Here is a 144,179-nt window from a genome sequence, read left to right as displayed (position 1 = left end):
GAACTATTTAATGAAAAGAAGGTATGTTGGCAGCACATAAAAACTCCTCTCAAGTGTAACTACAAATCATCAGTAGCATCCTTTTGGGGTACCCTGTTGGTGACAGTGTACACACAGTACTGTGTGAAGCTGTGCGTTCTGCTGCCCCAGGTTAAGTGAATTTTTGTCCCTGTCAGTGTGGATCCAACCTGGTCAGAGCCATAATGCAGCAATTCCCTCACCTGCACAAACCTGCCCTTGGCACAGCCCAGGTAGGGTTATTCTGGGTAATTCATGTGTTGACTACCAGGTCATGGCACAGGCTCCAGTTTGTTTGGAGCACTTGATCTCAGGGGGGAAAAGTTAAACAGGAGGCTTGGAAATTTTGTCCAGACAACGCAGCTGGGAAGAGGTTAAAGCATCAGAATATCTGGACTGCTGATATAAGAGAACTTCCTGGAAGCCTGAGCACCAGTGCTTTCTGCAACATTGTGAGTTATTTTTGCTGCTAATGCCACTTGTGCTCAATTATTAGTTAATTAATGTGAGTACAACTACAGCAGGGGAAAACATAATAATCACTCTGCTTGTTCTTTCCATTCCCAACAAAAAAATAATACAAGCCATTAGATTCTCCTTGATGATTTGAAAGCCCAAATAGTGCACTTTTATACCTTTTGTGTGTTTGTGTGTATTAAATTATAAAATTTGTATACAAGGTGGATGTTAATGAAATTGATTTTTAGGGATTCATGGTTAATTTTATAATTTTTTTCCCCAAATATCTGGCTTTGATTATTTTCCTTTTGGATGTAGGAAGAAATTTTTTAGGAATTTGAATCAGCATCACAGGCTGGGGAACTTTTCTTAATGTGCTTGCCAGCTCACATTTCACAGCTCTGGTTTTTGGTGTATTTGTTTGGGTCTTTTCAGAAGATTTAAAGTGAATACAACTGATTCTGTCTTCTGACTGGCAATGAATGAGTTCAGGGCAGTTTTTTCTGTCATTAATTTTAGCCAGAGATATTTTTGCCAAGATCTCTCCTCACTGCTCTCTAAATTGCAATTCCTCTTCCGAATGGGAATAAATGCTGCCTATACAAATTCTCTTGTATGGTTTTATGTAGACTTAATTTAACATATTGATCTCATCTCACTCAAGGCTAGAAGTAGATCATCTCTCATGTTCTCACATTTTAAAATTAGTTCTGCCAGATTCGCTGTGATTAATTTTTCAAGAGAATTTAACTATCAGAAATAAGGGAACTATCAGAGGGTTCGCCTTAATGAAGCTGTTTCCATTCTGCTCTACCATGACTGATAGGTTTTATCTTAACCAGTTAAACAAAAATGTGGTGATGAAAAAGGAACTTTAGAGAGAAATAATCTCTTAAGATATTCAGTGTACCAGAATTAGCTCTCTTCTCTAGGAGGCTGAACATGTGAGTATATACATATCATAACTTTTCAGAGGGTTTTTTTGTCTTATTGCTATGTTTTGCACAGAACACTTAAACTGTCATTTAATCGGCTTGATATACTTTCTTAGGAAGATTAATAGATTCACAAAGTTCCTAAGAGGATTTAGATACATTACTAATCACAGAGCCAGTAGACTGGCAGTAGTTAAATTTTAAAAACCCCAATTAAGCAATTTGATGAGACTGCAAGCACAGTTCTGCAGAGTTCACTGTTTTTATTTGTGTGTGCGAGGAGAAAAAGAAAATATTTTCTGTCAGAATCTCTGTGAAGAGCAGCTTTCTGTGTGCATTGTACAGGGGCTGCATCCAGGATGTCAAGTCCCAAGTCTTTTCAGTGGGATGGGGTACATGTGGTGAGTGCTGTCCCTCCAGGGACAGATGGGTAATTCACAGTAAGAGCCCACAGCAAGTTACAGATTTTTTTCCAATCTGTTTGTTCAACTCTTCCAGGGGTAAAAAACCCCTATCAAATAGAAAAGCTGTACATTCAAATGTCAAAAAGTGTTGCTCTCTTCTGTTGGTTCCTTTGGTTGGACTGATGCATCAGCCAGTCTGGACTGCAGCAGTAAGGGATGCCTCTGCTGGCACTCACCTCAAAGCAGACAGGCTCACAGGGAAGGAGGGAGAAGAAAGGGAGGTTTCAGGATTAGAGCTGGAGGCATTTCTAAAGCCAATGGCTTAAAAGAAGTGGATTCTTCTACAGAAGGTGAAATATTTATCCAACTGCCAAAAGCTTTTGCATTCACCTACTCTCGTCTTCCAGCTACCATCAACACTGGACCTTCCTTAACTCCCATTTTGAGCCAACTTATTATAGCTCAGTATTTTTAAAAAACCCTTCGAGTTACAGAAAAACTACCAGAAAACCTGAGAGCCTATTCCAGTATCTGAAAGCAGGTAAAATTAAAACTTTTTTTCCTTGTATTTTTTCTACCCTTAGGTTCCTGCCCGTTACACAGAATTGCTCTCTACCTCTTTTTCTGTATGGTTGGCATTCACAGTAAAATATACATTTTAGAGATGTAGTGAGCTGGGACTTACTCGATAAAGATGTAGAGCACTGGATATGGATATCTGTGTTTGAGGTATATTTCCAGTTCTTTGGTTGTGTTAACCAAAGATTAGCCTCCTCCACAATTGCAGGCGTTAGGATTAGTCCAAGATCTCTAATAGCACTCACAACCCATTAAAAACACAGAGGCACAATGTCATGTTTGATACTGCCCCATACTCCTGCTGCTCACTGTGGGATTGTGCTCTCTTCCAGCTGGTGCCATCAGGGATCCAGCTCAGCCAATCACCCCATGATATCCAAATCCTTATCAGAGCTGCTCTTTCCTGGAAGAGAGGCTTTCTGTGAGTCTGGCATGCATGCTTTGTTTTTAGATGTTCACTTTAAGTTTTATTATCTTAGTATTTGTATCTCATCCTGTCTACTCTTCTGCTCTGTCCCCCCAGTTGCTCCCTTTCTCTGTTCTTCAAGTCACTTGAATACTTGGGTCAGTATCAGTTTTTATACCTCCATTTCACCACTGAAAATTGTGCAGATTTAATCTCTTCATGAACCTGTTAGAACCCCACCTCTTCAATTATGATATCTTGTTTATAAAACCTGTGCTTGTAATTTGCAATCTGGTGTTTAGTGTTGATTCTTTTTTCCTCCATTGTTTTTACTATATTAAATTACCTTATATATAGCTAAAGTTAATATATCAGTGCTATTAATTTACCAAACAAACTTGTAATATTACAAAAAGGTCATCAAATTTATTTGGTAAAATTGATTTTTCATAAATCTGTATTACTGTCATTCCTTGTCTCATCTACTTTTATATCCTAATAACTGTCTCTCCTATCAGGTTATCCGTTATATTGTCTTGGATTGTTGCCCAACTGATGCAGTATTTATTTATTTTAACTTTCTTTTGTAAGCACAATATTAGGACTCTTTCCAACCTTTTGAACTTCTCTAATATTCAATGAGGTATTGATAATGGCATATTGTCTGATTTGTATAATTCCTTGACCAACAATTTCTAATATTTGGATACATTATTTCAGGTTTAGAATTTTTTTAAAAGCATTTAAATTTTGTTTAGATTTAACTATTTATTATCCTTCTAAGTTACAGATGAAATAAAAAGCTTCTTACCAGCCTCGGGTTTAACAGTACCATCTGGCTGGGTTATTTTTTCAATTTGAAACTTATCAAGGAATTTTTTTACTCTAATTTCCTAAATAAAAAATTCAAAACTATTTTACAACCAAGATAGAAAATGGAGATGTAAGTCAGATAAAGTTACCTGAATAGAAGACATAAACACGTCTTCTATTCAGGTAATATAGACATAGAAGAGTATTTGTATAAACCCACAGAGTGATAATGATTGTCCAAAAGTCCTGTACTTTCAAAGAAATCTCATAGAAATCTGCTTGTATATCCTTAAAAATGACTTAAAACATAGCCTTACACATCAGAAAGATCCTCATCAGGTTAGTGGAAATACAAAACAGCCTGCTTGCTTTCTAACAAATGTGGATTAAGGCAGAGAGATTCTTTGCTGTGAGATACTGTTCCCAATGAGAGAGAGAGAGAGAGAGAGAGAGAGAGAGAAGTGCCAGCAGGAGGCAAGGGTGGAAGAGTTTGCACTTGCATTTAGAAGCTTCAGTGTTTCCTGCCTGGAAGGGAAAGGACTCCTGGGGAACCTACCCAGCCCTGGTGGGCAGATTTGAGAGGAGATTAGGGAATACTCCAACCTCGTGGCTGGCTTCCCACTTAGGGCCAGGTGAGACAGCCAGGTTTGCAAAGGAAGGTGAATAATGCTATTGCAGGTACCAAGAAGCCCTCAGGGTGCATTGCAGCCTGCAGTTCTTTGGATCAGCAGGGTAGGAACTGTGCTACTGCCACGTATCCATGTGATAAACACACAAAAATGAAATCCTGCAGCACCCGGAGGGCAATAATGTCACTCTGCAGGTATCTTTCCCAAGCCCTTAGACATGCTTCTAGCAGGTCAAGTGTGCAGTTTAGAGGGATAAACAGATGGTGAGGAGGACAGAGAGAGAGGATCCTTTATGGCTTTTTCTCTTCCTCGTATGGCACCTCATCTTCCTCACCTAGGCAGCAAAACAGAGAACAGAGTAGTTTTGTGTTATCTACCCAGGAACAGCAAACTAGTTGAATAAAGCTCTGCAGCCCAAGGTAAATTTTATTTTGTGATAAAAATGGTTTTACAAAGAAATTCAGAAAACAGGAAATTAGACTCCTTCTGGAAACCAGCCTTTTCCTCCTCTTGCCCCAGCTAATTTAAACATATTGACCAATTCCAACCTTGCCTGGCAGGAAGATTTGAGGAATTAGGCTCCTGCTGACTTTGTCAAAAGAGTTGCTGTGAGGAACCATTCCAGGTCTAATGGAAGCTGCAGCACAGGCACAGTCCTTGTTAGCCATCAGAGAGCCCACAGTTTGTTTACTTTCAGGATGTGAAGCACAGTACATTGGCTTCCCACGTACCTCACAGAACTGCTGCCTCTTGCTCTGTTTGTTTATTCCACATCCTATGATTCTTAATCTAAAACATTAATGATGGAACGATTTCCTGCCTGTTCCTCAATTTACATCATTACCTGGACCTGAACACAAAACTGCACTGACCCTTCTTCATTAAAGCAGAAATTTTGTTGATAAATACTTATGAAAGGGTGTAGTTAAGTTAGTCTGTAAACATTTTTGGTGCTTGTTGATGTTCAGGCTACAGCACTCTACCCTGAAATGCTCCTGGGGAGGTGGGCTGGTCACTCATCTGATGAGTGATGAGTGACTGATAACCTTTTTTGGGATGAAGTGTGGGAGGGTTGTTTTTACTGATCAAAAACTGATCTACCATCTGCAAGATTTAGAAAAGTTTTTGTTACAAATGTGTTACAGTTCCTTGTTTAGTATTCATTGGCATCCCTGAAAAGCAAAGGGAGTTCAGATCACAGGAATCCCAGTCCCAAACACCCTTATGAAGACAAAGTGATTTGTTTTCTAGGGCAAATGCTTATCTAGGTTTATTTCTTCAATTACATTGAAACTGTGATTTGTAATACATCATACTGGAGCAGTTGTAGAAGTCTTGTGAGCGAACACAAGCCACCCTTTGTCCAGATGCCTTGTTAAAATGACAGCAGGGTCACCTTTTCAGAGGCAGTGAATTCGTGTGAATTACCAATATCACCTGAACACCTCCGGTGTCCAGCTGGGGATGTGAGAGGAGGAAAGAGGGGGCTGCAGGAGCCCTCCACAAGGGCTGTGCCCTCTCAGGGCTGAGCCCAAGCCTACTGCAACCCTGCACCTGCTGCAGGTACTGCCCCATTGGAATAGCACCATCTTTGGTCACACCGCACTTGTCACATCTCCTCTGTCACTGAGGCTCATATGCAAATGGCTATGGTGGCAGGAGCCCCACTGGAAGCATTTTCTTACTCTCAGTGTAACTTACTTAAGGGAAAGTGACTTTTTAATTATTTTGATGTAAAATCTTCACTTAAACCCTCGGGTACCTTACCCCCAATTTACTAAAACTTCTGCGCATGCCTAATGTGTTCTTTCAAGGATAACTTTTCCAAAGTGTAGAATCCAGCTTAGTTACCATCAAAGAGGTAAAATCCAGTTTCAACTTCAATGTTGCTGGTAAGACTTTATAAAGTCATTAATTGTGCTAATGCCAGCAGGGTATCCTTGCAAATTGAAAGAACAAAGGCAGTTATTTTGTAATATGCACATTCCAGGACATTTAAATTATTGACCAGGTACGTAAATAATTGATGGCTCACAAAAGTATCGCTGTAAGAGCCCTGGAAAGCATTGCATTCATTTGCCAGGGAGATGGTGGGGTCAGGAGTTGTGTAGTGAATAATGATTCATTCTTTCCTTCCCCACTCTGGTGCCATTATCCTGCCCAGCTGCGTGAGCAGGACATTTACGCCCCAGCCAAGGAGCAGCACCTGACGCATGCACTAAGTATGAGGAACATTGTGTAAAGGTGCCTTTAGTGACAAACACGTGAGCCTGTTTTCATTTTTGTCCTGTGCCCAAAAAGTGGCCTTGGAAATGAGGAAGCTCTGTGAATTTCTAAGTACAAGCTGACAAAAAGAAAACAGTGGTGTCCATTAAGGAAAACTGACCCTTACTTGTCACCCTCTTGCTGCCTCTGCTTTGTGCCATGCCTCCTGCAGCCCTGACATCTCTGCCCTGGCACAGCCATCACAGGCAGGACTCCACCAAGCTACTCAGGTTGGCACAGAGGTGTCAGCCCTGAGGGAAAGATGTGGGAATCTGCCCCATATGCAGCCTATGGCGCGCAGGAACTGAGGTGGTTTTGGCTGTGGATTACAGACAACAATGCAGCCACATTTCCAGACCTCTAGTGCCAGGCTCTCCCTATCAAGGAATGCCAAACCTTCGGTGGCGTGGCAGCAAGCTGTGATCCCTAGGCAGTGCCGATGAATTCCACGCCCCCAATGTGTCCTTGGCATAGGGCTTGCCAGGGCTCTGTGTGGGCCTCCTTTGGAGGCAGGTGAGGGAGGAACACGGCTGTGAGCCAGCTGCAGCCCAGGGTGGTGCCCCTGAGCTCCCCTTGCCCCTGAGGTGGTGCAGGAAGCCGTGACAATGAGCTATGGATCCACAGCACCACGTGTGAGCAAAGTCCATACTGCACAGTTTATAGACATGAAAATATTTGTGAAGTCAACCAGAAAGATGTAATATCTAAAAGCAAGAGAGGCAGAAGTCCTCTGTGCACATTCTTGAGTGGGAAATTTATCCCTTTTCCTAATAGCTCTTGTGGATGCTGTTGGAGCCATGTCCACACAAATATTGAAATATTTTTTAAAGCCAGTTCAAGTCATCAGTTACTTAGGCTGATGTTTTTCCTTATCCAGATTTTGCCACAGGCTTGCTGACCCTTTTTTTTATATGCCAAAACAGGAGAAGGGGGGCATGGAAACATGAGAAGTGATGGGTGACCTAGAAGTAGAGATGCAAGAACATGATGAAAGGTGACCTGAGCTCACTCTGGGCAGTGGGGTGCTCCAGCAAAGGGTGAGAAGAGCAAGGAAAGGCCAGTGGGAAGCCCAGAGGAGGGAACACCAAATGAGGTTAGAAACCCTTAAACCCTCAGGAGGAAGATTTAGTGTGTCCTTCCTTGGCAAATGAGAAACAGGAACAATATAAAAGTCAGGAACAGTGTGGAAAAGTGAATTGCAAAGAAAGAGCCTGGGCCTTGTGAAAGGAGACAGTCCCTGAGGGTACAAGCAGCTGCAGCAGCCTGAGACAGTGCTCTCCCAGAGTGAAGGAGCCTCACCATCCACCTTCCTCATGGATCACATGCTCTCAGAACCAGTTATTACCCTCTTAAATCTCTCCAGCTCAGCTTTTCCTTTGGCCTTTAAGTGCAACACTCCAAAAGGGACTTAATAGATTAGTGCTGGAAAGAATGAAATTGTCTCCTCCTGTCTCTCACAAGTGGCAACCCTCTCAGTAGGCCCTAGGCTTACACAGCTTCATGCTGCTCATACATGAAAAATTTTGGAGCTATTTTACAGCCCGGTCTTTTGTCAGTCCTTGTTTTGTACGTGATTTCTCTCCTTCTGCAGTGTAGCATTAGCACTTGTTCTTGTTGAATTTCTTCATAGCGATTTCATACCCTCCCTCCAAGCTATTATTGATCACTTTAAGCTCTAACCCTGCCCTGCAAGGCATTTGCAGTTTGTTGTTATCCACTCTATATACCATCATTTAGTTGCTGATGAAAACATTAGGTGAGAGGGAGCTTCCAGCCTCTCTCCCCATCTGACAGTGACTCACCAAGAGCCCCTGTGCTGAAAGCAGGTTCTCAACCCCTTTTGCCAATACCTAAGGCTGGTTACAGCTGGACCATGTTGCTGAAGCTTGTTTATGAGGATGTCATGTGAGATGGTTGTAAGTGGTGCATATAGATTCCCCCTCAGCCACCAGGCTGGTCACCTTGTCAGAAAAGGACACTGGATTCATCTGGTGTAAGTTTTTGACAGAACAGAACTACTTGGGTTGTTTGCTTGATCCTTTTGTCACCCTGTGGGCACGTGTGGACCGATTTTTCCTTTGTTTTCCTGGGATACTGGTCAGTCTGTTCTGGCATCCCCACATCCTTCTTTGTACCAAATTTGCCTTCTGCAGACCTCTCCTGTCTTCCACACAGTACTGAAAATAATTGTTGGTGATTTGAGGCTTTGTTGGCGTGGTATATTATGATGAAAAATGCTCACCTGGGCAAAGCCCAGGTGATGTCTCAGACAGGGTCTCATAGAGTTTCAACAATTGTTGAATTTTCCTCACTTCTGAGAAGGTCAGTGATTGCTCAGAGTAGATAACCCAGCTGTTGATGAGAAATAAGCTCAGGGAGGTGAGAAATGGGGAGGGGAGAATTAGGCTTTGTAATGGCAGCAGTGTTTCTGACAAGCTGACAGTAGCGTGGTATATAGCAAAACTTTAAAAAACTTGCTGCTGTGAGAAGATGAGTCTTCCTGGTAGTCTTTCTTTTTGTTGGCTGCTGCTTGCAGGCACAAAATGAGAAGCATGGCATAGCCCTCCCTTTCCAGAACTGTTTTAATTTTGGAAGACCTGAGTTGCTCTGTTCTTTAGGTGTTATTTTCTCAATTCTGATTATAGATGATAAGCAGAAATTCATCAAAGTCAAAGAAATCCATGGCATTTGTGTTTCCTCTGGGCCTCTGATTCCTCCTAGACCTAGGGCTTCAGCTGAGGGCAGACATGACTGCCAGAGTACCAGGAGAGAAGATAACTATATATTTAAAATATTGAAGAGTCTGAGATAATAAAGTTGAAGTCAGATAGCTCTCCTATGCTTTTGGAGATATTTTCTAATTTGAAGTGCTCTAATGCATAAACCCTATATATTTTAAGAAAATTGGAAAATAAATATAATTCAATGTGTCTATCTGAACATCATCACCTTGCTAAACCCAAGCTAGTCACCCTAAGTTTTATTTACCTTAGTGGAGAGAAATAGGCCCCTTGAGAAGGTAATTCATCAAACCCACTTAATTTACATCACTTTGTGAGTCATTCTCTTGAGGTATCTGTAGCTGTTTCATATATGTGGAGATTAGGATGATGCCCATGTTAGGTGAAACAACTATTCATCCGTAATAGGAGAGCCAATGAAAGCAAGTTAATATGCTTTAGCTACAGGCTGTTGGGCCCAGGAGAATTCAGGAATATTCAAATTTCATTTTTCTGAAAGGCAAACTAATTACTATTGTCAAATTTAATGTTATAAAGCTTAGAGCAAATACAAAAGCATTCCAAGATCAGTCATTTCTGCTTTGCATTCAGTACTGAAGTAGCTGAACATTTGTTTTCCTGATCTTTTATGCCTACTTTATTGTCATATGTTGTTTGACATTCAGGAAATAACACAATGTTTTAATCAACAATGTAAGATTGCATTAAAACTTGATGGCCCATGGCTTAATGGCAAAACTGAGTAATTAAAGCTGTGGCATAAGTAATACTTGAAGGCAAGTTCTGGTAAGATTTCTCCTGCAAACAAGGAAACTTTCAGGACTTACCTACCCATGTCCAGGGACACAGAGGGGGAGGAGACATTTGTATTTCTTTCCTCTGTCCTGGTGTGTTTGGTGAACCCACCAGACCTTCAAATTGTCATGAATAATGTAGTACAGCACTCTTTCCAAAATGCTGATGACAGTGAGACTGTTACCTTGCCTGCCAGACATGCTACCCTCTGGTCAGGTAGTTCTGTAATTGGGATAAACAATAGCAAGGACACCATTATTGCTAAGTATTGAAGATGTTTCTGGTGCAAGCAGAGGAGGCAAACTCTGCTCTGACCAGCCCCACATAGGTATCAAATGTCTCTGACAAGTTAACAGAAGGATTTTTGTTACAACCAAGAAGAAAATATGTACTGAAACAACCTGGCATGAGATAGGTCTCCTGTTGTGTTCTGGAGCCCTCTTCCTCCTCTCTTGCTGTCACAAGTCAGCAAATATGTCAGGTGTGGAAGTTGCTCTAATCTTCATCTTTCCTGTCATGTCCAATATAAACCATGATTTGAAACTTGTGTCTAGAGTGTCTGGGTTGTAACATCTTCCAGTGCATATGTAATAAAGTAAAAACCATTTCTGGTACTTTAGAGAACTTTGCTTTACCTTCCCAGAGATGTCATCCCCACACTTCCACCATTCGCCCCATGTATGTACCACTTAGGAAAGGGAACATCAAGAAAGGAACAGGGTCTCTCCATTTTCCATCTCCTGGATCTGTTTCTCACAATGCCATCCTCTTACAAGGTGAGATGGAAGTAGTGTGGAGGTAGTGTTCGATGTGGATGTGGAGGTGTTTGAAAATGAGAGCTTTGAAACCAATGCCCATGTGGAAATGTCCTTTGAAGGAGTCAGGGAGTGAGGTGACACAAACATGCCTCTCTGAGGACAGTGAGTTACAGAGCTCTGAAATTTGGCTGGATCTTAGAAAGAATTGAGAGGAGTGAGGCTACATCAGAGATGTGCTGGATGATGCCTCACACATCTCTGGGGCTGCATTTCAACCGGCAAATTGAACATAGTGCTTAGAGGTCTTCCTTTGTGAAATGTAAAATTACTTACTAGAAAAGCTCTCTGTATAATGTATAATGTTCCTAATCCCTCTATAGAATTGAATATCCATTAATTTTGCATCTGAAAAATGGCTTTTAAAAATCTTAAAGCAAGACATACTTAAGGTTTGTAGCACAGTGGCTGCAGCATCCTGCAAGTTCTTTTCCTCTTCCACAGGGCATTTTTTTGAAGGAATTCACTCATTTTATGGAAACAGAATCAGAGAACAGTTAGGGTTGTGAGATCATCCATGGCAGGGTCACCTAGGGCAGGTGGCACAGGAACACATCCAGGTGGGTTTGAATGTCTCCAGAGAGGGAGAACCCAGAACCTCCCTGGGCAGCCTGCCACCCTCAGTGTAAATAAGTTCTTCATGTAGAGGAGGAGTTCCTTGTGCTTGTTGTCCTGTCAGTGGGCACCAACAAAAAGAAGCTGGCACCATCCGCTTGACAGCTGCCTTGGAGACATTTACATCCATTGATGGGTCTTGCATTTGTGGGGTTCCCAGCTGAAGGAAGGAAAGACAAATCTGACTCCATGTTTTTAAAAGGCTAATTTATTATTTTATGATGCTATATTATATTAAAGAATACTATACTAAACTATACTAAAGAATACAGAAAGGATACTTACAGAAGGGTAAAAGATAATAATGAAAACTCATGACTCCTTCCAGTCTTGACACAGCTTGGCACTGTTTGGCCAATGAGTGAAAACACACCAGAAACCAATGAAACAACCACCAATCGGATAAACAATCTCCAAATGCATCCCAAAGCAGCAAAACACAGGAGAAGCAAATGAGATAATATTGTTTTCCTTTTTCTCTGAGGCTTCTCAGAGAAAAGAAGAATTCTGGGCAAGGGGATTTTTCCAGAAAATATGATGGCCACAGATGGGATCCCCTGTAGGTCTCCTCTCCTCCAGATGAAACAGGCCTGGCTCCCGTGGTATCCCCTGATGAGAGTGATGATCTCGACCCCTCATCATCTCTGTGGCCCCTGCTGGACAACTGATTCCAATTAGTTTTCAAAATCATTTAGACACATGTGTGGATCTATCTCATGGATCATTAAAGGGAAAAATAAAATCCTAAGTATTGCTCTTGTTCATGCAGTGTTTGCTTCCAGTAGCACCTTCTTCATATAAAGTGAATTAAGTTCTTGGTTTTTCAAAAGGAATAATGTGATTGCATTAGCAGTACTATCGCAGGCAAAAAAACCCCTGCAATCCATACCCCTTTTGTCATTCAGTGCAGTATGATGTGAAAGGAGCAGATATTTATCATTGTACCCAAACCCAACCTCATGGCACTTGCTTTGGGAATTAGAATCACTTTCTTAAACTATTTTTTAAGATTTTTTATTGGTCTGGAGATAAACTAAATTAATTTGGGTCCTACATAGTCCTTCTCAGCTATCTTGTAAAAATAGTATTTTTCTGTGTTACAGCACAATAAATATTCTAAGTAGTAAAAAATAATGGAGCCCTTTTTTTTTTCTTTGTGGAGTATAGGTTTTGTCCTCTGTCTGTTTGTCTGTATGTTTCTGCTGGTTAATAAATAGGGAAGAAAGAACTGCATCTTAGGATCCATGAGGCCTTTGCTTTAGAGGCTGTGCCCTGAAATTGGGGTCCCTCAATAAAAGAGCTGATTTGTTTTATTCATGTGCACACTAGAGATATTCTACAGCCAGTCTTCAGTTTCTGTGTTTCATTTGAAAAGGACAGAAGAGACAAAAAGTAGTTTTGAACTGATATTTACAGCACAGTTCATCTCATCAATATGTAGCAGCAAAAGTGAGAAGAGGTCCACACTTACCTTACCTGGCTCAGGAGAATTCAGGAATATTCAAATTTAATTTTTTTGAAAGGCAAACTAATTACACTGATGGAGACAGAGCAATGGAAAATATGAACCTGTGAGCTCCCCAAAAGATTGCCCTGGCTGCATTTATTTATTCATGTTGCTCCTTGTCCAGAAAGATCATTCAGGAAAGAAAAAACTGATTTAGAAGACAAACATAAATGCATTTACCTAGCAACTAATTGGATTTATGCCAGTATCTGCTGAACCCCCTGTGGAGCAATTCTTACTGATGTGTCATGGAACCTATCAAAAGACCTTTTCTAACTACAGACATGCTGTATGTGAGACTGAAGCTGGTGAACCCTATTGCGCTCTGTTCCTGGAAACCTTTCTGCTCCTGAGACCAAAAGAAAAGATTAAGAGGTTTATTATTTTCAAGTTCTTTTCATATGCTGGTATCTCTTAGCTCAGATAATTTAGATGCTTCTCAAGTGAAGTTGGCAAAGCCTTCAGAGTGGGAGAAATTGTTTACTTGTGTGTGCAGGTTAGCTACCAGGCGGCATTCCAAAAAATAGCCATGCTAATTATGGGCTGAGATAAGGTCTACAGTCGGGCTAAGTTAATCATAAACTGAGTTCTGAGTGAAACCATTAAAAAAATAAAGCTACACAAAAACCAACAAAAACACCCCAGCCTCTTTTGTAATTCAGACCAAAGTTTCAGCAGGGAAGGATGAAGGGTGCTTGCACTGAGAGTGGCTGTACAGCCCAAGTGCTTCTGTGTGTGCAGAGCTGCGGTCAGGCTTTGCCTAATGATCTCAGAAGGCTCTCTTGTAATGGCCTGATAGCATTAACTTTTGCTCTGAGACCATTTAGATGTCCATTCTGATAAGTAAGCAGATTCCAGGAAGGCAACCCCTCCTCCAGTGCTATGGCAGTGTTTGGAGAGCTATTCAACCAAGGATGGGAAAAACACACCAAGAGCGTTGCAAGAAGAATATTGAATGGTCTAATTGAGGGAGAAAGAGGGAGTGGTAAAGCTGATGTAACAGAAATGATGGGAAGAGACATGACTGAAAATACTGACATTTATGGTCTTCTCACTTAGTTTTTTTTTTTACTCTAGAGCATTGTGATTTACATTCAAACAGCCTGGTAGGCTTAAATTTTAAATGAAGCTTGCTTAGAATTATGAATAAGGCCATTAAGTATTGCCTTAATAACCTTTTATTGCATGGAGCAACTTCTATAATTGCAACAGGGAAAAGAACTTCAAGCATTTGCATTTGAGTAATTGATGGGCAATTTACAATGTTTGTTTTCTATTTTCTGGGGGGAAATGAAAGGGCCCTAATTCTGTTGTTGACATTTGTTTTTCTCTAATGGCATTTTCAGAATCCAGTCCTATTGATCAGGAGTGCAGGAAATGTAGCCAGTGGGTTCGAACCTTAGAAGAGGGAAATCACAGAAATTCTTGGGATGAGAAGTGTGGATGTAGTTTGGGCAATGTAGTCTGTGCACGCTTACAGCTGCTCTGGGAGTTGTCAGCTCCACTGGTCTTACTTTTGGCCATCACCTTGCTGCATACTCCTGCTTTACTCCACCAACCCCTTTCCAGCTCCCAGAAAAGGTATAATAGAATCAGCACAGGCAGAGAAGAGGGGAGAGGAGGGCTGAAAGCAAACAAGGAATGACTAAATAGCCACTTTTCAACCTGGGAGCAAGGTGACTGAGTCTGGCAGATATTTTAGTATTGCTAGTGGGTATGAAGGACAAGTCCAGGGAAAAATGTTTATTGTACCTTGCAGCACTACAGCTAGGAGTCCTCAATCAAAACTTGTACTCAGCACATTCCCAACAAACAGAAGAGATAACTTCTAGGAAACATGCAAATAAACTGGGGAGCTTCTGACACAGGAATTTGTGAAAGTCTGAGGTTTATAACTCGTCAAAATGCAAGTGGAAAAAAAAAGATTCAGAGGTGCCAGGTTTGACCCCAGAGACCCTTGCATGGTGGACTGGGATATGCACCAAGCTCAGTGCAAACACAGCTGCTCTTAGACATCAGTATGGGCCACTGATGGAGACAGAACAACTGAAAATACAAACCTGTGATCTCCCAAAGTGTGACTGTTTTTCTTTTCTTATATTAACATTCTTCCAGTCTTCAGATAATGAAAAATGCCAAAACAATGGATGTGCTTTGCCTTTGTTTCTCGTTGGAGATTAGAGCTGGTGGAAAACAGACGTTGGACACAAGAGTGCATCCAGACCGTGGGACCTCCAGTTATGACTTGCTGGAACTGGAGTCACCTCAGCAGATATTACACGGAGTGCAGTCAAAAAGATCATTTCCCTGTGACTGTCTTGGCATTCTATTTGGTAGTACTGTGCAATGTGTCTCTGGAACTGAAATTTTGGTATATTAAGCTTAAACATCCACCAGTTTTCGCAGTCTGAGTCAGAGAAAGCCCAGAGCTTTTGTTTTTCTCCCTGCTAAAGCTAAAAGGTCACAGCATACAAATTCAACTGATAAGTGGCTTATGGGAAAGTGTACAAGAAGGTAAGATGTGAAGCTGAGTAATAAAGAAATGTTGTAAGGGTTTTTCCCCTCTCCCCCTCCTTACCTTATCCTTACCCACCAAATCTGTGGTGATCTGCCTTCTTATACTTTCAGGTGTGGAAGAATGAAAAATTCAGGAGTTCTTTAAAAACTTAACCTCAGACCTTTACATTAAACCAGTTTTGAGCCACAGCAACCAATACTCAAGCTGGACTTAAAACTGACATGCCACCATACTACATGTGAAAGTTTTTCCTGTGGAGCAGCCTCTACAGCTGAGGTTGCTGTTTCCAAGTTCTAAATGTGCATTTCCTGTTCAGCAGAGACTTTCTGAGGGCAGCTGCATGAAGTTCACTGTAGTGACTCCCTGTACACACAAGCTACACCAAGTGGAACTCTCCATCCATATTACTTCCTTGGGCATCTGTTCCTTGGATGCCTGAAAAACAAACCTGAAAAGAGCACCCCATAACTGTAAATGAAAGCCATATCCTGGGGAAAACTGCAGGCTTTCCCCTTTAGTATCCTCATGTACAGCTAAGCTTTGCTGCAGGAATAGCATCCTGGATTAAAATCCTGGTTCATGAACAGGGCCACAATTTTCAGTGTCTGTGGCAGATGGATGAGGCCATTGCTGCAGAGTAAAAAGGAGGATTCTTGGTACAGTACAGCAGGACTGGAGGTCTGGCTCATTTTCCTGTTGGAGTAACAAAAGAGAGGAGTCCAAGTTAGGTATTGAGTGCAGTTTTCCTTGCAAAAGCAAAAAGGATTTTCATTACAAATGTTTTCATAATTTCTAGCAACTTAGGAAGCTTGCAGAAAACAACTGAGCATGGGGATTTTGAATCTTGATACAGAGCTGTCATCTGTAAATGTTAGTCACAGGCTGTGCTGGAAAAACAACTTGTTACAGATCCATTTGGGATGTATTTTTTCCTTCTTTCCTGCCTCTCTTTCTTCTTTTTTCAATGCTTTATATGAGATGATTCTTACCCTGAGATGACTGCTAAGATCCTATATAGATCTCATTGGTTTATAAAGAATTATAAGGGAAGATGTTTTCCTTGTTTGGTTTTTTTTTTTTCCTTTCCCCCCATTTTGATGTAAAAAGAAATCGTGGCACAAAGGCTGACAAACTTGCACAGAGCAAGAAATAGGAACAGGTCCAGTTTTTCTCATTTCCCTCTACCTTGGCATGTTATCTGCTGACTTGCATTCACTCTCCCACAATAAACAGCATAGCTAATGCCAGATTTGGCTCTGTGCATCAAGACTTATCAAGGACTGCTGCACTCTTCATACCTGCCAGTCACTTCATCCCAAGCTTTCACCCATCATTTCCTAGAGGTCAGTTCTTGTATTTGCTATACAAAGGCTGATATGTTCCATCTGCTCTCTACTTTCACAGTTGAATATTCCAGGACTCGGCAAGTCATTCCAGCCACTTCCTGGACACCTCTTCAGGCAGAGTGTTCTTCAGTATTATTGCCATCATCAGGACCAGCATAGACACCAAGCAGGCACAAGGCAGGAGATACTGTGGGACTGTGTCTTTTTCTTTAATGGTGCAGAAACATCTGTGATGTTCTTTGCCCTATTCTGGAAAGTTCCTATCAAGCAATCTCTGAGGAGTAACTCAGGCAGCTGGTCAGAAGGACTGAAAATCAGTTTGCTGGTCAGCATGCATGACTGAAAATCTCATCTGAAGCCTGCAGAAGGCTTTATTCAATAAAATGTATTCAAGCCTAAAGTAAACGTCAGTGCATTATGTGTCTTTAAAAAAATTATTAGGAATATTAATGGCAGCAAATTTCTTCTACTACTTGTCATCACTTCCCACGCTCTAAATCACATCTTAAGAACACCCCATTGATGCTGCTCTTTTTTCATTTCCACATTGGCAGATGCCATGGGAATAAATGTCTTGACAAGCAGTTGTCATCATTTCTTTTTCTTCTTCTTTTAGATAGTAACTTACTACCAAAATGCCAATTTTCCAACACACTGTGTCATACATTTAGAATGCATTATGTGTTAAATTACTTTGAAATAGTTGGCAAACGAACTGGCATCTCTCTGATAACTCCCAAGGAAGCCAAACATAATATGCATGCACTTTTAAATTATCTATAAGCAGTTCTGTTCAGTTTTCAAGGGTGAATGCTCAGCTGTTTTTCACTTCCAATGCATTTTTGTTTAAAGCTCATATTTAAATGTGAATGCAGTAGTGCATAGGGGGGAAAAAGGAAAATTAATATTGTTAGTGTTTCCATAAATTCAAATACTTTCAGTTTTTATATTTGAAATGAGACAATGAAACATAGGGAGAATTTAAAAACCAACATATTTTGAAGGGATTTTAAAGTAGGATCTTAAAGTGTATAGTTAAAAAATAATGTTCTCTAGAAAGTAAATGCAAATTCTAACTTTTAATGGCAGTTTGCCACTTTGCCTTTAAGCACTGCTTTTTCTCTATCAACACCCTTCTTGAATTTAAAAATTATACTACCAAGTTGTTTTTTATTAAAATTATATGTAAAAAAGACCTAGATGAAAAGCTATGATAAAGCTCATAGTAGAGGGAGGGAAATACTTTTGTGCAAAAGAAGATCCTACCATGGCTGCATGGGCCAAAGAAAAATATGAGTAAGAGCATGGCCCAGCAGAAATGGTCCTGGCTGATGTGAGGAGATGGGCTGCTGTGCTTATCCAAATAACTGGAAATAGAGACATTGCAGGATTAGTGGTTACACAACCATCCAGTAGTGCTGTCCCCTCATATGACTGTGAAAATACATCTTCAATCAGGCTATAAATAGCTGTCTCTCTGATTGTCATCATGACAAGGGCTTGGGAGACACATTAGCAAAGCCATCTCTTGAATGAAGTGCAGAATAGCATCATTCCAGGGCAAGGGAGAGATTTGCAAACAGAATTTCATGGGAACTTCAAGAAGGGCCCTGGAAATTGAAAGCAAAAGAAATAATAGGCTCAAGAACCTGAGAGTCCCTCTTCAGCTCATAATTTGAGGGATGCAAGAAAATGACAAATACCCAGGTACAGTTTGTCTGATAGATATATAGACATTAATCAAGTTAAGCATATGTTTCATTTCGGCCTTAAAAAAACCTTTGAACTACCTTATGGCTTTTGGCTTCTGCAAATAACCGTAAAAGAAAATGAATGCATTTATCCTAGCTTGGTCTAAAAATTATTTTGATATTAGTTAACATCAAGTTATTTTATCATTATCATTATAATCTCTGAACCACACAAGGGCACTGACAACTCAGTGCCTTTCCCCAAAGCAGGGAAACTGATATTGGGATGCCTTCACTAAAGATGATGGCAGACTGTTTGAAAGCTGGTTGAGTGGAGTTTTAATAGAAGATGTCTCTTCAGAGCACAACATTAAATAAACAGAACCTGCTGAACCTGTGCTGATTAGCACTTCCTTGAAAAATTATAATCAATATGTTTTAAATAAATGTTTGTGGAACTCTGTCTTGAAGAAGCTAATAAGCTGCTACCTCAGTACTTGCTGTAAACCAAAATGTTTGTTACCATGATGTGATTATGGTAATTTAATTTCTATTATACACAGAACAAAATAGAGAAGTGGTTTGCTAATGGATCTTGAACACAGAGAAAAATCCCAGACTAAATAACTAGTGTAAGATCTCAGTGTACTTAGACCTGACTCCAAAGGTCTCCCCGTCTCTGTAACGTGGTAGACAATCTGGAGGTTGCTCCACAGCAGCTCCATCTGAGGAGTACTCAGTACTCTGACACAATTAGGTGTCTACCTATAGAAGGGAAGCAGGATTTCCCTCTGCAGCCCAGGCCTTTGCCAGCTGCTTGTGCTCCAGTCTTTTTCCTCTCTTTGTTTACACTTCCTTCTCTGAAGGAAGAAGTGCCCTGGCTTCTCTCCTCACCCATCACAGATTGCTGTCACACAGCTCTAGGAGGACCTGGCATCCTTAAGCATCATCCAAACTCCAGGTGAATATTTACATCCTTTTCCTCCTTTGTACTTTCTCCTACAAACTGTTCACCAGTACTCTTTGTTTGTATTTTGTAAACAGATGATTTTATTTGATTTTGTTTGCTTTTATTTTAACCTTGCTTTCCTTTGAGTGATTTTAAAGTAATTATCATTTAAAATCCTTCTGGCAATTTGGAAGGAGAAGATAATGGCTGTTTTTCAGGTCCACAAGCTCCATACTGTACTCCATGGGTTATCTCAAAGTGGCTCTGTCTCTGCTACTTTGGAGAGTAGCTTGAAATTGGTTAAAAGGGTTTGGGAAGGGGAAATGTTTCCTGCTTATAACTGTCAGCCAGAAAATTTCTCTCATATGTAGCAAACATGGAGGAACTCACCTTATCTCCAAAGGTACTTCAAATTTCTCTTTTACAGATTGATTTCTTCTCTAAAGGAAAAAACATGGGTGTTTACAATAGAGGACATCAGTTCCTCAATGACCACTAGCCCTGATTTAACAGTGCAACAGTTCAATTCTTTTAGTTCACATTTTCTTTATTTAATCCATTTAAACTAGAAGAAAAAAAAAAAAGAGAGAAGGTTGGGATGGGAAGGCAGAAATAAGACAAATTCAGTTTCAGGGTAGCTAATTGGGCATAGCTGATATGAGCAAGGCAGCATGGAATTGAGGCAAAGTCATTTATCCCTGGCTTTAGAAGGTTTTGCAGCCTGTGATGTCCCCAATATTACTTCAAGGGTTTTTCATGTGGCACCTGCCTGATCCAGCCAGCTCAGGCGCATCTACTCAAGCTGCACTTGAGCAGCTCACATTGTCATAGCATTTGTTTTATGGGTAGCTTTTTGAATATTCATTGGGAGCTAATTCTGCTTCCTGGATATTAAATGGAGTGTGAGTCTTGGCCTCAGTGACAGGCAATCACTCACACAAACACCATCCCCCCCTGAATATTCAGTAAGATAGTATGGCTTGGAGTGTTGTGTACGACCATATTAATATAATTTTTGGAGACGATGTGGCTTTTAAATTGGTGGCAAAGTAAGCAAAAAGCTGTGCTGGGGTACTAAAGACTAAATAAAAATACAGTTGGCTAGCTTAATTGTCACTGGCAGTGAAATTACATGCCATTGGTAGAATAATGGCACTGAAATATTGCTGTGTTACCCGTGCTTATTTCTGTGCATCAGCCTCTTGAATGGGCCCTGGCAAATGAATAGGCACCAAGTTTATATTCAGAAGCTGCTCACTCCTACAGCTGTGTATCCTGCAATCAGACACTCTGCAAGGAGGAGCAGTCACTGCTCCCCCCATACATTATATTGAATCTCATCATTTAATCAGCCATGTCTGGGAAGGGGATGAGCATAAAGAAATTACTTTCTGTAATCAGCTGAGAAGCCCTGATCTTGGCATTGCAGATGGCTCCTTTCAGCTAAGTAATTAAGTGTAATATGTAAGAAGCGTGTGTTACATGCAGCAGTTGACTAAACCCTAGTGAAGAGCAGAGGAACAATTTTACAATTCTCAGATGCTGGAGCATTCCCCAAAGGTGACTTTAAGAAACAAAACCACTCCTGGTAGTGATTTCCTAGTTTCCTACCTCTGGTTCTTGAGAGGTGAGAGGAAACAGAGCCAGGCCATATGCTCATACACTATAAATTTTCACTGTTCTGATGAGTTTTAGCCTTGCCAGGCTAGTCTTTTTCCACCAAACCTAATTTTTTTTTTTAACTATTGCAAACACTTAAATAGACATAATTCTCCTTCAGTACACAGGTGGATTTAACTCTGAAGTGAAAATAATAATAATAATTTTTTTTCTTAGAACAGATACAAGAAATCCCATGTCATGCTATACCCTTTAAAGTCTTTTTCATGAAGTTATAAATCATAATGCCATAAAGGCAGCGTGTATTGAAATTTGCTGATTATTCAAGATCCTGATCTTCCAGGTTAGTAAGAAAGTTTAAAAGATTTATCTGACTAAATGTAGATGTCTACATATGAATTACTCACCTTCAGATGTCTTCACAGAGATACAGTTGAAAATGTAATAGGTTCATAATGAATATGATTCATGCCATCTTGGAGCAGATTTTTAAATGTAGCTCAAGAGGAATTTCTCCTTCTGACTATCTGTTGTGCTCTATCAGATACAAAGGAGTTCCAGAGCATTTAGATATCTGCAATATAATTATCTAGATCTGACTTAAAGTGAATTGTGCCTTATCATCCCTCCAGATTTTTTCCTGCAATGACAATAATGTTGAATGTTTGGGAATCACACTGGGTTCAAATAGCAAAGCAACATAAACTGTGATAGTGCTGAGGTGCCCTATGATACTGCCTACATTTGCACTGCAACTCAAGAGAAGAAAAGCCAGTTTGTGAAACCCTGCAGTACCCCTTTTCCCTGATATACCAAGTCAATGTAAACCACATGTAAGTGCAAAGAATCCCTCTAGTAGGCAACTGTGTTGAGTTTTCTTTGCTTGGACATCTGGCTCCTCATCATCCCTCACAAGAAACCTTTCATTCCAGGAGGCCTCATTTGGAGCATATCTGTTGTGAGGGGTCTCTGACTACATCAGTGTAATTACTGGGTTTGAGGTTTTTAACTATAAAGTACAAATGCTCAGCTTTATTTCTTACCCTACAAATCTCGCTGAACTGTTGCTGAAGGTGACGCTGAGAGAATCACAGATTTATGCTGGGTTTTGGTGCAAGTTAGAATCTGCTTGCTTTCATAATATAGTTTACAGCATCTTCATAACCTAAAAATACTGCCAGTCTATGGCTCTGGATGCATGAGGCAGAGTAGTTTGTTTCCACTGATAGACTTCACAAGGCTTACAGTGATGTAGATAAGGCTGGTTCTAGGAGGCTGCAGATACAAAAACCCTTGAGAAGGTGTTGGCAGTGACTGAGCTTTGTTTGGTGCCAGCATTGGAACTGAGACCAGGGTCTGGGATTGGAAGATGGATGCTGAAGATGTTGTTTTATCACTAGGTCTGGCCAAGTGCTCAAGTTTGGAACTAAGGAATGGTGCCTGAAACAGACAGGTTAATGATGTAAATATCTGGAGTGTAACGTTCACTCAGGATGCAGTTGAGGCTTTCTATGGGTTTGTTTACTGTTCAGATCCATCAGAGATACAAATGCTAGGTATTTCTGGGTGTCAAAACATACTTTTGAAGGGAGAATGGGGTGGGGCTGCAATAGCAGTTTCAGGGGTTATATCTAGGTTTAGCCTCCCCTTAAGGCGATGGACAGCTGGGTTGGACAACCAGGCTTTAATCTGCAGAAGGAATGTTGCTCTGGCCTTGGTTATGGGCTGGTTGCAAAAGAGAAACCTATTTTGTGTCTTTGTGTGGCCTTCAGCTAAGGCAGAGGTTATGGCTAGCAGGGCCTGATGGAAAGTAGATATTTTTGTGGCAGTTTAGGGTTGGGACCGGTAGCCAGAGGGTAAGAGCTCATTCTCTTTTCAAGCTATGATAAGAACCTAACTCCAGCTGTGGGCAGGTGTCATGTTAGGGAAATAGACAGCAGGGCCAGAAGACCAGGGTTAAAGGTGCAATACAGAAGGCACTGTGGACTAAGATACAGGCTTGTGCCAGGAGGCAAGAATATTTCATGCTTCTCTACAGTCTACAGAAGGGTTTCAAAGATATGATCAATTTTACAGTTGGAAGTGGCAGATCCTGAAATACTAGTTTGACTATTTGACTCCTTGGAGTTGCCATGTCTAGGTATCAAGCAGATATTGGCTTTGTAGTCTCATAATCCAGTGTATAACTATTCCAAATGGACATTGGATTTTTGGCTACCAGGCCCTTACAAGTTTAATTTAATCCAGGAACACAAAGACTCTGTCAAGGACAAAGGGCTGTGCAAGATCTTGGTGGTTTTGAATGGTCTTCATATTACTTTGACCTCTACAGAAGGCTATGCACACATATATAAGTGATGCATGTGTATGTATAGTTAATTAATTGATTTTCTATGCTTTTGTAAAGGGATAATAATCTACTTGTGCTAGGACTGGTACAGTTGTTAACAGCAGGTCCTGAAGATTTCAGTCTCCAAGTCTTAATCTCTTATAGCAAGAACCATGGCTAGAAGGGAGCAGAGTCTTACTCTGAGTTGAAAGTTGTCTTACTTTGGGTTTGTTTATTTCCAGCTAGGCCTCTCTGTGTTAAGACTAAAGCCTAACTTTATGAGCTGGGAATAAAGTCAAAAGTTTTGGTATGTCAAATTATATACATTTAGTATGTAGGACTAGCCAATGCCAAAGTCTTGTCAGCAAGTCTTTTACAGTGAAGAGCAGAGGGGAATCATTTCTCCACCACTGCTGTGCAGCAACCACACTCCTGACAGTAGTTGTACCAAGAGACACATCCCAGTAGCAGAGGGATAAGGAATAAAAGCAGTATAAGGAGTGTAAGGAGTTTGTTTCCTTTTGGTATCAATCCTCATCCTAATCTGCTAGGCCTGACAAGATTCTAGTCCTCCAGTAAATGAGGACTCTGCAAATGAACCATAACCACAAACTCTAGCCACAGGCTTAATAATAATAGTAAACAACTTATCCAAACAAGAAGAAAGGTCATATTTTCCTACTGGTAGCAGTCCAGTCCACAGGCATTTCAGTATCTGTGAATCCAACTAGTTTTTCAATTGAATCCTGTCTTAATTATACAGCCCAGAGCTGTCTCTTCTCTGCAGTTCTCCCTTGAACTTGGAGTAACAAAGAAACCACACATGGCCCCACATCTCATCCTCAGCAGTGGCCCTTGCATCACTAATTTGAGACCTTCAGCCCCTCCTCCATAACTCTCATGTCCTCACCAGTCTTAATCTTAGGTGTAAATAATTTTCCAAGAAATATAAAATCATTTTAGCTACAGAGATGAACTTCTGACTAACCTTAATCCAGTTTCTTTCCAACGTGAATTCTATCCCACTCCTCTGCACATGACATGACAAAACTGCTCCTGCTCTCAGCAACTGGAACCATATGAAGTAGCCTAACCCTTTTTCACAAATGTTCTAGAAATTAGAAAATAAAGGAAAAACCAAGCAGGACCCAGAAAATGTCCTAGCAATTTGATCCTTCCAGTTTATAGCTCTACATCTAAGCCTATCCTGAATTTAGACTTGTTTAGGGCCAGAGAGATTCCTGCTACAAAAACAACAATCTAATTTCAGTATTCACCTTTATTCCCACTCAGAGTGCCTTCTAGCTTCCTTTAACCTTCTGTCACCGCTCTGCAGCACCAGTTCTAGCTGTAAACCTAACTATAATGCAGAAATATCTACTTGGACAAGAAAAAATAGTGTAAGTTTTTCTATTCCTTACTTGACCACATTTTTTCCCATATCAATGGACCATGTAGAAATGAGCCTTGCCTCCATTGCTGCATATGTTCATGCCTTATCTCTGTTCCAGCTCATTTTGTTCCTGCCCTGCAAGTGACACCATGGTTGTTTCCCTACCTCTGAGTTTTTCTTTGGCCAAAGATGTGTGAGAGAATGGCGGGCTCAATCCTTTAAACACGGCAGCTGTTGCAGAAAAACACCCAAGATGAATTGCTTACAGACCTCCTGGACACCCTTCTGTTTCAGGAAGGAGACAAGGACAATGAGTTCTTGGTAGTCTTTGTGTTAAAGACCTCTGAAGCTATTGTTCAAACTCTCTAGTTCTGGGTAAAGAGAGTGGAAAATGAGTAAGAACTTATCTGTTGTTTTGCACTAATTTACACTTATCCAGGTATTCGCTTTCCTTGAGTTCTTGGAAAATAATGGTGCTTCTGATGGGATCCAGTCCAACTGGTGCCTGGCTGGGGGCAAGCAGAGCTTCATCAGTGTCCCTGTGTGCTGCAGCCTCTGTGGCTCACCAGCTGGGCCAGGAGCTGCCAACTCTTTGAAGAGAGGGAAAGAGAATCCCCAGAGGGAGGAAGAGCTAGTGCAGCACCCTCACACTTCCAAGTGCAAATTCAGAGTCACAGAGCCACCTCTCACCTAGGGGGTAACTTCAGTTCCAACAACTACAGGGCATGCTAGATTACCCTTGTGTCTGTTAGAAACCAGACAAATTGTAGATAAATGGGGCTGATCAGGTTTTTTTTGCACTGCCACAGAGTATCCCAGGTTCTCATGCTGTTTCTTAGGTTCTGGCAATGCTCCATGAAGTTGGATGCTGATAATCTCTCTTTAGTTTTCTTCACCACTCATCTTTTCTCATCAATTTCTCTTTACAAGTTCATTTGTACTGTCCAAAACTGTTTTTTATACCCAGTCAGAGGTTTTATCCCATCTGCTATGGATGTCTTACTCTGATTTGTTTTTTCTATTACTTGCTAAAGCCTGGTAGTCTTTGAACTGACTCTATCCAGTTTATGTTCTTACTGAGACAGATTAAATACAAGTAAGACCTTTTCTCCTCCAAGGTCAGTTTTTTCTCAGGCCCTTGCACAGCACTTTATCTAGCCAGGTTGTTTTGGGACCCACAACACCACGTGAATAACAATGCCTCCCATTGCAGCTGGCACCAGCTGCTAAAACCTACTTTGGAATCCCCAGGAACAGACTGTCCTGCAGACCTTGGGGCATTAGCAAAGCACAGTTACAGACCCAAAAGCCCCTTTAAGGGTAGGGAGTGCAGTTGGAGAGGGCCTTCCAGGTCTGTTTTGAAAGGAGTTTGCGTGCACCACAGCTGCCTACAGCACAGCACAATGCATGGTAGGTGGGAATGATTAGTGAGTTAACTTTAAAAGCATGTTGTAGCTCTCATTTAAGAAGTTATTGTAGAATTTCACAATAGTATCCTTAGAACTGCTCCAGTAAGCTCGACTCAGACCAACACAAATATAACAATTCTCTGCCCTGATGTCCTGGGGTGACCTGACAATGTTGTTACTTTGGAGCACCAGGCAATTTACCACCTCACCCATCTTCCACACTAGGTTTTGAACCTTTGCTTATTCGTTGGCCAGAGGGGAGATCTCTCATCTCTCCTGGGAACAGCAACAGTTTTCTCTTGCTTCTCATCCTATGTCCCTGCTGCCCCTGTAACCCCCTGCCAGCTCAGAGGCAAAGGAGACCTGCTTACACCTGAGTTAAGCTTTAGTCCTCAAACAGGTTTTACACTAGTCTTTTTAATTTTCAGAGCCACCTCTGCAAAGTCTAGACCTTACTGACGGTAACCTTAAATCCTTCTCAACCTGAAAGCTAAAATAAAACCTTCCAGCCCATGCCCTACTTGTATGACCTTCTCTTTAGCGTAAATCAAACTCTTCACTCTCTGCTTTCCTAAATAATAAATCTTAACCTATCCCTAATCCCAGTGCAAGCGGTAATCCTGGTACTCCAGCACGATCTGGTATGACAAATGACTGTGACTTTTTGGAGCCTGTTGCTTAATGGTTTGGGATTTTTTCTTAATTGAACTCTAGGTCATTATAGTCAGTGTCATTTCTTTTCTCATTTGTTGCCATTCTCCTGTTGATGCTAATGAACAAATAAAAAGCACATGTAGGCTGAGTTAGCAATCAGGTTATGCTAACAGCACAGACTAAGGGTTGGAACTGCTTCAGCATTCAAGGTCAACAGGATTAGAATTTGGGGGTGGAATTAGGCGTCAGGGTAGGGCAGAGAGCTCTAACACTGGTTGTACCAGTATTACTGGGCAGTGATGAGGGTATTAAGAAGTTTGGATTTGCAGTTAGGGTGTTACGTGTTGAAGAGATTGGTTTGGTGCTGGACCCCAGAGAGCCCCACAGGTGGTCTGGAAAGGGCTCTCCTGACATGGGTACTGCCCACACCAGCTCCCAGTGCTCTTCTGTGAATAGTGGAGGGGATTTGGTGCTCCCTTCCCTTGGCCTAATTTAGGTGGGGCAGTTTGGTCAGACATCTGCTGCTCCTGGCATGGCACTGCTGTCAGTGAGCAGTGTATGGACTGAGACAATCCCACTGCAGTGTCCTCATTACAGAAGCTTGTCTGAGAGCAGATGAGGTGCAGATGTCATTCAACAGACATGGCAAGCAAGATTTTAACCTACTGAGAATTAATATTTATTCCATGCTAGTAGCACCAGCAAAATGTAGGCTCGAAGAGTTCTATTCCCACAAGGATTAGAGAGAGTTAAGGTACAAGTGCCTCCTTCATCATCCCTGTTAATTTAAGTGAGCACCTGAAACTTGCATGCCTTGCCAGCAGACCTGAGCCAGCATAACAGGTTCTACTTGGAGTTGCCATAGCATCTTGTTTAACCTAAAAAACAACAGAACCTGAAGTTTTCTTGATGTGGCAAGAGGTTAATTTTGCTGAGCCGAAGGGCCTGCAGATAAAGAGGGATCTCGTGACAAAGATAAAGAGGCAATTTGCAATGATGGAGGTCCTTAAATATGCTGGGAACCGTACAAGAAAAAAATTATACAAACATATTAACACGATACCTGTAAAAACTGAATGTAAGTCTTGTTGAAACAGGTCATATTGGCAAGCCTAGAAAATGAATTCACTGGTTATGCAAGGCTAGCAGCAATTCATTTACCACAATTTACAACACAGGTCTGTTTGAAAGCTGAATTCATCTTGGTGGGCATACATATCCCAAGCAGTTGGATTTTTCTGAGTGATGATGAAATTGAGGATTTAAAGGGCAACTTTCAAAAATACATTTGTATTTCTGAATCGCTCAGCTGGTGATGGAGAGCAGGTAGAAGAGCTGATGTGTGGCCTGTTTTCAGCCTGATGTGGGTATGAGGCTGTGCCTCAGCCTGAGACATTACATACAGTGTCTAATCCTCTAAACCATAAAAGTTCACGTGAATAGTGCCATTGATGAGGGTTGCAGGTAAGGGCAGCTTGTGTGAATGACTGCTTGAAAGACCCGGCCCTCTAATTTCAGTCTGGAGGGAACTTTCCTAGCTGTGTTTTGTGTAAAAACACCTAAAAATCAGATCCTAATAACATTCCTGGCAGGCTTGCTGCTGTGGTATGGAAGGTATTGCTGATATTTAGCTGATGGCTATGACTGTGGAAAACGATGAACAGATTAAGGCTCTCAGTGGAGCTGATCCAATTGCGCTGGGAGCAGACGTCGCTCCCAAATGTTGGTAAGGCTGAACTCTGGGACTGGGGATAGAAAACAACCTGTGAAAACACTATGGAAATACAGTGGAACTGACCTTCCAGTCTCAATTTTATGCCCAAAGGAGAAGGTGGGAGGCAGGAAAGAGGGAAAGACTCTGGTTAATAAACTTGTGTTCATGATGTGAGTCATTCCTCCAGTGTCTGCAAAGAACCAGCTAATTTATCTACCAGGGATAAATTAACACTGTAACTGCTTTGCCAGTCTAATTACCTTGCAAGCTAAAAGGAAATGAGCAGTTGTTCCTTAATAGCTTTTTCTGCAATGAACTGCTGCAAACATTAGCAGTAAAAATAATGGAGAAGAGAGGTGTGCGTGGAGTGGGGCCAGTGTCCTGCCCTAAGTAGTGAGGTTTGCTCACCCTTAGAGAAACTGGAGAGAGGCAAATTTCATGCTGAGATACATTGGATATATATGGCAGGCAGTTGTCTTGGGTTAAGAAACTTGGAGAGGCTTCTTCCTTACCAAGTTTGCTCTGCTGCATACAAGGACTGTTTTGTGATAAATGAATACGATTCATGCTAACAATTGTAACTATATTGATATTTTAGAAAATAGTTGTTAAAAAGCAATAGAGGAAAAGGACATTTAATTAGTGCCACAAAACAGATGTTTTCAGATGTTCATGAGAAAACAGGATACAGGATTAAGTTTGAGGTAAGTAAAATCCCAAAACAGAATAGGCCTCGGGATAAATAAAGAATCAGCCTTGAAATGGACAAAATTGAGATGATTCCAGGTATCTATGAAATAATAAGGCTTATTTTTGGAATATAATGCTGGCTTCTATAACACAAAACTTGAGGTGCATGTGCAACCTGTGGGGTTGTTCAAAGGACAGAGGAGAAGCTGTCGTCAAAAGCAACCACCAAAAAGCGAAAAGACCCCTTAGCAACAACTGCAGCATGGGCTGTGCAGTATAGTGGCCTAGAGTTCAAGAATCAAAAATAGGAGGAGATTTACAGGAAAACCTTGATGAATATGCATTAGCATACAGTATGTAAGCTGTGCTTAGATTCCTGTGCTTTTTTTTTGTACTTGAGGCAACGTGAGAAAAAACCTCCCCAAACCCCAATAAATGGTTTTGTTTATGCTTTGTCCAAACCACTGCCAAATTATTTTGTATCTGCTTGATTATATTTGATTGTATTATTCTATATAAAATTGCTGCTCAATTGAAATTGCTGCTAAATTTAACTTTGTTGTTTTATTGAATTAGACATAGAGAACTTAATTCAAAACAATTTAATTCCAAATATTTTACCTAAATGTGAACTATTGATCATTCCAACATAGAGATATATAGGTTGGTTGGTTTTGGTGGTTTTGTTTTTGTTTTGTTTTTTTTTTCTTTACCATTCCATATCTTCTTTCATGCAAGGCATAACTGGGGTGATAATTCATGTAATTATTTTGACTCATATTCCAATACAACACTATGTTTTTGTCATGAAACAGTTTTTCTGGTGCACCCAGGGAAAGGAATATTGAAACAAATGTATGCTTGGGAAAAGTGAATTTGAAGGCTTCAGAGAGCCATAACTCCAATTCTGTGTCTCTTTGCTCTTCTTTGGAAGTTTCAAACAATGCCACAAATTTGGTTGTGAGCACCAGCTGTGGAAAAAAGTCAATGGCTATAGCACATGGAACTTAAACTGAGGAGACTTGACAGGTAGTCATTTGTTACATGATAAGCTTATTTCTAGATGTTTCTCTAGGCAGAATCAAACATTTCAGTATTGCTATAAAGACCTCTGCAGGTGGGATTTTAAATTTTAGGCTGAAAATCTCACAGGATTTAAATGTCACAGTACTAAAATGCTGCAATATAGGTAGAGGGGCGGTGAGCTTTTTGGAGGCAGCAGTTGAAGCAGAAAGAATCAAGAAACTCACACTGGGAATATTTGTACCTGCAACTTCCCACTCAAACCCAGTATTTACTGTGAAGAGGCTTTCAGAGCCTGTCTAGTGTGACAGTTGCTTGAATTAAATGCCAATTATTCATTACTTAGTCACCAAAATGTCTGATAGTGCATCAGTTCCTTAGCAATTGTACAGCTGGTTAGAGAAAAAAAATAATCAATACAACACCTACTCAGCAGAATTTATTGATTTTTAGTCAAAACTAAAATGTTATGCAGAGATGGTTCTGATTCTGTGGCAGCCACAAATAGGTATTTTCTCCTGGGACCACTGTGCTTGACAAAAGGGGCTGATGCAGCTCCTCTGCCAGAGCTGCTACCCCAGCTGAGCTCCTGGCCAAGAGCTCCCTAAGGCCCCTCCTGCAAAACCAATCCTGGAAAATCAAAGGGAGGGATGGGGAATAACGAGCTTGACTGGTTAAATGAGTGAGGGAGTGCTCAGGTGGGAAAATCCTGGGAAACAGGATCCTCTTCTCCCTGTATGGCTGAACTTGGAGGGAACACCCTGCGTGCCTGTGACTTGGAGGTCCATGAACCAGGTTTGGTTTTGTCTTTATTTTGACTCCAGACAATTTGTTTCACTGGTTCATCTGTCGGGTACCCAGGGTTACACCTTGGGAGTTTCCAAGCCCCACATCTCTGGGGCACTTTGGTTTTTTCTTTGGTGGTATCTGGTGGACATGCTAAATGTTTTTTACACTGACAGAGTTTTGAATTGTGCTGGAGACAAAACTGTTTCAAAAGGCTGAAGTCTTCTGCCCAGAAGAGTCTGATCTCCCAAGGTGTCTCTGACTGTTCTGAAATTAAAATGATATTTTGACTGAAAGTGCACTAAAAGGCAGGCTCAAAAAGTGTTGGAAACTGAGATATAATGGTGGTTCCTGAGCAAAACAAGCAATTCAACTCTGACATAGTGTTGTAGGAAACTAGAAGGGTAGTGAGATGAGTTTGGAACTCTCTTCAGGGAAAAATAATTTTAGCAAGCTTTGGAAAAGCTTAAAGACTTTTCTGGTACCCTCTGTCACCCCTCTTCCCATGTTATCTCTCTGAAGTAGGAAGAGGGAGGTTCATTGTGCAGTAATTTTCTCAAAACCTTTGTGAAGAATGCACTTTGGGGCAAAGAATTGAATGTAAGCAATAGAAAACCAGTTTGCCATGAAATGGCTGGAAATGCAGTGAGGACACCTCTCAAATTCTTTGTTACTGAAGGGTGTTTGAAATACAGAGCCTCCCTGTGTTGTGCCAGCAGGGCAGGGGCTCTCCCACACTGTGGGTACATGGTAGCATGTGGCTTCTATGTGAAGGAAGTAGGATATCACAAAAAAGGCCATAGAAAGCAATTTTATCCTCAAGTCTCTCATTGGTGGCAGTAATTCAAAAGATTAGCTATTCACATTTTGAAATCTGGAAAATTTGTGAGTTTTCGGAAAATGTAAAGATACTGGAATCTTGTCAAGAATTGCAGAAAGAACAGTGCTTTCAACCTGTGTTTAAATCCATTAAAGGATGTAACATAAGAAAATGCATTAGTCTCCTAATTCTATATTTTCAATAAAATGTGGTCTTACTTAAATTTTTGCTTTTGTTAATTCCTTTTTCTGATTCTTGATTTGTGTCCCTATTAATTAGTGTTTTGTATACTCTCTGAAACAACATTTGTTGATTTCCAATCATTTGGCCAGGAGAGAGTAAGGAATCACAGGAAAAGGGGATTTTGATGGGCAAGAAATCCATCTGCTGGATTTTCTGTTAGAGATCCAACATAGCCTGAGAAAGCAGGGATAGCTAGAATTTGTAGTTAGAATTTCAACAACAATATTCTGTGAATTGGGTTTGTTCCCTGACCCTAAATTGGTCAGACACAACCCAAAGTATCTCCTGTTATTTTTAAATGTGCTGGAGATTTTTATAATCATCCCAGCATTGGGGGAGAGGGAAAGAAGAAGACTGATTGCTAGAGAACTAAATTATTACTGAGTATGATTGATTATATCTGTATTTTTTCACTTTGATCACAATGTATTTTTCTCTTAGAATAGTTTGTCTTACGTGCCAAGATGTCAAGAAAATGTTTGTTCAGTGTTATGAATCTTACTTTAAGCTAGAAGATGCAATGAATAAGTAATATCAAGCCTGTATTAACTTTTTATGTACATCCTTAGTTACTGAGGACTCTTTCTTACAAAGCTGAATCTTTTCATACCTCCGGGGTACTTTGGTGCAATACACTTTTAACCATTATCTGCCTCATGCTCAAACATTTTGAAGATTGTTCTCCAATTATTAGACCGTTTTACTCACTTGTGGAGCTTTATATATATATATATATATATACACACGCATATATTCAGTTCCTCCCTTCTCAAAAGTCAGAAGTAGTCACAGATTCCACAGTGTAAGAGGAGAGCCACATTCTTGGAGAATGGGGCAGTGAACCAAAAATTGAATAAAACTAGAATATAATTTATTAAAGTTGGTCAAAACCCAGTAATTCATTATTACTGGCTAAGCTATTGGTGGCATTGCATGGTTTATATAAGTGTGCTGTCCAGAAACTTCCATTACCTTGGAGAGTCCTGAGTTGTTATATTACAGTTCTTCATCTTAGAAGGTGGTCATAAGAAAGTTTAGTGCTGAAACTAGAAGAATTATACCAGAAATAAAATGCATAAGGTCATTGAAAATGCTTACACAAGCGTGTGTGGTTATTTGGTTATAAAAAGCCTTTTATTTAGTAAAATATCTGCTGTTTAGGAAAGGCTGGAATTCATATAAAGGTTGCTCTTAGACTTAAAATCTATTTAAAAGTATTGTGAATAATTACTTGTGGTAAATGTTATTGACATTGACTCATAGGGTCTGATGTACATTGGTTTAATGTTCCAAATAACAGGTCTTAAAATCCAGATTCTTCTACTTTCAAATGTCCCTAATGCCCCAATAAATTAACTGTTAGATTAACACTTCATTGAATTAAAGTAATCTAATGTGTTTTTTAGAATCTGCACGACTCATAAAAGTGTTCAGCTGTGTTTTTCAGAAATAATTAGAAATTTAGAAACTTTGAAAATCTGGAGTCTCTCGTAACTTCTGGAAAACTGATTAATCTTTCTTCTTCTGTCTTTTTCTTTCTTCCTGTGTTACCATCCCCGAGCACTGCTGAGCAAAGATGGGCTCGGTGCTGTTTGTGTGTCTCCAGCTCAGGACGTGGACGGCTGTGGTTGCTGTGGGTGGAGAGAGCAGATCAGGAGAGCGTGGCTGGAAGGGCTCAGGTCTGTTCTGTGACCGTGGTCACAGGGGTTTTCAGGATGGGAGAGAGGCGAGAATGTTGACTCCATGATCAGAAGGCTTGATTTATTATTTTATTATATATATACTACATTATAATTATACTAAAAGAAATAGAAGGAAAAGTTCTCAGAAGGCTAGCTAAGCTAAGAATAGGATAGAAAGAATGATAACAAAGATCTGTGTCCCGGCAGAGAGCAAGAGCAGCTCTGCCGTGAGTGGTCAGTAAATCCAAACATCCACCCAAGACCAATCACGGATCCACCTGTTGCATTCCACAGCAGCAGATAACCATTGTTTACACTTGCTTGCTGAAACTTCTCAGCTTCAGCATGAAAAAATCCTAATGAAAGGATTTTAATGAAAAGATGTCTGTGACACTGTTTCCCTGTGTACTGAGGGGCTGTGAGCAGCTACTCCTTGTTTTCAGGAGCATCCCTTGCTCCACATGCATTGTGCTGTGTGTGTGGTAGTTACGGTTTAAGGGTCTATCTTCAGTAAGATCTCCTTTCCCTGTAGTCTTTAGAATGAGGAGCCCCAGACTTTGGATAAGAACAAGAAAATCTGTCTTCTAAAGAGAAAGGTGTTAAGTCACAGCTGAGGATGACAGACTTTTCCCATGAAATCACTGCATTGCACTATGCATTAAGTGCTGTACCTCTACCCCAGGTAAAGAAATCTTCTGTGAGGAGAATTTCTGAAAACTTAATGTTAGTGACTATGTAAATATAATATGCTTTATTGGGCAAGTCAGTTCACAATTTCACAGAGTGTGTTGTGCTAGAGAGTGATGGAATGCCATTTCACTCAGGCATGGCATGGAAATTTCTGTGCAGAAATCATAACAAGGCCCTCTGGAAATGTTCATTTCGCAGCCTATAAATAGGTGAGACCACCAGCCCTGTAAAGGGTTACTAGGTTGCTGGCACTTTCTGGGCAGGCAGGGAAGTCATAAAATTAGGATTTCATTACTTGGTTGCAGAACTGGAAAGAGAAAAAAAATTGCTTTCAGAACTGAGAAGGAGAAGTGAGTAAGAATTCAGAGAAGGCAAGAGGAGCAGAATGCCTTCAGAAGAGCGGGAGTGGAGGCTCCGTGGGTGCTGTCTGAAGGCTTTGGCTTGAAGGCTGGAGAGCCCAGCTAAGTGAACAACAGAGAAGGATTTTACTCCTCCAGAAAGGTTCTCTGAATTCCTGTCGCAGACAATGCCAGAAGGTTGGGTGCTCCTTACTTGTTGAGACACCAAGTCTTTTGAATTTGATCAAACAAGAGTTTACATTGGAAAGGATGTTAACATCATTAGTTGCACACTGAAATACACTTTACATTTACTTTCATTTCTAAAATACCTATCGCCTGTGTAAAACACTAGAGCCTGTGATTATGCTTAACTGCTTCAGCTTCTGGGATTTTGGAGTGACTTTAATTCTATTTTTCATTACTTAAATATTAACTAGAGTACATACATGGCTGGTCGTGAAACAAGACCAGTTTGAAACACTATTGATGTGTTATTGGTTTGGTTGGTGTCCATCAATCAGGACCAGGAGTACAAAGGAAGCATTTCTCCAATATATCTGCTCTTGCCTGTTTTGGAATAAATGCTTTCTCACCTTCCTGAGAGGAGGAATGGCTTTGCACAGATCAGTTTAGGTGCGTGGACATAAAGCTTATCAGAAAATGCAGAAAATATTTCTTCGACTGATGGGGTAATGCCAGATGTAAAAGAGCAGGCAAATCAGAATAGATAAGAAAAAATAATTGTAAAATAACTTCTACAATAAAAGCTCAATAGGTTTTTACAGAGGACAAAGAAAATTAGTGTTGTAAAAGTGGCAAACAGCAATCATACTCTCTGCAAATTCAGTGTAATTTTCTACTCATTTCTGAAGCAGCTTAAGATTTTGCATTGAGAGCTCCGTTTACTGAGAATAGCATGAACCTGTTTCAACTTAGAAAACAATTAAAGATAGTGGCTACTGGTGCTTCCAAACCTTGGAAATATCCAAGTATTTCCAACATTTATGGTTGGGTAGGTAGAAAAGAACAATATGGTCTCTACAAGAATATTTTTAAGACCTCGTTTAAACAGCATTATGAATATACAAAAATGTAACAAATGCACTACAAACAGGTGGTTGGGGTTTAACCTGACCTACTTCTGCTTGCAGTTGCTACAGCTAATGCTGCTGTTTAGAAAACACCATGTTCCTGTGATTTTGTAGACAATAACAAGCAAGACTTGCTTTCAGCTGCTTTTCTAGGTAACAGGCATTTTAAATCAGGGGATAAACATATTCCTGAAAAAGATTTGGCAAAACCTTTTGCTTGTTTTTCTGCAGATCTGAAAAATAAGTTTTGGAAATCATTCTGTCAATTCTCAAAATATGGAAATGTTCAGGTACACCTTAGTAAGAAAGATGTTTAACTTAGAGTGAACAGGATCAGGAAGTATTTTACAGCTCCTGTAAGTTATTTCTGTCCTCTAGGTAAGGGTTCAGTAACTAAACTTTGTCTATTAAGGGTGAAGAAGAGACTCTTTCAGTGATTGCATAATGCTTCTCTTCAACAGCATTTAGCATGTTTACTGATAGTCTTAAAATAGTCACATCCTGACTGTGATGTGTTGGGAGAACTTCTGTAAATATATGTTAGACCATTAAAAATCTGATTATTAATATTTGGTTGTGAGTGTACCTCTGCACAAACACATTATTGCTCATGCCTGCACTACCTCTGGAAAATGTGACTTTCTTCTGTTTTTAGAAAATAAACTTGTTAGGTTAATTCAATAACCTTCCCAGAGAAAGTGCAGACTTCAGGCAATTCTGCTGCTTGCTGTACAATTCTAGAGCTTCCAGATTCAGTGGAGGTTGGGCACTGGGTTTGTCTGAGCAGTGCCCTGTACTGACGGACCAAGGAGAATGTGTTTATGTACTGTGAGAGTATGGTTTCAGAAATGATATAATTTTCTGGCCTGTAAAACCATATTTGCTTGATTATTCAAAGTCTGCAAGTACTGCATTCATATATACTGCTGTAATAGCTGAAAGACTACTTCCTTTGAGTAAAGTGACTTGGACAATCTGTGGAAAACTTAGAATCAGTACAATCATAGTTTATAACTTTAAACTAATTTATTTTGCATGTCTAAGGGATGGATTTTTAAAAAATCTGAAATGAGTGAATGTTATTTTGAGTAACAGATAATTGTATTTGAGCATATAAAACTTGCATTTGCCAGAAAAGTACCTGACCTGTTGAGAAACATTTTCCTAAAAAGCTTCTTAATTAAACTTTGTCAATTTGTAGGGGATTTTTGTAGGGGAATGAATAGTTTATTGTCTGGGGTGGATATGACAAAAAGGACATCTCACCTCACAGTAAGTTTAGGCAACAACAAAAGCTTTCCATCAAAGTTTCTAGACTTTCAGCAGATTCAACTAGTATCTATAATTAAATGTATTAACTGAGTTGAACTCTGGAAGAGAACTGGTAAATGATTTCCTGTGATCCTTTTAGCTTTGCTTTCTTTTTCATTCTTTCCCATAACCTCACCACCTCCTCTGCTCTCCCTATCCCCCACCAAGGATCTGGTCATTAGTCCTTTTCAGAAAAGGAGTGAGCTTTTCTAGACATCCCTGGAAAATCTGTGCCACACTGGTTATAGCCCTGAGGTTTCTGTGTCACAAGCAATGAGTCAACGACTAAATCAGGTGCTAAAGCACCTCATGGTGTTGGTTCTTGTCTCAGGCTTTGTTTGTGGGTATGTTTGCCTCTCACTGTCAGACTGAGCATGGAAATCCCCAGATATGGAGTTTCCTCCCCTGAAATGTGAACTTTCCTCCCCAGCCCATTTGTGGAGCCAAAGCCACTCTAAGAGCAACCCCTTCGAGGCAAACCAGGCAGTCACCACTGGCTTATTCCCAGGGAAAGCTGATTTAGAAACCAACCTTTAAAGGCCATCTGGATTTGAGATGGGATGGACTAACCAAGATGAATTCAGCTAGTACTTAACCAGCCCTAGAAATGTGTGTGCTGCTGAGTTACCTGGAGTGTGGCATCTCTTCTTCAAGGAACTTGTCCTTGTGTGGTTTTCATTCCAAACAGAGAAGTGCTCGTGGCTGACAGACAGTCCCTTGTCTTTAGAAAGATGTCATTCTTAGAGTCATGGCTTTCTGCCTCAGGGTCAGGTTTTGATCCATTTGTTTCTCTCTTTGAAAGAGCATGACAAAAAGAGGGGGTAACCAGGGCAAGCATATACATTTTAAAATACATTCCAAAGCATTTTTATGTTATTTGTTAGTGCGAGGTGCTTTGCTCACATTTCACCAGGTGGTATCTGGCTTGACTGGGAGTGTTTTGTCAGATTGTAGCCATTGTCATTTGCTGGGCACTTCAGAGCTTGAAATTTGGCTGAGCAGCCTATAATCCTCTCACATCATACCCAGTAGCATTTTTGGCAGTCAGGTAACACAGTTGCTTTCTGTGTGTTTGCTAAAGGTTTTGAGATTGCTTTGTACTGTTTTAAACAATAGTATCTTGATATTCTTTGGACTTTGTTTCAGTGCCTGGTACAATTTATGCTGCATTTAATCAGCGGTGCCTGTGATATCGTCTTTGTTCCTTTACAATGTAAGTTAATTCCCAATAACGCTACTTAAAATAATAGCTCTTGCAAAGTCAGAAAAAGAATAATCTCTTTGAAAGAATCAGGATAAGTGAGAATGAACAGAAATTCACTCCTTGTTTTACAAAAGGAGAAATAAAATTTGATGTATAATTACTTATTTAATCTCTAACTGAACATAGGCACTAATTTTCTAATGAGAATATGTGCATGCTAACAGAAAAATTTAAAAATATGATAGAGATCTTTAGGAATTTTTTGGATCAACCAGTCTGGTTCTTTTAACCAGTGGCTCAAAAGCAATAACAAAATAAGCATGTTGCACAATGTTACATATGTAAGACTTTTAATGCTGGCTGGGGAGTGCTTAAAGAGAAAGAAGAGGTTGTTCTTGCCTTCTGACTGGCAGCAGGGTCTAGTGCAGATAACTCAAGGACTTCCACAAATGCTCTGGTGTGGTCTTAATGGGAAGCTACACTGAAGGAAAATTCAACTCAGTTTGGATTTATAATGTATTTTGTCTCCCTTCTGGACATGCATACTGGAATCTGGCACTGTCTGAAGGACTCAAGATGGACATATAAGGATCAATCAGATATAGGTTGCAGAGAAAATCACTAAAAATTAGTCATTTGAATCACAGCCGCATCAAGCCTTTCCCCTTCTTGTAGGCAACCATAAATCCATGGAGATTAAACTATCCTTCCCTTCTCAAGTTCTGCCAAGAAGTTACACAAAACTTCCTGATCAGCACTTTTCCTGATGCTTTTTGCAAAGCTTGGGATTATAACTCATCTTTATTTAAGCCTGGAATAGTGCCAGAAGAGTTGTATCTCAGTCATTTGAGGAAGCAATTTCTGACACTCGCCCAGTCCAAAAGGAAATAAAACTTCCAAAAAATTTATTTGCAATGTCCGGATAGCTCCTTGTGATTGCAGTCCTTGCAAAGGAGAGTGCAGAGGCTGCTTCCCGCTGGTGCCTCCAGGAGGGCACAGCACCCTGGTCAGCTCAGGGGTGGGGCTGAGGTGGCCCTGTCACCCTCAGCATTAACCCATGTGTGGCTGGCCTGCAAGGAGAGAGAACAAGGTGTTACTAAAGCAGATGGCTGTGACGGCGTTCACAGGTTTTCAGGTGAGGGAAGAGACGAGAATGTTCAGAAGGCTTGATCTATTATTTTATTATATATATACTACATTATAACTATGCTAAAAAGAATAGAAGGAAAAGGTTTCATCTCAGTAGGCTAGCTAAGCTAAGAATAGAAAGGAAAAGAATGAAAACAAAGGTCTGTGGCTTGGACAGAGAGAGAGAGCCAGCTCTGCCGTGACTGGTCACTAATTCCAAACATCTACATGAGACCAATCACGGATCCACCTGTTGCATTCCACAGCAGCAGATAACCATTGTTTACATTTTGTTTCTGAGGCCTCTCAGCTTCTCAGAAGGAAAAATCCTAAGAAAGGATTTTCATGAAAAGATGTCTGCGACAGACAGCAAAGTCCAGCTTCTCCTGCTCTGCTCCTCTGCACCTCCCCCTGAATCCTTTGATATCCTTAAAATCAAAGGGAACTGATGAAAAGGCTGCCTAGAACTTTCTAAAATCCTAATTGGACCTCTTTCAGGTCATATAGCACTGATAGCTGGGAATGCCCCTGGTTTAATTTTTTTTTTGACTCAACACAAGTGCATTAGAGTCTGCTGGTACCTGGAGGAAGGGACTCCCCTGCATCTCAATGAGCTGTGTGACCAGAATACAGCAGCACAGTGTGCTTGGGATGTGCAGACCCTCAGAAGCAAAGACCAGCAGTGTGGAAAAGGCTCTCATTGTTGAGGAGTCCTAGCCAAGCAGCTCTGCAGCTTTTTGTAGGTAACATTTTCCAGCTCTTACATTTTATAACTGATGCTTAGGCACAGTAGAAATGGCCAGGGTGTGAAAAGAACAAACAGTTCAATGTCAAGAGCAAATCATGTGGCTGCGAGTCAGCCTGCTGCTTGCTGCACTGGAACTGCAGCCAGGTTACAGCTGGAAATTCCCAGCCAGGACATAAAATTAGAAACTGTTTTGCACCAAAAATAGTGGAGGTGTGGGGAGAGAGAGACCCATCCACACCTGCAGGGAAACCCCCATGTTCTTGAGAGGGTTTCAAGAAGGTGGAAAATCAGATTTTTGTGGTGAAGGTGAAATGGCAAAGGTTCTTGGAGGCTTCAGTGCAGTCCTTCAGAGTTCTGGAGGTGGAGGCAGCTGCAGACTAAGCCACCCTGCTGTGCTACCCACGCCGTCTGCAGGATTTCTCCCTATCCCATCCCTCACCCCAGCCCCACTGCCTGTGCCTGCTGCCCCTGGGCACACAGTGGCTGGGCACAGCAGGGCCCAGCCAGGGACTTGCTGCCAAAACCTGTTTTACACAGGCACATTCTGGCAGAAGAAAGTCAAAGAGCTTTAGGGATGTTTATTTTTACTTCCACCCTCCTCCTTGCTTATTTTTGGCAGAGGTATGTGCTGCACTTGCCTTAGCAGAGGATTGATGAAATGTAGCCTTCCCTTCCTGACGTGATGCTGCTCTCAAGGCAGCAGGACTCACTTCTGCTTTCCCTCCCTGTTTAACAGTTAATGATCTGGAAAAGAAAACAAGGGGTAAGGTGACATTGGCAGGCTGCAGCTCCCAGGGGAGATGGGCTCTCTGCAGGAGCTTGTGCCCTCTCTGCCTGTCAGGGCCAGCAAGTTAAAGTGGCTGCTGGTGCTCACATATAGCAGCCACCCCTCATTACATCTTTTATCCTTGAGACTGGGATGGGAAGGCAGTACTGGGAACTGCAGAATATCTTCTTTGAAAGCCGTTCTGAACAAGGCTTGACTCAATTTGCCATTCTGAACAAGGCTTGACTCAATTTACCATTTTGGATTTTCAGAAGGTGTATCATTTTCTCTCAGAAAATGTATGTTCAAGAGATATAAACAGCCAGCTGCAGTTCTAAAATTGTCACCTCATCACAACTGCTCAGGTATCAAGAATGTCAGCAGTACAGCAGGTCGATGAGAGCAAGGGACTTTAGCTCCCACCCTGGATAAAGACATCATGATCACGGTAATGATATGCTGATTCTCTAGTTTATAGCAGAGAAAAGAATCAGAGGTAGCAAGGAAGCATATTTCAGTTTTATACTCTCAAAAATGTTTCAAGTGTATTTATATTTTTCAATTGGGGGAATTGCTGGAAGATTAGAAGTTTTATTTCTTCCATGAATCCAAGTAAATGTGAAGCATTGATTTAAAAATAAATAAGCATTGATTCCTTTAGTCACTGTCACTTTAACACTCACAGAGGCAGTGCTGCTTGGAGAAGGTGAACAATGTACTTTGCTGGCTTTTAAGTCACACAGCAGAGAAGACAAAGCTCTTCCAGCTCAAATTCTTGATGGTGCGCTGCAAAATGATATGATAATTACATCACACAGAGCACACGTTCACAAAGTCAGCAGCTCAGTTTTGCTTAGCTTGCAGCATGCCATGGGCATTTAGGGATGTTCTTTCATTTGCTGGTGAGAAGGAATCTTTTACACATCAGTGTGGCTTTGGGACTGTAGTCTGGAGCTAATCAGGAGGTATCTGAAGGGTGTCTTCTCTTAGACCTTCTCCTTCTGCTCTTTCAGCCAAATCATGCTTGTATACTCCCAATTCTAGTATTTCAGGTTGGTATCAGTCTCTTTGGCTATCCATTTGTTTCTGAGAAGAGTTCTACTGCATTTTTTTACAGAGAGATGATCAAGAAATGCAGTTCCTAGGCTTCAAAAACATAAAAATGTTGTTGGTTCAGGTGCTTCACTTCAGAAAGTTGAAACCACAGCAATTCAGACTTCTCAATTTCCCTGTGTCCCATCATGTGAGACACCTTGAGTTGTGTTATTTGATCTGGAAGGGCAAAACAATTGCACAACTGGTCACTGGTGGGAGGGTGAGATGAGGGGGCCCTGGCTGGTGTGTCTGCAGCCCTGGGAAGGAATGTGGGGCTCAGGGATGAGGGATGCTGCAGTGGGGCACAGGGGCTGTGGCACAGTGCTGCTGCCAGGGCTACCAGTGCTGGGAGCAGGGCTGCAGCTGCTGGGCAGCTCTGGTCTCTGGACACAGAGCTGAGTGAGCCCAGGGCATTCTGAGTCAGATTTGGGGGAAATACTTCCATACAGTATGCATGGTGCTTGCTAAGTCACGAGCTCTTAAATTAATTCCCAGTAACCATGATCCCAGTTCAGGGGCAGCGCCCATGGAGGCTGCTGGGACCTGGTTCACACTCACTGCTTGTGCCAGCAGGGTTCCTCACATGAGCAGTCCCTGGTAACTCTGGTAAAGGATGTGGGCAAGGCAGGCTGGTCAGAGCAGCTCTTTGGGAGTCATTGAGAGCTTTAGGAAAGAAACTGTCCTGTCCTTGACCTGGCTGTGGAGGAGGCAGGGAGTAACTGTTGCTTAAAATGCAGCTCCAAAGTGCAGGAACCTGGTCTAGTTTCACCTTTCACACTCCTTAGGATGTGCCTACAGAGCACAGCTTATTCTGCTATGACCTGTCAGGTAGATAAAGTGGTACAAGCTCATTAAAGTGGGTACAGAATAAAGAGAGCAAGGTTTATAAAGAAAAGTAGTAGCCCTTGTTACAGCAACCAGTGTACTGGAAAATAAACAGTGGAGATTTCAGGTTCTTGGGCCTTTTCCCAGACTGTTTGCTCCTTGCACAACCATAGGTACAGACATGGTTACTACAACACTGTAGATGTGCTGTAGTAACACAGCTGTTCCCAGGTGGAAAAGGTAACAGAGGTAACAAGCCCTGCAGTGGGTGGTTGCATTAAAAAAATCCCCAAAAAACACCCAACCAAATGAAAAAAAACCCCACAAGCAAAAAAACCCCAAAGCAAACCACTTTAACTAAACCATATGAACTCTTCACAGCTCAGTTTGGATTTAAATCAGGATTTTGAGCAAAGTTTGTCCTGCCACATACTACCAAAATACAACTTTGCAAACAAGTCCAAGTTTTCCATGTCTACTTCTGCAGAGCAGAAAAAATCATAAGCTTTTCCATTGCACTGTAAAGCTGATAATTCCTTTTGCTGACTGATCAGCTTGCACAAGGCATGTACACCTGGATGCTGGGGATAACTGGGATCTGAAGGCTCCATCACTGTTCCTGGTGCAATGATGTGAGGTCAGGGCAGGCTGGAAAGTCCAAGCTGTCACTCTGAAAATTGATGAGTTTTGTACAGTTGTGAATAACATGTTTGTGCATTTGTTTTCCTGATGCTTCTTGTATATTCAGAGTTTTATGCACTGAATTCAAGGATTTCATGCTACCTTGCATGGTTCCATACGTGGATAGGTTTTGACCCCTGGCTAGAATGTTACTGGAATTCAGAGTGGAATATGTTATAGTAACACAATAATTTGTGGGACAGATAAAAAAACCTCATTATCCAACAGATTGTCTGCAGCTTGGTGATCAAGGAGCCCATTGAAATGCACGAGGTGATTTGTGCTTTACAAACACCATTGATTTAGTCTGGCTGCCAAATTTGGGGATGAATGCTGTAGCATTTGTGCATGTTTCATGTTTTCATAGCTGTTGATCTGGAGATGTAGATCCAAAATCAAAAACAAGCCCTTGAATTTGGGAGGACTGAGGGAATACTGAGCTCCACAGAGCAATGATGAAAGACTAAAATGCTGGATGCCATTCAGCCATGCTTGTTAAGGCAGACTGTACCTTTGTTCTTGGGGGCTATTTTCTAGACTTGAAAAAAATTTCTTTTACTTTATTCCAATAGACAGGCAAGGAAATATTTCAGAACTACAATAGCCTACCAGTGATATTGACTTTGAATTGAGTCTAGTTTCTCTGTGCATTTGAAATAACAATGAGGTCATTAACTGTGAGGTTGGTATTGGGCTAAGCAAACTGACTAAGTGGTTACAGAGAATACAAAAACCATCTCCTAAGCAAGAGAATACTTCAGATGTGTGAGGAAAAGAGTTTTGGCTTTCAAAGTGGCTGTATAGACAATCATTCTTTTAAGACACTTGACTGAAAAGTTGTTTATTTGATCTCACATGAAGGTGGAAAATCTCTCAGCACAGAATCCTGAGCCATTAGGAGATTTGGATTAGGAATCATTTCTGTTCTGAGAGTAAGGGAATACTGCAGCTGAGATTTTTATTCTACAAAGATATATAAAGGGCTAGCAGCAGAACATTGTGCTGCTGCATTGGCAAGATGACAAGATTTGAAAGTGACAGATTTTAAATAAATAGGTGGAAATGCAATCACTTAAAATAAATTGGGTTTTGTCTCTCTTTATTTCACTATTTTTCTCACTTTCTTTTATTATTGCTGTTAAGGACTAATTACACTGCGATTTGTACTGCAATCTGTAAGAATAATTGGTCCTGTTTTAAAGAACATCCTATAAAAGGGCCATGTTACAAGGCATTGATAGGAGAGTGCTAAATGCATTCTTGTTTGGTGTGCAATACATCTCTGGTAAGACACAGTCTCGATTTCAAGAATGAGTTTCTGTGGTTTTGATTATTTATTCAGAATAACATCCTGCTGCAATCCAGGATCATACTAGAAATCAAAGTCAGGACTGCATCATTAATGTCTGAATTTATGTGGAATAAAGCAACTTCAACATTTAACTGCCCTTTATTATTTTTAATATAGCACTTCCTATAAAAGAAGGAAAATTAAGAGTAAGGATATGGATACACGCAAAGATTGTTTTTGCTTTAAAGGTTCATTTCTCTCTGCCTTCCTCTTAAGTGCAAAAACTACTCATGGAGCAAGATTTGGGCTTTGTTTAAAGGGAGGAGGGGTAGACAAAGCAGCACATGGTCAAGTATTAACCACAGCAATGTCAGAAACCACTTATCCACGCTGAAGGAAGGCTGCAGGCATAAATTTGTTTAACGTCTCCTGCCTTTGGCTGCAGGGCAGAGGGGAGGCTCCTCTTCCTGGAGGGTTTCTGGAGAGCAGGGAGCCTCTGAGTGGGCTGGGACAACTCTGCAGCTTCCACTCTGTGAGAAAGGAACTGCCTGGGGACAAATGGGCACCCATTTCACTCCAAGCCATGCCATGGTGAATAAAACCAACTTACATGGAATGAACAAAACAAACTTTCCCCCTAAGGACATGGGGGGAAATAATTTAGCTGCTTATGCCAATGTGAGGGTCCTAGATAATAAACATAAAATATAATAAAATGAAATAAACATAAAAACTGGAAATGCTCATTTATGTAAATTCAATAGAGATGGCATTGCTGGAACTTGATGGGAATTTTCTGCTGATTGAAATCTTTAAATCAGTGGTAAAACTCTCTTCTGAAAGGTTTAGTGGACAGAAGGGGAATAGAAATGGCACTCTATGACCAAAAATAACAAAAGGACATTAATATTTTACTAGTGAAAAATAACAAAGAAATTATCTCATGGACTGATTTCCCATTGTGAAAAGTGCAAAAGGGAGTAGAAGTGTCTCTGTGAGAGAAAAAACCCCTAGTTTTTATGAGGAATAGGTGACTGGCTCTTTCAGTTACCCTCTATAATTTATAGGAGGAAAAGGAAAATTGTGGGTTTTGTGGAGACATTAATCCAAATGTCATATGTTGGCAATCTCATGCTGCCAGCACTGAAACATCTTCAGAATCACTAAATAACATTCTTAATTTTTTTCTTTAAAATGACTGCTCCGAAAGCTCCCGATTTTGCCTCAGCAGAGGAGAGGAAGCACAGTGGCAAAAATTAGTGGTACAATAAATAAGAATGTTCATAACTGAATTATGTTTGTTCAAGAAAAACAAAATGCAAATTAGTAATTTTAGCTGATACAGTTTCACAAAGTGGAAAACAATTCTGAACTAAGTCATTTGTGGGAAAAAAACTGTAAATTCTAACTGTAAATATCCAAGAGTATTTTCCAGGCTGCCTAATTAGCCATAACTGGGAAAAAAATAAGGGTAGATTCATTTCAAGAAAAACAACAACATCCTGGCTGAAAGGGAACTGTTAAAACAATAACCCTCCTCTCCATGAATGTAAAACAAGAATGGGGAAGCTGAGAGTAACAAATACAGGACATAAATTTCTAGCTGGAAAAGCTGATACACCGTTTTTCCATAGGATAAGATACTAATTTTGCAGAATAAGGTAAGATATTAAACACTTCAGCCCTAGGCTTTCCTAAGAATAAAAATCCACCTTCCCTTCCCAGCCCAGCTGTGCTCCTGGTCACCCACTGGTGCTGCTGGCAAAACAAAATCTTTGTCACTAACAGCAGAGAAAGGACTTGAAGATATGTATAGATACAAACCAGAGACATCATAGCTCTGTACATCTTCCCCTCTGGTAATAAATTGAGGGGGGGGGGGCAAATTGCAGCTAAACATTTGAAAATGTGTAATTTCCCTCCAGGAAACCAAGCTGAGAGGCTGTTGGGGTGAGTGGTGCTGTGGGCACCAGGGAAGCCCTGAGGAAGGAGGGGAGAAAGCTGCATCTCAGAGATGTTGGGATTTCAGTGGGCACTCCCCACCATCAGTCTGCTGCATCTTAGTCACAAGGAAAATAGCAGAAACCATGGTGGGGGACTGGACTGATAACAAATTGAAAAGAATGTAATGAGTGTCAACAGGTTGGTAGAAAGCATTTTCCTATCAAACTTGAGAAGCTTGTAATGTTGTTAAAAGAGGTGGCTGATATATATTATAATGTTGCCACTGTACATTTAGAGTTGTAAAGTGATTTTTTTTCTTGGATAATGTTTGACACTTGCATAGAAATTGGGAGTGATACAAAACCAGTATAGCACACTAACATATGTAAAGCCTCCTCCAGCTGGATAATGATAAAAATTATTTACTTCAAGTGCAGTCTCTGTGTATTGGCCTTTTCCTTGTAATGTTTCATCAAACTCCTGAAAAGCAACCTCTGCTCTGAGGCCTGACCAAGCTTTCTGAAGCAGTGACATGAGTAGAGAGCTAAGTCACTTCTGAAAAGGATCACTTTGAAAATTATGTCTTCAGTGTCCCTGTGCAGCTGGTCTTCCTCAGTTCAGCAGAGAAAACCAGACCCTCCCAGCTATCAGTAAGACTAATGTATTGAAAACAGAAAAATGTATCAGATGGTCTAAAAGTGGCATATGGGTAGGGACTTGACAATATTAGCCTTATAGAAACAATTAGGTATCACCAAGAACTGTTAATGAATAATGAAACTTATTTTCAAGTTTCATCTTTGGAGAGTTCATAATTTTTTAGAACTGTTTCTTGCCAATGTTCTTTAATGGTAATTATAAAAAAAGGCTGGTGCTTGCAGTAGGTCCTAAAAAAAAAAGACTTAAAAAATTGGATAGATCAATAGAATAATTGAGTGGTGTTTAGTCTTCTTGTCCCCCACCCCGTACATTGTGCTGATACTTAAGGCAATGACAGCAATTTCTGGCTGTAAGAAATGGAGCTTGAGATGAGCTGAATTCTCATGTATTTAATAAGATTGAAGAATGCTCTAAAATACTCAATAGCACACTCACTCTGATAATACTAGACTGCATGGAAATGTAATGTTTGTTTAGTGAGTTTGTTCATGAGACGCAGAGTCACTAGTTTAGGAAATGTCTGTGCTTTCAGAGTAAAGCATACCAGGAGAAGGAAATTTTTGACAAGTCTATGGGGAGGAGTACCCATAACTACACTCACTGATGTCTCTTCTCAATGACAGCATGACCAGTCCATTTACACCAAGCAGAATGAGTTCTGAAAGGTTTTCTACACCATCTCAGGTCTATCAATGAATTCTGTATTTGCTGGCCAAATTCATTGGGAAATCTTGGATTTGAATGGAACAAATGAAGTGGCATTGAAGAGCAGGAGTCAGAAATGCTCTACAGGAAAACTGCTGAGGTTACACAGAGAAAAGCAGTAGTTACCTAAAGTTCCTCTATAGCTTGTCTTAGGGTCTCACTTTAAAAGAAGAAAGGGAAATAATTATTTTCTTTATTTTCAGTTATGTTGCTAGGTCAGTGCAGGTTCATCTGAAATCTGTTTTTCACCAGGTTCAAAGTATGTTAGATCTACTCCCAATCCTTCAGTGCTCCGATTTGCTCTTCCTGAGGCAATGGAGCTGGAGCAACACACTTCCCCTGCTTCAGGCTGTTTGTAAATGTAACAGTGCTTTAAGAGCAAATGCATTAGAATATTTTACTGACTTGCTTGCAAAAACTATTTTCTCCTTTGGTATTTCATTTGTCTCCCCTCATTTTTTAAGGCATGCTACACATTTCTCACCGCCATTCTTCCCTCCCATGGCATGTACTCAAAAAGGCAAATTTGATTTTAGAGAAAAACATGCTGTGTGGGAGAAATACACTTGGCACCTGCAACATCTCAGTTTGGATTCTGGGGACCAAAAAAAAAAAAAAAAAGAGTAGTTTGGTTTAAGAGTAGTGTGTTTCACTAAGTTCCTCCCCCAAGAGAGATACTAGGAGGTGTAATCTCCTCTCCCTTTGGCCGAAGATCAGGACAGCCACTTTGCTTGGAGTCACATGCCAGTCTCCTGCCAGGATGTGCTGTGCTCCTGCTGGGCTGCCCTCAGGTGAGATGGTCTTGTGGCAAAAATGTGCAGGACTGTTGGCTACAACACAGAGTGAATGATTTTTTTGGCTTTGTAAGTGATTCTGTCAGATGGGTGCTTTAAGTCCCAAATCAGAGGCACGAACAGAGCTGGGGTTTTGTTCCTCCCTGATAATGTTTAGCCATGTTCTCCATGGCAGGCCTTGGGATATGTTATCTCTCTGATTGCACAGTCAGTGTTTCACACAGCCCTTGGGGCCTTTATAAGTTCCTCACACTCTCCATGTGCTTGCTGCTATGGTGCTCTGAGAACCTCGCGATTGAGTTAAGATTCAAGAGTGGGATGGGAAATGAAGAAACACAAATTTCTCCCTGAGTCCTTGGAAGCCAACACTTCTGGAAAGGCATCAGGTCTGCCCTCAAATATCCCCAAAGACAGCCTTTGCCCTGGTGTACTGGGCAGCCCTCCCAGGGACAGCTTTTCCTCCTAAGTTCTCTGACTTGTGTAACTGAGCGGGTGGAGTCCAGAACCTTCCCAACTCCTCTTGTCTGCAAGCAGGCAGGCTGGTGTCTGTGAGAGAGGGCAGATTGGCTCAGAGATGGATGATGCTTCTTTCTGAAGGGCCTTTTGAGGTATTTTGTGCTCTCCCTGAGCCAGGTTGTATTGGCAAAGTCCAAATCATCAGCGTGGTTGTGAAGCACAGGGAACAGACACAAACACAACTCTAAATGGGAGACTTGGGATGAAGCATAGCTTATAGTTGAGTTCCACAATGTGGACATTCCTCTGCCTGTCACATTTCTGACTAGGGCTGCAATTGAGGATTTTGTTGCTTGTCTGTTTAAATACTGTGAAGCTACAAGTTTACTTCTGTAAAAGAAATTACATGGTTTCACATGCTGCACAAAAAAAGCGCAGCACAATCTTTGTGACACAATTGTGCTTTTCCCCTGGCTTTTCTGCCAAAAATCATGTGACCACAATAGCCTTTTAAAGTAGTATCATCTTCCCTGTGTAAGTGATACCCTTTTCTTTCATGGCTTATCCTGTCCACTCCTTTGGGGTAAGTATTAATTTTCACCACTAAACAAAACTCCACACTTTGTGCATTAACAAGAAAGTAACATAATGGTCCCTCCTTCCAATCCCAGTAGCAGTGACCATCTGGAGACCTCCCCATTCAACTTTGGATGAACTGCAGCTGAAGTATGAGAGCCACTTTGGCTCCATACAAGCTGTTCCAAGCCTCATTGTGTCTATTAGCAGTTTGTCTTAGTGACAAGGCTGCATTTTGCCTATTGAAGGTTGGGTTTTAGTGATTCAGCGTGTTTCCATTGTCCACAATTGAGAGTAGATCATTCAGGCTCTTATGTTTCCAGTGCTGTGGATACAATAGCTCATTATCCTGGGGTGGCTTTTTTGTTGGGGGTTTTATGGGGGTTTTGGATAGATGCATAATAGATGCAAGCTCTTTTCAGGGGTAAGTTCTTTTCTTGATGCCCACGCAGTGTTTATTGCAATGGGACTCTGTGTGGTTTTACCCATCAAAGCAAGCCAGGCATGGAATAGAATGAGGGCTGTAACCCCAAGTTTTTGTTAAGAAAGGCTACAGCTCCTCAGCCTGCATGTAGCTTTCTCAATAGGTGATTGCATCTACATGATTCATCACGGCACAGGTGAGATTTACAGAGGCCACACAGGAGAAACTGGATTTCATTGTCCTCTAAGTCCATTGGCAGCAGTGGCTTAGAGGATGATTGCAATGAGGGTAAAGTTATGGTGATAAGGAAAGTTGTTTGAAGGACACATTCTTTGTTTCTGATGACATGAAGCTGGGATTACTGTCAAAACAGCAGAGAGTTGGACTGCTACAGGAAAAACTGGAAAACTGCAGTAATCCAAATAGCAGTGATGAGAAGGAGTGCAAGGTCATGAACCTAGAGGCTTAATAATGAGCTCCCAGGAAATGGTCTCATACAGGAAATGGCAATCCACTGAAAGCCATGGAGGCAGAGCAAGCCCCAAGAGCACCGGTTAATCATAAATTGGCTCTGAGCTGCAGTATGGTGTAATGTAGCTGAATAAAGGACAAGTGTGATTCCAGAGGGTTCTGGAGAAGGATTTTTCAGGAGTGGCAGGGAAATATTAATGCTGTTGTGCTCATAAACATGCACCTGGAATTGCCTTTACAATACTTGTCACCTCTGTTGGAAGACATGGATTCAGCTGGAGCAGGTGCAGTGAATGGCTACAGGGATTAGCACAGGGCACTCTTATATACAGGAATAAACTGTTCTAGCAGAATAAAGGCTGAGGAAGAATGTAACTGTGCTCTATAAAAACAAGAATGAATTAAACACATAGATTGAGAAAGCATGTTTAAACAAAACAACCAATATTGCCTTGAGTAAATAGGTGTGTGTGGCTTGGCTGTGATTTAAGTTTCCAAACAAAAGACTCTGGAATATTAATAGGAGAAGGAAACAAAAAACACTTGTTAGATTTTAATAATGGAAATGACTGTATGAAATGATTATCATCTATATAGAGAAATCAAGCCCACATGGTCCCTTTTGCAGTTTGTTCCAAGGCTTCCTGAAGTACATTATTAATCACATGTTTTGATCTTTGTTAAACATGGAATTTGTATGTTTGTGTCAGATGTTATATGTGCCTGAGTAGCACTTACCTTGGCACTAAAAGCTGGTGAATTAAAGTCTTAAATACTCTGGTCTTGGACTAAATCAAGTTGCCTCTCTGTTCAGAGAGGAACAATTGATAAAAGGTACCCACCTTCGAAGATTTCAACTTAGGAACATGAACTCAAGGCCCCTCCTTCACCAGAATAGTTCTGATGAGCTTTATGGGTCCTTTCCAACTCAGTATTCTGAGATTATGTGTGCTTCCTCATCCCCATGTCCTTTATCTCTTCAATCTTCCTCTCCCAACTCTGGATACTTGAATGAGTTTTCAGCTTTTATGACACTTAATCCTTTCCCTCTTTTGTGTGCTTTCTACCTCCTGATGTTTCTCAGCTTGCCTAGATGATATTTCTGTGCTTCTCAGTGTCACTTTCCAAACTGAAACGTCCCCTCCTGGGTGGCACAATGAAGTGCCCCCTGCTTTTCCTCCATACACTGCAGTGCAGGATCTTGTCTCCCCTTTGGAAGTGGTGCTGGCAGACAGCAGGTACAGCCCAGCAGCTGTCCCAGGTCACAGAACAGTGCAGGCAGGGGCCCACTGCTGCCAGACAGCACTGAGCTCCTACGGCCTCTGCTCCTGCCCTGATCTCACACCCTCCTGCAGCAGCCCTTCAGACAGTCTGTCCTCTGCCCTTTCCTCTCCACCACAATGCACCTGGGGATCCTGAAAGGGGCCAGTAGCTGAGGAGTCCCCATTGTGCCCCAGGTGTCGGATCCAGCACACACGGCAGTGAGTGCCCTGTGCACCATGGGTCACTATCAGTGCAGCAAGGCAGGACACACAAATCCTTTCACCACTGGCTGTCACACACAGTGACATACAAGAGCAGTCTCTTCAGCTGACAAAGATTACATTTCCAGCTCTTTGAAATCCATTTCATCACGTATTGTGCTGCAGACTTGGCTTGTGATCCTCTAGAGCACTTTCACCCTTACAGTGACCATAGTCCAGGCTGTAAAATGGCACAGGACATGGCAAAATGCCCTGGCTGTGTTCCTGCTGCTTTCCCTGAGTGCCCTGCACCCCTGAGCTAAAGACACCTTTTACCGCTGTTCAGCAGCAAGGGCATGAGGATGCCTGTGCTGGGTGGGAAAAAAACCTTTCTTCTGCTTACAAAGAAAGGTTAGCTTGGAATCACTTGATTGCATCGGGACATTGGTCAATCAGAGGTGTGGTGAGCTAATTAGGAAGATTGTGTTTTTCATTTGTTGCCTCTCTCTAACATTCCTGTAACTGGATACCTTCTTTTTTATTTGAGAGACAGATGGAAAAATAACAAACTTAGATAAACCTTTTTTGCTCCTCTGGCTTTTTTGCTTATTTCCGTGCTCTCTCTGGTGGCATTGTGGGCATAAATTTAACATGAAGTACAAATGCCATGTAACTCAGGCTGAGATTTTTAGGCATGCTGTGCACACCTCTTTCTCCCTTTCCAGCTGCCCATCTGTATGCAGTATGATCAGTACTGCTCTCAGTATTCTGGGGGCAGAGCTGAGGGGGAGGCCTGCGGGATTCCCCAGGTAGGGTACAAAGCCCATTCCCTATTGCAGCTTTCCACAGATTGGTTCCTGGGTGAATCATGCAACTCATGGAGAATGACTAGCACTTTGGAAGTGATAATGAATTTGTAGTCGCTATTAAGTGCATGATACATGGAAACTAGAAATGCAGGAACAGAGAAGGAGAAGCACTTAGCACTTAGCAGCAGCACAAGGTTAAATTTTGCTTTGAATTTCTCCTTTCTTTGAGTGCTCTTAAAGAGGGTGAGGGAAAAACTCATATGTGGAAACTGCATAAAGTGCAATATCAGATGGCAATTGTATTTAAGAACATCTTAAGCAAAAGCACTTAACAATTTTCATTTCAAAAAAAGCTTTTCCACTATACAATGTCCTTACAGGTTCTCATTACCTGAAGAAAAAACAATTTGCACCAAAACCCAGATTGCTTGTTTGCTAAAGCTCTAGCTTTTGTTTCTTTCAGGAAACACTGGAATTATCTGGGCTCAGTGTGTGCTAAGGTTACACCTACCTCCCACTGTGACCATGCTGCAATGCCATGAAACTTCCAACTCTATTATTTCAGTGAATTGTTTTTCAAGACAGCTGTACAAAGTGTTTGCATAGGCAGGGTTTTAGGTTTTTCCTTTTATTTTTTTTTTTACCTCCAGACCTTCCTGCTTCTTGGAATTCCTGTGCTTCTGTACCAAGGGGTTTTGGGAGTCTAATTATCTGGCATAGCAATTTTTCCTGTTCATAACACTGGAGCTGTGACTTGGCAGTGGGAGCAGCTGCACAAAGCTCTGCTCACAACCACAGTACCTGTAGGCAGGCTGGGGTGGAAAGCTCCTTTGGAACTGCTGGGGGCTCCAGAGTCAACTACCAGTTTTTCTCATATGAAGACAGCAGAAGTCTCTTACCTAGTCTCCTGCAGTGTAAGGAACTCTTGCTTACCTCCTCTAGCAGCTTCACCAAACTGGTTCCTAAGTTCTTCCCTCTGATTTGATGAAATTCCAGCTTTAGAAAGGGGAGGGCAGAAAGAGCATATAGGCATACAGTCCCCAGAAATGCAAACCAGCTAGGAGTGGGAGGAGGACAGAAATCTTGTTGCGGCTGTTGTGAATCTGATACACCAGAAATTTAAATATCTACCCAGGAATTTGTTTTTTAAGCCTCTGCAATTGTTAATTCAACTGCTAACATACAGTTATAAATGCCAGGCAGAATGGGTGTCTGGCTGGTTGGTTGGTACCTCTCCCACTGTGCATTTCCCCACACAGCTGTTCTACGCTCAGAAATCTGCCAGCAGCAGAAACTGAAGGGCCTGTGTCAGAACAGGTAATCACTGTGATCTTCTGAATGCTCCTTTAGAGGGTTCTCCAGACTGGAATTGGAGCCCCACTTCAAAAAAAGGCAGTGCAGATACAGGGACCCTCCATCTCTCTTCCTCTAACTGCTTGGAGCTGCTCCTCTAATTTCATGGAGTAGGGATCTATGACTTGATCCAGTTTTCCCACCAGGTATCTCTTTACATCAAAGTTTTAAGAGAAAGACTGCCAAGCATAAGCAGTGATCTTCAGTAGGTCAGAAGTCAGTCCAGGATGAATTTCCAAGGGAAAGCACAGTCCTCAGCTTGTTCTCTTCTGCAACACTCCAAGGTGCTTCAAGTCTCTCCAGGAATGCTCTGCACAGCCAGGATTTTATCTCAAACTCTGGCACAAAGACACTGACCTTTACTTTCAGAAACAGCAAGTGGTAGGTCTGGATTTTGGATGTGCACATCAAAGAGCAACTATTTAAAGTACCTATCCAGGTACAGCAGCTTGGATAACCTCACTGAGAGCTCTGGTCAGCAAGCTGCTGTAAGACACACCTGCATGATTACAGCACACCTACATTACTGAACAAGACATTAGTGAAAATATTTTATTAGGACCCTCAGTTCATCATTACTCACTAATAGAAAAAGCAAGTTCCCTAAAGACTGTTCCATGGAAAGTTCTATGTTCTATTCAGCTTTTAAATGTGGGGTTTTTAGTTATGTACCATTTTAATCCTGTAGGAAAGGTATTGAAAAACCTCACTATGGCATATGGAAAATTCACCAAGTCACCTGCAATTTTTAGAAATAAGGTTTTTCTTTTTTATATGGGTGACAATATGGTACATGACAAGATGTAATTCTGGAAGATTATTTATGTTTCCATAGGGGATTCCACTTCAGTCATTTTTCTCCCTCTATACTTTTTCCATCTCTGCATGCTGTAGACTATAATTGAAAGTAAATCTGATGCAAAACATCTACAAACTTCATCCTTCATCTTTTTAACTATCAAGAAACGCAAACTGCAACATTTGAAACAGGTTAAGAGTTGTTTAGTAAGTCTTCCAGTCTGCATGATGACAGTTTGGAAATTCAGTTTGAATGACTATTGTGTTGAATAGACTGTCCATGAAGGAATAGATGGCATTATTCCCACACTGAGTAAGATCTCTTTCTTAGCAAGTATTTAGGTGTTGATTATAAAGAACAGTGATGAAGGAGGAAGAAAAGAACTACTCAAGTACTACTACTACCACTACACATCTTTCCCCAGAAGATATCTGGACTTCATCATTCTTACATAGATATAACCAGAGTAATCTAAATGATTTGTAAACCCAGAGGTTATTTTTACCTTCTGCACAAGTTAACTAGAAGTAGGGAACATTTTGGTTTTTAAAATGAACTAACATTTCCACATCTTGGATTTTGATAAAACAGGGATCTAATGCAGATATGATTTAGCTTTCTCACAATGGCCTTAATAATCACCACATAACAGATGTGTAGATGTGGCATTAGGGATATGATTGAATGCTGAACTTTGTAGTGCTGGGTCGGACTTGATGGTCTTAAAAGTCCTTTCTAATCTAAAGGATTCTATGGTTCTAAGTTATTCCCTTGTTTCCCTTTGTATTTAACTTTTGGTAAACAGGTCCTTGATGCCTTTGTTCCAACAGAGCTTGTCTGGTTGTTGCCATTACAAAAATCTACACTCCAGAAGGAAACCAAGCCCTTTGGCAACCATGTAGTTTTCACACAACAGTTAAGGCTAGTTCTTTAACTGGTCAGATACCTTACACACCCTCTAGGGATAAAAAATCAGCTTCACAGGCGTAACACACACAATTTCAACCTGGTATTTTTAATATCAGTAAGAAATGTTGCTTAATAACATGGTAATGTTTACTTAATGATTCACTTTGCCTTAATTACACTGCAACAAGCTGTCGTGATTCCATCGTGCATTACTGCATAACATCTTCTTAGAACAGATTATTACTTCTGCAAAAGACAATTAACTGCAGAAATTAGTTTCTTGACCATCCCCACAGCTGTCTTGCTCTAGCTGACTAGCAAGTCCCAGGCTATGAAAAAGAAGCAGATTTCTGATGCTGAAAGACATCACTGTCATGCCTCTTTACTTCTTCTAGTTGAATCAGTGGGAATTGTACTTGTTTTTCAAACCATTTGGCTACAGTGAGAAGCTGCTTTTCCTGGAATGAACGTCCAATGAACTGAAGCCCAACTGGCAAGCCTCTCTCTGAAAGAGCTGTAGGAACACTTATGGCTGGCAGTCCTGGAAGATAAAAAAAAATACACATACAAAGACTTACTATAAACCTTAGAGTAATTTCTGTATCAATTTTAAGAGAACCAGAAAAAAAAAACCAGAGAAAAAAGACTAGCTAAAATAATTTGATTCAACAAAGTGAATACTAGATGATCACAAGAAATTAATTAGAGAGATTTAAGAGGTCAGCATCCTCTGAAAAAGATAATCAGCTCTCCTTAGGAAGAGATTTCTGTCTCTGGAACAGATTCATCTTACCTGCAGCCCACACTCAGCTCCAAGGTACTCTACTTTAAAATCTGGTCTTACATTTTCAAACATTTAATAAAACTGTCCTTAGACCCAGTTATCACTGTAAGACTTAGTGGAGTGAAATATCTTGATTCTAAAAGAGAAGGTTAAATACCTAAAGAGACTGGACTTTTAAAATGATGAGGCAGGGGAAAATGTACTTGAGTTCCTGTCCCTACTCACCAGCCATGTTTGCAGCCTGTGTCAGGATGTCATCCTGAGCACTGCGGGTCCTGTTGTCTTCTTGGATGAATTCTGTGTAAGGTGCTGCATCCCTCAGAGTGGTGGGAGTGAGTAAAATATCAACACCACTCCTGAAAACCTTCACAAAGTCGTTGGCAATGAGACGTCTCACTTTCTGTGCCTTGACAAAGTACTTCTCATAGTTCCTAGAAAGGAATAGGGATATAAAGTCCTGACACTCTAATTCCCAAAATACAGAACTTTATTTTTTAGTTACTGTGGAAAAGACAAGCCCAGTAATCCTTTTGGACAAGATTTTAACTGACACTGGAAGCTGAGTCACCACACGTGTTTGTGCTCTCATAGCAGAGGAGCTGCCAGAGAAGGAAGAGATGAGGGCATACAGCTGAAGGAAGGTGAAGGAAAAACAAAACCCTACCTTACAATAATTAACTAAAACTCAAAACACTTTTATGACCATTTGGAATCTAAATAAACATTGAATTTCACAGAACCGTGGACAATTCTTAGTTGGAAGGGACCCATCAAGATAATGGAGTCCAGCTCCTGGCCCTGTGCAGGACACCCCAAGAACCACAAATGTGCCTGAGAGCACAACTCAGACTGGCTTGGTGCTGTCAGCCCTCCCCTGGGGAGTCTGTTCCAGTGCTCAATCACCCTCTGGGTGAAAAGCTGGAATCTAACCTGATTTCACTGTAGGGCAGCACAGCAAAGTCTAGAAAATACAGAAATACACAGGTCTGAAAAACAGGAATTAACCATTTAGGATTCAATCCAGCAAGATACTTGAAACAAATGAAAAAGTCCCATCATCTGTGGACAACTCCAAATGTATTTAAAACTATGTATGTGGTTGTAGTATACTTCTCTGTAGAAGACCTTATCTTTAACCATTTTTTTCCCCCTCATGTAAACAGGTGGTCTGTGGATTTCTGTCTTTACACAACTCTGAAGCAGAAACATATTAGTCAACTCTATCATTCCTTTTAACCTCATATGCAGAACTGGTAAATATGGAATCTTAAATACAGAGAAGTTCAGTTTCAAAAGTAACTGTCATCTAAACCTTCAGCTATTTGGGAAAGAAAAAAAAAAGTAAAGTGCAAGAAAAATGGAGTGGTGTATTATCAACTGCTACATGCCAGAGTTTTTACAGATAAAACAACTACAACTGCCTAAATCCCACTTTTTTAGAGTAATCTAAAGATATAAGATTCCAAGAAACAGCAATGAAAATGGTTATAATCAATAAACAGATTCAAGTTAATAAGTTATACAATGGCAATTAGACCTTTTTCTACAATCACTTCAGAAATCCACCTAGCTGTTAACATGATAAAATCCCTAAGTGCCACATCTACATGTCATTTAAATATCTCCAGGGATGGGGAGCACCACTTCCCTTGAAAGCCTGTTTCAAAGCTTTACAACCCTTAGAGTGAAGACATTTTTCCTAATATCTAATGAAAACCTCACAGAGTGCAATGTAAGGCTAGTTCCTCTTCTATCACTTGTTACCTGGGAGAAGACACTGACTCCCACCTCACCACAACCTCTTTTCAGGTAGCTGTAGTGAGAGTGAAAAGGTCTCTCCTTTTCTCCAGGCTAAACATCCCCACCTCCCCCAGCCACCCCTCATAAGATCTGTGCTCCAGCCCCTTCACCAGCTCTGCTGTCCTTCTCTGGACACACTCTGGCAGCTCAATGTCCTCCTTGTTGTGAGTGGCCCAAAAGTGAACACAGGATTTGAGGCGTGGCCTCACCAAAGCTGAGTACAGGGGGACAATCCCTGTCCTGGTGCTGCTGGCCACACTGCTGCAGATCCAGGCTGAGATTCCATTGGCCTTCTTGGCCACCTGGGCACAGCTGGCTCATGTCCAGCTGCTGTTGACCAGCACCCCCTTTTCCCCTGGGTGGTTTTCCAGCCCCTCTGCCCCAGCCTTTAGTGCTGCCTGGGGTTGTTGTGACCCAAGGGCAGGACCTGGCCCTGCAGAACCTCACACCATTGGCCCCAGCCCAGCCTGTCCAGATCCCTCTGCAGAGCCTTCCTGCCCTCCTGCAGATCAACACTACCACACCAGCTGGAGCTGTCTACAAACTTGCTGAGGGAGGACTCAATCCCCTTGCCCATGCCATCTCTAAAGATGTTAAACAGAACTTCCAAACAATCACCTAGTCATTTTAAAACTTTGAAAAGCAAGATAAAAATAAGCTGTAAAAGGCAACATTTGCAAGAGACACAGATGGGTTTTCTCTACTACTTATTCTAAGAATGCTTTCTGAACCCTCCACTCTGTTCTTCAAAAGTAATTTACTGTGGAACAGGAACACAACTCTCCTGTTCCATCTGGATGGAAGCTAATTGCGTATTCCTTCACAGAAGAGTTAACTACGTGAATTTTAAAGCAGCCTCAGGAAAGCTGATCTGGACAGCTGTAAGCAGAGGAAGCACACTTGGCAGGAATATCGGCATTCCAGAAAAGCTGGTTGTTACAGACCGACCGACAACATTCCTGTCTCTGAGAGCAATCACAAGTCACAGCTGATGAATACTCTTGCTGACAGAGCTCTTTCAAAGCAAGTGCACTACAGAGACTAATTACATGCCTAATATTTTTGTTAGTATCTGAACAAATTCAGACAAAGAGTAACAGCACATTTACTAACATAAATTAGGACTGCTGGATAATGATTGAAAACTAAAAATGTAAAATTGATCCATGCAGTAGCTTCTCTACATGAGCTGGATAAAACCCTGACTTCTGTAAGGACTTCAGTCCCATACTTCTGCCAATGCTTCTCTTTCCCTGTACACTGAGACACAGAGCTGCAGTTAATTTAATTGCTATGTGTCTGGCTTTCTCTAGAAGATCTCACTAAAATGTACCAGCAGTTTCTCTATGCAGTTTTAATGAAATTAACAGCTACAGAACTTCTAACACTAAGACAGTAAAGACTTCAGTATGATTTCAGTGTCATACCATAGGGTAGATTTCTGCCTGATTTAACTAATGGATGCCAATAATGCTCTGGTAGGGGAAAAAAAATCACTAAATTGTTCCACTTATTTAATTTAGGACACTCACTGGTAAGACTCTGGGAAAACATTTTTGTTCATTATAAACAGGCATTATAGAGCTAAAGCAATAATAAAAATACAAACAGCTACTAGTGTAAGAGCAATTTCTTCCTCATGTCACGATGGGCAATTAATCATCATTTGCTCAAAACTTCATTAACCTGGAAAAGCTGAATTTCAAGGTTCTGCTTACTGTTTCAACAAGAAGTAGTTTCCTGACAGAATCCTTCCTCTTACGACATCATTGAAGCCCTCTCTCCGTGTGGCAGCATACAGACTTTCAGTGGAATCCTTCATGTCAGAACGATGGCCTGGAAAGAAAAGGCATTCTGGGTGTTAATACTTCTTGTAATCCTTTAGATTTAATAATGTCATAGTAGTACAACAGGTCACTGTTTGCTGCAGCCTGACATGCTACTACTCTGGAAAAACAACAAAACACATCCCTGTTTTATTATGGAAGTACTAAACTAGACTTTAAGCCCAGACACTGATATGCCTAGTAGTGAAATATATTGTGTATTTATTTACACATTTTTATCTGCACAAGGTTTTTTACTATATTCCATCTTGGAGAAATAGTATCAAGCATCCAATCATGAAAAGAAAATCTATGAAAAACACTTTTTAATCTATGAATAACACTTTTATATGGCATCCAGCAATGTTTCTACTGTCTGAGAAAAAAGGTTTTTCAAAGGCCTTACCATATTCCAGTCCATCAAACCTGGCCATATTTGACGCCACTTCTGCTGTGCACAGCACATGATAGCAGACAATTGAGTAAGGAGTGTGTGGCAGGCTCACTTCAACCACTTTAGCACCTGCATTCTTAAACAGGTCAGCAGCTTTTGACCAGAGAGCCAGAATTTCACTTGACAGCCCTGGTGCATGATATTCCTTAGAGGAAAAACAAGAACAGGAGTTATTTTACATACTGATTTACTTCTAATAACAACTAAAACACAAATATTCCTTGCTAAAAATACACTGAAACCATTATCTCATCACTATATGTTTTAAAGTACCAATAAAAGCTTTTTGCATCTACTAAATCCCATACAATCAAGGGGTATTAAATTAACAGTATTGAGTCTTAATAAGAGCATTACGTTCATTTCAGTAAGATCTACATATGTATCACACATCATGGAATTTCAGTAGTTTCTTCTGAAAGAGTAATTGCCCAGTTATTCCCTTATTTATCTATCAAGACCATACTGTACTGCTCTGCAGTCACAGGAACAAATTCTCCAGGTCTAAATCCTAAAACCAGGGCTGTTAGCCCCTGTTGTTAATGCTCACAATGTTATCCGTGGCAACTGGCACACCTTGGTGAAATAAATAAAACCACCCACCAAAGAAGAACTACAATCAAGGGGTTGGGAGAAGACTTAGATTAGCTACTTTCCTATTTCACAGACAAATTATAGATACTATATTAAAATTCCCTATTTTTGAAGATACCTGCTTTAGTTCTAACCCATAATATCAAGGTCATAATACTGTTTAATGTATGCATGTATCTTTTTAGAATAATCTGTAGAAGTAGAAAAAATGTCCAAAGGATTGGAAAAATTAACCAGCATCACAATTTTAGATTTATCAAGATTTAAACAGTATGCAGCTGATCAATTTTCCAGGCACATAATTTTTCCATTTCACAGACTGTGAATAATTGGTCACTGGACATCTCTGCTTACCAAATTAAAACTTTTGGTATGCCTGTTCTAGCTTAGGTTCCAATTCTGAGAATACAATTAATAAATGTTATTTACATTGTCTTTTTGAAGGCAGAGCCTTTATTAAATTAAAAATAGGCTGAAGTCCCAAACTTTGTTCCTAAATTTCAAACAAACACGATTAAACTGCATACATCAGATGCCAAATTACAGATGTTTTTCAGTTCTTATTAGGACTCTGCAAATCACAACTCCTTGTGCCATTCAATTGCCTTTAAAAATCTGCTCAATATTAAATGCCACACAGTGGCACTTAGGCAAGGATCCCAAAGCTCTGCACAAACCATTATCAAGCTCACTGTGTGGGAAGGCACCAAGAGCAACTTGTTTGAGGTTACAGAGTAGACTAAGGAAAGAGCAACAGAGAGAACCAAGAACTGAAGTTCCCAATTTCCCCTAAGTTCCTGACACTGCTTCCCCCCACAATGACAACATGTTTTAGGTGATGCATTACTGTATGTTTACTCCAAATTGCCTGGACAGGCAACAGAGCAAACACAAACTGTTCTTTTCCAGGAGTTGCTTTCACTGTCTTCACTGTTTCAAATCATGGGAGACGGGGAGATGGTGGGCAAGACACAAGTATTTTTTTGTTATGTGTCTTTTATTTGTTCTTCCGGTCCATAACTGTTAACAGGATTTAAATGCTACCTTTGGAATTCCAATTGAAAGCTTGCTGACATCAGCCAAGTTATGTAGTTCAAATGGCATAAAGTCATCCTGAATTGTGGTAGAGTCCTTAGGATCATGTCCAGCAAGTGAACCTGAAAAAGACACAAAATGTGAAGACCAGGAAAATGTTAGTCAGGATTCAGTCTGTTTTGAGGAAATGTTGTAAACAATGATGTTTGACAGAGTAATACCTAATAAAACTGCTGCATCATCCACACATCTGGTTAGGATTCCTGGCACATCCATGGAGTTCACTAGAGGAATGAGACCATGGCGAGAGATCAGTCCATATGTTGGCTTTAAACCTACAACACCACAGTGAGCAGCAGGGTTTCGGGTGGATCCTCCTGTGTCTGACCCTAAGGCTCTATGGTTTCAAAAGGATCATCATTAGTAAGATAATTCAGAACATTTCCAAATCATAAGAATGTGTGGCTTTGAGATGCATGGATTTAAAACTGTAAATTCTTCCAGACCAGGAGTCATAATCACACAGCCTAAATTCCTGTCTGCTCTCTATGTCTGTTTTTCATTTGTTCTCTGATTTTTCTTAGGGTCTCTGAATTTGCCATTAGCAGAGTCCAGTTCTCTTTACAAAGCAAAGACAGATAGGTAGAATTCAGACCATCTGAAAATGGCCCCAAATGTCTTTTTCTGCCTTCCCTGTCCCAATACTGTGTTCTGTTCCAATACTGCGGACTCCAACTGATACATCTCATGTGATTTAGGGAACAATTTTCAACACTTATATCTTATTTATTGGGTAGCCAATGCACCATGAATCAGCATTTTCCAGGATAAAAATGAAGAGTGACACTTCTTGCCCCTAACAAGAGGGCATACTTTGGAAAGATGTTTTTCCTGTTTCCAAATCTACAAAGATTGATCAGAACTCCCAGTTTACAGTAGCTTAGGTACAATTAAAACACAGCATATTATTATTATTATTATTATTATGTGGAATTCCTCTTTCCTTATCCACAAGTGAAACCTTGTTCTTTCTAAATTGAAACTTTTATTTCAAAAATTGTATTGCAATGAAACATGCTGTTCTCTTGTTTTTAATAAACTTAACTCAAGCAGCATTAAAAAGATAAAGCAGTTTTCATTCAAATCTTTGCCAAAACCCATTTAAACTCCAGAAATAGGTATAATTTTTATTGAAGTGAGTATATGACTTTTCCCATAGCCATTTGTTTATGAGATGGCTGAACCAATTAAATTGACTTTCCTGAAGTGGAATTTTTTCCAAAGCGTTTGTGCTAATGTAAAACATCCTCAATTTTATAGCATTTTTGGACATCCAAATCCCAAACTGAAAATGTAAAGACTGGCAGCATTCCTGGTGCTTGAAAGACACTAATAGGATGGATAGACAATAGGTTATATGCAATAAAATAGCTGGACAAAAAAATCTCCCTGATCTGACAATGTGCTGAGCAGTGCAAAATGGGAGCCCAGCAACATAAGAAAAGGTGCCAGACCCTCTCAGGATCAGCCCATTCTGGCTCAGGATGAGAACCAGCAGTCCTTGGGAATGGCTGCATTGAGTTAATTTTCAACAGTATTAAAATGTTGAGTAGGTTACATTCCAGTAAAGGGCAAGGATATGAAGACATACATAACTTTAAAAAGTAATTTAAATGAGTTGTAATCAACAATAGCAAGAATACTTTAACAACAAAATAGATGTTTGTAATGCAGTCTATGGGCAAACACATATAAAGTAAATAAAGAGCATTTTTAAACACTTTCCAATTCAGAGCACAATTGAAATAATCTTCTATAAAACATGCTCCAACATGTATCTCTAAAAATTGCATAAAATGCAAGGTGTAAAGGTTTGTGATCAGTTTTAACTGTCAGATGGAGAAGACAGTATAGACAACTGACTTGCTAAACAGTGTGTTGATATTCCATGCAGTTAGTAATTACTATTTTTAAAAGAAGTCCAGTTTGTTTAAATTTCTTTAGGAAAAAAACTCCAAACAACCATAAACACACACTTGCCTAAAAAACCACCCCAACACTAAAACTGTTTTCTAAGTTAAAAACAGGGAAGTCTGTAAGTATCTGTGTAATAAGTACTCTGTACTCTTTTGTTAAATAAGAGATTTGAAAGTTTTTAGGTCCCAAATCTCATGTACTATTACATAACTAGGCTATAAAAACAAAGGAGCAGAGGAAAGATTATTATACTGATACAAACTGAGGGATCTCTTAATTTGCTGAATTACATTTCAGTGTGTATTTGTGTAATGCAATTAGGGAGGAAGACGATGCATCACAAACTCCTTCAGACTTTTTAAGAGATTATGTGGGAATAAGAATAAAACTGTCACTCCCCTACTGCCATCATAATTTTATATATATTTCACAAAGTGCAAAGTGGTCATACCACTGAATAATGCCTGAAATGAGTAAATCTAAATTTGCATGCATGGATTAATTCTGGCTTCATGATATGCCACGAGTAACCTAGGGATGCTGAAATAAATTTTTGCATGCCAGTGCCAATAACCCTCCTATTTCTTACTAGCTTATGAGAAAATTGTAAAATTAAAATATTCCAAAAATATCTTGAGACATTTAGGGAAAGACAATTTTAAAAGCCTCTTACGCAAAACATGTGAAAGACGCCACAGCAGCCGCGCTGCCTCCTGAGCTCCCTCCTGTTATTACCCAGTTTGACTCTTCGTCCTCAGGATGGGATTTTGGGCCAGACTTTTCCTTGTACTGTTTTGAGTAACTCCAGGGATTTCTGACTGGTCCAAACACTCCATCCGTGCTCCCAGAACTAAGACAGTCATACAGGACAAATACACACAGAAGTGACAAATGACATACTTGTGTTCCTCTATTCAATTTTTTAATCCAATTCCTCATCATCCTTACAAATTCAATTTCAACACAAGAAGACTGGTGTACGTAAATCCTTAAGCAGTCAACTTCTACAACATTACATACAAAATTCATAGCTGTTCATCAGTTCCTGACACAGAACCTGAACTGGTACCTCTTTCTAACTTTGCGAATGCCACTGAAAAGAACAGAGTCACAAAAACACAAAACTGATTAAAGCTATGTAAAAGTACAGGAGCACATTTCTTTCAAAACCAAGGTATTCTGTTTTTCCAGCCCTGCACAAGATCACCATTGTGAGGAAGAACACGCTGCTAGAGGAGGAGAAAAAGCTCCACAATACCAGGAACACACATTTCTCTGAAATGCCACACTATTATTCACCCTGTGGCCCTCTGCAGAGGGCACAGTTCACTGGTTCAGAATGCCAGACAGGCTTCTCGGAAACTGGTTTCAGCCAGCTTGTGTCACCCAGGTGTGAGCTGACACCAGAAGCAGGGGCAGGGCACACTTTCCTCCTTCCTCAGGCCCTCTGCCCCATGCTCCCCCTGACTGCAAGGTGCCAGTGTTACCAGCTGTATCATCACACAGAACAGGCAGCTGACAGCAGAAAGCAAACCTTATTCAGACATCACTACTTTAGAGCTGGATCTGCTCCCTGATCAAGAATTCACTCAAACACACACAGCACAATGAGAAACTACTATTGGGAAAAGCTCTGTAGGAGAACCCTCTGTTTTAACAAACTTAGACCAGTTTATCACTGCATTATCAGGTCTTTCCCAAGCTTTTTGCCTGCTCTTCCTCTGAGGAATAGCTTTTTAACATAAAAATTACTTTATTCAAAACAATATTGTCCAAGTACTTTCACTCCATCCACAGGAATTTCCAATCAAACCTTGGACTCTGGTTTAAGTATAATAAAACCAAAATACAGCAATTTTACTGTTTTTCAGAGGTACTAAAGTCCCAGTGATTCCCTTCCAAACCTGGCAGCAATTCCCATCCCTAACAGCCCGATGCCATTCTCTGCTACAGCTTGGCTGCCTTCACTGATGTGCAGAAGAATTAATTTGTAGCAGGATTTTTCAATGTGCTCCTGAGAAAAAGTCACCACCATTAGCTCAGGCAACTTGAAAGCCTTGCTCTTGACTAGCCTGTGTGCAGCAAGTCAGGGAGTACTCATACAAATTACCCCAGTGGCCAGATGGCAGAGGCAGTGGCTGCCACTGGGGGCACGGTAACAATTACCTAAGGGCTAAAAGCCATCAGTAAGGAGAGAGGAAAAGGCAGCAATTAACTGTGTTGTAACCAATTCTATTAACACACTACTGAATCTACAAGAAGGCCACTTGTCTTCAGCCTTCTGCACAAGCTGGACTGCTTCCTGCCTCTCAAGCACATTTGAACACTGTGTTCACAAAACTCAGCGTCTGTATCATTTACACAACAGCACAAATGCTCAGGGAAAAGTTCCTGCAGCTCTGTGTACCCTCCCAGTAAGTATTCATTGTTGTCTCATCTCACAGAAACAGGAGTTAAGGATTACAGGTAGATTGGAACAGATGGTATGTATGCTATTTTACGTAAAATCAGCACATTAAAGATAATAAACATCACTCACCCCATTGCAAATTCATCTAGGTTTGTTTTACCTAAAAGCACAGCTCCCTGATCCAGTAACTTCTGAACTACTGTAGCATTGTAAGGAGAAATATAACCTGAAAACAATCAGAACAATTAAGAGCAACTGGTGAGATACAAGTTATTTTTACAAGTAGCTACTCTGAACATTTTGACACTGTCATTACCACTCAGACCTTACATAACCTAGGATGAGAACTATGACAATGACACAAGACCTCAAATGGTAACCAATTCACTTCACGAATGATAACAGGGGCTTCTTCACTCCCACTTCCATCAGGAACAAGGACATCACTCCTAATACTCTTTGCAATCAATCACAACAGGTCTGAGAATGTGCTTTAAGGAACAGCATCTCAGGCAATATAACAACTTTTAAAACAGTGAAGTCATATTTTGTTTCTTCTGCTATTAAAAAAAACCCACAATAAAATCAGAGGTCTGCTAATTTACTTCTGCTATCTTCCACAAGGATTAATATAAAGTTTTACTTTGTGCAGAATAAAACAGATATAAGAAATGTTTCCAACTTTTGCTTTCACTATAAAAATATTGTAATGCCTTGAAAACATTGATGAACTGTTAATAAAAACAATGAATTTAGGAAATTAAAAAAATTTCCTTAAAAGCATTATAGAACGTGATTGTATGTTGGGATTGTTAACATCTGCTTTTCCTACAGCCATATGAAAAAGCTATTTAAGTCACCAATTACAAACAGAACAACAAAATAGGACTGTCTTTGGATTTCACTAAGTAGAACAGCACTGACTGCTCTCCTCTAGATCTAAAACCAATGTGAAGGAAAATGTGGATTTTGGAACCATTTTATTGTAGTATATGGGTTTGTATTATAACTGTTGTTAAATGCATACAATTATAAAGAGATTATGTGCTTAGAAGAAGAAAAAAAATTAACTTGGCCAGTGAAATTGGATAAATGTATTTCCTCAAATGATACCAGCTCATTTTGTGAAAATACCTGGATTTCTGGAAGACTCCAGTTCATAAACCCTCCAAAGAGTGAAAGATCTGGTTTTACTTTAAAAGTTTTACTGTACCTTTTAGCATATTTGATGCACATGTTGTCTCAATGCCAGCTGTATTAAAGTTGTCTTTTACAGCAATAGGAATTCCATCTAGAATGCCCAGTGGCTGACCTGCATTAGAAATGATTGTAAAACAACAGAAATTAAAGCAAAATGTGCTCTATATATATAATGTTCTCATCGATTACTGTTTATTTTACGTGTCCCTTTGGGTGGTTTTTGAAAGCAAGACTGCTTTCCATTTGGTATTTGATGGTTGTCTGTTCCATTTTCAAGAACCACCTTCCATTCCAACTCAAGCACTGAGCACTCTGCCCAAACCAGACCTCGTGTCTAAGCCCTCTGCCTGCTTTCATCCAGGCTGGCTGTCCCAAAGGAGTGCATTCCAATGTCACCACACAGGCTTACTGCAGCCATAGGTGCTACTAAATCCCCATCACTAAGCTGGGAGCCATAAACATACCTGACATACACAGTAGATTAATTACTGAAGCAGAGAAAACCCTTCCCAAGTAATTGATTATCCATCATCAAAAAAACCCCAGAACCAACAAACACCACAAAAAAACCCCAACCCAAAACAGCCTACATCAGGAAGCAAAACAATCTGCTTGACAATTTCATTGAGCTGTCAGAGAACAGCCAGTGTCTCATATGAAGGAAAACATGTACTCTATGAGGTGAAAATTTACCTTTCCTGCCTTTCTTGAAACACAAAGGAAAATGAGGATGGCCATCTTCTAAATGCTGCAGATAACAAGACTGAAAGCTGTTCTGTTCTCCAATTCCTAACTGCAATTAATAAAGTTGCATTATTTTAATTTGCTTTCTTAATTAAAAACTCAATAGGTTGTGCCAGCTGTGTGCCTATTCCAGTCTGGAGGCCTAAGAATGACCACTGCATTTGCCTATTCACGGCACCTGTTGGCTACATATTCCAAATGAACTGCTGAGGGAAAGAACAGCAGACACCAAGTAGTAATGCTGTCCAAGAGGCACAGAGTCTATTTAACCTGTAGTGCCTCGTTTGGTCCAGGTTTTCCTTCTGTTTTTTGGTCTAAATACTCTCCTGAGTGCCAAATGTACACCCACGGAAACCTCAAGCATGAGCTTCATCTCCCAAGAGTCAGACAAGCCAAGACACCCCCTTTAAAAAGCAAAGGTGCTTCGTCTAACACAGACAGCTCCTCCTCAGCAGCTTTTTAAAGACTGACATTACTTACAAACCAATATACCTTTTTTATATCTTTCCTCCGATTCTTCAGCCTGCTTCATAGCGGTCTCTTCCGCCACGGTGATGTATGCATTCAGAAACTTGGTGCTTTTGATGAGGGCCAAGCATCGCTGGCAGAGCTCCGTGGGAGCAACTCGTCCTTCCTTCAACGCCGCCGACACCTGGGAGCGCAGCCCATCGTTCAGGGCAGCCGGGCGCCAGAGGCCGCGCCGGGGCGGGACGGGAAGGAAGCGCCATCCCCGCTGAGGGAAGAAGCGCACGGGACGCGCTCTCCCGGGCCGCCCCGGGAAAGGGGAACGCGAGGGGAACCCGGTCACCTTGCGAACCCGCCCCGCTCCTCGGCATCCCCGGCAGGCGGACAGACCCCACTCACCTGGCGGAGAGAGGCGCGCAGCATGGCTCTCCCTGCCCGTCCCCTCCTCCTCACGCCCGCCGCGCGACTCCTGTCCTTCCCCCCGCACGGCGGCCGGGCGCCGCCATCTTGGCGCAACACCCCGCGGCACCATTGGCAGGGCGGCCAAGAAGGCGGCCGCCCATTGGCTGCGCGGCCCGCCGGGCTGAGCGCTGTGGGGCGAAGGTGCGACCCGGCCCGATCCTGATCCCGATCCTTATCCCGATCCCCATCCCGAACCGGGGGGGCGGCCCGGCTGCCCCGGCCATGCTGTCGTGGGGAGCGGCGGGCGGCCGGGTGCTGCGCTGGCCGAACGGGCGGGTACCGACCCGCGGGTTCCGCGCCTCTCCGCGGGCGCGGATCGCCATGCCCAGCTGGGTGATAGACCGGTACGGCAGCAACGACGTGCTGCGCTTCACCAGGGAGATGATGTTCCCCATCATACACTTCCCGAACGAGGTCATCATTAAGGTTCACGCTGCCAGCCTGAACCCCATCGACCTCAGCATGAGAAGTAAGTGCCGAGCCCGAGCAGCCGCGGCCGGGCTGCCGGGATGGCAGGGAGTGTGCTGGGGCTGCGGCTCCGGCGGCCCGAGCGGTGCCAGGGCAGCGACAGTGACCAGGGGTGACCCGGCAGTGACCAGGGGTGACCCGGCAGTGTCCAGGGCACCGGCTCGGCCCCGCAGTGACCAGGGCTGCATCAACACACGTGTTTCCCCGAGCCCTGTGGAAAACCGCCGCCTCTTGGCGACTCCACTTTTTTCAGGTTCTCAGGGAAGAACGATACAAAAAGCCACTGACAAGAGTGTGCGTGTGTGTGTTGAGAGGGTGGACTTCCACTTGAATGATTGTGATGCAGCTCTCTTGACCGAGATACGCCCGGCCAAGGCGCAGCATTCCCCTTAAGTGATGCTGGATTTTCCCGTTTCCTTGAGGTGAATGGGGCTGGAGGTCCAAGTTGCTGCCAAGTCGGCTTGCACGACCTAAAGCAAACCGTGGTGTTCATTGCCATGCCCATCCTAAATTGGCATCTGGAGACGTGCTGTCATCCCGCTCGGGAAATCTGTCTCTGTCACTGCCCAGCTCTTTGTATTTGACACATTTAATTAGGTTTTTTCCCCCAGTTACTGGGTTTGAAACACGAGAAGGAAGTTGTGGTAGTAGAATATCTTGTATTTCCTGTAGTGTAGAAGTGCTTACATATTGAATCAGATTCAGTAGAACAAGTGAATATATCTGCAGGAACCACAGCTGTAAGCTGTGTTTTGGGTCTCTAATAAATTAATTTTTAAAAATCTTTGAATACAATTGGGGGTTTAGTGGTGGGGCATTTCCTATCTGAGGATTCCTGTTAAGACACTTTCTGGCATGATAGAGCTCCTGGGTGGACTTGTCCAAACAATTGAGTGGGTGTACATGCCCAAATGCACTGTTATTAGATGGGTAATTCTGAGCTTCACAGCATTTGTTGCTTACTAAATAGAAGTCCGGGTTACTCATCTTAGGAAATATGCCTTATTATTTTTTACACTTGCTCTTTATCTCTAAAATTTGTGAAAGTGTGAAATATTGCAGATTTTTTGCATGCTTCAGTTATAACAGAAATGAGGCATGTTATGGATAGGCAATGCTTTCTAATTGGAATTGCACAGTTAACAAATGAGCACTCAGTGTGGTGTGTTGTGGTTGATTCCATGTTTTGCAGGTGGTTATGGTGCAACTGCATTAAACATGAAGCGGGATCCCCTGAAACTCAAAGTGGGCGAGACTGAATTTCCTCTGACTCTTGGTCGAGATGTCTCTGGTGTGGTTATGGAGTGTGGACTGGGTGTGTCTTATTTCAAACCTGGAGATGAGGTGAAACCAGCAATCTCTTATCTCTTTTTTTCAAATATACTAGGAGATCTTCAGCATTCATTCTCCTCATAATTATTTTTTTAATGCTGTTACACTCTTAATAAGGCCTGTCTGGCAGTAAATTCCTAGAATACTTTCTTCCCTTCATTTTTATCTATGAAAAACATGGTCTCATGGTCTTTCAGAAACTTACTTCTGCAAGTTAATTTGCCTTCTGGGTTTTAGTTTTTGGACCATTGCAGCAGTAGCAAGAGTGGAACTTGTTTGTTTATAAGTGCACACTCAAAGTGCCACTTTGTTTTTATTTGAAGGTAGAATTCTAACAAGAAGGGATTTGTTTTTATTTTTCTTGAGTTACTTGGAGTAGGAACTTTGGCTTAACCCAAGAAAGACTTAATAGGTGCCCACACAAATACTGATACTGTTTGCTTTCACCTTCACCTGTTGCTTTCACATTTCATCAGTTTTAGCATAGCAAATCCTGATTCTGCACCATCCTCACCTCTCTAATCTGGGCTTTTCTGGCATGGGAGTAGTTTGGGGGAGTTGAAAAATGATGTTTTATACACAATGCAATGGTACAATTTGTTAACATAGCCCTTCAGTCCTTAATTTAGTCAGTTTTGTGATTTTTTTTTTTGGTGTAAAATAAGCTAAAACTTGTTTCTGATAAACAGTGAAGACATTCTGTGAATTAGAAAAAAAGATTTCTTTAACAAGGGAAACTTCTGTGTACATACAATTGTGTGCAAAGCTTCAAAAATTAATAGCTGTTTTCTGTTTGGTTTTAGGTGTGGGCAGCAATTCCTCCATGGAAACAAGGCACTCTGTCAGAGTTTGTAGTAGCTAGTGGAAACGAGGTAAACTTTCAAAACTCTGGATAGCAAAACCTCAAAGTTGTAAGGACTGGCATTTTTCTTCTTCAGTATCTAAGTAACTCTATTTCTTAGTGCTTGGATTGATTTGTACTCCAGCTAGTTTGGAAGATGGCTGAAAATGTGCAATACACAATCTGCAATACACAATTCAGTGAAGCTTTTTAAAATATTTCACTGTCACATAGGAGCTGCTGTGTGACTTAATTATGGTTCTATTTCAGGTATCTTTTAAGCCAAAGTGTCTCAGTCACACAGAAGCTGCTGCCTTACCATATGTTGGTCTCACTGCATGGTCTGCACTGAACCAAGTGGGAGGACTGAACCAAAGTAATTGTAGTGGGAAAAGGTAAGTAAACAGTTCTGGTGCCAAAACTAAAGTTCTTCTTCTTTATATTGATGAGCTGCTTGTAAGACACGTCCAGCAGCAATAAAGACTGTTACACCATGGCATTGATAAAGATCAGCTGTCTGAGGATGATGGATTCTGTCTACACAGCTGCTGAGAGAGGCTTCTTTAGAGGAAGGCTCAGGTGACATCCCTGTATAGAGGTAAAAAATGCCCACCCAGAGAAGTTGTGGATGCCCTCACATCCCCAGATGGAAATACCTAAGGCCAGGTTGGGTGGAGCTCTGGGCAGCCTGCCCCAGTGAAGGGGGTCCCTGTGCTCAGCAGGGCAGTTGGAACTAGATGATCTTTGAGGTCCCATCCAACCCAGGCTGTTCTATGATTCCAGTCCAATGTATATCTAATGTATGGGCTGTATAGAGAATTTGAGGATGTTATCTCCAGGAACTTGTAGGGACTTTGCCCTTCTGCCTGTTAAGACAGCTAGCCAAATGTAATATCCTCTCAGCTGGACTGGCAGCTCACAAAACGCCCTCTCAGGGACAGAGATGTGGTTCACTCACTTCCTGCCTGCGTGGGCCATTTGGAACAGACTGGTTTTCCAGCTTTTTGAGAAAAATGAGCAGGTGACTGACTCTTATTTGACCTGCAGGCCAGAACTTTGATGAGGTCAGGAATGCAGACAAGAAAAGGAGAACGTGCAAGACGAGCAGCCAATCAAATAGAAAAATTGACTTTGTTTATCAATCTGTTGATCTGACAGTGGCAGATGAGAAAAAATGCAGTGAAGGGTTGAAGCAAATACCATTTTTCTCCTGATAATTGGAATTTTCAGTTATTTTGACCTTTGGATGTTTGAGTAAATAGATAGCAGGATCTTCAGAATGGAAATAAGGACAAAAGTAAAACTATGGGAGTTGAAAAACTGTAGTTAAAATTACTGTACTGCATCACATGTTTAGGTCATGAAGTAATTACTGGGCAGCAGAATTTGCTGACCTCTTCTGCTGCAGCAGAATGCCTGACCTCTTCTTATCTTGGCTGATACTTTGTAATGCAACACATTGCAAAGAGCACTAGATTGATTAAAATTCTTCACCCACATCTCTAGAAGACAATAGAGTGAGTGGTCATTCATGTGTCACAGTGAACTTCATAATGAAAATATTATAAGTAATTGTTATTTGTAAAGATAAACAATGTTTTGAGAAGATGAAATTGCAAAATTTAAAGCACTTTCAAAGAGACATCATTGAAATTAACTTCCAGCTAGTAATAAAATTCTAGATAAGATCACCTTACTTTTTAATTTTCAATATTTAGAGTTTTTATCTTAACTTTCACATATAAATAGAATTGACCTAAAGATACACTGATAGGCTAGCCTTATTTAAATTCTCTTTCCAATCTTAAGGTGTTTGGATTGTTGACAGTAAAATTGAAGCTGCATTTGTAATGTATCTTTACATTTAATATTTACTTTCATGTTCCAAATAAATTTTTAATTACTCTGTCAGCAAAAACCCATTTTAATGTACTTTAAAAATATTATATTTCCTATCTATAAATTTTGAACTGTAAAACCAGCAGTGAGTGACTTATGTGATGGTACCATTTTTCCTCCTGAAATAGTGCTTGTAGGAAAGTGTTTAAAGTGCATTGAAGAGGCTGTGCAAAATTATATTCCATGAATCCTCAGGGCAATAATTTAAAAAATACAACAGTTTAAACAGCATTTCCTAATTTCTTTATATCATGTATTTGGTAAGAAGTTACCTACATGTGTGATTTTGTGTCAGCCTTTTTGTCTCCTGTAGTTGTAGGTAAATAGCTATGTAGAAGGGTGCACACACACAAAAATGTCTTGTTTTGGCAGAGCAGCTGTATTCCTTGATGAAAGCTCCTTCACTGGTGCTTTAGTGCAATGTTAAGACATCTTAAAAGCAGCAATATTTTTCTATTGGTGGATATTATTGTTCTTTTTGCCTCTTTTGAGGTGTTAGCATGGGCTAACCAGAAACACTTGCTGTGAGTCCAGTGTCTGGCTGTGCAGTGATCTGGCAGATTATCTGCTCCATCTGCACATACTTTCACAGGTTATGTTCATAGAAGTTTCCTGAAGTGTGCTCTCATTGTTTGTGAACCCTCCTGCAATTCCAGTCATTTTTCCATAGCCTTTATTCTATACCACTCCAATTAATGTCCATATTGTTGTAGAAGCTTAAATGTTCAAAATTACTGTGTTGTGTTGAAGTTCTCTGTGGCCACCTGTACCTTCTCATATGTGCCACTGACCTGTTTCAGTAGAAAGTTTTCATATTCAGTAAATATGTTTGTTCAACACTAGCTATCAAATATCTTGCTTTCTGTATTCACAAAATGCGTGACAGAAACAGACCTGACAGTTTGAGAAGTTATTCAAAGTGCTTACATTTCTTTTAAATAAAAGTCTTTATGTAAATACGGAGGCAATATCTTAGACTTTCACGTATGCTGGGCAGAGATGCTGGATTCTGTTAATGTAAGCTACCAAACAGACTCCTGGTTCATGTGGTTACAGTGAAAATTTGAATGGTTTAATACCCCAAGAAAATATTTTTTCAATGTCTGTATGTTATGTCATCATTTTACCTGTTGAGAAGTACAAATTGAGTGTAGATTGTAAAACTTCTTGATAGGATAAACACTGCTTGATCCAGGAATAAATTTCTTGAGGACATTTTGTTGGCATAATTAAATGAAATATAATTTTGTATCTAAATAAAGTTGATATATTTAGTCAATACATTAATTTTTCAACTATATAAAATCACTGCATTTATTCAATTGTTATCTTGCATGTAACTCAGCCACTGAAATTTTTTAATTATTTATAATCTGCAGAAAATATTAGTCCTTGATCTGTACCCACTCCCCACCCTCTGTGTGTTCTGGTGGGGGGTACTCACAGCTGAGACAGGTCCTGCCTCTCTGATGCTCATTTCTGACCACATCCTAGCTCCAAGCAGGGCCTAAGGAGATGGGCTAAACTTTCAAATCTCATGGTGTGCTTATTTGGAGAGATCTGCTTCTTGTGATCATGGGAGCTGCTGAGCCCCGTGGGGGGCCTGGTGAATGTTGTGCCTCTGTCAGAAGGGAGGAAAGCCTGGGCTACAAATGTTCTTTTTGTTCTTTTGAAAGAATTGGTTCTCTTGGATCCCTGCCCAGGTCAGAAGATTTGTTAATTTGGTCCCTTGTATATTAGTTTACTCCTGAGCTCACACTTGCAGTGAAAACAGGTAGTTTCTATGAGGTGTTTTCTCCTGGCTGTGTTTTCCTGAGGCAGCGCAAACAAAGCTGTTCCTGCTTTGGCCCTTGCCACCATCTGTCATTCAGTACTGTCCTAACAGGTCCTGCACCTCCAGACACCACCCCTCTTACTTGTGTGTCCTGCTGTTGTCAGTGCTGCTGGGCTGCTGCAGTGGATCTCAGTGGTTTGTCTCAGAAATGAAGAGCTTTCTTGAAGTCACAGTGTGTGGAGAGAGTTTTAGTAATTGTAAGGTGTGATAGAAAATTGCCCATGTAACATAGGAACAAACTGAATCTGGAAAGTATTTCTACCTGAAGGAATCCTGAAGGGCTTTTATTGAAAGAGAAAAAAGAAGTCCTAGCCAAGCTGCTCCCCAAACTGAAAATGTTACCTAAAATCCTTTGAGCAAATTGTACTTTTTAGGATGGCAGCTTTCCTCCAAATATGTAGTAGAAGAAATGCCCTTTAACTAAGGAGTGAAATTGTAAAGGCAGTTTGAAAAGGTTTTTTTGAAAGGATTTAATTGTGACTGTCCTTTTTAAGGATAAATATGGGTTTAACCCAATATCTTGAGTGTAGGATCCTGGAGCCTTTTTGAGTGTACTGAAATCAGAATATGCATGTTGCTCTGGGCATCTGTTGTTAGAAGCCTGGTTTTGAGAATAAGTACATTTTGGCAGATTTAAAAGCTGCAGGCTTTGTGGTATTGTGGTTTCATATTCTTAATCTGAATTTTGCAGCTTGGATCAGTGAAGTGGGAGGGAACAGAATCTGATCACTTACAAAAGGAGCATTTTAAAATGGATAGTGTGACCAAAGCCAAGTCTCTTAGGCTGCTTCAAAGAACTTTTGTAAACTGAGACTCCAGATTGTATAGTACAGTTTTGTACTGTAAAAAGCAAGTTCCTTCAACATCTTTTACTGTGAGATTTAAAACAGGAATTTCACCAGCTTCTGAAGATTCAGAGATTTTTCTGGCAAACAGAAGCTCTGAGAAACATGATGTTCCCCAATCCTGTGCCAGGACTTCATCTTGGATCTTCTTTTTGTCCTAGAATTAGCAAATGGATCCAAAGACAAAGCACTGTTTGCAACTTGAGCTGCAAGGTTTTATTACTAATTCACTTTCTGATGTTTAGTTATTTAATAAAATATTTGGATTAAATTTTTGAACAGCAATTAGACTTCTAGCAGTAAGGTCCTCACACAAGTTAACTTGTATTAATTTTTTTTAAATTTAGGGTTATCAGTTAAAATGAACTCTCAGTTGCTAATAATTTGGCAATGTACTCTTTCATTTTCTTGCTTGTGTGCCAGTTCCTACAAGCTGGCATTTACAGGGTCTTGTTGAGATGTACTGGAAGGAACTAGAAAAATTCTACTGCTTTTTTTCCTAAAGAAAAATACACCCATCTTAATTTAATAAAAATTAAACTTGTTAGTGGTGAGGGTACTTCATTGTATTTTTGTGTTTTAGATGAACATTATGCAATATGGGAAAATTATGTTCCATATGTTCTGCAGCTCACAGTCTCCTTAAACAATGTGATACCAAGCTACTTTTTCCCTTAGATAAGACTGATTTTTGTGAAATGCTGGTGAATTGTATTTTTTTCTTTAGGAGATGTGACAGTGGACTCTTGACAGGAAGGGCTCTTGATTGATTTTGTCCCAAATGAAACAATTATGTTTGGTAAAGTGAGGACAGGTCCAGGGGTTATGAGTGATAGAAGTGCTACTACCTGACAGCTCCACTGCCTGAATTTAGGGGAAAGCATGTCCAGGGAAGTCTCTTTGGCTGTGCTGAGCTAATGCTTTTGGCACAGGACATGTGATCAGCAGTCAGATTTTTGGCTATCAGAACAGTTAACCACTCTTGAATAACATTGAATGACAAAACCAATCTTTTGCTAAAAATAATTCAGTGTCAGAGATGTATAACAAACATTAGAATACATAGTTACTTCAGAGTTTATTTAAAGAACTATTAAATATATTTTAATTTTCTCTTACAGAATATTAATATTAGGAGCTTCAGGAGGAGTTGGTACATTTGCTGTTCAGGTAATATTATCCAGCATGCCCAGGATGAATCTTCAAGCATTTCAGTATGAAAAAAATAACAGAAGTGGAATTGAGAAAAGGAATAGAGAAATAGCAAGCTCTCTATATAGCAAGATTAATAGCAAGATCAGTCTGCCTGATTGAGATGATGGATATTTCCAAAAGTAAAGTATTTTCAGATTTATTGCTTTCTGTTTATTATGTTGTATTATTTTAAAGTAAGAAGCAGGGACTTTCAAAGAAAGGAGTTGTGTGTAAGATCACATTTCACAATTTGGGTGCAGGAAATCTCTGATTGGTGTAAGTTGAAATATGTAGGCTGTTTTCATTATCTTTCATTCAGCTCTGCACTCTATGAGCAGAACTTGGTGTATGAGTAGGAAATCTGATAGAGAATGTCACCTACCACAACTGCTGTAGCTGGTCAAATGGTGTGAGAGGCCATCAGGCTCTTGTGTGCAGTGGCTGTAAAGCACAGAGGCTTAGATTTACTTTCCCTCACTGTCTTTGGCCTGCTGCCCTTTTGTCTGTCTGTTCAGTAGCTCTAAACTTTGGAAAGTCAACATGCTCTTTTGTTGCTTCATTAGTTGTGGAACATCCTCTTTCATGCTCTCAGTTAATTTGGGAGTTTTGATTCCAATTACTATCATCTCATGCTGAAAATCTTTCTCTTGAGATTATAAAAAAATACAGAAGTTGGGTGATTGCATTACTGCTTTCTGTGTTACTAGGCCATATGCACAGTGGTTTTAAAGAGGTTTACAGCAGAATTTTTTGTGGTATGCTATTTGCCTGGTCTATGATAAAGCAGGTGACTTTCACTATGAAAGACTGACAAGCCACTGACTAGTTACAATTTGTAGCTGATCAATCCTGGATAAACTAAGTTAATTAACCTGGAATAAAGGTAAAAAGTGTTACTGTGAATGAAAAAATGAGATGCTAAAAAAGATAAATAACTAGCAAAAGTCCTTTACTTTGCTACAGCTTTTGGAGTAGAAGATAACCTGATACTGTCCCTGGGATAAATCAGACATGATTTCCTTCTTTTTTCTTTTTACTAGTACTTAACCTATTTGCAGTAATATGAAATACTTAAAGAGCATATTTAATAATATCTGATGGTACATCTGGTGCCAGTTTGGTTGATTGGCAACTTGGACAGTATGTCTTGGTGTATGTTTAGCTGGTAGACTAAACATACAGATGGCAAACTGAGAGCCTTATTTTTCATGAGACCTGGTATCTTTCAGTGGCATTAAAAAAAGCCCACACTCTTTCCTTCACACCAACTCCTCCCTCCCCACAACCACCTTAAATATTGATAAATTCGAGCCATTATTTTGTCTGTGGGATTTGTGACAAATTATCCTGTATTGGAACAGTCTCTCCAGTCCCTATTAAAGGTGCTCATTTGTTATATAAATATAATGAGACTCTGGCTTTTTAAGTAGTTCTCAATATTTCACAAAATTTTAATCTTTGGACTTTTTTTTTTTATACTTGTTTTTAGCTAATGAAGGCCTGGGATGCTCATGTGACAGCAGTTTGCTCTCATGATGCCAGCACACTGGTGAAAAAGCTTGGAGCAGATGATGTGATTGATTATAAATCTGGAAATCTGGAGGAGCAGCTTAAAACATTACCCTTGTGAGTGTCTGTGTTGCTTTAATACTGAGATAAAGTGTAGGGAGATAGAGTAAAAGAAAATAATAATAGTGTAGAGAATAATCTTACCCCTAAGGAGTTGCAGCTGGGCCAATTATCAAAGATTAGGAACAGGTGTGACTTTACCAGGCCACAGCTGTACCCAATGAGAAGAAGAGTGCTATAAAAGAGGGGGTTGAGGTGATTGAGAAGGGAGCTGGAGTCAGTGGCTGCTTTGTGAAGAAGAGTCAGTGCTCTGAGGAGTTGCCCACGAGAAACACCAAGGAGGTATGAAACTTTTGTGATAAGGAGATAACACTATAGAACCCCTGCAATACAATGACAGCAATGAAGGAGTTGGTGGTCAGATCACTGCCTTTTGATTGCTTGACTCTATCAGAACTCCCTAAATTTTTCCCCATTTCTAAAGCATAATGTTGTAAAGTAAATTTCACCTTTTTGAATGCAGTTTGCAAGTGAGTATGCCCAGCACAGATTTCATTGTAACACTAAGCCAGTTAATTGGGAGACAAGCTCACTTCCATGTGCTTCTCTTCAGTGACTGTAATATGAACAGTTTTGTAGCTTCCATCCAAGAATCTTGGAGAATGTACAATGCATGAATAAATTGAAATAAATCTCTGAAATCCTGAATGAAGCTGGTAAATATAAACTTAATCTTGTAGAGGGAAGAACTGTATCATGAAGGAGCAGTGACTTGCCACTGTGCAGTGTAACTGGGAGTAAATTTCTATTCTGTAACTGATACAGCTACCTCTGAAAAACAATCACATTTATCTTGTCACAGCAGCTATGTTTAAACTAGCCTGGGATTTTTCTCTAGAACAGAAGTATTTTTTGCTTTTGTCATCTTCCCATCTGTTTAAACGTAGTCTACTGTGACTTGTATTTGAATATGATATTTACACTGCTCTTTTTAGCTAGATTGAGCTAACTTTCTGGGAGAGGAAACAGAAACTGTTGGATCTGTGGAAGAATTTTCCTGGTAACTGTGCTAAAAGCCACGTGCCCTGTAACCATAGTGTGATTGTCAGCAGGCCTGAGGGCAGTGGCACTGTCTACAGAGCAGGATGGACTTGCAGTTGGGGCAAAATTTGCCTTTGTGAACACTTTACGTGCTAAACACCCATTCTGGTGAGGGACCCTTTCTAAGAGACATCAACAACAGTGTCCTGGGGTGCAGTTTGATGATGCAGCTAGGCTGGTCAGTCTGCTCTACTGAGTGGGATGTTCCTACTTCCCTCCCCTTTGCAGTTGTACTGACTCTTCAGAACCCACAGTCAGCTACTCTTTCCAGGAGCATTAATTTTCATGGTCTTCTCTTGTTGGCAGCTGTTACATGAACTGAACTTTAAACATGAAATCACGCCCTTGGAAGACAGGCAGCAAAACCATCATTCCAGAGAAATAAGGACTTTTCTATTTAATTTGCATTAAGTGTTTTCTCTCATATTTGTAGATTATTTAGATTAGAGATATGTGTATATACATATCTATTGCAATCTAGAGATTGCTGGAAATTTACAGATGAGAATGAGTTGTGCATTTAACAGAACAGGTGCATAGCTCCCTATTGCCCTATTCAGCCTTTACAGGCTCACATGCTGGTATAATAAGAAGGAACACTGAAACTGTGGCTTTTTGCCAGAGGCTGCATATACTCATTCCATGGGGGAAGGTTTTAGTTCCTTTGCATTGTTAGGTTTAATGTTAAATAGGTAGATGTGAAGAAAAGAGCTGTCAGGAGAGGTGAAATGGCACCTAAATAAATCAGGAGGTCAGGGAAAAAAAAAAAAAAACTTGGAGAAGTGAAGCTGAGAAGTAGATCATGGAAAAGATGTGAGGAAATAAGGGTTAGTAGAATAATTTGTTTACGTAATTTTAGCCACTGGAACTGACTTTTGTTGAGTACAGCATGTACAAGAGCTGTTCCTAGTTGAGGGCATGAGTCCAGACTGGTTTTTACATGTACATATCATATTGTTCAGTGCTAGACCTCAGGACTGTTCCAATAGTCCCTGTGGGAGGGCTGAAGAGATAAAGCTCTAGAAGGCTTTAAGCAAGTACAGAATGTAGTCGTGCATCTAAGTTTGCTTTTTGGAGTTTAAGCGTACTTTCTAAATAGCTTGTGTGTGCTGCACAGTGAATAGGCATAACCTGTAAATTTGAATCCCATTGTACATTAAGCTGGGACTTTTCTGAAGTCTTTGGACTTTCTTGCTGCTATCTTGCAGGCTGATTTTTTTTTTTTGCTTTTGCATTGCAGTGACATGTAAAAATGTGAACTATAGCTGATTTCTGCTATTAATTAGCTTAATTACAGTGAAGTTATTTTTCCCATATCAAGATTTTAAACCTGTTCTTTGTATGTCTGCAGATTTGATTTTATCCTAGATAATGTTGGTGGATCCACTGAGAAGTGGGCACTAGATCTCTTGAAGAAATGGTCAGGAGCAACATATGTTACTTTAGTGACACCTTTCCTGATCAATATGGACAGACTTGGAGTGGCTGATGGCATGTTGCAAACAGGAGTCACTGTTGGTTCCAAAACTCTAAAGGTATTTGACAAAATCCTATGTACTTTGATATTTTGTAGTACTTTAGTGACTGCTGCTGTGGCTTGGATGTCAGTCAGAGCTCATGGAGAGGCAGCTTTGCATTGTCCTCATATGTCATTAAGTATACTTTTCTTTCTTTCTTTCTTGCACTGAAATGTGTTGGGGTGGTGCTTCTGGGTGTATGTAGTAGTTTGGGGAGCTTTGAAGTTTGATTCCTTATTGTGCTTTCCATTGTGGCCTTTTCCATATGGCCTCCCTAGCGAGTCCTGCTGACAGCCAGGGTTTCACAGTAAACACAGCAAATCCCTGCCTCGCTGCAGTGGGGGCACTTTTGTTTCTTGCTTTAGGCTGCTCAGGCTTTCTCTCAGAACATTGTTCTGTGACTGATTCTCTTCATCCTGTTCCAGCACCAGAGTGTAATAAGCGTGGTGGAGGGTGGCTGGGAGGTCTTTCATCTCTTTCATGTTCATGTGTCTAGATGGTGATACTGATTTTTCTAGTTTTCATAAGTGGATCTTAAAACATTCTGCCAGTGGCCAGATCAGTGGGGCTTTTTAGAACTTTTCTCTTTCTTCCCTATGCTTGTGTACTTGCTCTTCAAATGAATGCTTTTTGAGCAGTTGCTATGGTATTCCTGCAAAGGCTTGGCTGAATGGGATTTTAAGTCCTGCAGCAGTACCTTCTCAAGAAAGCCCAAAGACAAGATGAAAAGGCAAGGAGAAATGATGTAATATTATTTCTCAGTGTGCATGTTTCCATGATGAAGAGGATCCTATGCCGTGTATAAAAATCATCTCTCTTTGGCAGATGATGGCTTTTATTCCTGTAATGACTTACTCAGAGGAGATGCTCTTGACTTGTGTGTGTGAGATCTTCCCAAAATGCTTTTCATGTGAGCTGTCATCTGTCACTGGACAGTGATATCTTTGGCAGATATTATGGTGGAGAATGACGTCACTGATACTGAAGGGGACAGTTCTAAATGTCACATTGCTGGGTTTATTTCACCCCTGTTTTGAGTGTACATGAACACTATATAACACCACTTCTTTCTTATGTAACAAATAATGCTGTTTCTAGCTGCAGAGACAAGGTAATTGTTTGTCTCTACTAGCTGACTTGTGCAATTGGACACACAATTCCCCCTGATCCTATTGTGGTAACACAACATCCTGGTCTGTACATTTAATCCACGTGCTTAGGTGTCATTATTTTCAGACACTAGCATATAATTTCCATGTCTTTTTTTTAAGTTACTTCTTCAGAGATTCTGTCATTAATTTTAGTTCCCATTTCAGTTTGCTCTCATGGTATTTTAAGAGATTTGTCATCTTTCTTGCAGCATCTCCTTAAAGGAGTCCATTATCGGTGGGCGTTTTTCATGCCGAGCGGCCCAAGTTTGGATGAAATAGCAGAGCTGGTTGATTCTGGAAAGGTATGTCAGTACTGGTTACTTGGGTGTTTGTGCTGAAAGAGATGCTGCTTGGGCTCAAAAATGGTGTAGTTCACTGTTGAGAAATAAAGTGTTATGAGAGTCATGGTAAGGAAAACTGGTTAAAAATCAGCTTGTTCCAGTTTCTAACTTCTGCCTTTTGCAAGGAATTTAGGAGTTCATAATGCTTAAGACTGTTCTACCTTCTCCTTCTTGAGCATACTTTTTAACAACACAAAGCTTACAAAGTTACAAGGAGTAATGTCCAGTGATTGTTTATTTTTGCCAGTGGGAGTAATTTAATATGAACTGTACATGAAAACTATGTTTTAAGAGGTCTCACTTGGTTCATTTGGGCAGAATAAACACGGCTGTGTACCTGCATATGCAAAATTGCTTAGCCTGGATGGTTGGGCATCCTGCCTGTGGTTTGCACAGAACTACAATATTCTGGTTATTGCAGGTAATAGATGATCTCCATTGGCACAGCGGTGACAAGAATCTTGTTTTCCATTATTTCAGTGCTGTAGGTTCTGTGTTTGTGCTAATTCAGTACAGGGACTTGGAATATTGTGAGCATTCATAAGCTTCTGGGGAATCTTAGTGGACTTAGGGGGAAAAGCCAAGACAGATTAAGTCTGCTTTTGTGATTTTTTCAGGTTTATGAGCTTGTTACAAAATATATTGTGAGAGTGACCAGTTGATTTCCTATGTTTTGGATTGTGTGGTGATATAGGCCCCAGCAGTGTCCTCTTTGGGAATTTTGGCAACATAGAGAATATGGACAACTGCTGTTAATCTTTCCATGTGGTAGATAAGCAGAAGAGTAAGCAGAGTCTGTCATGACTGCTGGTAATTCCAGTATGTGAACTGCCATCTTGTGCTCAAAATTTGTGTATATTAGTAAAATTTAGATCTCTCAAAGTCTGAGTGTTGATCCCCCTTTTTGGGTATGCAATATGTTCCAGAGTTTGGAAAAGAGTCAATAAACTGTTCTTGTACTGAAGACCTGATTGCTTCTGTTTTGCCACCTCAGTGCTGCTGCTAAGAATAAAAAATTGTCTGCTTGGCATTATGTCCAGTGCTGTAGGCATAATCCTGTGGTCAAGAAAGAAGCTGTAAAAGGTCCTCATCCTGCATTCAGTCACACTGCTAAATTAAAAGTGTCTAAGAAAAAGAAATGCCCTTGTCTTTGTTCTTACCATTTGTCCTGTTCTCAGCCAGTTGCAATTTGTTTTGTGTTCTGCTTCTACCTTGTATGCAAAACAAATGCAGACTATGCTCATGAAAGCCTCTTGGGAAACAGCTGTTTATGCAATAGAGATAGGGCTTAATCAGTGTTCTGTGCTTAATAATCTGGCCAGGTGAATTGCAATGCCACTTGAAACGTACGTCACACATACATGGACGTCCTGATGTGCCTCTGGCTGTAAGATGATCATGAGGACAAAGATGTTTGCTTGGTCTTTTATTCTCTGTGCAAAAACAGGTCCCTAATGTCAGACTGTTTGTCTGCAGAGTCATTATTCTAGCAGCATTTTACTCTATTTTGTGCAATGTTGTAAACATCTGAGCTGTCATCGGGATTTTATAAGACTCAGTTGTGTTCCATTTAGACAGATATTAATGAGACTGTGACCTTTCTTGTTTAGACACAAGAGTTCTCATAAAAGGACAGACCATCCATTCAGAAGAGAGTAGGTGTTTGGGAAAAAAGGCAGGAGAGAATCACTGGAGAAATTGTACCACAATTTCCTATAAGTAAGTGAAATGTTTGTGTTTGGATAGGAAAGAATAAAGGAGAAATAAAAAAAAGCAGAAAGCAATAAAGTGTTTCAAGAAGCTTGGGGAAGCCAGCAAACTGAGCTCATGTGGTTGAACTTGTTACCTTTGAGTGAATATTTTTGAGTGATGCAGAGGTTTTTTTCATTTAAGCATTTTCTGTTAAGGACATTTTAATTTTGAGATTGTATGAAATGAGTAAGAGAGCAATTAGAAAGCTCCTGAAAATGAGAGGCTTTTTTCAGGAATAAATTATATGAGGGGATTAAATGTAAGAAATTAAAAAGACATGATGGTTTAAAGAGATGCTACAGTAAGTGAAGCATTGAAGAGCATATCTGTGAAACATTTACAAATAATTTTGATTTGACAGTGTTTCTCCTTACAGTTCTTCTGCACCAACAGAGATTTTTAGTTCTGATGAGTTCATCATCTTCCTTTGTGAAAGGAAAAGGATTCTCAAACCTTCAGTGGATGAAGAATAAGCGATTTTGTTTAAAGTTACTTGGTTTTCACCTGGATGATCTTTGCAGCAAGGAATAGAGATTTGCAAAATGTCAGCTCTGAGGAGGAGTTCTTTTAACGGCCTTTTTTTAATGGGGAAGCAAAGGAGAGGATTTGATGAGTTGGTAGTACAAGAAAAGAGAATAATTTTCCTTGTGTAATTTACCTGCACATCAGTCAGTTCTGGAAGTTGTAGAACCATTTTCAGTTTACAGGCTGTTTTCTCTGCCTTGCAGATGGACATCTTGCAAAAATACTATTGCAAGACTGAGGGGCTGGGAGGCTGCTACAACAATTATGGGCATGGAGAAAACCCAGTATTTCCTTGACAAATTTTAGAGAGACTGGCTATTTTCTAAACTGCTGGAGAATCCCTGTTGGGGTTTGAATTGCAGCAGTTAATTGTGACCCAGTAAGGACTAGCTTAATGTGGGCTCTGCCAAATGAGTTGACAAAGCCCATGTCAGCTCTGTATCTCTTTCCATGGTAGAATGTTCCTGGTGAATTACAATTCTCATCTTAAGACAGCTGAAGTCAATAGAACCTTTAATTCAGGACACAGATCTGCTGGCACACTGCTCAGTGAAGCATCATCACTGAAGGGCTTGTTAGGAATGAATTTGGTGTATTTATGGTCAGTGTTGTGGATTTAACATTGACAGTTTTGGTTTTTGCTGCTTGCTCAGCATCTTCCTCCTAAGGACATGTCACACAGTCCTTGCTGAAAATAGGCCAAATTCATGTAAGTATTTAAGACTTGGTGGAGGCTTGGTAGAAGCCTCTAACTCATAGCTGGGCAGTTCCTTTGCCTTTTTGAAAGCCTGGTGGAGGAAAGCAGGCTCAGAAGACTCCTTAGTGACACAGGCAGGAGCACTGAGTGTGTTGTGTGTTCCTGCAGGACCATAATAGGATGTGGGTTAACATGCAGCCCAACAGAAATGGGACATTTTCATTTTAATTCAGTGCTATTTAAGTGCAGTGCAAGTGTGTGTGCAGTGTTTCTGGTGACTTAATACTCTTTCCTTCAGAGCACTGTTCCATCAGATGGGCTGATGGGTGAAAGTTGTTTTTGCAGAAGGAAGGCTAAACGTCAGAGTCTCTAATCATGAAATGAATAGCTCATTCTCTCTGATATTTGCTTTTAAGATAGATGTTCCAGCACAGGCATCCTTAGGAAGGACAACTGCCTGCCTTTATTAATGTAATTTGTGAGTAGTGTTGATTATACATTTTGCTGAAGGCACTAGATGCTTTGGACTCAGCACCTGCTGCTGTGGTTTAGGGAGCAGGATGCTGACTGTTCTTTGGCCCTGCTGTTGCCTTCTTGTGCAAAACAAATCACATAACCTTTTTCTACCATAATTTCTTGGTCTACTAATGAGGGCTAATGCCCTTTATTCACCTTTGGTGATTTGCTCTGAGATACCTTGTTAAAATGAGGATTTTAATTGTCTTCTGTTCCTGGTCCTTCCTATTCAGGAGGTAAATAACACAAATGGATGGATATGGTCATCCACTTTGACATGCTATGGGTTCTGAGAGTTGTTTAGATGGCCATTAGGTCTTCACAGCTTCTGGACTGTGTATCCTAACCTGTGTGTTGATTTGCTTCCAATTCATCTTGTTGCAGTTCTGCAAATAGCTTTTCCCCTGGCCCTTATTGCAGTATTGTTGCATTTCTCTCAGCTCTATGAATATCAAACAGTGAACGCAACACTGAGTCCTTGAATGTTCTCCAAACATGGCATCTATAGATGTGGCCTTCTGTACAGTAATTCCAGACTTTATAACTGTGCTAAGGTATCCTCAGATACCTGAGAAGTTGCCCTTGTGTGGTACCTGCTTTAGTCTCTCTGAAAAAAGGCACTAGGGTACCTAAGTATAGGGGTTTCTACACTTAAATGTCTCCATTAACTAGAGATCAGTCCTTCTTCCCACTCTCTGTAGTCACTCATGCTTGTTCTGATGACCATCTTTCTTCATGCTAAATTGCAAAGCTTGCACTTTTTTTTTTTTTTTTTTGCTTTTAATTTTGTGTTTTCCTGTTGCAGTGCATTTGTTTGCCAGGTTGGTTGGCTAGAGCACAGAGATGTTGACCAAGGAGGGGTTGCCAAAAGCTCTGTTCAGCCCTTTCTCTTCCAAAAAGAACCTCAATCTGCATTTTGTCACAGCCACCAAAAACAAGCTGCTGTGATTCTTATGAAAACATACCTGCTCCCTTTCCTCCAGGACATGGTGGCTTGCCTGTGTGCTGAGCTGTGTGTGTGATACATCACAAAGTATCTGTGAAGGGCACCAATGGAAACTTTGTATACTGTGGGGAAATAGGGTTTCAATATGTAAATTCACTTACACCACAATGAAGTCTGGAAAAAAAGCATCATCACCTACCAGGTATTTAATCAGATGTGTTCCCTTAGCCTGATGTAATTGTAAATTGTGTGGTAAGCCAGGCCTGGTGTTCTGAGCTCTGGCCTCCTGGTGCAGGAGGGAATTGTGCCTAGTGCAGGGGTAAAGTGCACACAAGGCAGCCCTTGTCTGCTGTGAGTTTAGTTTGCTGAAACTGGGAAGGTGTGGATCATGCAGGACTAATCTTCTAATCTCTACATATGATAGGCTTTCATATTTATATTTAACTGTACCAAAGTTGGTTCTGCCTTATGTACATGGTGACATTGACCCAGATTGCTTTAATTACCAGCATAAATATCAGGATAACTACCAAGAACGTGCCTTACCAAGGATTCTAGAAGAGATGAATTGTGCTTTCCTTTAGTTAACAGTTTTTTAGCACGCTCCAGTACTAAACCCAGCATCTTCCTTATTTATACTGATTTAAGCTTGGGCTAGGCTGGTACACACTGCAGTTCTGGGCTTATCCCAGTTTCTTACTGCTCTTTATTCTGTTCTGTAGATGCTGTTCTGCCAGGGCTGATTAACAAACAAGAGATTTTGAATCCTTTTCTACACTCTGAACTGTACCCTGATATCCTTTTTAACTGGGATTTTTCTGCTAGCATTTTAATAATTGTACATGAAATATATGAGTTCCTGTGGGCTGCTGTTAGAGATTTGATATTAAAATATGTACTTTGGCTTATTAACCAAACATAGAAGACCTGATAATGCAGTTGTTGGTAAGAGGTTGTGGGATTTGACCCTGGAACACTTGCCTTCCATTCCCACGTCTTCACCACTGCAGCACCATTTTTGTTATGGGTGTATTGTTTGCTCAGTTTTACTTCTCTTAGGTATTTGGGACAGAAATATCATGTATGTGCTGTCCTTTAATGTGCTCATGGATGAAAGTGCATATTCTCTGAAATACAAGTTATTAAAAAACACAGCAAGGAAAGCTTTTTACAAAACATTCAGTGATGGGGCTTTGAGTAGTCTGGTCTAGTGGAAGGGGGAGTTGGACTGAATGGCCTTTAAAGGTCCTTTCCCACCCAAACCATGCTGCAATTCTATGCTGGTGCTGTGCAGTTGCAAAGCTACCTGTACAAGATGTGACCAGAGCCAGCTGTTGCAGAAGATGAGAACTTCATTCTTTATCTTCAGTGAGGGCTGACCCTAGCCCTTGTTGACCTTGTTGGCTCAGCATATGTTGTTGGATGCCTTTTTAAGGGGAAGAAAGACTGAAGAAAGGAGTGAGATTTGGATCCAGGGAGCATGGAACAGGAGTACAGCAGAGAAGATGCTCAGCTAAAGTACGAATGTCCCAAAACAGCATCTTTTTTCCCCATAGGATGACAATAAAGTAACAGGTGGATAACCAATTGTTTAGTTCCAGGACAAGGACTGTTCTTTTTAATGATTTCTCTTCACAATTCTTGTTGACATTGATGAGAGACTCACTGAACACCCAAGGAGACTCTAAAGCTCTGCATTTGTGCTCAGGGACCACACTTAGGCCCGGTGGTAATTTCTGGAGGAAGATGCCTTTGTCTGTGAACTCAGCTAGTCAGATCAGCAGGCAGGTCTTTCCATTACGGCAAGCCCTCGGGAGGGCACATCCCAGCTTTTGTTCTGTGCATGTGCGAGTTCCTTTCCTGGAGGGTGGTGTGTGGGAGCCTGAGCAGCCTCACCAAGGCATAGGAAGGGGGGAGGCACTCTCCCTGCAAGGCTGCCCGGCAGCTGTGACACGGCCATCCTTTGCAGACCTGGAGGAGAGCCAGTGCGCAGTCACTGTCCTTTGAGACGGCACTTTTGTCCTCCTGCGCTCTGAGCTCGCTGGCGCTCCGTTCGTCGCTCTCCCGAGGCGTTCGAGGCTCTCGCTCTCCCTCCAGTGGCAGCAAAAAGCTCCACACTCACTGGAGTCACTTGTTGCTACTATGAGGGTCGAAGCCGTCTCCATTCCTTTCATGTTTTCTCACTTGTCCGCTCCTGATAAACTAAAACTGCGTCCTTGCTATCACAGAAGGTGGGACCTCCAGGGGTGGGCCTGACTGTGCCATGAGCAGGATTGTGTTCCTGCTGACCAGTCAGCTCCTGCCAGTGCTGTTCACTGCCCACTGCATTCAGGGCTGGAGTGGCTGGGACACCCTCTATGATGTGTGTGGGATAGCCTTAATCAGCATCAGCAATTACTCTTTTTATTTTTCCAAACACATGAGTTCATTGCAAGAGGCCTGAGATTCATTTCTATAGTATGTCCTGCATTGGAGAGAATGAAGAGGAAGAAAATACCTTTCAGGCCCCATCTGTTTTCAGATAAACATTTCAATGTGGGTATGTGTAATCCTTTCTCTCCCAGACTTTAGTTTAATCCCTTTTCCCTGAACAAATAGGTGTCCCCTGGCAAGGAACTGATGCGTGGCTGTAAATAGGCAATGTTTTTATTATCCAGTTAATCTCCATTTAGTATCACACATTGAACAAACAGCAGACGCTCCCCTACTTGTTTGTCTGTTCACAGGAAGAAATTTTATCTTAGTCAGTGGATTATGGTAAAGGCTGAGTGAATCACTGTGCTGCAACATGGTCAGCCCTTTCAGGGTTATTCAAACAATGGGACTGTCCAGCCAGCCAGATAAAATGTTTAATGCTCTAGATTGCCAGGATCATCAATTTGGTATTCATGTCTCTCTATAGCACTGCCTAAAGCCAGCATTTAAATGAAGCTAGAGGTTACATCAATGTAGCAGATGGGCTTTGAGCATGTGGTGGCTGCAATACACACGGTGTTTTGAACTGTGAGGTTGAATTCAGGGCTCCTCTGAATCACTGTGTCACCACTTTTCAAATGCAATGTTTTAAACTCTACCCAGCAGGCTGAGAATGTAACATACCTCACTCTGTCAGAGTTAAACTTGCAACCTAGAGTAAGGGACTGTGGATTAGCATAACTGTGAAGTGTCTTGTTCACGTTTTCTCAGTTGCTGCACCTGTCTGAAATTAACTTCTGCCTTTCACTTGCACTTCACATCCCTTGTGCTGCTGCTGTGCTTTCTTCCCTGAATACTTTTCCTCTCCTCCTAGCCTGTTGCCTTGTCAGGGTCATCTGTGTCCATGCACCAGCAGGCTGGATTTCTGTATCTCTTTTTTCCCCTCTTACTTGAAGCACAGCTTTGTGCACAACTCCCACTAACAATAAGAACTGTACAAGTGCTTGGCTCAACCAAGTTCCTGAACTGTGTTTTCCCAAGCATCTGCTGTGAAAGCAAGGGTTGGTCTTCCTCAAAATAGTCAGTACTGACCAGCAGCACGTTCCTCCTAATGGTCGCTGCAGCTGCACTCAGATGCTCAGTTTACCCCAAACTATTGTCTAATTCAGTGGTTTTGCTGCCTTGAGTCCACGTCCCTGACTTTGCTGATGTCCAAGACATCATCTCCATTCTGTGCTGAATGCTGACCAGACATGAGTTTGTCTTGAACATGATCATTTATACCCAACATTTTTTCCACAGTTGGGCTATCTTTGTGGCTCCTCTGCCATGTGGTGCTACTCACTTTGCTGGGGCTTGGTTTACAGACATTGTCCAGGCAGAACAAGGGAAATAAATTACTAAGCCTTGTACCTTGCTGCATGGCAACTTTGAGGCACTTGGTGATTTGGTGACTTTATTTTTATGCACAGTTGCTCTCAAAGTGATTTGCCTGCAAATTCTAATGCATTCTTTGGAGGGGTTCATTAATTCCTGATTTTCTGCCATGTGAAGTTTCACACTATGGCTAAGCTTGCCTTCACAAAAAGGAAAATCTAGATGATATTAAGGGATACTGTGGTGTAAGTTAGAGTACTGATGTCTTGGATTACTGCTATCATACAAGCAAAGCTAGTAGTTATTTAAGGGCAAGGAAGGGACATCAAGGTAAGGCACAGTGTATAAATGAAGAGGAAATTAGGAGATCTAAGAAAAGGACCTCCCTGAGCATGGACAGCTATCAGAGAGCATTTGTTGTGCTGCTGGGGAGGGTGCTGGGTGGTCAGGTCTTGCTAGGAAGGTGTGTGTGTATGAAAACCTTTCCTTGGTAGTGCTGCACACTCACCTTCTAAGCAACACATCTGAAAGCAAAACCCTTTGTCATATGGTAAAAGCAAGGCAGCTTTTTGGAAGGCAGCACCACTCTAAAGCTGCACGTTGTTTGTGTCCTTATTGCTGCTGTGTTCCTTTTCTGTCGAGCATGTCTTGCCAGCAGAGAGAAATTACCAGTTCTGGCTTATTCAACAAGAGAGGGTGCATGCTATGAAGAAAATGCAGAAGATATTTTTTTCCCTGACACAAGTGAAAAGGATCTTCTTCTAGCACTGTAAATAGTGTGTTTGTTTGGATCTTTAGTACTTCAAACCTTCATCACTGCAAGCACTAGCTGCAGACTCATGTACTGGTCATTGTTTCCTCTGATAAAGAGGATTCTGTTCAGTGCATCAATGCAAGGATATGCACTGAGCTGGTGTTACAGGATCCAAGGTGAAGGACCAACCTCAGGGTAGGCAGATCTTTGGTAGGAGGTGTGAGAGGTACTCTCGCAGACAAATTATTTTTTGGCATTTGGAATGCTGACTCAGAACTTGACAGTAGAAAATAACCTCTTTCCTTGGACCAGCAGTGACAAATATTTTTCAGAAGAGCTGAAAGTTCTTCTGCTCCTTTTGGTACACTATGGCATCCAAAGAAAATGCTTATAGGGGTTCCAGGCTCCTTAGTTAATAATGGGGAGGGTGAATAAGTAGTTTCACTGTTGTTAGAAATTAATCTGAAACAATCCAGAAGGCCACTCTACAAAATTAATGTCAAAATAGCAGTTGATGCAAGCTGGCCTTAATAATGATGTATGCCTCCTGGAATAGAGAGTGGCTGAATTTTCAAGTGGAGTTAAATGATTCAGCAACAAACACTGGTGGACAATTTTTTTGTACTTCATTTGTGGTCTTTTGAGGGTACTGAGCCATGTACTGATGCAGACAGGCTTCAGATTTATTAGGCATCTTTAAAATATCTGACATTATGAGAATTCTTGAGTTTAACAAGAAAACCAGTAGAGAAATACGAGGAAAAAAATATTCTTTCTGGAAGTATATCATTGTGGACAACAAAAAGTTAAACCACAGTGTCAGTTTTGGAAAGGATGTAGAAGTTAGAGCCTTATGTGGTGACATTAGTGGGAGAGGCTCCAGGTAAGGGCTCCAAATTGTACTAGTAGAGGAGTTTCAAAACATGGGCAAAGAGCAGCAGAAAACTTTCTTCTAGATCCAGTAGTATCCCTGAAAAATCTTAAAAGCTAATGGCTACATGACAAGTTCTGTCCTAAGTACCATAAAGAAACCTCCCTCCCTTCTTCATACAGTTTTGAAGTGTGAGGGTGATACATTAATTTATACTCTATTCCTAATGTAGTGAATTTTTTTCTTTATTCTGTAGATTCAGCCAGTTATTGATGAAGTCTTCTCATTTTCTGAAGTTCCAGAGGCCTTTCTGAAGTTGGAAGGAGGACATGCACGTGGAAAAACAGTGATCAATGTAATTAGTAGACAATAAAGTATCTCTAATCATTATTCTGCCTGCAGTCAGTCCTTGAACATGAATTGGTATTCAGTGAGTGTTTCTTTTTTAAAACCTCATACAGGCTGCATAACTTATAAATCTTGTTTTAGAAAAGGCTCTGATTCCTTCATACGCTGCCTGTTATTAAGCAGACAAGACATACTAATGCCTCTTAAGAATTTCTGCCTGAAAACCATATTAAAAATGTAGTTGTGAATTTTGCAGAACACTCCTCACTCTTGGGATAAGAGGAACAGTCTGCAGCATTTTCCTTTTCTATATCTTGGAGCTTTTGTTTTTCAGGTGTAAGTCCTGAAATCGTGAGGCACACTCTTACCTACTTGTCTATAGAAACCTGTGCTGTTTTTCCTTGGTTTTCCTACTTCTGTTTACCTTCACTAATGCAGATTATTACTCAAGATATTTCATTCTTAGAACTAAATGGTCACATCACTGTCTGAAGACTGATACTTCAATCTGTTGTGTCAACTCTCTCATGACACAGCTAATCTAAATAGAAGCATGGAACAAAATCAATCTGTACCTGATAATTATTCTAATTGCCCAACTCCTGGCCCAGATTCAGCTGACTGCAGGGTTTGTGCAGGTAGGGTAGACATGATTTTGTGTCCCTGTTCCTACTGTGTCTCATCAATGCTGGTGAAGTGTCTGGTGGGCTGTTCCTCAACTTGCCATTTTGCCAGATGGGCTATGGAGTAACTTCCCCTGCAATTATGCAGGTGGATTGAAGGAAAGTGGCAACTTCTTAAGTGAGAGCTGTCCATTTACTGCAGTGCAGCTGTGGTGATGCACAACCCATGTCATGCAATGCTTCCACCAGGGCACAGAAGTGGCAGCTGTGTGAATGGTGGCTCTGTGCACAAGTGCTTATACAACACCTGTACAAACATGTGCAGAAGATTCTTCTTGTATAGAAGAACCACCCATTCCTCAGTGCCTGCAGCTACTCCACACCATGTATTCACTCAGGGGCTGGCTGTGGCAGAGGAATTATGGACAGAGATGGGCACAAGATGAAAGCAAAACTAACCATAAAATGTAATTTTTCTACTTTTAAAAATGATTTCAGTAAAACATTACCTAACTTAAATTTATTTGTAAAATGCTATATTATATATAGCAAGAGCACATCAATATGACAGAGTACCACTGTTTGGAACCAGTAACATCATATTTTCTATTAAGGACTAAAAGCAGCACATTTCATAGCAACAAAACTTCAGTGCTTCTTTACAAAAGGAAGAAAATTAGTAAGGCACTTCCTCTAGGGTGCTAACAGCAAAAGCACCAGTATCCTTTGAGGCAATACAATAGTAATGAAAATGTTAATTTTAAACAGATTTACTATGCAAGACAAAGGCCTGGATGCTCCTCAGAGCAGCTTGTAATAACACTGGTCTAAGCCAGAACAAAACACAGCAGCATAGTACCAGAGTTTGTATTTTACCTTTTTGCCAACATCATTAAGGAAAACTAACATGACCAGGTTCAAAGCAGAGCAACAGAAGGACCTCCTGCAGCCATCAGAACATCCCACAAGCTCTTTACTAAACCAGTAACACTTGCTTGGAATGGGCACAGCCCTCGTGGCTGGGCATGGATCCAGGCCTGGCTGTGCCCCTTCCTAGAGTCTGACTCTTCTGTCCAACAGGGAACCAGGAGCCCACCACTATCATAGCTTTTCAACTGCTCCAGAAATATTGGGGAGTTGGGCATTCTCCATGTTGGTAAGCCCAACAGGCTGGAAAACTCAATAACCACAGTGCTTACAGGCTGTTGTAGTCATCTGTAGCAATTCTTTCCCTAAGAATTCTTATTTCCTATACAATTTTGGAGTTCAGTAAGATTCTACTTACTGAAACTGTTTTAGAAGGTACAAATGTCTTGGCAAAGAAGAAAAATACCCACAACTCAAGAAGTCAGGCAACCTAGAAAATGGGCAAATTCTTCAAATTCCAATGCATCCTTTTGCTAGCCTTCTCTTTTTCTAACAAAATATCTGCTACTTTACATCCTCTACACATGAGAAAATCTAGATTTTTTCTTAATTTAGGATTTACTATATTAGCATACTAACTATACTTGAAGCCACATGTTAACATATCTTTGGATGTGCTGTACTAGCAGTCTTTGAACTTTCAGTAAACATAAGTTTGTTCCAGTGAACCAAATATATTAATTTCCTGTAGTGAGTATTTCTCTATACCACAGCCCATAGGTCCAAGTTGCTATACCCACATACACACTGCTCTCCTGTCTTTTATAAAATAAGTTACACTTACTGACTATTCTGGGTTTTTGTAACTCCATGGGGTCTCTCCCCACGGGGTCTCCCTCAGTTGTTCCTTTCTAGCCTGAGGCATACTGCCAAATCTCTGTCCAACACTGAATTGTAAGGATTTAAAAACAAAAAAACAAAAAAAAAAAAAAAAAGGAAGGTTTTGAGATACTCAAGCTTTTATAGGGGAAATAATCTTGGATAGGGAGGTGAAATAATTCTGTTGCTTGTTCTTTTAAGATTGTGAAGACAAAACTCTCATCGTTGATCCTGTATCGTTCAGAGATGGCAGTGCCAATTCCAATGTCCAGAACAGTGGCCAATCCAAACATCATCTTTACTTCACTGGGTTTATACAACCAGTGGTTCCCAACACTGCGTTAACTTTTCTTCATTGACTGCGTTGACAACAACGTGGTCACAGTCATACTGAGTGCCTCCTGTAGAGAGAAATGTCAAAGAGGAGAGGTTATCTTTCAAATAACAGACAAATACTCTAGGTTTAGAAAAGCTCTGTAAGAGCTGGTGTAGACAATTTATCTTCGACCACAGCTCTGAGAAGACAAAGTATTTTCATCACTGCCTGCTTTTGGAATTTATTTTTGAAACAGTTTTTGAATTAACCAAGATCAGTCTGCCTTATTCTCTCCACCCCTTTAGCAATTCAGTTTCTCAGCTTTTTAAGCCTGGATGGAAAAGGAAAGAAACACTGCAGTACAGTCAGGTGCAGCTCCCTGAAGACTGTCACTTCCCAAAAGTCACACTTGACTATTCAGTTTTCCTGCAACAATTGTCACTTGGCTCTAAAAACAGAGTGAAGATGTTTAGATGATGAAGTCCTTCTGCTACCAGACAATACACACGTGACCAAGTCAGAGACAAGGTCTGGCACTCATTTACTCCTTGCCATTATAATCCTTTATTTTGACCAAATGAATCACAAGTCATCATGCCCAATGTATCACCCAGTGTTCAGCTGTTTCCACTGGCAGCTGAATGTATCTGAATGCAAAATAGAAACATTTCTTAGGAGAGCTAATCTACTAATGTGGTACAATGCCAAATGTTCTCATAGAACATAGAAGAAACTGGGAAGCAAAGACGCATTTGACTGGAGCTGAAAGTCAGAAGTGGTGCTTTTTTCCCTCAGATCTAGTATGTACTGCAGAAATGTAGAACACGTGCATTTCCTGCAGTACAACACACCTGCAAAGCAGGTGGTGTTCCCACTGGAAGTAGCCATCTGTGCCAACCATTTATACAAAGCACCAGGACAGTCCCACAGACACTTTTTGTTCTGCACCCCCATTGCCTCACCCTCCCTGACTGAGCAAAAGACAAGCCTGGCAGCTGAAAGCTTATGATGAGTCTAACATACTGAGCTATGTAGCTAATATTATTTTTTTTTGTATCTCAGTTATCACTGTGAGTGCAGAAATTTTTTTAAGTGGTGTCTGATAGAATGTAAACATGTTAAGATGGGATTTTGTTTTTCAGTGGATAGAGTGACAATTTACTTTGACAGCATGATGCTCTGGGCAAGGTTTTGTGCTATGCCAGTTTATCCACAAGGTGGCATCGGCAACTGCACAGTTTGCTGTGCAAATAAATGCACAACTGCATTCATTTACTGAGGAATTCTTTAACACACAATTTGTGGTCTGGAACAGATCAGCAGAGTTGGCAGAAACAGGCAATGTTCTTACTAGGCTTTCTCAAATAAAAGCTACGTGTATCTACTGTTTTGTATTTATTGTACAGATTTACTTTGTTTTAAAGCTAAGAGTGCTTCAATACTCCCACTACCAGGCCTATCCATTGTAAAGTTCTTCAATTATAAATGCAGAATTGCTTTTAACATGATTTACTGAAGAAAAGGCAATGCAGCAGTATTTCTGCTTGTTTGGAACAGGCTCCCCAGAGAAGTGGTCACAGCACCAAGCCTGATGAAGTCCAGGAAGCTTTTGGACAATGCTCTCAGGCACATGGTGTGACTATTGGGGTGTCTCTTGCAGGGCCAGGAGTTGGGCTTGGATGATCCTTATAGATCCCTTCCAGCTCAGGATATTCTATGATTCCACACGATCAGTCCTGTTTAGTTCTAAAGTGCTGGCTGTTGACTGTGCTATTTTTCTGGTTGGTTTGGGTTTTTTTGGGGGGTAGTGGTCATTGTAATTGACATAATTAATGTCACAGCATCAATTTTAAATCAATTTAAAAATAGCTAAAAAAATAATAGAACATATATAGAAAATGATTACTCCCTTCACCCAAAAAATCAGTTATGTAACAACATCTGATTATATTAATTCTGCTAATCATTCAATCTGCTACTTTTTTAGACCTTCTGTGAAGCTCTGAAAATGAAGTTCAGAAAGAGTATCTACACAAATCAAATTACTATGACAAAAGTGATTCCAAAATACACATCAAGTGCTCACAGACCCCAGGCTGCTATGGCAGAATCTCACACTTGCCATATAGGCATAGCCATTAACAAACAAAAGAACCCCACCTCTTTGCATCTAATCACATCAGTATACAAGCCTACATTTGCATCAGTATACAAACCTGCCTTTGCTTTCCTAATATCCTTTGGCTATTGCATCTACAACTGGTATGTAAGAAAATTTGCACTTACAGAAATTAAAGTTAATGAAAAGTTACGTTGTTCTTGCTTCACCCTTTTAAATAATCATATGCACATTGCCTAAAAATTAACCGAGGCTATCTACAGCGAGTGGTCACTGAGAATACAAGATAAGCAAGTACTGTGGGTTACTAAATTGTATGTAGGAGAAATTAAATGAAGTCTTAGGGCCTGTATAATTCAGGAGGTCAAACTAGCTGATCGGGTCTTTTTTGCTTCTAGATTAAAGCAACTAAAGCACCATCCTTAATTTAGTGTGTATCCCACTGCAAATACCATGTAATTAAGACCCAATGTAATGAGATAACATTTGCTTACCTTTGATATCTAAAACCAGCTTGGGTTTCATCTTGCTATAAATTCTGCCATCGGGACTAATATGCCAATATTGTTTGTCTTCATTCCGTTCAAATGACAGACCGAGTTTAGAGCCAGGAGTTATAAGATTTCCAACAATTGTCAAGCAGCAATCCTCTGCCATCTGTGTCATCAGAAAGGCAACAGCAATTACTCAGAATGGCTTTACTTCTACTGTCCACTGTTTTTGGTTTTTTTTAATCAAATTGGAGAGATATCATCAGGTGAGAATAGAATTTAGGAATGACTTTCCCTCCAGGAATCCATTTTTGCCCCAAACTCATCTTTCTTTTGTTCCTGTTTATGCCTACACTCTCTTCTACACAGGAACATTAAAGTGACTATGGTGTATCAGATCAAAAGGAACAATTAGCACCTGTCTATAGCAGTGGCCAATAACTGAAGATTACATTGATACCATGGAAGATTAAATTGCCAGTACTCTTGTATGAAATATGTTCTTGGTTATCTCTTCCAGGCTACAGCAATTGCTAGCCCAGAGACTTTTCCATGCATCCTGGAATCTTTAATGCTCATTTTCTGTCCTGTGTATGAATTTATTAGTCACTACCCACCAAGATCAGAGTAACCCTTTCATGTGAACTCCCTTGTGTATTTTAACCCTTCCATACTGTGGCAAGCAGTTCCAAATCCTAACTACCACTATTTAAAAAAATATATAAATTAAAAATAAATTTAGATGCAAGTAGTTTTATTTGATGTGCTCCTCATCTCTGTATTATTTTAAAGGATGTGTTGTCTATGCTATGTTTGCAGAGACTACAAGCACATCATCCCTCAAAGTGTACCCTTTGTAGGCTAAAATGTCCTCACTATTTTCTCTTCCTTGCATAGAGGCTCTCCATTTCCTCTGAACATATTTTTTTCCTAAACATTTCTAGTTTTGCAGTAACCTTTTCATAAAGAGGACATAGCTGCACAGTATCAAGTGTGTGAATTTCACAGGGTACAACAGTAATATTTTCTTCTTTGCTCTATACTTTTCCTAGTCACTTGTATTACTTGAATCCAAACATCTGCAAATGTCTTCTTGGTTAAAAAAAGAGCTGGCAAAAATCAAGGTTGTTTCAAAAGAGTGTTAAGGCTGTATTACGAAGTAAGTCAATTTTTCTACATAAACAGTGATTTTCAGTAGATCATCATAAACTGCACCTTTAAACTACTGAATGCACTTCTGTGGCAGATTGAACACTCATCTGTCATTGTTGAAATGGCCCTAAATTATTTTACAAGTACTTTTTAAAGAACTTTTTCTTGAAAAAGTCGTACTTCTGACTGTCATAATCTAGAATTAAAGAAAGTTGATTTGGTTGTGAAATTCTCACTGGTATCTGAAGCGTTCTCTAGTGGGACAAGGAGAACTCTGAGCTTAGACATTAGGTTCCCTAGGCCAGAACTTAACCCATCTCCATGAAACTCGTGAGGAGTAAGGAGATCTGCATTCACATCTGTTTCTGAAAAAAGAGCAGAACTGCTTTCATATCTTGCTTACTGGTTATCCCACATAATTGAAACAGCCCTTCCTTGAAAACCTCAGGCACAGCTCAAGGTCCCATCTCATGACTCAGTCACTGAGATGACCCAAGCTTACAGGAAGGTGCAGGTTCTTCCAGTGACCTGTGTCTGCCTTCGTGCAGGGAGTTACCCACCCAGGAGCTCAGTTTTCTTTGGAATATGTGGGTGAACCCAATTTCTGGTTTGTGCAAAATGGATTTACTACCATTCACCGGAAAGATGTCAGAGCTCTGTAGGAGTTCAGTCACTTAAGATCAATGTTGCCAGCTTGCACTCTGCACTAAGCTACCTGATTGCTATACAGCACAAGCCGTGGATTTTCTGTGCACAGAAAAATTGCTTTATGAGATACAGAAAAAGGGCAAAAACCAGGAGCATTTATCCAAAGCCATATAATACCACACTGTCTCAATATGAAAACTTGTTGACATGTTTGAGAGGCACCATCAAAAGAGAAGTCTTTTGTATGTCATATTAAAGCTTTTAGCTTACTTTGCATCATTTTGCTGTCTGCATAAATCGCTTTTACAACTGCATGTGTCCTGTAAACATGTCCGAACAATGCCTTAGCTTATTAACAGTAAGATTCTTCCCTCCAGCATAGATGACATAGTTATAAATGGCTCCTTTGAAGTTATACAGTCCTATAGAAAAAGTTCACATGATTCTTTGCAGTCAAGCTGTTTAACAGTATTAAAGTAACTTAATTTTCTTTTGGCTGGCATCCCTACCGAAGCCTGTTCATGCTCTAACATTATATGAACTGTGCATACCTCTGCTCACCTCAATGACAATTTGCACATGATTAGTTTTATGGACTGTGAGAAAAGCAGGGCTTCATTGGGAAACTTGCACAGAAGAAAGGAGAAGGATGGATTTGACAAATACAGGGATAACCAGAAAACAAACAAAAACCCCAAAACAGAACCAAAAAAACCCCACCCCTAAATGGCTCAAAAGAGTGGGATTTTATCTTAAAGCTTGCCTAAATGCAGAAGAGGATATTGTCCTAGGGTGACTTTATGATGTTTATATTTTTAACCATCTGTTTCCTCCCAAACTTGCTCTAAACCAGTACAAATACCAACCTACATTACATAACTGTCCTACTGCAAGGTATTCATAGTTCAAAATATTATCAGGAAGGGTCTCTCTCCTGCTTTGATACTTTTGCAATACTTTCTCTCCAAATTTCCATTATATCAAAAAAGTATCATACAACTAGTTTGTATCACCTGAAAAAACTAGAGTTGATTAAAACAAAACAACACCCACAAAAACCAACTCCCTACAGAAAGATTACATTATAGTTGAAACAGATTAAACCTATAAAATAAATGAAGATGCTGCAGTAGGAATTAAATTCATAAAGCCCTACTACCGGAGAGGAAAAGAGAAAATGCACATTGAACTCAAACCTTACCCGACACCTTATGAATCCATCCTGATAAACCCAAATTTGATCATCTGAGTCTGTATCTTCTGCAACCTGTATTCTGAGAAGATTCAGATTATCTAGGTTGCCATCAGCTGACATGAATTTTCCTGTTTCCTTGTTTCGAAGCCTGAAGTACACACGTTTCTGCACAAAACCAAAGAACTCTTTAACCACAATCTCAGCAGAGAACACATCCTGCTCTGAGTTAACTTCAGAGCAGTTACTGTCACTGCTGAACCCCAAACCTCCCTCTTTCTTTCTGAAAGCTTAACTTTTTAATTTGAGAACATAATTCAGAAGCCCATAAACATCTGGACAAGACAAGCTGTGAGAACTCACCACTCTGCATGGGGAGTTTTAGGCTTTCCTATGCACTGAAATCAGCACACAGGGGAAAGCTAAAAATTTTTAAATCAAAGCAGAACAAACTTCTCTCTGCTAATTCCCTTCCATACATGCTCTTAGCTTTCATTAAGGGTGCACTTGTGTGGCCTCTTACACATGAACACTTCTGTTCAGACAAGCTCTCAGCAGGGCAGTCAAAATGCATTATTCCTAATTCTGCTTAAGGCTATGCAAAGACAAAGCTATGACAGCAAGCAAATGAAGCTGGTTACAGGTACAAGTAACCTAGGAATTAGAAAAAGCTGTTTCTCCAGTGAAATATGGCTCAGCAAGAACCTCAAATGTTAAAGCTCCCAGGACTGCTGCATCATCGGACAAGATCACATAGAACAAAGTATTATACATATTTATAGAGCAAAACATATTTATACAGCAAAATAAAGAGTACATGACAAGAATAAATTTTGCATTATATTTGCAAATTATTCTGCCAAATAATAAACAGGGAGGGACTTTTCCTCTTAAATCAACAGAAAATCACTACTAACTGAACTATCTTTTCTTTTTTTTAACCAATTTTCTTGTTGTTCCATAAATAATGCAGACAGTATGCCAGCAACCAGTCTGGGTGCTAGTTATGAAGCAACTTAAAATCATTTCTATGTAGCAGTTATAGCCATTATTTATTAATCCTTAATTAATCCTTATATGCTGTCTTCTGTACTTTGGTTTAAAGGATGCTTAATTAACAGTTTAAACGGTGTAACTGCAAAGCCCTGTAGCATATTCAAACAGCTTTTATTACACACAAAACTCTGGATTTCTTTACACAATTGCCATGCTGGTTTGTCACATGCCTGTGACAAGGCTGTAATGCTGCTTACAGCTGCATTATATCTCCCAAACCCCATGACAAGATATAAATTAGTGCTTGACAAGTCATGTCAGAGCCCACTCACCTGCAGTAAAGGTCTCAGAGAACCTATCTGACAAAAGCCACTGGCTTTGTACCAATCTGGAATTTCGTTTGGTGTTAACATCATCTGACGTCCCCTGTAATTACTGTGTTCATAAATTATCCATCTATGAGGAGGAAAAATAAGATAATGTTGTAACTGCCAAATTCTGCTTTGGAATCAATAAATGAGTTTAACAGAAATCTGTCCCACAACGTAGTAATGTTTAGCTTTGGAAAGCCAATTACCTTCTTTGTAACAGGCCTTAAAAATAATAAAATAACATCCTGATTTAGGTCAGTCACACTGAGATGGTACACAGGAGTTCTAATTTTAGAATCCTATTATTTATAAATTACAAGCTGAATGAAGCACAGCATTTTCTTGGGAGAATCCAACTTTTAAATACCATTTGTTTTCAGGTGGCACTGTGACTCCTCAAGGAGCACAGATCTATATGCAGTAAATGCTACATTGCTGCAGGTGCAGAACCAGCTGGTTTGTGTGTCTGAATTTGGACAGGCCTGGTTCACATGAGGAAGAAAGAACTACTATGGATGCAGACTGGAACAAGCAAATACTGGAAACTGCAACAGGTGAAGTTCTCTTGGGTATTTTGATAGAGGTTTTATTTCATAACATCTCTATTCTTTCCAAATACCTGCAAGGGGGGTGGGGAAGAGACAGAGCAAGAGTGCACATCGAAAAAATGTGTTTAGCATTCCCTAACATGCATCCAACTATGCTTAAAATCACACACTGAGTGTAATCTGTCAGAACCCAACTTTTCATTCTCCATTATTTGCACAGCCAGTGAATTATGTCTGGGCGTCAAAACAGGCTGCCATACAGTGCAATTTCTAGAGTTTTCTCACAGTGATGTGCTGGGACTGTCTGGTAGGCAGGGGGGTTTGAGTACATGAACACTCAATATACTCATTTTCAGGTTACCTCCCTCCTCTGACTGATTTGTCACCAGACTTCTCCATCCAGAAGCAAACTCACTTTAATTTTGGTGCTTTTTCACTGCCTAATACACATCTATCCCCAGGAATTATAAATGGAGGTCTCTTAGCAAAGGAAGAGAAGATGAAACTCTCTTCAATAAGGGAGGCAGCAGGGGCACAAAAGCTGTAAACTCTGTATTTTGACACATTTCAGCAGCTGACACTGCTATAATGAAATCCAAACTTACATACCATATTCTATGTTTCCAGTGATCCACTACAAAAAAAGAACCCCACATATATTAATTGGACAGAAAACATACACAATTCCCAATTCCGTTACCTGGAATCATGATATTGGCCGTTACTTGATACTTGACTTCATGTTATGGAAAGAGAGAATCAACTATACTGTGGTTATGGTGAAAGATACTGAAACCTTTGGAGGCTTCACAATACATTTACCTTTTTGTTTCAAAGTTCAGTTCTGTGTGCTATGGAAACTCTATGACCAGCTCATCCTGATGGGGAAATTGATTTACTCTACAGATTGGCTTATTAGCTCTCCACTTGAGGGCAGTCTTAAGCTACCCAACAGCATCTCTCTAGCACACACCTTGGAAATTTACCTCTTCAAAAGAACACATTTAAATGCAAACAACACTAATATGGACCAATCATTAAAACAAAACAAAAAAAAAACCCGAATGACAAAAACAACCAAAACTGGGGGCAAGTATCTTAGAGGTAGAGGTTAACAACAGGGGGAAAAAAAACAAGAAGAGAATTCAACAGATCTGCTGGAATTCTAGAATATAGGACAATAAATTTTAAAAATGCTTCCAAACAGCTTTTAAGCTTCATGACAAAAGTTTAAAATTAAGTAAACTTCATGACTATTTTTTACATAGTCTTCAAAGGTATATTTAGAGAACACAACTGCTTAAAAACAGCTACCAAATCTAACTGCTAGATTCTCATCCAATTCCTGAAGTAAAAGGTACTATTACTACTAACACCAGGAGAGGTGAGCTCATGATCTGATTGCACCTCTGTGTCCATAGCAGAGGTTAAAGGATGACCATGAAGACTTATTAAAAAACATTTTGAACTTATAACACAGATCACAAACCAAATTATTTTTTACAACTGAGACATAAACCAAGAGCAGAGAAGTTGGTTTTAAGGATGCTATTCAAGCTGATTTTTATAATATGACATGAAAGAAGACATGAGTTTCCCTGAGAGCTTTATTCAAATTCATTTCAACTCCTAGCAAAGGACATGAGTCAGTGATAATATATTGTTGAGACAGGATATGAAAATGCTCTGTAAGATGAAATGGCATTAATGCACTGCACACATTATGATATTCTAATTTTACATTCTGTGGTTCCATTGCACCTGTAAGTACTTCATTCTAAAGAATCAAAAGGTGATTTTAAACTTACATGCCACCAAGGACTTGAACTGAAGCTATGCGAGGATTGTATCCCAGGAACTGAAGATTTAAGATTTCTGTACTGAACTCGATTTTCTTTCCTTGGAAACCCATCTTTTCAAAAAGAGCTATGCAGGGCTCAGACAGCTCCTGCAAAAGGAAGATAAATGCTTTTACAGGATGTTGGAATTCCAGATGTTGACTGTAAAGATCAGTATGCCACATACTCCTTTTATTTCAGAGGTTTCTTCTGGATTGTTTAAGATCAAAAACCCTGAATGTTTCTGCTCTTCAACTCTCTAATTAAACTTGAAAAGTCATAAAAACCCCTTATACAAAATACACGAGGGATCTGCTTGCATGGAACACAAAGCTTCCTTATCTTCATGCACAAAGACCTCTGTGGCTGGTTCTTGCACAATACCTTAAGTATGTTTTAAAATACAATTTAATCAATGCCATATCTCTCTTGCATTGCACTAACCCCCACTCGTGGGAATTTTCATACAAAGAGCTGAACAGACAGTAAGATAATATTGGTTTCTACAGCTTCAAATGATGACAGCCTTGTCAGCACTGCTTATCACTTATTGCATTAATTTTTAACTTTTACAGTAGGTTACGGCAACTTCAATCTCTGACTAGACAAAAGATTCAAGATTCATACTACTGAGGTAAAAATTCACGACAAGTGAAAACTGTAACATTGGAATCCTCCAGATTGCTGTGGGGAGATGATTCTTCTCTGTCAAAATGCTTCTGATGTCAGAGGGGTTCTGCCCACATTCAGATTCTGCTCTCTACAATGTTGAATCCAATTTGAATGTTTTCTGGAAAAGGAACTTTGGACTCTTTTCTGTGGGGCAAGGTATCTGTATTGGACTGAAAATAACCTGTCATAATGAAGGCCTTCCTGTGGAAGCTGGGAGGTAGGGTTTGAAATTCCCCAGGGCAAAGTCAATTAAGCCTGAGTGTCCTGGTGCTGCAGTGTACACTCATAGACAGAAATGACACTGCCACTCCCTTTCTCACAGATCTTCCAGCCAACGACTGCATCAATCCAACGCCACAGCCAGAGGAGCTCCTTCCTTCTGGCACTCGCACATCAGCTGCATCGGGAACGCCTGACATGACGCAAAGTCTCGACAGACTCCCGGCCGCCCTCAGGCATGGAAACAGGCCCTCCAAGGCAGAGCTGGCTCCATGCATGCGTGGCAGCTCACATATGCATGCTTCCATGGGAATTTATTGCGCAAGACCTCCCATCTACCCATTTCTAACAGTGCTTGAATTCCTCTTTAATCTTCCTTGAGATGTTTAAGGGCTCAGATGACGGCGTTGCATGAGCGTCACCATTACCTGCACAGCAGTCCAGTTTATCACAGAGCAGCTGAGCTCTGCTTCCTGATGGCACACATGCTGCTAGGCTGTGGAGAATTCCAGGAGAGGCCTTTTCCCTCTACTCCAAAATCAAAGTATGCTCAGCCCTACCATGAAAGGCAACACCAGTTAGATTGCCATGCACCACCATGGGTGAAGAGCCCAATGGGACCAGGCACACTGTGATGACATCTCTGAACTCTGAGCCCTTTTACAGACTGGCACCTGCCCTCTGAGACATGCAACTTCTCAGACAACAGCCTTTCAGCCTCATGCCATGCTTTAGAAATAATCCTCTTGTAAAGAAAACAGAGAAGAAAATCCTCCAATTTTCTGCCACACCTTACACTGGGGTTTTTTTTTTTGATTCAGCAGCAATACTGTTATATAAAACAGTGACAAGTGCAAGGTCAGCTCATAAATTTTCTGACAGTTCTTCCCATGTACTGCACTGTACCAAGCTGGTGTTCCTGCAGATCTACATTTAGTTATTCCACAGGGTTTCTCACTACAGAACATTGTTCAAGTATAAACCACATTCACAGCTGTTTTTTATAGTATGCTCAGGAAGAAGAACATGTGTCAAATTCAAGAAGGAAAAATGCTATTTTTAATCTGCAGCACAACTACGTGGAGGATGTAAAGCAATCACATCCAAGATATAGTGGAATCTAATCTAACCCCCCAAAACCCTTGAACTTATAAACAGCCCTTAATATAGTTTCATAAGTTCTCTTATTTAAAAAAGCCCTTTTAGCTTTCACTTAAAGTGTATCAAATATCCCTTTAATTTCCTTTTTTATGAGCCCTTAAAAATGATCCCTTCAAAGGGGTGTTTAACTAGATAAATACAGTAACATGACATGAAAACAGCAAAGGTTCTTCTTGTATAGAAATGTCATGAAAAATCCTGAGGAAAGTTATAGAAATGGCAGATGGTAGGGAGGAATTAAGATTGGCACTGCCAAAATACAGTCCCAAAACATGTCTGACAGGTGAAACCAGGAGCTAAAATAATAAGGCTCAAGCTTTAGGAAAATCATGAAAAATAAACAATGTAAGTAGTAAGACAGAAATAATCATTCCTTCTATTCTGGTTTGCTAATAAACCAATGAGCAAAGTAACCCATTCTCCTCTTCTCTGCAGCTAGGGAGCCTCTGAAGAAGGAAGCAGCAGCACATGATTTGCAGACAGATGCAGCTCTGCTCTGCTGTCTGAATTGTGATAAAATGTAGGGCTAGAACAAGTTTCACAAGTGTAAAGAACTTAAAGAAGCACAGAACTGGCATTTATGTTTTAACACATCAGTCTCTGTCACAAATAGTAAATCATTTAAAAGTAAGCTGATCCTTCCAGCTTGAAACAAGCATTTTAAGCCGGGAACTACTCAAATGAAACAAACATTTTAAAGCCGGGAACTACTGAAATGAAACAAGCATTTTAAAGCCAGGAACTATTGAAATGTATTTTAATTCATGGCAATCACTCACCAAGCTTGGCTAGAAACAATTCTATTGTTTTTAATAAGATCTGTCTACTAGACAGCCCAAGAGTTCAGAAGGCAGATCTACTTGCTGCAGTTGCTTGCTTAGAGTACATAAAAATTCTCCAGAGCCGCGAAAGAGAATGACACACTTTAGCTCTCCTTCATCAACTGCTACACCACTCACAGGTTGCCAAAATTACAGTGGAGTGCAATAAAGTTGCCAAATTCAAAGAGGAGATTCAAGAGAACTCATTTTTTAAAACAAGTACCATCTCCTCATGTTGCTCTAAGTTCCTGGAATCTTGACCACATTTTGCTAGTAATTACTTTGATCTTAAAAGATACTTGCAGATTCCGTAAGTGATCCATCATAATCATTGGTTGTAAGCTTGAGCAAACTCATTCCTGGCCACTGATGAGTTACAAAATATGTAAATGTAGTTTAGTTTGTATACAATAACAACACAGCCTGATTTTGCCAAATAGTATTGGGTGTTGCTTTACCTTATCTAGAAGGGTGCATTATTTTGTGATTAACTCAAATTCCATTGTCCTGATAATAACAACAGTGTCTTATAATTACATGTATTTCATGCAAAGTTGCTTAATTAGGCCTGCTTTTTAAATATGCATCCAAAACAAGGTCCATGGTACAGATATTTCTTCACACCATCCTACCACCTCCTCAACCCCTTCTAAGTGGTCTCTCCTACAGGAAATAGACTTGACTCTTTACAGAAGTTCTTTTATAAGTTATTATTAAGAACAGGCATCGCTTCTGTAACATCCTCTCCTTTACAAAAACAGCACAGAGGTCAAGAAAACCTGACTAACTGCAGCTAGGACATTTAACTGCTACTGCACAGAAAAAAACCCAAACCAAAACAAACAAACCAACCCCCCCACCACCCCAAACCCTCCTCTGTTGTATGCATACCCTAGAATTTTTTCTGTTGCAAAAAAAGGTATCTTTACAATATTTGGAATAGGTTTTGCTTACAATATTTATGATCTGTAAAGATTTTAGAACTGCTTGGGGTGAACAACCCATTGCTGTCAGATCAGGATAGATCCCTTCTTCCAACACATACTGGTTACCGGCGAATTCCTCCTGGTCATACACTATGCAGCTGCAGAAAGAAGGAGAAAAAATTCCCTCTTAAGACATCTGGGCCAGTAAAATGCATAAAATGCAGATGCATTATTTACAATGCTTTGCCTGAAAGATCAATGTGCAAACAGCAAAGCATTGTTCTCCCTAAGTCCCCATATATGAAACCACCTCATGTGTTAGAAAGCTGGTTGCTTTTCTAAAATTTCTACCCTTTTAGTGATTTTGCATTATTCATTCAATATAACTTACCTGCCATCTAAAATTTTTGAAGACTTCACAGCAAATGAATCAATACATCTTGTGTTTTTTTCAAATATTTGGCAGTTACCCTTGAATTCAGGCTCTGAAAATAACTGGACCTTTAAAAAGTTATAAACATATTTAAGGAAATTAATTCTTCTACCTTCAATTACATCTCTACCATTAATTCTATAATTACATAAAAACACACTTATAACACCCAGTCTTCCTTGGTTACCTATGTTTGTCACTTCTTCAGTGTTACAATCCTTGCTCAAGAGAGCAAGGTAACAACTCCAAAAATTACTTCTGGCTGTAAATCACTTAGTGACACACAAAATAATTAAAACAACAATAACAAGTGTATCTTCTTGGTGTATCTGCTGGGTAAGATGTTTAAATTCCCAAAGAGTGGCCAGAATAGGCACACCTTTATTAAAAGGCCATAAAAAAGATTTCTTTTATATTACTAATCTGCTTAATCTCCAAAATGCATACTCTTTCCTATAAATGAAAACTCCCTGCCTCTCAGAACACTAATGGTGTACAATCCTGGCAAAGGACTCAGACAGCATGCCAAGAAGCATGGTATATATTCCCAGGGTAGATGGGCTTTATAGGCCTATTACAGCTACAGACACAGTCTCATGTTAGTTCTTTCTCTGCTCCAAGGATAAGAGAGGATACATCCCCCAGTGTTTTGCCCCTATTAAAAAATAAAAATATAAAAAAAATCCAAGCAGCAAACTTGCTAATTTGGCTAGAGGATAATTAGCCATGATCACACAGAAGTCATTCACATTACAACATGCCTACCAGCTTTATTCACTCTTAATAGAGATAGGAGTGTGGGCAGGTACAGCATTCTCCAAAGGGGAGCACGCTGACGATGGATGCAGTCTGTTGGCTGCAAGCCACTACTTCTGTGTTTCCTTAGGATAGGGTCTCAATAGGTACATAATGTAAAGATGCAAATAATTTTTCATGCACACAGCTAAAAATAAGCAGCCTTGAGATTTTTATTCCCCATAGTTTATGCATTATCCCTATGCAGGGGATTCCAGTGAAGTGTGCTACTAATCAGGAGTAGCAAACCAGGACAGCTAAGAACTGTCTCCTTGGGTTTTAGGGCTGTGATATACTCACTACTTTGACTGAAATGAAAATAAAAATAATAATAACTTTGTATAGGGACAAACCTGAAAACTTGAAAAGGTTCAGAAATTAAGAAGGATGAAAAAAGCTGACCATTAGCCTCACTGGCAAAACTACATATTAGTACTTGCACAAAGGAGACAATCCAATGTAGAACTATATTAACTCACTAAACAGACAAGTTCTCCCTGCCATTTCTTTCCCTTATGTTATTGACAAAAAATGGCATTAACATTTAAGCACAACTCAGCAGCACTTGTGAGTGAACAACTCCCTTCAAGTGAAACCACCACTGAAATAGGTTCACAAGGAATTAAGTCAGCTGTAACAAGAACAACATCTATCCTGTAGTGCCCTCACTAAAACATCATCTCTGTTGTAAAGCCCTCACCTCAGCAACAGACTCCAGGTCCTGCACCTCTGCATAGAGGGCTGCAGGCTCCAGCTCCATAAAACAATCACTGATACCCCAAAACACCTCACTTGCTGAACCTAAGAAAGTTCTGATGGCAATTGTTCCCCTGGACAAACAGCCACTTCTTTATTTACATGTTACAGACACTGCACAGTTTCATGTGCTTAGAGAAGTATCTTACCTTGACTTTACCCCTTTCGCTTCCAACAATATCCTGCAAAAGTTTAGAGGGGAAAGAAGAGAAAAAGTAATTTCAACACCGATAAAATAACATACAAAATTTACTATTAATTATCATTTAAATAATGGAAATAAACTGAATTTGATAGAAAAAGTGGAGTTCCAAATAGTTTAGAGAAACTTGCAAAACAAGTATAAAATTGGCTCCTTACCATAACAATGGGTTGAACTGAAGATATTTTGCAATTCTTTCCCCCCCATGCCTCAATGCTGGGATACAGCCCTTTAGCCAGTATATACTGCTCCCCTGTAAACTCAGGATTCTCATAAGCCACCCATCTAAAAGAGAAAGAAGAGAGTGGTTGGTAGAAGTCACACTACTTTACCAAAATGCAGATGTGTACATTCATTACTGTCTTAATGTAAGAACAAATAAAAAGTTCCCGAAGTGCCAAATTATGATGTTGTTAAAACCCTAAACAAACCAGTGTATCTGACAGTGCAAACCCTATGCAAATTTTATTACCTTCTTGCACTATGTTGATACAAATCAGAGTGAATGAACTAAAGCAAAGCACAAGTTCAGACACATCATATATCCTAAAAGTTATCTTCAGTAAGAATATTTCAAGATGTGTTACAATTCTCTTATTTTACCAAGGTCAAGGTCTTCTCTTTAAAAAACAAAACAAAACAAAACAAACAAACAAAAAAAACCCCAAAAAACTCCAAACAAAAAAAAAAACACACCACCAGACAGATATCACAATACAGCTTTTTCAACAAAACTAACTTTCAGAGCAATGCTGACTTTTAATGTTGCCTGTAGCTACAGCTCAGTTGTGTTCAAGCAAATATACACCCCAACAGGATGTTGAGCTGCAACAAGAGGCAAATATGCTAAGCAAGAGGAGACTGTTCCTTACCAGCAATCAGAGAGAGCAAGAAGAATATCCTTGAAAGCTAAGCACCAAAACCACCACAAAATTGACCAGATCAATGTATTTAAATGCAAATCTATTACTGTAACTACTCAGCTGGATCTCATGCTTGACAGAGACCAAAAACTCAGAGATCTGCATCAAGTCTTCTGTCTCAGTCAGAATATGCCTTTTTGAAAGGCTTTCAACTTTTGACATGATACACACTTGAAGTACTGGAAAAGCAACCAAATCACTACATGTATCTGATGTCCAATTATTCCTGCAGTCTTTAGGTCCAATCTTAAATATCTGCTATCAGTTGGTCTTGCTAAGAATAGTATACTACATTCAATATATCTGCTATTACAGTGTTCTTCTCACCCGGTTCCATACTGAAAGCCCAAAAAAAGCACTTCCTGCATCTATACTACCTTTGATTTTGTGATAACCTGCAGAACTTGACTTGCTTTTCACTGTCATACTTCCCAAGCTTTCCCATACTTACAACTCTTTTTTTATCTGTTTGGTTGTTTTATGAGTGCCCATATGAGATCAGACCACAGTAGCAACTGCATTTCATTCATCATATTTATGCAGGAATCAGGACATCTTGCTGGTTCCTGATTCTACCAGAAAAACTTCTACTCAGAGTCAACCTGCTTTTAATTTTAGCCACTGTAGTGCATAATGAGTATATGCTAGGTTATGCCAAAATTCACTTTCAATTGGCTCAGAAACTTACTGAGTTTCTACACTAGCAAAAATTTCATATCACAAAGCAGTAAAATGATACAGATCTTAAAATCTGCAGGGGAAGGTAACTCTCAACATCAAAATTCCCCATTAATTTACGTGAGTTGATCAATTGGATTCTACTAAGCTGCAGTTTTACTCCAGGTACAAATGCCAGAGTCTCTGCAGATACAAGAAGTGGGATAACTTCAAACTGAAATAAAGGTGCATCAACAAGTATGTGCCAAGACTATGAACTTTGTTTTACTTGTCCATGGCAAACATTCAAACAGTGAATCACACACATCACTATTCACGTCTCTTGGTTTGCCTCAGATATAATCAATTATTCCAACTTGTTACACACTCATTACTTACGGCATATTTCAAGGTCCATTTCAAAATCACCTCAGAGTAATTCATCAAAGAGACATTGGTATGTACAATAAATTGAGCAGAGAGTTCAAATGTCTCAGGTGTGTCTATACCTGTATATCACATATGCCAACAGCAGTGAAAATGAGGTTTCCTTAAATGATTTCTTCAGCAGGCATTCATTAGATTTTTCAGTGCTAAGTGCCAGGATACAGCTATGGTGCACAGTAGTTTTACTCAATTGGGATCTATGCAAACAAGTGTTTTTGATATAAAATGAACTGTAAGACATGTCAGCAGCCTTCTGAGCCCCTTGATAGCAGTTATTTAGTTTCCCCCATCTAAAAGCCTGAATGCAGAAGTAATCAATGAATCTCACTTCCACATGTTTACATTTAAATAAATGGGATTTAAATAATTAAGTGCCACTCTTCTATGCAAGTCAGACAGTTCCTAGAGTTAGGGCTTAGTGGTGAAATACTTGTGCTTCTCCACTTCATTCAGAAGCCCATATAACCTGCTGAAAGTAGTAATAACATCATTAAGCACAGGCAGCTGAATTCAGTACCAGCTAAACCTGCCAGACCTCAAGATTATCCCTAGGAAGGAGCACTGCCTTAATCCAACTTCTGACTTCACAGAAAGGCCTGGAGAGCAAGATACTGCCTCCACAGCTGAGCAAGAGAGTCACACTCCAGCTGCCAGGCACAACAAAATCTGAAGTGCTGCTCTGCAGCATGGCAGCAACCATCCTGCCCCACAGGGAGTGAGCTCTCCTGGCACAACAGATTTTGTAACCCCCAGATGCACAAACTGCCCTCGTGAGGCTGAGCAGCAGCTCCATCCCAGGCTGCTGGCAGGAGGGTGCTGGAGACCTTTCCTCCTGGGCACCATCCATGCACCTGAACCAGAAGCAGCATAAAGCTTTGATTATGTATTGTCAGTACTATTACACACAGAAAATCTTTCTCCAAAAACCTCTGTGTATGACATCTAGGAAGTGCAGCTCCAAACAGAGCCTGAATGTACAGGCAAGAAAGTAATCCAGATATGGGTAGCTCACCAAAAATCAGATTTGCCCTCAGTTAGCCCAGGACTCACCTTGTCTGACTTTAGGAGGGAGGTCAGAAAGTTAACTGGCACTTGCAGACTTACAATATTAACAGATAGAATGAGGTAATAAAATTGTATTTATAGGAGAGAGAAAACGGGTTCATCCTGCCCCTTTGTGACTGTGATTCTTAGTATCCCAGGGACCTGCAAGCTTTAATTTTATGACTCCTTTAAAGATTTTTTTCTGAACGTCAGTTCAGATCTACAGAGAAGTTAAAGCTTTGTTTGAAGTGCTCTCCAGTGGAGTATCCAAGGGTACTTGCCCTTTTCAGCTCCCAGTGAAGGTTTGTTTTTGTACCTTGCGTCTCCAGTTTCACTCATGTTACCCTCCTGAGTGCATCTAGGTTAAATTTACTATCTTCTGGTTTCTGTATGTGAACCACTCATTACCTAATTATTTCCTTAATATCACTCACTATCCATACATACTCTAGCAGCAACCAAATCTACATTGTGGATTAATTACTTGAAATCTAGGGGAAAACCAGGCTGATAACACAACCACAGTAAACAGATGACTACATAAAATAAACAAATCTGGGAAAATTCTTCCAGCAAGTTCAAAGGGAATCGACTAAAAGACAAGAGCTTCTTCAGGAGTTCTGGCAAAAGTTTGGTGTGTTTATGGATAAAGAAAAGGCACATTTCAAACATGCAGTTCCTGTGATTTTGATCACTAATAAATAAAAGCTTGAAGGAGTTTTTAAGCAGAGGGGAAATCAAAATAGTACAACACTTGATTTTAGTACTTGTTTGAACTTGTAAAGGGTGTTACCTGTTGCTAGTAAATAGTTCAGTTTTCCGCCACTTCAAATTCTGCCCGTTTGAAAGTAAAGTTCAAACCCTACTTAAAAGAAGAAAGGCCCCTCCTATTTCCAGGCAGCCTGGATTGCTTTCTCCCATCCCAATGGCAGAAAAATAATTTTTGAATTTTATGTTTTGGCAGTATCTGAAAAATGCTCAAAAGCAAAACATTTTCATTATTCAAGAAGTCAATCCTCATCTCCTTGGGATATATTTTTCAGGATGTCTTTACAATGGATTTAGCAAAGACATGGAAATATTGCTTGGAAACATGTTTAGAAACATTTAGAAATTTAGAAATTTTAATGCAGCTAGTACCCAAAAATTGAACATTACCCCCCCAAATGCAGAGCTGGGCTGTCCCAGCAACACAATTCAGAGCTGCAGCTGAGCTCAGAACTCATTCCACAGTACCTGTGCACTGCAGTGTCAGGCTTTCTTTTCTTTGCTATATCCTTTAAATTACAGAGCAATCAAATTAATTATGTGGGAAATACAGATCATCTGTTATCTTACTGCTCAGACTGCTTACCCCAGATACCTGTAGTTAAAAAATTGCAGTGAAAGGTTGAGGGCTTCTTAAATTTTTTACTTATTTTAATTAAGTGTTTTCAATATAATACCAGGAAGGTTACTTCAAAATGTTATGACAAGCTTTTATTGAATCTATCACAGTTCACAATGTCATCATCTGCATTACAACCTAAACAGCTCAGGAAATTGCTCAATGGATTATTCATTGCCCCGTGACAGATTTCTTGGAAGGAAAGATATAAAAAAAGTCTTCTACCTGAACAGACAGTTAATATTTAAAATAAAGCACTGTACTGCCAAACATGACTTCACACAGATCATTCAAGCTTTCTGGCACTTGAACATTTAACAAGATCACCACAAAACCCCCAAATACTCACAACTCCTCTGGAAACAGAGGGGTTGTGCAAGACTCTCAAGAGCTGAGTGCTAGCCACCTGTTATGAGCAATGCATCTGAATTTTTTAAAACCTTATTGCTACAAATTACATCTTTTAGAGTCTACAAGGTGAGATTACAGAAGTGGTAGCAGAGTCTGTAGTACAAGTTTTGTTCATAAAGACTTCTAGCCACCTCTGCCATCAGTGTTAAAGCCACTCTTAATTACTAGAACACTCAAACTCATGTATGATTCCTATCTCAGATGCAACAGACACATTTACTAGAACAACTACATGAAGGGCATGATAGGGAACCCACAATTTGTTTCCCAACCTTCAGAGACGACTCTTTCCCAGGAATCTCTCTTGCATATTACAGAAGACAAAAGAGCACAGTGGCTTCAAAGGCCACCAGGCAGAAAAAAAACCTGCTGTCACACCATATTCATATAGAAATTAAAAGCATTCCTCTGGAATGCACTGAGCTTGATCCTGCAGCCTTTATCCAGACAAAACTTGCAGAGATATAGCACAGATAACACAGGAAAGATTTTGGGCGTGGCTGGGTAAGGCAGAGCTTCCAGCAAGTCACCTGCATGCATACCAGGCAGGGAGACAGACTGTACATTTCATGCTTTTTTGGTTCTGGTACTTCAGTTGATTTTGTGTGTTTGCAGACATGATTCCTGCAGATCAGCAATTTGTCAGCATTTGATATGGCCCACGAGGCTGTGAAACTCAATCTGCAATTGATGGACTTGACTAATCAAACAGCAAAGTCTATCAGCTGATCAACTGCATGTGATAGCACTCATGGCACTAGAAGGTGGTTTGTAAATGGCCAGGGCTAATACAGACTTTTGGGAACCCTATGTTTAACAAAACCCCAAACAAACAATAAACACCAACACCACAGCACTAAACCACTGTTAAACCTACAGGATCCACTGCAAAAGCAATGTTAATTTTCAGAACAGTTACTCTCCCTAGTATCAGAAGGTATTAGTGAGCATAGTAAAAGTTATCTCTATTTAAAACACAAGAGGAAGGAATCTACCTCTGGTCAAATGCAAGAAGACTGGAAATTAGTTTTAAAATTGGAAACTATTTCCATAACAATTTTGCTGTTGAAATGCTTCAAACAAATGCAGCCACAAGAACAAGCTATTCCTCTCTTGATGGAATCTCATCTCATGCTTTCATACTCTGTGTATCAGAAAGTCAATGCTTCCTGGGACTATCTTATCTTATTGTAAGAAGAAAGATGATTTACTGTACATATTCACCAAAACTTTACTTTTCACATTCTGTGGTCAAGGGCAGAAAGTTTTATCTGAAGACTCCATATAGAAGTCAGAGTCCCAAAAAACAGCTGCAAACACCATCAATTTCTATGAAGACCAGCATATCTAAAATGAAGGAATGAATAAAAATAGCACTTACACGCCACTTAGCACATTTATAGACTGTGTCCTCAGCCCATATCCAGTGTCTTTCAAATTGGAAATGATACCTAACACGTTGATATTGGAACCCTTTGATCCAAAGTCTTTTTCACTGTACATTATCATATGGGAGCTTGTGAAGTCCTGTTAAAACAAAGAGGAGCACCATAAGGAAAGTGCCACATGACATCTCAGAGCACTCAGGAGATGCCTGCTGTGTCTTCTTGGAACTTACACCAACAATTGGTCGCAGGGACTGCACCTCCTCATCGTAGCCACCCCAGTCTGCCCAATCCCGATACGCTCCTTCTTCCAGCAGGTACTGGTGGCCTTCAAACCCAGGCTTCTCGTAAGCAACCCAGCTGAACAACAACAACAACAGAGTCTGAACATGAAAATAGACAAGTGACACTCCACGTTTTCATGGAGCAGATATAGACATGTAATATTTATTCTTTTGCTGTGAATTTCAAATTTAACCCTGGTGTATACCTCAACCCAAAAATTACAAAAACAAAATAAACAGGAACTGGATTTGTCCACTGCAACTTCCAGCCTATGGAGTTACTACTTCAGCTGGAGGATAAATACCACTTTTCCACACTTACACTCCTCCCAGTACTTTCATGGATCCCACTGATGTAAGTGGAAGTCTTGTCTTGTCTTCTGATTCTTTGTCATCAAGCATAAAGACCTCCGATTCTATTTCCACATGCTTTCCTTCAAAGAAAGGCTTCTCATAAACAATTACCTGGAGTAGAAATGAAGGAAAAGAAAAATTGCAGGGAGGATGATGAATTCTGACAACAGACAGTTTCTTTAGCATGGGCACATAGAGGGAGAATTCAAAATTACGAAATGAACTAGCGGGATCTCTCTCTCCTCTACAAGAGGCCTTTCCACTAGAGATGCAAGGCGAGTGCTTGAGCATTCATTACCCATCTGCATCATCTGGATTGCTGTTAATACTGTCATTTATGCATGTGAGGGATGCAGAAATGTAACAGAAGTTGTATTTTCATGGTGTGGTCACATAAAAAAGGGCTATCCAGTAAAGCATCAGTATCCAATCAAAGCATACTTATCTACCCATGTGTAGTTCATGTGCTGTAAAACAACTTTGGACAATCAACACATACTGACTTTTACCTTTGGCTCCCCACTGGATTCAACTTTGCGACCACCCTGTTAAAGGAAGAAAAAGAAGAAAAAATTAAGCTGTTCATGACTTAGACACTGGTAGATGTCTCTACAAGGCATCAATTCTTTGCAAAAAGTCAGGACTAAGATTAAATATTCCTTAAAGAGTGCAAGTGAAAATAAATGGGAGATTAATGGCAAAGATGGATGAAATCAAATGTTGTAGGTTCAAGAATTTTATAGACCAAAAATCATAGGTTTTTTTTTAAAGAGTTACATTTTTCTAAGTCTTGACAAATCTAACCACCTTAATACATTATTTCTAACACATAAACATAGGTCATTTAACTTATAAGTAGTAGCAGTAGTTTACCATTTTCAAGGGTCTCATGGACCTAATGTAGGCTTCCTTCTTCTCCCAGAATAATAAATTAGGATATTCACCAGGCTCCAACATTAAAGGGACTCCCTGGAAACCAGGTTCTTCATAAAGAAGCCATCTAGAAGTAGAGGGGTAGAGGGACAAAAGTAAGACATAAAACCCCCAGAACATTTCTGAGCAGTAAAGAACAAGACAATATGCTTACTTCAGGAACAAGATCACTGTTCCCTTTAAAGGGAGATTCCAAGCTAATATAAACTGACTCAGATTGGTATAGTTTCATTGCAGACACATGGCTCCAAGAAACAAGCAAGGTGCTTTAGTTTCATTACTGTCTGCAGCTGAATGTTTGATACATGGTGTGCCCCATATTCACACCACTCAGTAAACCCTTGGCTTGTGGCTGGTTACACATGGTTACCTCCAAGGGCTCAGTACTGGGGTAAATTCTGTTTAATACCTTAATATTAATGATTTGGATGAGGGGGATTGAATGCTCTCTCAGCTGTTTTGCAGATGACAAGAAGCTGGGTGGGAGAAGTTGGGTGATCTGCTGAAAGGTAAGACATCTTCACAGGGGGATCTGGATGAATGGGCCAAGGCCAATGGGATGAGGTTCAACATGGGAAAGTGCCAGGTCACAACATTCCCAAGCAGTGCTTCAGGACTGGGGAAGGGTGGCTGAAAAGCTGCTTGGCAGAAAAAGACCTGGGGGTGCTGGTCAAGAGCAGTTATACATGAGCCAGCTGTGCCCAGGTGGCCAAGAAGGCCAATGGAATCCTGGCCTGTGTCAGCAACAGTGCGGAAGCAGGAACAGGGCATGACTGTCCGCCTGTAGTCAACACTGGTGATGCCACACCTCAAATGCTGTTTCAGGATCAGTTTTGGGCCCCTCACTACACCAAGGACATTGAGGGGCTGGATCATGTCTAGAAGGGGACAATGGAGCTGGTGAAAGGTCTGGAGCACAAGTCTAATAAGAATGGCTGAGGGAGCTGGAGGTGCTCAGCCTGGAAAGAATGAGACTCTGGGGAGACCTCATTGCTCTTTACAACTGCTTGAAAGAAGGTTGTAGCCAGGCAGTGACTGGACAAGAGGAAGTAGCCTCAAGCTTCACCTGTGGAGGTTTAGACTGGATATTAGGAAAAAATAATTCACTGAAAGAGTTGTTAATCACTGTAACAGGCTGCTCAGGGGAGTGGTGGAGTCACAATCCTTGTAGGTATTTAAAAGATGTGCAGTAGTGGTGCTTGGGGACATGGTTTGGTGGTGGCCTTGGCAGTGTTGGGTTAATGGTGGTACTGGATGGTCTTACAAGGCCTTTTCCATCCTAAGGGATTCTATGACTAACTTCACTGCAAGAACTGACACACATGGAAGAACAAGGAGAGTACAGTCAGAAGATAAAGGCGCATTGACTCATTTTTGTTGGCAGCTTTTAACAAACAGCAATTAAGCATGAACACTGGGAAACTTTAAGATGATACAACCACACCCACATGGCAAGGTGACTCAGAATCAGAACCTCCCTCACCTGCCAACACAGTGAACTATGTCATGCTTGTAAACTAAAGGCAAAAAATCCCCTAACCCTGCAACATGCAAAAAAGCAGCAGCCCTCTGCAGAACTTCTCATGGAAGTGACTTCTTTCTACACTGGACAAATAAACAGATATCTGAGAAAGACAGTTGAAAAATAGTATATTTCACTTCCTGGGGAAAATATTAGTCTGCTTTCCTTCAGGGATACAAATGCAAGAGAGATATTAAAGCAGCGAGAGCTCACATGGATTTAGTAAAACAAGCTGTTACACTAATGCAAAATAAAGACAACTCAGATGTGCACAGGCTCTGCCTTCTTCCAAAAAAACCTGTAATTTTACTGGTCACAGATAGCTTTTAAGTGAGACAGAAATAAAATGGAGACATAGATGAAGTGAATTAACAATTAACCTGCAAATAACATATCTGATTTCCTTACTCTTGCAAGACATGTAATTTGGATTGAGGTTGCAGTTCACCAGAAATAACTTCCTGTCAGAGAACCAACTACTTGGACATTTTCAAATTTGCCTACATACCAAAATGCTTCATTTTTTTCCACAAATCAAGGTGTAAATATTTACTCAGATAAAATATCCTTTGCCTAACAACAAAAATGTCTGTATATCATGTGGTATATTTGAAACATCTTTGCTTTACATATTTCTATAAAAAGTGATATGTAACACTTGCCTTCAGCTAGGCAGTTTTTGATAGTTAGACTATTTGCAGCAAGGCAAGTGCTGTAAGTGCCCAAACATAAGAGCTAAGGTCTGTACACCCAGTAAGAAGTTCTGCAGGATAACTGGAAGTGGCTCCAGTCTCACTTTTTCTGAAAGAAGCTTCTTTCTCTCTTCTGCATACTTCTCTCCGTACTACTTTTTTACTAGTTTCTTTATTAAGACATGAAAACTAATACTGGTACAGCACCTGAATTGCTCCTTAGAGGTCTCCTTTCTCATAAAAGCCTGCTTAGTTCACAATATTACTCTCCTAACTCAGATGGCCAGATATTTTCATGTGACATAACCTCTTTGTATTACACATCACCATAAAAGCCCAGATCAAAATGCACTGTGAAGTACAACAATGTCATGTGTGGACACTCTAAAGCACTAAGTCTTAGTTTATAAGGACTTCAAAAATTTTCTTCTTTGGATGATTTCAAGTTTAGAAGAAAGCAAGTGGGAAATGTGGTCTTATTATAACAATCCATTCCCCACCCTCACTTATGTTAAGTTTGGCTGAATGAGAAAAAGCAGAAGAGGCAAACTCATTCCTTGGCTACAAATACACAAGGGTTATTCAGTATTTACTACACGCAAGCAGAAGAAAATCTAGCTCCAACAAAACATTCTAGGTCAGACTCCCCAAGAGTGAAGCATTACAGTGATGTACTAACTCTACTGTCAACAAATAGACTGCCAAAGTATAGGAGTAGAATAAATATAGCCTGTTCACGAGTCTGACAGGTGTAACCAATGGTTTAAACCAAATTCCTGTCATCACACTCCACATTCATACAGAGCTGCATACTTACATGCCCCAATGCACTTTAATAGAACAAGTCTTCTGAGTGGTTCCAAACACCCCTGTTTCTTCAGTGTCATCAAAAAAGGAAGTCACGATTCCTAACCCTTCAGGCTCTGTATACAAATCAATTCGGCAAACCCTGTAATCCTGAAAAATGAAGATTGCCATAATCACTTGATCTGTGCTGGGAGTTCTATAATTACTGTGCATAACTAAATCAGTTTTTAAACACCTGTTTATTTTAAATTGTTTCCCCCCCTTGTCAATTGCTACTGCTATTAGATGCCTATAATAAAAGTATAGCTAAGCCAGTTTGCCTGTCTCTGTTTGAAGCAAGACAGTCAGTCAATCTCTAATCAGCATTTACATTGTTTACTTTCTGCCATCTAGGCAGGAATGCATCTTCTTTCATCAGTTAACATCTCCTCTAGCAAATTAAATCCTAAGATAATACTAAACAAGCCATCCTTGAAGAGAACTGCAACTTAAACAAGAATTGTAGTTACAAGCAATATACCTCCTTTTTCCTTTCCTACTCAAATAACCTTATGGCTTGTGCTTGTTTTGGTAACCTGCAATTGCAACTACTTAATGGTAGGTTAAAAGTGCATAGAAAAGATGTTCCATCATGTGAAACTCACTGGTAAGTTTGCCCATTCCAGGCAAACCAAAGTTTGGTGTTTCACAATGAAGTCTGTATTGAGTGCAAATTTGGTATTGGAAAAATAGAAAAAGCCCTATTTTGAAAATACCAAATTATTGGTGATTTTCTGGGATGCTGACACTGACCAGACTACAAAGCATATGCTGAATGCAGCATTTTGGTGGCTATTCTAATAAAGCCCACCAAGTTCTGTTCCTGCCCCGTCCTTCCTCTTGATGTTACCACAAGCCCCACTGCACAGAAGCCCCCACATGCATTTTCTGGTTAAACAGGAAATTCAACATAGAATATTGTTTCATGCACTTGTAGCTCATGTTACACTTGTGTCCTAATAGACCAATCACATGCTCTAGCAGTATAAAACATCACTATACATCAAGATCTATTAAAAAAATTTTTACTTGTATTACTTGCCTTAACAACATGTTTTATTGAACCAATTACTGCAGGCTTTTGAGATGTGCAGTCACTTTGCTCTTCAGAAGCACCTGCACCCCAAATATCTGTGAGTTCCAACTCTCCTTCTTCCAATGGAATAGAGGGGCCTTCAAAATTTGGTTTTTCATAGAGTATCCAGCTTAAAATAAAATTTTAGAAATCTAATTTTTCATGGTGCTTTATCAAGTGTGATTGGCAAAAATCATGATCCCACTTAACAAACCGTTTCATACACAGTACAGTTTCCAAACCCTTGCCATTTCCCCAATACACCTTATTTACCCAACACAGCTGATTCAAGCCATTTTCAGTCTCTATGATACTTTGAAAACAATGATAAAAACAAAAATGTCTACTGTTAAATTGTACTTTCACAAAAAACTCCTCCACCTTATAAAACTGATGATTTGGGGCAGCAAAGACTACTATCTCTGAACACCAGACTTATTGTATGAGATACTAATCAGAACCAATTTGTACATTAGAGAAAACAATGACACTGCAGACTGCTGCATCGTGTATTAACAGACAAGTTGCTTGGATCCTGTGAACAACAGCCTGGAGTTCCACAGGAGCTGAGGTAGATGTTCCAGAGGATGATAAGACTGCTCAGGAGACAAGGACAATTTCATTTTTAATGGCAGAACAGAATAAATAACTAAATAAGAACTTTATCCATCTGCAAATACAAATCCTTCGCTCAGGCTCTCAATGGAAAGAGGAAAAACCTCAGACCCAGTCCCTCTAGACCATGCTAGCAAAGACAACCTGGTTTACAGAGATCAAAAGGTTTTTGTTCCAGCTTTCTGAAGCTAAACAGCAATCAGTTTGCTTCCCAGTACCTCCTACTGTGGCTAGCCCTTGTGTCTGCACCTCACTATCAGATAATTACTTTTGAGAACCTGCTATTTGACTGCATTATAGCCTGGCCATAGCACAACTTGCTGTGCTAGCCACAATGCTAATGGCCCCTCTGTTGATGCTATGAAGAAAGCAGGAGATGAACTTGCTTTGAATTACTCTTGGGCAATACAGCTTTTAGAGCAAAATCCCTCCTTTTGTCAGAGAAACAGTCAATTATCTCTACAGCACCATCCTATTCCTTTGGTCATGACATAATTATGTAAGAGCTAGCTTTAAACTTATTCTCTAGCCTTTTAGCCCAATCCAAATACTAGGCAAGAATCCCTAATGACCAGAGGAATTGAAGGGCATGAACAGAATCTGTCATTTCATCCCAAACCTATGCCTGGTGACATCTCGCACCCTGCCAGATGCTGACACTCACTCAATTAGTCAGTGAAATAGGTTTTCCAGCTCAGAACTTCCTGCTGCAGAGGTAAAATGCCCTATTTCTTGCTCACAGCTCTGCATTGTTACAAGCCAGACTTACTGTGAATCACATGCCAGTTCTGCTTCAAAACATTCTTGGACAGAGTAAAAATCTTTGCATAAAAAGTAAAAATTGATGTCTTACCATCCTCTGATGACTTTAACTAAAATTGTTGGTGACAGAACCCAAGAACTGCAATCTGGAACGTCATGGAAAACTTCAATGCCAGCTTTCTGACACTCTGAGTCACAGTATATCACCAGCTGTGTTAAAAAAAATCCAACAAAACAGAAAAACACACCAGTAACATATAATTCTACCTTCCTAAGCTTTAAATATAGAAAGGAACACTAAAACTATTTAAATTGATCTTACCTTGCCAGGTCTGGGATTGATTTTACTTTGTCCATTTCTTGGAAGTGTCTAATAGACAGTGAGAAGAGAAAAAAAAATCACAAAAAAAACCCCACAAAGTCAAAAGCATTTTCAATAAAGATACTCAGGTATAGAAAAAGGGCTAGTAGAACAAAATAAAAAATACTCTGAATAGTAAAAGATTGGTAACCTTTTAACTATACCTACTTACCACTTCAATCTCTACTACCCCTTGCAGAGCACCATCTTGTCACAAATGCATAAATTTATACACTTTTTAAAAACTCTGAATTATCATCTCACTGAAGTTGACTAACCTCAGATCTGAAATGCTTTAAAATCATCCTGATAATGTTCCTACATAGCCCAGGACTTCAATACCAAGAGACTGCTTTAAAAGCTGCCACTGATACATGCTGTACAATAATAATGATGAGTTGAAATGTCTAAAAATGTCAAGCCATAAAGCACAGTGTATTTTTAAGAAATACATGAAAATACTGAGGATGCATGATGGTACATACATGTATGAGCTAACTAGCATAATCAATTTTGTAACAAGTTTCCTCAAAGAGCATGAGACTGAGCACTAAGTGATAAACTAAAAATATTCAGAACAACTAAAACATGGAGGTATACAAAATCTAAAACAATGCTGAAGTCAGCAGTAAATTGTATGATATAGAATATATGGGAAAGTTGTGGTTGCATCACGTCACCTTCAAACCAATAAAGCAAGCATTGAAATTATGTGTTTGGTTTCCTAGCAAGGATAGGAGTGTTCATTCTGGGACAGGGTCCTGCTCTTCTAGGAATGATTCACACAAACAAAAAGACAAAAACAGATCCTGCCCCTAAAGAGGCAACCAGCAACACATGCAAGGAATTAAAGAGAACATGGTAGTTAACATGCAGAGCAGGCAGTGGTCGCAAGGCACTTCTTAACCACCACCAGGTTTTTGTAGGCATCATCAAGACATGTTGAAGCATGACTGATTTTTTAGCCTGCGCTTCAATTCCAGTTAAAACTTGTTCTGTGTTTTGAGGAATGCCAAAGTCATTGTTTTGGGCTGCCCTTACTGCTTCCTTCACATCACCCACTAGCCATTGCATCACCATTTTCTTAGTCAGTGGAAGATGCACAGCAGGTACACCTCACAGAAACATTTCTGATTCTGAACTTGAGCAAAACATTTCAGTCAGCAGCAGTGCCACAGAAATCCAGAAACCCTTTGAAGCCTAAAGGGTTAGGTATGAAGCCTAAAGTCTTAGGTATGTACACACTCCACTGCTGTATCAGACCTCCACATTCTACTGCAAAATTGAAACCCACTCAAGAAAAACAGTGTAAGCAGCAAAAAACAAACTAATACAATGCTAGGCACTTAGCTTTAAATTCAAGTTTTTAAATCCAAGCAGGACCAACAGAATAAGAAAGCCTCTTTAATTGGTAACATAAATCTACACTACTGTAAATAACCCCCTAATTTTCATCTCCACTCTAATTAAGAAAACTTCCCATAAAAGAAGAATCTACATTCTCAGAACTCTAAGGTACCATGGATGGTTGTCTCCTGCAAGGTGACAAAGAAAGGAGCTCCTTTTAGAACTGCTATAGCAGATTACCATTAGCTTTGGAAAGTATTTCTCAAACTTCTTACATGCCACTTCAATTCTACAGGTCCTGTTCATGTGGCTACATTAAACCTTAGAAAACATATTTCTTCACATGGTTTTTAGATCTCCTGCTTATAGTTCTCCTCTCAGGTCACAATCAGGGCTTACACTAACAGAAATAGCAAATACTACAGGAAATTGAGTCATTATTTTAAAAACAGAAATTACAAATATATTCCATATTAAAGTTGCTTTGAGGGAAAAACATAGGTCTGTCTTCAGTCATGAAGAACAGATGCTTGTAATCAGACCTAGAGACAGCCCTACACTGTAGCAGCACTTTCAATAATCACTACTATCCAGTCATAACAATATTATTAAAGAATATATATATTTTTCTGCCAATACATGGGAATACAATAGAGAGCTAAAAAAAAATTGCTCTGTTACTTATTTAACTGTACAATGGCTGAATGTCTTGTTGGAAGAGAAGAAAGGTTACTTCAACAGAGGCTTTCTGAAGTTCACAGAAAGCATTCTACTAATTTGCAATAAAAAAATTGAAGTTAGCATAAGATTTGTTTCAATATAATACAAAATCAAGTATGAAGACATATTCAAAAAATGCTTTCCATTCATATTTGCAAAAAGTCTCATTTTCCTTTTCAGATAAAACTGGTACCATACCTAAGTTCACCTCAATGTATTTGTCATATATACATATCCCAAAGAGGGGAAACAAAACAATATATGCACATTGTCTATCAAAATCATAAAAGCTGGATAACTTTGCAGGCAGCTTTTTAAAAGCACAATACTTACATCCACATCTAATAAACCAGGGGGGACATTTGATTCGTATCTGCTTGTTCCTAACCAGCTCGAAAAACTTTTCTCAGGATTGCCATAGTTGGGCATTTGTAAACTTAGTTCTTTTTTGGCACTATCTGCTTGCAGGTACTTCTCCACAAAACTTGGAAACTTCACATCTGAAAGAGACTGAATTGCAAAATCAAAATTAACAGTCATTCAGCAGGTCAGCAAACATTGTTCCACTTCCTGAATGATCTTTATTACCTCAGATTTTTGAGGCATGATGAATGGCCCAGAAACATCCTGTTGTAAAGGAGGCATCCCCGAGGAGTCAGTTGCAAAAGCTGTTGTGTTATTTACTGAAGCGACAGAAGAGCCAAAAAACTTTTCTTTAGAAGACAGCAAGCTCGAGAAGAGGGAGCTTTTTTCAAGCCGTGATCTCTTAATTTCACCATCTGTACAGTCAATGTTCTCTTTCCCATTTATTTCCTGAGCAAAGACAGGTTCCTCTCGACATGGCTGCAGAGCTTTGAATATGATACTTTGCTCTGCTGATGCACGCTTGGGCCTGACTTTGGCTATTGTTTCCAGGCTTTGCATTTTAATTTGTTGTGCTGGTAACAGATCCTGTGTTTTTTCCCTCCTCAGTCCCAAACCAAAAGTAAACACACTAGGATCAAATACTTTCTCCAAGTTGTCTTCATGAATGGGAGGCATTGCAAAGTGGGGCGCTGGAGACTTGGGAAGCTTTGACCTCTTCTTTTTCTGGGGTAAACAAACTGAGCTGTCCAAGTTTTTTATTGTTTCAGCAAACTTCTTCATGTCAGATGGGGAATCAAAAATGCTGTCGTCTTCAGCAGATCCATTACAGGTTTCCCCTGGGCTCTTTTGTGTGTTGTTGTTGTGCTCTGACTCCAATACACTGTCTTGATTACTGTCATCATACTGCAGTGGTGCAAAGTTCAAATCTCCTGGCTTTACCTTTTTGTCTCCATTTTCCATCTTCTTAAATTCTGATCTGGACACCTGAGATGGTAGAGGATATTTATCATCATTGCACGGTGATAAAGCCTCTGTGTTTGGCAGCACTTTTTCTTCATTTCTATGGAATTCTGAGCTTGTGCAATTTCTTTGGCAGAAAGGATCTCTAGCATTTTCAGTTTTTACAGGTGAGTGCAAAGGCAGTTTAAAAGGTGAATTTTCTTTCTTTGCTGTGGTTAATTCTGATTCTGGTTGCTTCAGAGAAATACCACCAGCATCACTTTTGCTGCTTTGGTTAAAAAGGGATATGGCAGCTTTTACTTTAAGTTCTGTTGTCTTCCCAATATCCTCATAAGAGGTAAAGATTTCTCCATTTTTGCCTTTGAACTCTGCAGTGCTTTCTTTCTCCAGTGTCCCATTCTCAAATAACTTCTGGCGACTGCTTTGCTTATTTAATGTTTTATCAGGCTGCTCATTTTCTTTAGGTTGTTTTCCAAATTTCAGCTTTGCTCTGCCAACAAATGTGCTTGGTACAGCATTATTTTTTGAAGCAGGGATGTCAGTAGGTCTCTGGCTCTGGCTAGCACATTTGTTTTCAAACAAGGAAATTTTGTTGGCAATGTTGCTGTTAGTTTTATTAACTGATTTTTCAAGAGTGTCCTGCTCACTTTCTAAACTGTCTTGATTCGTAGGTGTTTTAAAATTCAGCTCTATGTTCTTCGGTTTGGCTGGACTGCAGGAGGCAAAGTGACACAGAATGACATCTTTTAATTAATACTGAACAGGCTTGTAACAATTTTCAAAACAACAAAAAGTAGAATTATAAACCACAGACTTAATTCAAATTTTGATATCTCAAAAGGAATCAACTAAAAGAGAGTAACTATATGGATTTAAAAAATTAGGACACTAAATAAGGAATATGCATTTCAAACATGTACTTAGTTCTTTAAGGTTAGTAAAATAAACACAGCAACTTACAGCATCTGCAATTGAGGCAGAGAACTCAACTACTTATGACTGACAGACATTAACATTTAGTACTGAATAGGCAGAATAAATTATAAACATGCAATTCCCTACAGAGTTTAGAAAACAAATCCCAATTCATTAAGGTGATAATGAGCTGGTTAACATTTACATATTCTCTCCACTGAGTTTTGAAGACATCTGACCAGATTCTTTGCAGCTTTTCCACCTACACTGCAGAAGCAACCTCAAATTGGAAACTCTTCCACTCTCATGAGTGCAGAAAATGTCAGCTGTCCCCAAGCATTGCATCACCACCTTGGCTAAGCAAACACCACATGTGAGGACTCTTCCACTTCTTTCATGTAAACTTAGCTAACAATTTAAACTGCGTAAACTAAGCCTAATAATTTTACAAGAATTGAATTTGGAAACACAAATCGTTTCTATCAGAGTGGACAGAGAGGCACATACAAGTACATGCACACAGTACTCCTGTGCTATGGCAGAAGGCACAGCTGAGTGTTTCAAGCTCTTTTCTCTGAATACCTACAACTAGAAAAAATTATTTGATCCATGTAACTTGCTGCTACATACTGTACAGTATGCACAGCTGTGAAGATGCAAGGCAGATGGCTTAAAAATTAATCAGTTGGATCTAAGGAGTGTCAAGGAGCCCACCATCACTTCCAAGACAGTCCTGCTCTCCAGAGAGGAACCTGGGGACACAGCAGTAGGAGGACACGTAGAAACTGCCTACATGAAAACTGACAAAGGTGGGAGATGAAAAGAAAATAGCTTGCAGCAATCTCCAGGGTCCCAAATGCTCTACCAATCAATGGATGATTCTGGCATTTAAGTGCTTTCTTCTTCTTTTACCTACACAAACTGTGTTCACTAAGTTCTCAGACAGCTGTTCAGCCCAAGAAAGAGGTGTGAGATATAGGAACAACCCAAAATATGAGATCCATTCCCCTCTTCCTCAAGTGTTCCATCCCAAGTAAGAAATTAAACCCTTTTAATGCAAGACTCTCCTTGTACAAGATTTATTTCTTGGGAATACCATGAGGAACAAACTTACTGAAATAACAGGAAGATTCAAAAATAGTTATCTACAAATCTATACAGGGAGCAACTGTTAAAAATCATAGAATCATAAGAGGCTGCAATGGATCTTAAAAGATCATCTAACCTCTACTGCCCTGCATGGGCAGGGACACCTCCCACTAGACCAGGTTGCTCAAAGGCTTTTCCAACCCGGCTTTGAGCACTGCCAGGGTTGGAGCATCTTCAAGCTCCCCAGGCAACCTTTCGTAGTGTCTCACCACCCTCACAGTAAAAAGTTTCTTCCTAATATCCAGCATAAATTTCCTGTCTCTCAGTTTGTACCCAGTACTCCCTGTCCTATCACTACAGTTCCTGGCAAAGAGCTCCTTTTCAGCTTCCCTGTAGACCCCCACCTTCAGATACTGGAAGGTTTTTAGGAGGTTTCTGTGCAATCTTCTCTTCCCTGTGAAGCCCCAACTCTTTGAGCCTGTCTCCATAGGGAAAGTGTTTTAGTCCTCTTATCAACTTTGTGCCCTGCTCTGGATTTGATCCACAGTTCCAGGTCCTTCTTGTCATCATGTGATTTCAGAGAAGACCTCCCAACACTGCTCCCTCTACCTACCAGCCTACTCAAGCTAGTTCAGAACTTTATGAAGAATTATGAAAAATGCATGATCAATAAAAGAGGAAATAGCAAACTTAAAATCCACTGGCCATACTTCAGATGGGTGCTAATAAAACACACTTGGAAAACTTAAGGAAAAACAGAAAACCAAAATGTTCCTGAAAGAGGGAAGGTATGAAGGGAACTATCACAGAGAATAAAATTAAATATATTGAGGCACTACTTTTCATTTGAACTACAACTGGATTTTCCTAAACTTTTAAAAGTTAAATTATTTTCTGACTTTTCTCTTTGGAAAATGACTATGAGTTGCGAGGGACTTCTGAAGATCAGCTAGCCTAACTTCCTACTCAAAACAGGGACAGCTTCAAAGTCAGATCAAGTTCCTGACAGCTTTGCTTGACCAAGTTTTGAATAACTTCAAGGGTCAAGATCTCACAACCTTCCTCATGAAGAACTGCAGCAGGGCAGCCACTGTTGCTGTGAATTATTTTTGTCTTATATCCCATTAAAGCTTCACTGCTACAACTTGCAGCTGTGGCTGCTGTCCCTTAACATCTCAGGGACAAATCTGGCTCTGCCTTCTCTATAGGTAGTGAGAGATGACAGAGGTTTATCTGCATCCTTCTCTTCTCTCAGCTGAAGAAACCAAGCTGCTTCGGCTTCTCCTCATACAAGCTTTGCTCCAGAGCTGTCACCTTCTTTAATGGCTCACTGCTGGACTCATTCCGATTTGGGAACATCTCTCTTACACCAGAAGAGAGTTGGAAGAGGAGGAAGAGCTGCAACTCAAGAGAGTGACCCAGATGTAGCCCATGAGCACCAAGACCTGCTGGCTATGCTCCTGCCTATGGAGCCTTCACCTGGTACAATGATGCACTACTGACATGTGCTCAATTTCCTCCTCACCAGGATCTTTCATATCCTTTCTGATCAGAAGAAAAATGTACTTATCCTTTTCTTTTACCTGTATTTTCAAGAGATAACACTAATGGCCCAATTATCTTAACAAATGCATTCCCATACCACCCTTTGTCAGCCCATCACTTGCAATAGTACATGCATTTATTTCAACATAACATGCATTTCCCCATAAAAATCTGTGTCTCTCTGTATGCCCTGACACAAGCAAGTTTAAGGGCTAACAGTGATACTTATCAGCCACATCTAAAACCTCTTTTAAATGAAAAGCTCACCCCTCAAAGGTATAGTTTCAAGCTTTGCAAATTTATGCAGAAACAACCACTTCAACACTTTGTATTTTGTATTCTGCAGTACTTCTGCACAGCAGCAGCAGCCAAACAGCTGAGACCAAAGAGCATGAGAAAGCTCAGCCCTGCAGCTCCACTCACTACAGCTGGCCTCTTCTAATCTTTTCATTACACCTTTTTCCACACTACAAAATACAGGTTCTAAATACAGCCAAAAGATGCACCTAATTGCAAGAACTGGGTCTCCAAGCATGTTTAAAAGGAAATGTTGTTTGAATGTCCTTTAAGCCTTCCATCTTGTATGGGGAAAAAACAGCACAAACACTTTCTTACAAAGAGTCCAGTGTGGCTCATTCCTACTGATCTGCAACACCAGGAACAAGCAGGCACAAGAGAAATACCAATGTCCTTCTCTGTGGTTACACCTTGCAGCTAAACTGTGGAAGCAAGCAGTAAAACCTCTCCCAACAGTCAAAAATGGAAGGTGAGTCACCCATCAAGCTTGCAAGTGGTGCCAAAAAAACACTGATGCCAAAATATCAGATTGAGGTGAGCAAAGAAAAATGGCATGTGAAAATAGAAGAATAATTCAACAAGTGAGCTTAAATGTAAAGCAACTACAAAACCATGCCTGAACATAAAGTATGACAACTGAAGCCAAGTTTTCCGCTAAGCACATCAAAGTGACTGCTGCCTGAGGTTTTATTTGCCAATTAAGATTTACCATCAACCTCATTTTAGACTCAAATCTGACAGGTTTCCCTTTTAAAAGCTAGAAGCAAAGTATCCTGTGACTTTCAAGTTGTCCAATACACAGACATAAATAGAGAAAAGAGGGAAAATGCTATCTTTATTTACAGGAAGCCTGCATTTCTGGAGGTGACTAGAGAACCTAACCTGTTTTGAAATTGCTTCCAAAAGAAACCTGATTCCCAGAACTGGGAATGGCACAACGTCATTAGTAAGAGATATCATGCATTTTTAAGGGAGAACTACTTGTATTATATAAAATCCATCTTACAAGGGGCCCAGGAATCTCTAAGTAAACGGGTATTTTTCAATCAGAAAGGAATTAATGTGAACTATTAAAAAAACCTTTTTGACCTTTGAAAATGAAAAATTTATCTGTTCACACTGATAACAGGAGAATAAAAACACACCATCTTCTAGTAATGGCACCATCTTTCCCCTTCCCATTTTACAGCACCTAAATACCCATCCAGGTTTATAGTTCATATGTTCTAATGAATGACTCTAAATAATACCAGATAACCAGAGCATGTAATTCTGGCTAAGGAAATGGTGTGGTGCTGTGCTATGACAGCTATCAGACACATCAGAAACCTTGCAGGCAACACGGCAGTCCCCACCCAAGACTAAAGTTCCTATAGCAGCAGATAAAGCCAAGTCACTGTGTCACACACCCCACAAAAAGAGATGAAATAGAACAGGTTGTTTATTGTTAAAATTTGGTCTTTCAGACAGGACACTTGTCTGTTACTTATGAGTACAGTAAAAGATAATTCACTGTACAGCAAGCCCAGGAGATACACAGAAAAAAACAATATGAAAGCTACCTTTCCTTTGAAGCTGCGAAGATACAAACTCAAGAGTTTAAGATTTGTGATCTATACTGCCAGATGGCAAGGCATCACCCAGTACAAAAACGCCACAGTTTAACTTTCAGTACTAGGCTTTTCAAACTTAAGTAACAAATTAAGGACTCAGGTGTAGAGTATTACAAATTGTGCAAAGGAAATTGCTCCTGTGCTTCTCAGATGTGGGAAGCATAATTGCAAACAGACGTGTCTCTTAAACCATCATGCTGAACCTTCCCATCCCTCTAACACAAGGACAATTATCAACACTCAGTGTACCTCAGGTGGCCCTACAGGATTCAGAGTGCCCCCACACCTACAACTGAACATGTCAGAACGAGGAGTGCAACAGCACACAGCCCACAGCCGTGGCAACCAAACAACAGAAGTGAATAATGCAAACAAATCATTGCCTGTAGATGAGAATGCAACAGTACCCCAGTAATCAATCACTGGCCTCAACTGGTGATAACAGTGAACTTTATAAACACAGCTGCTTCTTTACAATCCTAAGTGAAGCTCTGACCGCCTCTTTGACAGAGACAGCTTCTTCAAGTGTAAAATCAAAAACTGAAAACTAATATATGCATCATTCTGCAAATATCTGATGTTATTCACATGCATCAAAATTTAAGTGATTCACCCTGCACATACTTAAGAAAGCAGCTGTATGTATTCAAAACTTTGGAATGTGATCTATCATATCATTTGAACAATCAAGTTTTACATTGCATGCTACATTTCTTCATAAAATAACAGCAGAACTTAGGCTGTTTCATAGAAAACTTGAATACATGTCTAATTTAAACGATTTTCACATAAAAAATCTTCACATTCTGATTTGATGAGAAAAAAATTAATTAAGGTCAATGACAGATGAATTAATCTGATCCACAACGATAATGACTGAGCAGTTTTTATACATGTTAAATTATTCCATATAGTGGATGTGACAAAGACCTTCCCTATCAATTTTTAAAAAAATAAAAATTTATTATTTTTCTAATACATGTAGACTACAGTGCTTGTTAAGTGGTAGCTTTAGTTATGGTAACATATTTTTTAAGGGCAAACAATTTTTAACTGCAAACAATTTAGACAGATAACAGATACACAGCTAGTGTTTCCATAGAATTCTAAACACAGGTACAAGCAAAATTACAGCCACAAGAACAAGATAAACTGGTTTATTACTTACAGGCTAATCTTTGTCATGACTGTTCTGGAAGAATCCAAACTCTTCAGCTTCGAGGTGTCTAAATCAGAATTTGTCTGTCTCTCAGCTGACAGACACAGGTCTCCATTTTTAATTCCATCAGTATGCAAGAAAGCTCTTCCATCTGAACCATTACCATTCTTTACTGCCTTGGTATCATTTCTGCCTTCAGAAAACACCAGGTCTTCTGTCTTAGCAGCCAAAGAAGCTTTGGGAGACTCCAAACTGTCTTCCCCAAAAGCCACAGGTATAGCTCCCTTCTCCACTGAAGTTCTTTTTGTCACTGGGTTAGTCTCTGGCGATGCTAAAGGTTGCCTTTTTGAAGAGTAATCTTTCACCGGACCCTTCAAACCAGTAGGGGAAATGGGTACAGTATCCGACTGATTCTTTTTATATGATCTTCTCCTCGCAGAGCCTGTGTTTGAGATCTGCTGCTTGCCCTTGTCAGCTTCAGCTTTAGATGCCGCTTTGTGAGCAGATCCAACTTTTAGGTCCTGATTGCTACCTGAGGAAGAGGAATTTCTTTCAGGAGTCTGTTGAAGAGACCTCACTTTCCGTTCAGAGTTTATTATCTTGTCTGAAAACACCTCAGAATGGGCATCATCCTCAAAACCAGATTCTTCCCTTGCAGTATTCTCAGACTGGTTTCTCTCTCCATTTGGAATGTCGCCAGATGATTGAGACTTTCTCCGTTTTCCAGATCTTTTACTAGCAGATTTTTTATCCATTGTGTCCAAATCACTGCAATTTTCTTCCGATTTAAGAGTCACGGGTTCATTAAGGAGCTCCTCTGTTTTTCTTAGATAGATATCAACAGTTAACACTCTAGCAGAATATGCGTGCTCACTCGCTGCAGATTCCAACTCGTATGGCAAATCCTTTGGTTTTGCATGCCCAGGCTCCTCAGACACCCACGTGTTCACAAGCTGCTTGTGACTTAAGATACTCTTTTCTAAGTCTTCACTAGACAGATTTCTCAAGCTCTGTATGAAATCTGGAGTTGTGGAATTATTTATATCTGTGACGGATTCTTTCTCCAGCCCCAGCGTTTCCACATTCAGGCTGCTCTCACAGAAGGAGTTTTTAATGGTTTCGCTGCTGCCGCTCCAATCTGCTGACCACTCGCTGTCAGAAGAGACTCCCCTACTGCTCCATTCTGAAATCGTATCGTGATACAGAGGTCTCACTTCCCCACTGAAATTATATTCCTGTGCCTCAGGAAGGGCACTTATGTTTCTCACTTGTTTCTCTACTTGAGGAGCTTCGTGTCCTTCTCTGAAGTGCCTACAGTAGACTGCCTGCGCCCCGTGAGGAGAACCTGACCTCTCACCCTTGTGACGTGAAGTGTGTTCTAGTGAACTTTTGACATTTTTCCTCTTCCCTGTACCAAACAAATTTCCAAGTCTTTCCAAAACGGGTTTCTTTTTATTCTCTTCTCTGGAAGAATCTGGAAGGTGTGAGGTGGACTACAAAAACAAACAAACATTTGGTTAATGTCAAAATTGTTTCTAAAATACATTTTTTTGTTCTACGACTACCTCTAAATTAAAAGGACATAGTGACTGGAAACAAAACAGTTTACTGAACAATTCTAGCTCTCAAAAAAAGAAGAACAGCAAAACCCTTGAAAAACAATTAGGACTTGATACTTCTGTACATTTTTGCCTGCATTTGTTTGCACGTGTGCTCATCTTACTTTATAATGGCAGCTTTATATATCCCAAATCTCAAAATTTTGCACAATTAGTTAACGTCACCCAAAATGTTACAGAAAAGCATCCTGGTGCCTGCAAGACTGGGGTCAAACTTCACAGTCAAAATTTTCCTCAGAAAAACAAGAGTGGGGAGTTTAACTTTCTCTCCCTACTGGGAGAATGGTTTCAAAGGTATAAGTTGTCTTACATTTCTCATTAATGAAATTCAGTAAATATTTGGGTTGTGTTTTGGGCTAAAATTCCCAGAAGTATAAAAGTCACTGCATCACTCACTGAGCATTACTGGGTCAAACACTGCCCTGGATTACTCTTGGCGAAGTTCTGCCTTACAACTTCTAATTAACATGGTAAACAGGAAACACGCAACAGCATCGCCGAGTACACATGCATATTTGCATTTTAATACATTAGCCCTTTTTACATGCCGGTACGATGAATACTTGTTTTGAGACGTCTATTTCAAAACACCGCGAGTACTTTCTAGCCCTGCGCACCAGACCTCTCGAGGAGAGCGGGTTCCCTCGGCAGCACGGACCCTGTTCCGGCAGTTTCCAGCTTGTTTCTGCTGCAGACACCCAGCTCCCCGGCCACTGTTAGTGCCCGGCGTCCCCCAGCGCTCAGGGCGGGCCGGAGTTGAAGCCCCTGCGCCCCCCGATCCCTTCCCCGCGGGTGCGGCTGCAGAGAACCAGCCCAGAATCACAGCGCCGCAAGAGTCACGGCCCCCGCTCCGCGCGTCACCAGGAGGGTGAAGCCGCCCGATGCTGCCGCTGTCCTCCCCCATCCCAAAACGGGATAAGCAGGAGGAAGGTGCCGTGGCGGGCTTTACCCGCACCTCGCCTCACCTCCCCAGCCCGCGGAGCACCCGACACTCACCGCTCGGCTCGGCGGCCCCTGTACGAAGCCGCCCCACGCACACCGCCGCTACCCGTAGCGCGGCTGTCCCGGCGCCGGCCGTCTGTGCGCTCCGCCCCGGCCCGCCCTCGCAGCCCGCCCCGAGCCGCCGCCCCGCCGCGGGCAGCGGCTCTACCTGGCCTGGCCGGGCCGCCCGTCCAGGCGCTGAGGGAGGGGCGGCGGCAGCGCCGGACCGGCCCCCAGCGAGGGCCGCGGGAAGCGCGGGCGCCCCCGGCCACGGGCGAGGCCGTCGAGGGAACGGCGGGGCTCGAGTGGGCGCCGCGCCCCGTAGGTGCCCCAGCAGCCCGCGCTGCGGCTGCCGCCGCCTTGTTATTGAGGGCAAAACGCCGCCGCGGGCAAAACCGACGCCCTTTGATGTTGAGGGAAAAGCACTAAGGGTTGGAGGAGGGCGGTTCGCGCCGCCGCCGCCCCGGCGAGCTGCAGTGCGGGCTGCCCGGCGTGAGCCGGCGCCCGGGCCGGGAGAGGGGCGGCGCAGGGCAGGGGCACGGGCTCCGGCTCGTCCCCGCCCGGCACGATGGCTGCGGAGCGTGTGGAGCGGCTGTGAGCCGGCCGCCCCCCGATGCTGGCCGCTCGGAGGTGTCGGGAGCAGGCGTGGCTTTCCCCCAACCCCTGGAAGCGTGCGGGGGCCGGCCCCGCCCGGCCGCCGGGGCCCCCGTGAGACATATGGGTTCAAAACCCCGTGCGGAGATGAACCCGCACCTTCCACCTCGCACGGCGGGCGTGGCAGGTTGCCGTCTGTGCCGCCCGACTATGCCTGCCCTGCCTGGCCGCCCCGGGCACGCCGCCCCCAGCCGGGGACACGGCTGCCGGCGGCCAGGGCTGCCCCGCCTGCCCCCGGCCCCGCTCGGGCCGGCGTGAGAATGACTGCGCGGCCGAATGGTGCCGGCGCTCTCCCCGGGCGCTCAATTAGTATTTAATGTTTAATGAATGCTCAACAAGTCCTCTTCTAATTAACGCTTAATGACTTATATGAAGTGGAACAGCTTCAACAGGAAGGACCACGCAAGTCTCACTTCGGAGCTTCTGAGGGCCCAGCGCGGAGGCGGGGGAGACACCAGGTCAGCCCGCCTGCAGCTGGCCGGGGTGCCCGGCCTGCGGTGTGTCTGCCCCCTTGGCTATTGAAGAAAATAAAGACCTTTTTTGTGGAGCCACTTCCTCCTCCAGCTGGAAAAGTGTTAAGTTAGTTATTTTTTCTTAATCAACAGCCTACACAGTCTTGGCTCAGGGGAGCCACATGGAACCCATTTAACGCCAGAGAACGTGCAGCAGAAAGGCTTGCCCAAACAAATGAAAAATACCAAAAAACGTGAAAAACACAGAGCTTAAATTGGGGAAAAGGCAGAGTTGACTTATGCTGCCATCTAACAGAAATCCATGAAACCCTTGTCTTTGCCTATTCCTGTTGACCAGTGTCACTCATTGAACTAATAAGCAGCTGTAGCACCGAGCAAGACCCGTGTCCTCACACAGTGATCTTCCACCTGTGGCCTTCAAATGGTCATTACCTTAAGCTCAAGTTTTTGTATTGTTTGGGGTTTAGGTTTTATTAGACAGTGAAATAATCTGCAAATGAGATAGATAATGCCTGTCTTTTTCCACTCCCTTTGAGGACTTTTTTCAACCAGTAGAACCAAAACAATTAAGTGAAGAGCAATATTAAGGGCTGCATTAAGTTCATACAGCTCAGATGGGTAAAGGGCTTTAGTGATAACAAAACCACCTAGAAATTTCCCTATCAGATCATGAGTAATGCAGCCCAATTATTAATTTCTTATTCTATGTATGTATTGCCAGTACTAACTGATTACAGGGAAAGGATAAGATGACAATAATGAACTTTGCCAGCTAAAATAAGCAAAAATACAAAATTTTCACACTTAAGGTAATAAGGAAAGATACTGATTTCTCCCATAATTCATAGTATCTACAAGTGTGAGGAGGATGAGTATATTGTTCATGCTAAAAACTGTTGGAACACCAAAACAGGGGAAATTTAACTTTATTATGGTGTCAACCATCATATTAACAATTGGATGGAAATAGCTGTCAGTCTTCTAAAGTAGTTGGGAGTACATTATCAACCTGACCGTCATTATTACACTTGCTGTCAAGTTTTTAGTTTGCAAGATTACACCTAGAAAAATTAGTTATTTGAACTGGGGATCTGGATTTCTCTCTTCCCAGCCACTGATTTTCATAAAGTCCATGGGAACTTAATTATCATTGAGACGTCTCCCCCTTTCAAATGTAGTTTAAACTGCAACCAACAAGTTCAAAAGGTGTTGAATGGAAGTGAGGAGGGACAGCCAGCCAGTCCAGTCACATAAGCCTTGTTTCCTCAGGGAACAAGGCTAAAGATTTTTCCTTGATCTTGAAATAGCTGCCCTATGTAAACTGTTTTGAAGTAATTTCTTCATACAAAGTACCTTAATTATATACAGCTCTTTCAAAACACATAAAAGACCAGGTACTTGCCCTGAAGAGCTTGTATTTTAAGTCAGATAAATGTAGGTGAGCCAGTATTGCCAGTGCAAGAGGGCACAGAGACCAAGGATCCCAAGGGACTCCGAGTAGGACCCAGCCTGCCACAGCACAACATGAGGATGCTTGACTTGAGAGCACTGCATGGAAGTGTTTGATTTCAGAAGGCAAGAAATACCCTTGTTCTGCAGATCAGGCTTCTTCAATGTGCTTATGCTCAAGCATTCTTATTCTTAAAACATTAGCTGCTTGAGAAATACCTGATCAAAGGCATTGGCAACTGAAAAATCTACAGGACCTGCCTATCCATTCCTTGGACAGTGTGGAGGAAGCCATTTCAAGCACTCTGCATGAACCTTGAAAGCTGTGTTCTAATCTGAAAGCAAAATGCTGCTGCCTTCTTAACCAAGAAATGTAAATGTTGTTTGTATTTATATTCATACCTGTTTATGCTAGTATTAAATATTTCCTCTGTTTTCGGCTGGGTTTTTTTTTCTCATTAGCTAATGTAAGTTGCCACAGCCAAACCCCTAATTTAACAGTGCAATTAAAGATGTGCTTTGTTGGTCTCCGGTGAAAAGAGAGCATAAGCTACTATGATCTGTTGAATCAAAACTTCAAGATGTGTCTTGAGGTATCAGTTGGATGTTATTTTCTTAGATGAGTTCATCTGAGTCAGCTGAACATAAATGAAGACACTTCTTAGAGCACACATTAGAGAAAAAAAGCAGTATTTTCACTAGTCATTAGCAACTTTGTGGTAACTAATAGATGGTAATATCTACTGTGGACAGTTCTTTAATTTAAACATTTATTTTCCAGCATATGTTCATCTTCAGAGGGGAAAAAAGCAACAAACCATCTAGTGAAGAATAAATTTAAGCTTTATCATTAATTAGAATGTCATAAATGACTGGATTTCAAGTAACATGAAAACTTCTGAGACCCTTCTATCCTCAACAATTCTAATAGTGTATTCATGCTGGAAAGCCAGTAATGTCAAATATCTTTAAATCACACTACTGTAATTCACCCAGCCCTGAGAAACAGAAAGCCTGGAAGTTCTAGAAGTCACATGACATCCCAAAAAGTGCTTTAGCCAAAAACATTTAAATAAATAAACTGTTACTCTTCAGGTTTTAGCATTCTGCAAAGACTGAGACTGAAATATATCACAGTAACATATCACAGTAACAGTGCTGGGCTTTGTGAGGCTGAAAATTGCTCTGGAGTATTGCTGGCTCAACATGCTGTGAAAATATTAACAGAAAAACTGGAAGGAGCAATATACAAATCAAAGCTAAGAGAGAGAAAAGTCTGAGAAGCACAAGACCCACTCGAGAGAAGAGTTTTCATACTGCTTTCCTACAGGTGAGTGCCATAGCTACTGGCAGAGAGAGAAGGAGTGAGTTGCAGATGGAAATAAAGGCTTGGTGCTTATTTTCTTCTTTTAAAAGCATGGGGGGAAAATGTACTTAAGAAAACATGTGACCTGAGTCAATTCTTGTTGTGATTCACTGAAGGGAAAAAAGCAGTTATATTTTAAGGTAATCTAAATGATCTCTAAACTTAACCAGTTTAACTGACCTTGCTGTCAATCAAATGGATTTGAATTACTTCAATTCACTATACTCATTGTTCATTGTTTATGCTGACCCTTCTCAAAGATACAAAGGGGTTATGTTATTTTAACTCCCAAACTGCCTTCTGAATATGAAGAGTTTGTCATATACTCTCTAAACTTTATTTTGCATTTATTTTAAGTATACCATGTTCCAGGTTGACAGTGTCCTCTTCAGAGTTAGAGAAAAAAAAACACTTTAAATTTAACAGGTCCTCTCTAGCATGGAATTCACTCCCTGTCTTTTCCAGCTCTTCTATCTGCCTGTTATGCAGATAGAAGATATAAATAGCAATAATTGGATTTAAAATAATTTCAGCTTTACCTGAGCAATTTGTGCAGGGAATACATTTATTTAGATTCAGGAACTTACCTGAGTAAGCAAGGGGCTATAAATGTGAGACTTGAGCAGAGTGAAGTGAACCAAATGTAAGTTTTCTTAATAGTCATATTTTTACACATACTGTATTTTCTAGTAAGTCAGGGTATTTTAGTGAAACATTTCATATCTTCAAGAGAACAGGACCTGTCTGCTTCCAATTTATTTTTTCACTGTCAAAGTAGATTTTTAGTTCAAATGTACATCGAAAATTGAATATTTTGCAACAGCATATAGATTAATGAGACTAATGAGCCTGCATGATTAATGGATTTTTTGGAAAGGAAATAATCAGCTCAAGAAGCATAGATTCATATATATAAATTATTTTATACCATAATATTTCTTAGGTGTCAAACACCAAGATTTAGATATTGGATGTATTAGAAAAGAACAGGAAAACTGAAAGGAGCAAATCACGTAAAATCAAATGAATGGAAATCTTTCAAAAAAGCTCAGGAAAGACAAAGAAGCATTGATAAAATGAAACAGATCCTTACATGAGTATTTAGGAGAGAAGGGAGATAAATAAGAACGGGCACGTCAGAAAAGGCATGTCTGCTCCCATCTCCTCTTCCCCAGAGCTAGTAATTTCCATAAACTAAAATCTTTCCCCCCTCCCCTTCTGTCAAGAGGAGCATCTGTTGGTTAAAGAAACACTCTCTAAAACTAATGGAGATCAGTAGATTTTATGATTTAAAAAAAGTAACTGTGTATCAACATGAAGATTTCTGATTGGGTTTAAAAAGGGAATAAAAGAGAGTGTTGTTTGCCTTACCATGATGATGATAATTCTTTCTGCTGTTTACAGAAGAATAAACAAACTATCGTGTGTGTGAGATGCAGTCCTGTGTCAGTAACCAAACCCTTTTTCTTAGCAATCC

At 40.5% G+C, this 144,179-nt stretch overlaps 3 protein-coding genes across 4 annotated transcripts; 1 reads left to right on the top strand and 2 right to left on the bottom strand.

Moving 5' to 3' along the window:
• Positions 1–56,467: 56,467 nt before the first annotated feature.
• QRSL1 (glutaminyl-tRNA amidotransferase subunit QRSL1) lies at positions 56,468–70,176 on the bottom strand. Its single transcript, XM_064709871.1, has 11 exons — positions 70,071–70,176; positions 69,699–69,858; positions 68,476–68,574; positions 67,392–67,488; positions 65,526–65,702; positions 63,097–63,272; positions 62,885–62,997; positions 61,199–61,391; positions 60,685–60,802; positions 57,392–57,597; positions 56,468–56,923 (listed from the first exon to the last, which is right to left on the bottom strand). The coding sequence occupies exons 1-11, from the start codon at positions 70,092–70,094 to the stop codon at positions 56,712–56,714; spliced, it is 1,575 nt and encodes a 524-aa protein (XP_064565941.1). The 5' UTR covers positions 70,095–70,176; the 3' UTR covers positions 56,468–56,711.
• A 71-nt stretch (positions 70,177–70,247) lies between these two features.
• Positions 70,248–94,468, top strand: RTN4IP1 (reticulon 4 interacting protein 1). 2 transcript variants are annotated; one of them, XR_010439706.1, is made up of 10 exons: positions 70,248–70,602; positions 71,794–71,945; positions 72,737–72,805; positions 73,045–73,169; positions 78,474–78,522; positions 80,036–80,172; positions 82,568–82,751; positions 84,094–84,186; positions 85,836–85,944; positions 94,335–94,468. XR_010439706.1 is itself a non-coding variant. In XM_064709872.1 (9 exons), exons 1-9 carry the CDS (start codon positions 70,356–70,358, stop codon positions 94,449–94,451), a joined length of 1,173 nt encoding a protein of 390 aa, XP_064565942.1. In that variant the 5' UTR covers positions 70,248–70,355; the 3' UTR covers positions 94,452–94,468. The 2 variants fall into 2 exon arrangements, 1 of the variants encoding a protein (XP_064565942.1); XM_064709872.1 differs by lacking the exon at positions 85,836–85,944.
• Positions 94,469–95,718: 1,250 nt separating this feature from the next.
• CRYBG1 (crystallin beta-gamma domain containing 1) lies at positions 95,719–138,794 on the bottom strand. The gene is made up of 22 exons (XM_064707099.1): positions 138,776–138,794; positions 136,170–137,653; positions 128,805–130,254; positions 128,550–128,726; positions 126,111–126,158; positions 125,880–125,998; positions 124,379–124,541; positions 123,308–123,447; positions 120,217–120,343; positions 119,853–119,888; positions 119,312–119,454; positions 118,939–119,065; positions 118,702–118,847; positions 112,610–112,736; positions 112,399–112,431; positions 110,657–110,766; positions 110,294–110,423; positions 106,437–106,576; positions 104,042–104,165; positions 102,723–102,881; positions 99,725–99,887; positions 95,719–97,196 (listed from the first exon to the last, which is right to left on the bottom strand). The coding sequence occupies exons 2-22, from the start codon at positions 136,913–136,915 to the stop codon at positions 97,108–97,110; spliced, it is 4,497 nt and encodes a 1,498-aa protein (XP_064563169.1). The 5' UTR covers positions 136,916–137,653; positions 138,776–138,794; the 3' UTR covers positions 95,719–97,107.
• Between the last annotated feature and the right edge of the window lie 5,385 nt (positions 138,795–144,179).

This window comes from Zonotrichia leucophrys, chromosome 3 (assembly GCF_028769735.1).
Source record: "Zonotrichia leucophrys gambelii isolate GWCS_2022_RI chromosome 3, RI_Zleu_2.0, whole genome shotgun sequence".
In the NCBI taxonomy this organism is placed as follows: Eukaryota; Metazoa; Chordata; class Aves; order Passeriformes; family Passerellidae; genus Zonotrichia; species Zonotrichia leucophrys.
Note: the sequence above shows the minus strand (reverse complement) of the source record. Positions and strands in the feature narration are given on the sequence as shown.

Excerpts from the sequence above, each read along its gene's own strand:
- QRSL1 (XM_064709871.1), bottom strand. The coding sequence starts at position 70,094 with ATGCTGCGCGCCTCTCTCCGCCAG. Across the intron at positions 67,489-68,475 it reads TGCATCAAATATGCTAAAAG|GTTATATTTCTCCTTACAAT; the intron begins GTACAGTAAAAC and ends GATTGTTTTCAG. Across the intron at positions 63,273-65,525 it reads GCGTCTTTCACATGTTTTGC|AGCCTTAGGGTCAGACACAG; the intron begins GTAAGAGGCTTT and ends TTGAAACCATAG.
- RTN4IP1 (XM_064709872.1), top strand. The coding sequence starts at position 70,356 with ATGCTGTCGTGGGGAGCGGCGGGCGGCCGGGTGCTGCGCTGGCCGAAC. Across the intron at positions 72,806-73,044 it reads TAGTAGCTAGTGGAAACGAG|GTATCTTTTAAGCCAAAGTG; the intron begins GTAAACTTTCAA and ends GTTCTATTTCAG. Across the intron at positions 80,173-82,567 it reads CAGCTTAAAACATTACCCTT|ATTTGATTTTATCCTAGATA; the intron begins GTGAGTGTCTGT and ends GTATGTCTGCAG.
- CRYBG1 (XM_064707099.1), bottom strand. The coding sequence starts at position 136,915 with ATGGATAAAAAATCTGCTAGTAAAAGATCTGGAAAACGGAGAAAGTCT. Across the intron at positions 119,066-119,311 it reads ATGAAAGTACTGGGAGGAGT|CTGGGTTGCTTACGAGAAGC; the intron begins GTAAGTGTGGAA and ends GTTGTTGTTCAG. Across the intron at positions 118,848-118,938 it reads CCCTGCGACCAATTGTTGGT|GACTTCACAAGCTCCCATAT; the intron begins GTAAGTTCCAAG and ends TTGTTTTAACAG.